Source organism: Lutra lutra, chromosome X (assembly GCF_902655055.1).
Source record: "Lutra lutra chromosome X, mLutLut1.2, whole genome shotgun sequence".
NCBI classification, from domain to species: domain Eukaryota; kingdom Metazoa; phylum Chordata; class Mammalia; order Carnivora; family Mustelidae; genus Lutra; species Lutra lutra.
Genome location: NC_062296.1, coordinates 33459905 through 33604083, shown reverse-complemented (window position 1 = coordinate 33604083; position 144179 = coordinate 33459905). Strand labels below are relative to the sequence as shown.

The 144179-nt window shown below is 41.8% G+C and overlaps 1 protein-coding gene across 4 annotated transcripts; it reads right to left on the bottom strand.

Moving 5' to 3' along the window:
• Window positions 1-79540: 79540 nt before the first annotated feature.
• On the bottom strand, window positions 79541-141944 carry AMOT (angiomotin). Of its 4 annotated transcripts, none has more exons than XM_047715975.1 (14): window positions 141518-141944; window positions 133724-133801; window positions 127123-127271; window positions 124315-125248; window positions 117105-117582; window positions 112868-113012; window positions 111913-112005; window positions 109306-109451; window positions 95134-95283; window positions 93983-94173; window positions 86317-86439; window positions 85336-85568; window positions 83611-84306; window positions 79541-83269 (listed from the first exon to the last, which is right to left on the bottom strand). In XM_047715975.1, the coding sequence occupies exons 4-14, from the start codon at window positions 125184-125186 to the stop codon at window positions 83172-83174; spliced, it is 3225 nt and encodes a 1074-aa protein (XP_047571931.1). In that variant the 5' UTR covers window positions 125187-125248; window positions 127123-127271; window positions 133724-133801; window positions 141518-141944; the 3' UTR covers window positions 79541-83171. The 4 variants fall into 4 exon arrangements, with proteins under 4 accessions (XP_047571931.1, XP_047571933.1, XP_047571932.1 ...); XM_047715977.1 differs by lacking the exon at window positions 141518-141944 and adding an exon at window positions 141280-141508; XM_047715976.1 differs by lacking the exon at window positions 141518-141944 and adding an exon at window positions 141300-141508.
• Between the last annotated feature and the right edge of the window lie 2235 nt (window positions 141945-144179).

Here is a 144179-nt window from a genome sequence, read left to right as displayed (position 1 = left end):
TACCTGATTTTTTCTTTCTTGAATTTAAAGAAATTTCAAGGAAGGGCAGGGAAGCTGAAAGCAGGTTCAAGCACCTTGGATTTGACCTTGAACAGTCTTCGGTGTCTTTCTCCTTTACTCTTGTGGGATGCCACAAGCTAAATTAATGTGGGAATCACTCCACAAGTTAAAGTCTTCCTGTTTGACCTTAGAGAGTCACTTTTACCCTTCCCAGAACTTAATTTTCTTATCCAGAGAAAAATTTGGGAAAATTTAAAACTATTCTTATATACTATGGTGACATATCATACATTAAGTTGAAAAATGACTTGGAGGACGTTGTTGTTAGTGTTATACTACTGATGGGACCTCTATGTTCATTCTACAATGTTTGTTAACTGCCTATTATGTGTCAGGCACTGAAGAAACAGTGATAAAACAAGATAAACCAGTTCCCTGCTCTCACACAACTCACATTCTTGTAAGGAAGAAAGCCAATAAACAAGTGAGCAACTAATAAAATAGAGTAATGAATTCTAGAACCAAATAAAATTTGGTTGTAAGATAAGATGTTAGGAAGGGAATAAAAGTAACTTTAGATTAGATAGGGTAGTTAGGAAAACTCTGAGGTGATACTGACATGAAAACTGAAAGATCAGAAGCCAACCATGCATAGAGCCAAGATAAGAAACCTCCAGGCAGAAGAAATAAAATTAAGAGTTTTCAAGTCATAAAAATGAATGGAGTGTATAAGAAACTAAATCCAGACTAAGGACAACTGGATGTTCACATGCAAAAGAGAAGCTGAACTGCTACCTCATCTCATACCTTATACAAAAATGAATGCCAAATGAAACAAATACCTAAATACAAGAGCTAAGACCATAAAACTCATGGAAAAATATGCAAGCATAAATCTTCATGACCTTGGATTCAGCAAAGTGTTTTAGATACAACACCAAAAGCACAAGCAACAAAATAGAAATCAATAAATTGGACTTCACTGAAATTGAAAACATTTGTGTATCAAACAATACTATCGAGAGAGTGAAAAGCAACTTACAGAATGGGGGGAGTTGATAATTATATATCTGATAATCTGAAATTATATATCTGATAAGGACCTAGTATCCAGAATATGCAAAGAATGACTCAGGGGTGCCTGAGTGGTTCAGTTGGTTAAGTGTCTGACTCTTGGTTTCAGCTCAGGTCATGATCTCAGGGACATGAGATGGAGCCCTACATCAGACTCCGTGCTCAGCAGAGAATCTGCTTGAAATTCTCTCCCTCTCGCCCTGCTCCATCCATCCTCTCTTCCTCTCTCTCTTCCTCTCTCTCTCTAAGATAAATAAATAAATCTTTTAAAAAAATACTTACAACTCAAAAACAAAAAGACAAGCAACCCAATTTTAAAATGGGCAAAGGATTTGAGTAACTATTTCTTCAAAGCTATGTAAATGGCCAATAAGTATATGAAAGATGCTCAACATAAGTAGTAATTAGGAAAGTGCAAACCAAAACCACAATGCAAAACCATCTTGTATTTAGTAGGATGGCTATAATATTAATAATGATATAATAATAATAATAATAATAATAATATAATAATGATATAATATTATAATAATAATATAATAATGATATAACAAACATGGAAGATATTAAGGTTGGAGAAGTGGAAAATTTGGAACCCTTGTATTTTGCTGGTGGGAATGTAAAATCATGCAACTGCCATTAAAAGCAGTGTGGCAGTTCCTGGAAAAGGTTAAACATACAGTTAGGTATGATCCAGCAATTCTACTCCTAGGTATATACCAAAAATAACCCCCTGAAAACAGTACTCAAACAAAAATTTGTGCTTGAATATCAATAGCAGCATGTTTCACAATTGCCAAATGGTTGAAAATACTTAAATGTCCATCAACGGATGAATAGATAAATTGTGGCATATCCATACAATGGACTACTAGTTATCCATAAAAAGAAGGAAATTTTCTTTTTTTAACTTTAATTTTATATTTTCATTTTAACTCCAATTAATTGATATACAGTGTTAAATTAGTTATAGGTATACAATATACTGATTCAACAATTTTTTTTTTTAAGATTTTATTTATTTATTTGACAGAGAGAGATCACAAGTAGACAGAGAGGCAGGCAGAGAGAGAGAGAGAGAGAGAGAGAGAGAGAGGGAAGCAGGCTCCCTGCTGAGCAGAGAGCCCGATGCGGGCCTTGATCCCAGGACCCTGAGATCATGACCTGAGCCGAAGGCAGCGGCTTAACCCACTGAGCCACCCAGGCGCCCTGATTCAACAATTTTATGTATTATTCAGTGGTCATCAAGATAAGTTTACTCTCACATCCCTTCACCTATTTCTCCAATCCACCCACCCACTTAACCTCTGGTAACCATCTGATAGTTCTCAATAATTAAGACTCTGTTGTTTGGTTTGTCTCCTTTCCCCCCTTTGTTTGTTTATTAAATTTCATATATGAATGAAATCATATGCTATTTGTCTTCCTCTGACTGACTTATTTCACTTAGCATTATACTTTCTAGATCCACCCATGTTGTTGCAAATTCCAAGATTTCATTCTTTGTTATAGTTGAATAATATTACACTGTTTTGATTTGCATTTTCCTGATGATGAGTGATCTTTAGCATCTTTTCATGTGTCTGTTGGCCGTCTGGAGGTCCTCTTTGGAGAAATGCCTTTTCATACCTTTTGCCCATTTTTCAATTGGGTTATTTATTTTTTGACTGTTGAGTTCAGTAAGTTCTTTATATATTTTGTATATTAACCCTTTATTGGATAGGTCATTTGCAAATGTCTTTTCCCATTCTGTAGGTTGTCTTTTAGTTTTGTTGATAGTTTTCTTTGCTCTGCAGGAGCTTTCCATTTTGATGTAGTCCCAATAGCTTATTTTTGGTTTTGTTTCCCTTTCCTCAGGAGACATATTTAGAAATATGTAGTTACAGAAAATGTCAGAAAAAATACTGCTTGTGCTCTCCTCTAGGATTTTTATAGTTTCAGGTCTCACATTTTGGTCCTTAACCCATTTGGATTTTATTTCTATATGTGGTATAAGAAAGTGGTCTAGTTTCACTCTGTTGCATGTAGCCGTCCAGTTCTCCAACACCATCTTTTTCCCATTGCATGTTCTTGCCTCCTTTGTCAAAGATTAAGTGACTATATAATTCTGGGTTTATTTCAGGTTTTCTATTCTGTTCCATTGTTCTATGTGTCTATTTTTGTGCCATTACCATATTGTTTTGATTGCTACAACTTTGTAGTATAAATTGAAATCTGGAATTGTCATACCTCCAGCTCTGTTTTTCTTGTTCAAGATTGCTTTGACTATTCAGGGTCTTTTTTGCTTCCACATATATTTTAGAAATGTTTGTCCTATTTCTGTGAAAAATGCTATTGGGATTTTGATAGGGAATGCATTAAATCTGTAGATAACTTAATGTGGATTGGACATTTTAACAATACTTGTTCTTCCAATTCATGAGGATAGAATATCCTTTCATTTATTTGTGTAATCTTCAATTTCTTTCATTGATATTTTCTAGTTCTCAGAATATAGGTCTTTTCTTTAGTTAAGCTTATTTGTGGGTATTTTATTATTTTTGGTGAAATTGGAAATGAGATTGTTTTCTTAATTTCTCTTTCTGCTTCCTCATTACTTGTGTATGAAAATGTAATGGGGCTGTCTGGGTGGCTCACTCAGTTAAGCATTTAATTCTTGATTTTGGCTCAGGTCATGATCTCAGGGTTATGGGATCAAGCCGACATCAGGTTCCACACTCAGGGGAGAGTCTGCTTGAGATAATCTCCCTCTCCCTCTTCCTCTGCCCTTCCCCTTTTCACTTGCACTCAGTCTTTCTCTCAAATAAATAAATAAATAAAACCTTAGAAAAAAGACAGTAAAGAAATGCAATGGATTTCGGCACAGTGATTTTGTATCTTGCAACCTAATTGAATTCATTTGTCAGTTCTAGCAGTTTTCTGGTGGAGTTTTTTGGTTTTTCTGTATATAGTATCACACCATCTGCAAATAGCGAAAGTTTCATTACCCCCTTAACAATTTGGATGACTTTTATTTTTCTTATCTGATTGCTGTGGCTAGGACTTCCAGTACTATGTCAAATAAAAATGGTGAGAGTGGACATCCTTGTCTTGTTCTTGATCTTAGGGAAAAAACTCTCAGTGTTTTACCATTGCATGTTATGTTAACTATGGGTTTTTCATATATGGCCTTTATTATGTTGAGGTATGTTCATTCTAAACCTACTTTGCTGAGGGTTTTATCATGAATGCATGTTGTACTTTTTCAAATGCTTGTGCTGCATCTATTGAAATGATTATATGATTCTTACCCTTTCTTTTTTTTTTAATGTGTTGTATCACATTGATTTATTTGCAAATTTTTTTTAAAGATTTTATTTTATTTATTTGACAGAGAGAGATCACAAGCAGGCAGAGAGGCAGGCAGAGAGAGAGGAGGAAGCAGGCTCCCTGCTGAGCAGAGAGCCCGATGCGGGGCTCGATCCCAGGACCCTGAGATCATGACCCGAGCCGAAGGCAACGGCTTAACCCACTGAGCCACCCAGGCGCCCCAATTTATTTGCAAATATTGAACCATCCTTACAATCCAGGAATAAATCCCACTTGATTGTGGTGAATGATTTTTTTAAGTGTATTGTTGGATTCAGGTTAGTTATGTTACTTTGAGGATTTTTGCATCTATATTCATGAGAGATATTAGTCTGTAATTCTCTTTTGTTATGTCCTGTCTCTGTCTGGTTTTGGTTTCAGGGTAATGCTGGTGTCATGGAATGAATTTAGAAGTTTTCCTTTCTCTTCTGTTTCATAGAATAGTTTGAGAATAGGTATTAAGTCTTTTTCAAATGTTTGGTAGAATTCATCCGTAAAACCATCTAGTCCTGGACTTTTGTTTGTTGGCAGTTTTTTGATTAATGATTCAATTTCTTTGCTGGTTACCACTCTGTTCATATTTTCTATTTCCTCCTGTTTCAGTTTTCATAGTTTATATGCATCTCGGAATTTACCCTTTTCTTCTACGTTGTGCAATTTTTTGATGTATAGTTTTTCATAATATTCTCATAGCTGTTTGTATTTCTGTGGTTTGGGTTGTCATTTTTCATCTTTCATTTGTAAGTTTGTCTATTTGAGTCCTTTCTCCTTTTGTTTTTGTTTTTGTTGAGTCTGGCTAAAAGTTTAGCAATTTTATGGATTTTTTTTTTTCAAAGAACCAGCCCTTCATTTCATCTATCTGTTCTATTTTTTGTTTGTTTTTTGTGTGTTTTTTTTGTTTTTAATGATTTTATTTATTTATTTGACAGAGAGAGAGATCACAAGTTTGCAGAGAGGCAGGCAGAGGGGGGTGGAATGCAGGCTCCCTGCTGAGCAGAGAGCCTGATATGGGTTCGATCCCAGGACCCTGGGATCATGACCCGTGCCAAAGGCAGAGTCTTTAACCCACTGAGCCACTCAGGCGCCCCTATTGGTTTTTTTTTTTTTTAATTCTATTTTGTTTATTTTACTCTAATCTTTATTATTTCCTTCCTTTTATTGGTTTTGGGTTTTGTCTGTTCTTTTTTTTTTTTTTTTCCTAGCTCATTTAGGTGAAAAGTTAAGTTATTTATTTGAGACTTTTCTTTTTTCTTGCTTCTTGAAGTACACCCATATTGTTACAAACTTCCCTCTTAGAACCTCTTTTGCTGCATCCCAAATATTTTAGACTGCTGTGTTTTCATTTTCATTTGTCTCTGTGTGTTTGTTGTATTTCCTCTTTGATTTCTTGGTTGATCCTTTCATTGTTCAGTAACATGTTATTTAACCTCCATATATTTGTGCTCTTTCCAGGTTTTTTCTTGTGGTTGATTTCTTGTTTCACAGTGCTGTGATCAGAAACAATGCACGGTATGACTTTGATCTTTTTGAATTTATGGAGACTTGTTTTGTGTCCCAATATGTGATCTATGTTGGAGAATGTTCCATACGCACTTGAAAAGAATGTGTATTCTGCTGTTTTATTTTTTTTAAGATTTACTTATTTATTATTTTTTTTTTAGAGAGAGAGAGAATATGCAGCATGGAGAGCCAGAGGGAGAGGGAGAGAGAGAATCTCAAGCAGACTCCCCACTGAGCATGGAACCAACGTGGGGCTCAATCCCATGATCTTGAGATCATGAGCTGAGCTGAAATCAAGAGTCTGATCCTTTACCAACTGAGCCACCCAGGCACCCCTATTCTGCTGTTTTAGGATGAGATGTGCTGAATATATCTGTTAAATCCATCTGTCCAATATATCATTCAAAGCCACTGTTTCCTTATTTATTTTTTTTGTTTGGCTGATTATGTCTACTGAAATAAATATGATGTTAATGTCTACTAATATTATTTTACTAATATCGATTAGCTCCTTTATGTTTGTAATTAACTGCTTTACATATTTAGGTGTTCTCATACTGGGTGCATAAATATTTACAATTGTTGTGTCTTCTTGTTGGATTATTCAGTTTACAATTATAATTGTCCTTTGTGTCCTGTTTCAGTTTTTGTTTTAAAGTGCATTTTGTCTGATGTAAGTATTGTTATACCAGATTTCTTTTCACATTCATTTGCACAATAAATGCTTTTCCATTTTTTCACTTTCAATCTGCATGTGTCTTTTAGTTCTGAAATGAGTCTCTTATAGGTAACATATAGTAGAAATGGATCTTGTTTTCTTTTCTTTTTTTTTTTTTTTTTTTTTGGTTTTTTAAGAGAGAGATCAAGAGAGAGACTGGGGGAAGGGGGTAGAGGGAGAGGAAGAGAGAGAATCCCAAACAGGCTTTTTGACCAGCATGAAACCCATTGTGGGGCTTGATCTTACAACCCTGAGATCATAACCTGAGCCAAAATCTAGAGTTGAACACTAAGCTGACTGAGCCACCTAGGTGTCTTAGGTCTTTTATTTTAATCCATTCCATCACCGTATATCTTTTGATTGGAACATTTAGTCCATTTACATTCAAAGTAATTATTTATAAGTATATATTTATTGCCACTTTGTTACTTGTTTTGGTTGTTTTTGTAGTTCTGTTCCTTTCTTCCCTTGCTCTGCTTTCTCATGATGAATTGGCTTTCTTTAGTGATATACTTGGATTCCTTTCTCTTTATATTTTACATATCTATTACTGGTTTTTGATATATGGTTACCATTTGGTTTGTATAAAAAGTTTTCTGCATATAGTACTCTACGTTAAGTTGATGGTAGCTTAATTTTGAACCCACTCTTTTTAAAAGATTTTTATTTATTAATTTGAGAGAGAGAGAGAGAGAGGGAGAGAAAGAATGAGCAGGGGTGGGGAGGGTCAGAGAGAGAGAGAGAAGCAGGCTCATCACTGAGCAGGGAGCCCAACATGGGACTCAATCCCAGGACTCCCGGATCATGACCTGATCTGAAGGTAGATGATTAACCAACTGAGCCACCCAGGTACCCCTAATTTTGAACCCATTCTTTAGTCCTCTCCCCCTCACACTTTAGGTACATAGTGTCATTACCTTGCACCTTTTTATTTTGTGTGTCCCTTGACTGATTTTACAGATATACTTATTTTTTGCTGCTTTTGTGCTTCCTACTTTTCTTACTCTTTATTTTCCAGTCAGAAAGTTCCCTTTAACATTTTTTGTAAGGCTGGTTTAGTGGTCATGAATTCCTGTAAACTTTTTCATCCAGGAAACTTTTTATCTCTCCTTCTCTTCTGAATGTCAGCATTACTGGGTAGCATATTCTTGGATGCAGGTTTTTTCCATTTCATTTTTTTCAATATATTATGTTACTCTCTTCTGGCCTGCCAAGTTTCTTCTGGAAAATCACCTGATAGCCTTATAGGGTTACCCTTGTATGAAATGGCTTTCTCTTCTCGCTGCTTTTTAAAAAATATTTTATTTATTTATTCCAGAAAGAGGGAGAGACAGAGAAAGAGAGAGAGAGAGAGAGAGTGAGCTGGGGGAAGAGCAGAGGGAGATGGACAAGCAGGTTCCACACTGAGCACAGAGCTCAATACAGGGCTCAATTCCAGGACCCCATGATCATGACCTAAGCCCAACTCAACTGACTAAGCCAGGTGGGTGTCTCTCTCTTGCTGTTTTTAAAATTCTCTCTTTAACACTACTTTTTTCCATTTTAATTACTACATGTCTTGGTGTGGACTTCATTGCATTGATTTTGCTCAGGGATTTCTGTGCCTCCTGGATCTGGATTTCTGTTTCCCTCCCCAGATTCAGGAATTTTTCAGCTATCATTTCTTCAAATAAATTTTCTGCCCCCTTTTCTCTCTCTTCTCCTTCTGTGATTCCTATAATGTGAATTTTATTATACTTGATGGAATTGTTGAGTTCCCTAAGTCTATTCTCATTTTGTATAACCTTTCTTTCTCCCACATGCTCAGCTTGATTATTTGGCATTATTCTGTTCTTCAGCTCGCCGGTTCATTCTTCTGATTCCTCTCTTCTTCTATTTATTTCATCTAGTGTATTTTTAATTTCATTTATTGTCTTCTTCATCTCCGATTGGTTCCTTTTTATCTCTTTCTTAAAGTTCTCACTGATGCCCTGTGCTCTTTTCTCAAGTATAATGGGTATCTTTATGATCATTATTTCAAATTCTCTAATAGGCATATTACTTATCTCCATTTCATATAGGTCTCTTGCTATAATTTTGTCCTGATCTTTCATTTGGGACACATTCTGTCTCCTCATTTTGTCTCTCTGTTCTTGTTTCTGTGTATTAAAATAGTCAGTTACATCTCCTATTCCTAAAAGCAGTGGCCTTATTAAGGAGAAGTCTTGTAGTGCCTTGCACTACAATGTTCCCTGTTCATCAAGATGTGGCATTTTGTGGATGTCTTCTATGTGTGTTGTGGCTGAGCCACTTTTCCCTTCAGTCCAGTCATCTGCAGTGTCTTTCCTTGTCTCTTTATGGCAGTGTTTCATCCTTGTGTTATTAGTGGGACAGTCTAGGGCCACCTTGGGCTTGATTTATGTCAGACCTTATTTTTGCAAGATGCAATAGCACCAACTATAAGGCACTTTCCTTGTATTGTGCTCTGAGAAGCTTTCATTGGTGAGGAGAGCTTACAATTTTAACAGCTGTCTTCCTCCAGCCCACTGCTAAGGCCACTGTCTGACTGGTGTATGTGATTATCTTTCTTTCTCCCTGGGGCAGCTGTCTTTTTGGAATGGTGCTGGCCCTTGTCAGGGCTGGTTGAACACTGGAAGGCTTGTGGTACTGCTTTGGATGGGATATGGCCAAGAGCATATTGGAGGGGGTAGATCTGCAATATGCATCAGGGGAGGATGATGCAATGTTTGCATGGTTTGTGCACCAGTTTTCTGTGAGAGGTGACCTGCCACAGAACTGAGGCTGGCCAAGTTGGAGGGGGTGTGCCAGCAAAGTACAAAGGTTGCAGGAGTTATGGTGTTGGTAAGATTTATCATGGTCCTCTGCAGGGGGATACCTGTAGCAACAGGACTGAGGCAGTACCACCTGGAGGGGGTCGATCTTCCAAAGCACAGAAGGAGGTGGGTGGAACAGTGGTGTTAGCATGTCCAGTAGGGAGAGTCAGTGGTGTGCTGGTTCCTGCAGGTGGACATGTGTTTATGCTGGGGGGCAGGTAGGGAAAGGAAATGGAACCTGCCAGCTCTTTTGTTCCTGGAGGAGTGTCCCAGTGGTCTCTGTCCCTCCAGGACATGCTCTGAGATAAATAAACAACTCTCCCTCCTGTATGTCTCAGGTGTAGTTCAAACTATTGCTTTTATGCTGTATCTCTGCAGGCTGCTTTTTGTGCTGCCCCCTTAAGGGCAGGGACTCAGTTTCCTCTCACCCTCCCAACTCTCCCAGAGCCAAGCACACTGATTTTTAAAATTCCTGGTTTTTAATCCTGCTGGTATAAAAACTCACAAAATTTGGTCCCTCTGGTTTTCAAAGCCAAATATTATGGGAATTCATTTTCCCCATGTGGGCTCCCTGGTGTGATGGTCTGTTTCTTTCCCCTCTCTATGCCTTAGGTCCCTCCCTCAATGCATGTACATTTAGTTCCCATCCAGTCTCTGCCCTTCCCACCTTCTTCAGTGTGGAGTTTTCTCTACCTCTAGTTGTGGAGTTTGTTTTGTCAGTGTTCAGGTGATTTTCTGGGTTATTTACACTAATGAGAGTATGATCTAATTTTATCTGTGGGATGAGGTGAGCTTAGGGTCCTCATACTCTGCTATCTTTCACCTTATCCAGAGGAAGGAAATTCTGACATATTCTACATCATGGATGAATCTTGAAAACATTATGTTAAGTGAAACAAGCCTGACACAAATGATCATACATTATATGATTTAATTTATGTGAAATGTGCATAATAGGTAAATTTATAGAGATTAAAAGTAGTTTAGTGGTTGCTAAGGGCTCTGGGGAGGAAATGAAGAAGTAAATGCCCTTTTGGGGTAATGAAAATATTCTGAAACTAGGTAATGGTGAAGGTTTCACAACTCTGTGATTATACTAAGAATAATTTTAAATGGATGAATGAATGGTATCTGAGTTATATCTAAGTAAAGATGTTTTCACAAAACATGCTAATGTTATCCAAGAATAGTGAGAGAAAGTGATAGAAGGGGCAGAGTTGTAAATTGTCTAAGGATACCATCCTTCTAAGTCCCCATGCAGTTCTAAGTTTCATAATACTAAACATATACATTGCGCAGGTTCCTTGGCCTCTGTGTGCTAGGCCAAAGGCTTTTTCTTTCCTTTCAAAAATTAGCACTCTAAAATCAAAGAGCATAGAACTGTAGGAGAGAGAGAGGATATTTGTCTCTGTATCTAGAGCAGAGGTAATTCAATTACTCTCCCTTGTCCTTTTCAGGGTGGGAGCTTCCTCTCAAGCCCCACGAAAGACTCCAGAGACACCAACTGAATCAAAGGAACAATGGAGAGAGGATATAATAAGTGTGTTCCAAGGACATGAAGGTTTAATGGCTCCCTGCATGACAACAAAAGCTCTACCCTTCAAAACTATACCCCAAGGATCACCTTGGCTAACCTTAACAATTACATTTTATTAAATGATTACTCTGTGCCAGGCATTATGCTAGGTGAGATTTTATTGATTATCTCATTTGATCCACACAACAACCCAGTGAGGATTTTTCACATTTGTATCCCCAATTCTACAACTGAGGAAAGTGACGTACCTCTGTGTCAAAACCTTGTCTAAGGGGCCCCTGGGTGGCTCAACTGGTTAAGTAGCTGACTCTTGATTTCAGTTAGGTCATGAACTCAGGGTCATGAGATTGAGCTGCACACTGGGCTCACACTCAGCATGGAGTCTGCTTGAAATTCTCTCTCTCCTTCTCTGCTCTATCCCTGCTCACTCATTCTCTCTTCCTTCTCTCTAAAATAAATAAAATCTTTAAAAAAAAAAAAAAACCTTGTCTAAGACTTACCAGGCAATAAGAAGGCATACACCCAAGTTCTGTCAATCTAAACTTGCTCTTGAGCTCCACATTGTACCATTCTGTCCCCTCGGCCCCCATGAGTGTTCCTCTTCTGTAGAGTTAAGGAAGCTCTGAGATCCTTATTGGAGTTAGGGGTATGGTTCTAAAGTTTTTATTCTTTCTCTGGCAAATTTAGTGGGCTAAATAGACAAAACTTTGATCAATTAGGGATGTAGCTGGCTACATTAAAATAAATAGGCCATCAGAAATGTCCTGGCTATACACCTCCATGATGCTGCTTCTCTGACCCACCTGACGTCTGTGAGAAAAAAGAGGAAGAACGGTTGGTCATCAGAGTTCAAGCTTGTTTCCCTCATTGTATGAAAAATTTTACCTAGAATTATAGCCTAAGGGTGTCCTTAGCTAGCAATCATGCTAATAAATACTAAACACTTACCAAGTAGTAAGAACTGTGGTAAGTGTTTTTACATAGATTATTTCATTGTAGCCTGACGACAACTGTGTGTAATCGGTACTATGTTATCATCCTATTTTTGTAATTGGAAGAATTGAAACGTAACCATAACAAACTTGTCCTGGAACTCTTAGCTCATAAAAATACTGAAGGCAATGGTCACTTTCAGTCAGTCAGATCTCAGATCCCTTGTTTCTCTAAAACTTTTTTTTATTATGGTTAAAAAAACACATAAAACTTACCATCTTAACCATTTTTAAGTGTATCGTTTGGCAGTGTTAATTATATGCACATTGGTGTGCAAGAGATCTCCAGAACTTTTTCATCTCACAAAACTGAAGTCCTATACCAATTAAGCAAAAATTTCCTTTTCCTCCTCTCCCTAGCACCTGTTAACCATCACTCTACTTTCTGTTCCTAGGAATTGACTAGTTTAGATACCTTGTGTAAGTGGAGTCATACAGTAACTGTCTTTTTTTTTTTGTAACTGGCTTATTTCACATGATATAATGTCCTCAAGGTTCATCCATGTTTTAGCATGTGATAGGATTTTCTGCTTTTTTATAGCTGAGTAATATTCCACTTGTATGCATGTCTTAGTCTGTTCAGGCAGCTATGACAAAATACCGTAGACTGGGTGGCTGAAACAACAGAAATTTATTTCTCACAGTTCTGGAGGCTCGGAAGTCTGAGATTAAGGTTTTGCCAGACTTAGTCTCAGACTCAGGGGCTTCTTTCTGGTTCACTGATGGCCATTTTCTTGATGTATCCTCACACAGCAGAAAGGTCAAGGAAGTTCTTTAGGCTCTCTTTTACAAGGGCCCTAATACCATTCATAATGGTTCCACCCTCATGATTTAATCACCTCTTAAAGCTCCACCTCCAAATACCATCACATTGGGAGTTAATAGATTTATTTATTTATTTTAGAGAGAGAGAGAGAGAGCTGGGGGATTGGCAGTGGGAGAGGGAAAGAAAGAGAGAATCTCCAGCTGACTCCCTGCTCAGGATGAAACCTGACACAGGCTTAATCTCAAGACCTTGAGATTATAACCTGAGCCAAAATCAAGAGCTGGATGCTTAACCAACTGAACCTCCCAGGAACCCCAACATATGAATTTTGAGGGGACAGAAACATTCGGTCTGTAACAATGTTTCAATTCTTTTGTATATATACCCAAAAGTGAGATGGTTAAATACTGTGATAGTTATATTTTTAATTTTTTGAGCAAACTCCATAATGTTTTCTTAGTGGGTTGGACCATTTTATAAACCCAACTGTGAACAAGTAGTTTATATTTCTCCACATCTTCACCAGCACTTGTTATTTTGTGTTTTTATTTTTTATGGTAGTCATGCTAGTAAGTGTGATGTAATATCTCACTGTGATTTAATTTTCATTTCTTTGAAAATTAGAGATGTTGAACATCTTTTTATATGCTTGTTGGCCATTTGTAGCTCATCATTAGAGGAACATCATTCAGGTCCTTTGCCCATTTTTAGTTGGGTTGATTTTTTGTTGTTGTTGAGTTGTGGGAGTTCATTATGTATTATGGATATGTTGACTGTGTCCTTTGATGTAAAAAAGAAAGTTGTTAAGTTTGATGTAGTCCCAGTTCACTATTTTTTATTTTATTGTCTGTGCTCTTAGTGTCATTTCCAAAATATCACCACCACATCCAATGTCATGAAGATTTTCCCCTGTGTTTTATTCTAGGAGTTTCAGAGTTTAGGGTCTTGTGTTTAGGTCTTTAATTCATTTTGAATTAATTTTTGTGTATAGTGTAAGATAAGGGTCCAACTTCATTCTTTTGTATGTGGATATCCAATTTTCCTAATACAGCTTGTTGAAGAGTCTATCCTTTCCCCATGGAGTAGTCTTGGCACCCTTCTCAAAGATAATTTCACCATACACGTGATGGTTTATTTCTAGGCTCTTTATTCTACTCCATTTGTATATATGCCTGTCTTTATGCCAGTAACACACCACTTTGATAGCTGTAACTTTGTAATATGTTCTGAAATCAGGAAGTGTGAGGCCTCCAACTTTGTTCTTCTTTTTCAAAATTGCTTTGGCTATGTGGGACCCCCTGAAATCCCATATGAATTTAAGATAATTTTTAGTGCAAAAATAGAAAATTGGAACATCAAACTTAACAATTGTTGTACATCAAAGGACACATCAGTGGTCTGAAAAGGCAACCTATAGAATGGGAGAAAATATTTGCAAGTCATATATCTAAGAAAAGATATCCATAATATATAATGAATCCTTTTTCTGAAAATAAATGCTGTTAGGATTTTGAAAGATATTTCATCAAATCTGTAGGTTGCTTTGAATAGTATGGAAATCTCAATGATATTGTTTTCTAATCCATGAACACACATATCTTCTCAGTTATTTTTGCCATTTTATTTTTTTTTTATTTTATAAACATATATTTTTATCCCCAGGGGTACAGGTCTGTGAATCGCCAGGTTTACACACTTCACAGCACTCACCATAGCACATACCCTCTCCAATATCCATAACCCCACCCCCCCTCTCCCAACCCCCCTCCCCCCATCAACCCTCAGTTTGTTTTGTGAGACTAAGAGTCACTTATGGTTTGTCTCCCTCCCAATCCCATCTTGTTTCATTTACTCTTCTCCTACCCCCTCAACCCCCCATGTTGCATCTCCTCTCCCTCATATCAGGGAGATCATATGATAGTTGTCTTTCTCCGATTGACTTATTTCGCTAAGCATGATACCCTCTAGTTCCATCCACGTCGTCACAAATGGCAAGATTTCATTTCTTTTGATGGCTGCATAGTATTCCATTGTGTATATATACCACATCTTCTTTATCCATTCGTCTGTTGATCAACCACTATTTTTGCCATTTTAAATTTCTTTTACCAATGTTTTGTTGTTTTCGTATATAGGTTTTTCTTTTTTATTTTTTAAAAGATTCTATTTATTTATTTGAGAGAGATGAGAGAGAGAGCATGAAAGGGGAGAGGGTCAGAGGAAGAAGCAGACTCCCCGCTGAGCAGGGAGCCCGATGCAGGACCCAATCCTGGGACTCCAGGATCATGACCTGAGCTGAAGGCAGTTGCCCAACCAACTGAGCCATCCAGGCCCCCAGTATATAGGTCTTTCATCTCTACAGTTAAGTTTATTAAGTATTTTATTCATTTTGATGCTAATGCAAATGAAATTTTTTTAAAATTTCCTTTTCAGATTTTTTGTTAGCATATATAAATGCAATATATATTTTTGCTTCTTGATTTTGTATCCTGAAACTTTGCTGGATTTATTAGTTTTGACAGTTTGTATGGAATCTTTTGGGTTTACTATGTATATGATCATTTCATCTGCAAACAGGAATAATTTTACTTTTCTTCTAATTTAGATGTCTTTATTTTTTATTGCTTAATTGCTGTGGCTAGGATTTTCAGTACTATGTCAGATAGAAGTAGTGAGAATGGACATCTTTACCTTGTTCCTGATCTTAGAGTAAAAGCTTTCAATTTTTCACCATTGAATATAACATTAGGAATAAGCTTTTTGAATATGAATTTTATTATGTTGGGGTAGTTTACTTCTATTCCTAGGTTGTTGAGGGTTTTTATTATAAAGGGGAGTTGATTTTTGTTGAATGGTTTTCCTGCAACCTTTGAAATAACATGTGAGTTTTGTCCCTTATAATGCTAATGTGTTATACTACATTCTATATACTACATATACTACATACTATATACTACATTCTACTATATACTACTATACTACTATATATACTACTATATATAGTATATATAGTATATATACTACTATACTACTATATATACTACTATACTACTATAATATACTACTATATTCTACTATATACTACATTCATTTGTCTATGTTGAACCATCCTTATATTCTAGGAATATATTTCACTTGACTATGGTGTATAATCCTTTTAACATGCTGTTGAATTCAGTTTGCTGTTATTTTGTTGAGAATTCCTGCATCAATATTCATCATTTTGTATCAGTGTAACCTAGCCTCACAGAATGAGCTTAGAAATGTTCCTTTCTCTTCAATTTTTTTGGAAGAGTTTCAGGAAGATTGATGTTAGTTGTTTTTTTTAAGATTTTATTTATTTATTTGAGAGAGAGAAAGAGAGCATGAGTGAGGGAGAGACAGAGGGAGAGGAACAAGCAGACTCCCTGCTGAGTGGGAGCCTGGTCTGGGACTCAATCCCAGGCCCCTGGAATCAGGACCTGAGCTGAAGGCATATGCTTAACCCAGGTGCCTGGATGTTGTTATTCAAATCTTTGGTAGAATTCTGCCTTGAAGTTATCTGGTCCTAGCTTTAATTTGATAGGAAATTTTTCATTACTGATTCCACATCCTGACTTGTTATTGGCATGTTAAAATTTTCTACTTCTTCTTGATTCAGTCTTGATAGATTGTATGTTTCTAGGAATTTATTCATTTCTTCTAGGTTTGCTAATTTTTTGGTACATAGTATTTCACATTATTCTCTTACAAGCCTTATTATTTCTTTGGCATCACTTATAGTTTTCCATTTTTCATTTCTGATTTTAGTTTTTGAATCTTCTCTCTTTCTTTCTTAGTTAATCTAGACAAGGGTTTGCCAATGTTCTTGATATTTTCAAAAACAATGCCTTCATTTTGTTCATCTTTTTCCCAATATTATTCTATTTTCTGTTTCATTTACCTCTGTTCTAATCTTTATTATTTTCTTCTTCTATTAGCTTTGGGTTTCATTTGTTTTTCTTTCCCTAATTTCTTGTTGTGTAAAATTGTTTGGTTGATTTGAGATCTTTTTTCTTTTTTCTTTTCCTTTTTCTTTTTCTTTTTTTTTTTTCACACACAGATCTCTAAAATTCCCTGCTTTCATTGCATCACATAAGCTTTAGTGTGTTGTGTTTCCATTTCATTTATCTCAAGGTGTTTCCTAATTTTCCTGTGACTTATTCTTTGATCCATTGGTTGTTTAAAAATGTGTTGTTTAATTTCCACATATTTGCAGCTTTTCTAGTTTTCCTTTTGCTATTGATTTCTAGTTTCATTCTATTGTTATCAGAAAAGATACTTTGTATGATTTCAAGCTTCTTGGTTGTTAAGATATGGTCTGTCTTGGAGAATGCTTCATGTATAGTTAAGAAGAATATGTATTCTGGTATTGTTGGGTGAAGTATTCTATATATATCTATTAGACCCAAATGTTTTGTGATGTTGTTCAAGTCATCTATTTCCTTATTCAACTTTTGTCTGATTTTTCTATAAATTTTTGAAAGTGGGGTATTGAAATCTCCTACTATTATTGTGTTGCTGCCCTTTTCTACCCTGAGTCCTGTCAAAGTTTGCCTCATTTATTTAGGAGCTCTGAGGTTTGGTGCATAAATATTTATAACCACTATATCTTCTTGGTGAACTGACCCTTTTTTCACCATACGATGCCCTTCTTTGTCTCTTGTAACAGTTTCTGACTTAGAGTTTATCTTTTCAGATATTGGTATAGCCACCCCTCCTCTTTTTTATTTACTGTTTGCATCACAGTCCTTACTTTTAGTTCTCAATATTATATGGCCTCTTTTCAAGATGTTTGATGCTTCCCTCCTCTGGAGTGAGAAAGGGTGCCTCGAGTTCCTTCTAGAAGTTAGGTGTATGCTACTAGGATATTTTATTATATTTCCTATAAATCAGGTGGACTAATGAGCAAGTTCTTTGGTCATTGAGGGATATAGCTGGCCCCCTCAGAGAAGAAGGTCTGTATAATATCTGACACTCTTGTCTAAACATTCATGAGGCCACTTCTTTAAAATCTTCCATTGCTCTTATGTAACCACCTCTGACCAAAGAGTTGATGATTCAACAAGTCGAATCCTTTTCTAAGGGTCTCTGATATGGCCTCCCACTGAAATGGAATGGAGCTTGAACTCTAACCTTTTAAACCTCCTTCATCTTGTCTTTTGCCAAGAGTGTTCTGTGACCTTAAAATCCAGACTTGGCTGTGGTCAAGGCTGATGGAGGCCTTTGAAGTCTTTTCTGTGAAGTCAGAAAAGAGAAAGAATAAAATGAGGATTCATGCTAGATCTGTAATCAACTTCCATGCAAGTCAGGTCCTCTAAACTAACGTAAAAGTCTGTTTTCAAAGTGAACCTTGTCCTTATCTGTATGCTTGGGTTCCAAAACTACTCTTGGACCTTTCTACTGAGTGGGACCTTTCAAAGCAATCTCTGAAAGCAACGCCTGCAGGGAAGACCACTCTCTAGCCACTGCAGCTATGACTTTACCAATGGCACACATTCCCATTTTCATCTTCCCATACCATAGCCAGCTTCAATTCTCACTGACTTCCAACCTTTGCAGAACCACATCTTCCTGTAAATGCAAATATTCAGGTTGTCCATAGCTGGCTTTGTGCCTGTGGCTCTTTGATAGAAATAAGGCTAATAATAGAGTTTTGTGTGAAAATGGAGAGCTGAATCACATCAAATAATCATGAGGCATTCTGCTGATTAATGGGTTGATTGTCCTGAAGGTCATATGGTCTGAGCTTGGCTAGAAATCATTAAAATGTGGGTTGTTACTCAAAGCAACAGCTGCCTCTTCTGAGCTTCCATTTTGGCCCAGAATAAGAAGTGACAATCAAATTTTTGACTTAAAAATGGACTGTACCTTTAACTGAGGTTGCATCAGTTTGTTTTCTTCTTTCCCAAAAGGGCAGCTAATCCTTGATGCATATAACCTGATTTTCGCCTTTGTGGGATTCCCAAATGTCCCATCTCTAGGTGCCTTTTCTTCTCCAATTTCTATAAAAATTGGCTTTAAAATTGGTTTATTGAACCACTTGTGTCTAAGCCCTTGGTTTCTCCCCTAGTTTTTCTTACTATCATTTATTTTGTTTTCTTCCTTTGGGCAAAGGTAGGAAAAATGCTTTCTAGTGTTTCCCCTACAGAATAAAGGAAGCCCTTAATAAAAACATTCTATCACTGAAAATAAACTATTGGTACCCCTACCACAAGGGACAAACAAACAAAAGACATCATCAGGAAATGAAAACATCTTGGTAGGTTTCAGTGCGGCAGCTTCCACTTTAGTGAACTTTTACTGGTGTGCATTGTTTTTTTTTCCTCTCTCTCTCTCAATTACTTTATTTTCCTTATTTACCGAGAGGAAGCTATTATAATATTTTAATAGAAGATGAGCACTTTGGCTTTGCTAAAGCAATCATTCAGGACAGATCAGAAAGGTTAAGAGATTTCCTCACCAATGATTGCCCATTCTGGGCCTGCTGCTCACCCTGTCCTTGGGTCTAGCAAATAGACCCTATAATAGGAGTATGCCTTACCAGAAGGCCTTCTGTGTCTCGAATTTTTACCCCCTACCCCCACCCCCACATACACACAAGAATCCTGAGAGACTCCTCAGGCCTCACCATGTAAGACACTCAAGCCATAAAGTTTTCTTTTACAGATCTGGCATCACACAAATGACTGGAGGCCTTCATGTGTGTTCCCTAGAATCAATGCTTTTTGTTGCTTTTTGTTTGGTTGGTTGGTTTTGAAAATGTTTATGTTCTTCTTTTATTCAAAAAAAAATCTCCCTTGTTTCATCAGCCATAATTAACTCCTGTGGATCCTAAAAACTTAAAGACATTCTCACCAGTGTCTATCTATTCTTCAATCTTTAAGTAAGAGCACACTCCACCCCAGGCCAGGCCAAGACACTCTCCTTGGGGCAGACTTGGTACCTTTGGGCTTTGTAATTTAAAGCATGAACAACTGGGAGAGTTCAATGTGGTAGACCTCCCTTTTCTCATTTTTTTCCCTTTTTGGCAAAAGAGTGGATTTCTTATCTTTAAAAAAGAGAATAGTACCATGTAGTTAACCAGAGCAAATGTGCAGAATGCATTAGAATGAATGATTTCCTCATGAAGGCCTAGAGACTGCCTCATGGACAACAGTATATTCTGGAACCCTAAGTGTTTTAATCTGAGCATTCTTCTCCCTCTTGAACCCTACCTTCATGTGTAGTTGGTAGACCATCAAAACTAGGAGTTTGCCATTCCAGGAGGTTCTCCACATTTTGGCTTTTTTAAATTATTATTATTGACTAGATGCCTGACCTTTGACAGCCCTCTTGCCTTGCCCAGCCATAAAAATCAGTATTCTCAGTCCATTATCCAGTTAAGCCTTAAAATCTTATTCTCAATGTCTTGACACCACACAAAGAAATGGTGGTCTTCAGGTGTTATCCCACAAAGGGATACTACTAATAGTTACTATATTTTTTGAGATATATAGTTCTTTTAACTTCTGTTTCAACAGCAGGACCTCAGTCATGTGGTTGGTCAAGGTGAAACCCTATTTGTCCTAAAAGTTTCTCTTTTGTCAATGTCTATCTGTTCTGTTACCTTTAAATAATAGCGCATTACTACCCCTATATCCAGCCTTCTGAGTGTTTCTGGATACTAATTCCATCTGGGCACACATGTGGATGGACATGCAAGCCCTTGGTAGTTAGTATACAAGGAGCTTTGAGGAACCATGGCCACAGCTTATCAGTTGAAATGCTGAGAAGAGGCGTACCTGAGGACCAGGCTTCAGTAAGAGTGCTTTGGAAGACCAAGGTCAGTTTAATGTATTAGAGAGGAGGTGGTTGTGAACTTCAGTGGCAATTTGTACTGGCTCTCCTCCACCAGCCCAAGATCTCAAAGGAAGTCTCTAGCCTCTATCGGAAGATGGGAAATCAGGTCCCTCTCCTTGAGCACAGGCTGAGAGGAACCTGAGAGGGAGGCCTGGAGTTTGCTAGGGCAACACTGATTGGTGAAGAAATCCCTACCTCTTTGGCAGGGAAGTGACTAGGTTCCAAGTTGCTGGAAGAATGTGACATGAGTATGGTCAGTCAGAACTGATTTGGAAGCACTCCACCCCCACTCTTCACTATTGACTTCCTTTTCCCCTCTGATGGAAGGAAGCAGATACATAGTAATCTTCTTGATTTTACTCATACAAATCAGGCCTAACTGATCTGCCACTGTCTAATGTGGAATTTTGAGGAGGAATGATAGCTGAAAAATACAGAAGAAAATAATCATCGAGGAAGGGAGCCCAGGAGGCAATGAGAAAGGAAAGAAAGTCATACATTATGCTAGGAGATGCCATGTGCTCCCCATCTGCCTGGTGTGTGAAACTTTGTGATGTTGACTGACACCCTGTTCCAAGGCCTTCTAAATCACGTGAGCCATAAATGCATGCCCTGGAACCTCACCGCACCCATGGTTGGTGCACTTCATGTGTTATCCTTCTCAATGACATCTACTATTTTGCACAGTCTTAAAAAAAAACTTTTAGAGTATATTTTTAGATGTTTTCTTCTTTCTGTCTTTTGTATTTATTTTATGTTTACTTCTGTTTTTGTTTATTTTCTTCTTTGCAATATAAGTGCATGCCCTTTAAGTGCTGTAGTTGTTCAGTGTGGTTCACTGTGTAAGCTGACCTTATTCTGGCCAGCCTTCTCCCTTTTGGGTTTGTCTATTGCCAGCACCTTACCCTGAGCTTTACCCTTTTTGAACAAAACTAAAAATCAATTTAGCCTCCAGAAATTATAACAGTCAATGAAAGAATCAATGACTGATAAGGCTGGATGTGGTAGTCTCCTGTTTTTCTTGACTTTCATTTTAGTCTTATTTTGTTGGTGAGAAGGAATAATTTGTATCTTTTAATGGAGGATAACTCCTGGTAGTTAGCTAGAGAAAAACATGGGTACCTATTCTGCCCTTTCTTAAATCAGAGCTCACTGTTCCCTTGACCTTGGGTCTAGTCAATGGACCCCTTAAGCAGGGAGCTTGCCTTCCCAAAAAGCCCTTTGCATTAGTCATGGCGAGTCACTAGAAACCAGTTTCTTGACTGACCTTTCTTACGTTCTCACCAACTGCCATAGGAATCCGTATCCCTGATGAACCCACAAGGCTTTCTTCCTTGAGTTACTTAAACAAAAACGTCTTCTGTTAAATATCCTGGCACCAAAGGAAAGAGTGGTGGTTCTCAAGTATTATCCATTAAAGGAATACTTCATGGTTGTCTTCACTTTTGGAAATTTGTGTTTGTTTTTTCTTATCTAGACAAAAACCCCTAAGTCTTGTAGTCAGCCAAGGTAAAAAATGAGTGGTCATCACATCAGCTTGGAGACTCCCTGTCCAATGTCTTGAAGTTCCATAATTAATTAACAATGATTGGTTGTACTCAGTGTCCCCAGAGTAAACCTTTAGCCAATGGGCTTCTCTCACTCTTCCTTCCTATTTCTCTTGCTGTCTTCTTGGATCCTACTTGCAGCTTTATGTCAAAAGAAGCACGCATACATGTGTATGTGCACACACACATACACAGACACACACACACAATGTGTTCTCAAGAAATTTGTAAGTCATTCACAAGCACTATATAAGGACTGATTTGAGAGCCCTTTAGGGTGTTTTCTCCATGTGAAATGTATAGTTGTTGGGGGAGGTTATTGGCTTTTTTTCATTGTAAATTCATTTTATTCTTTGTTGCTTTTTTAGAAATGTTCTTACTGGTAACTCCATTCTCTATAATCCTTAGACCACAGCATATGCTGTCATCTTCAGTCTAGCAAAACTGACCTTCCTCTATCTCAAGACCTTCTTACTCTTTCTCTTCTCAATACCAGGCTTTTATATCAAGCTTTTCCCAAAAACAATATTTTAATAACTGTGCATTTCAGCCTTTCGGTCCAGCTGACTGACCTTCCTCTGGACAGACTCCTCAGTTTTTGGAGGAAGACTAAGGGGGCAAAATCCCAGAGCCTCAAGAGGAGGCCCTCTGGGTGCCATTTAACCAAGAAAACCCACACCAGGACTATCTATAGGTGCCACACACATGCTAATGTTCAAAGCCCAGCCCTCGGCTGCCTCTGAACTGAAACAGAACCTGGAGCTTCTCTGGGCCTTTAAGAGATGCACTGCTGCTTTCGCTTGTATTCCTCAAATGTGTAGTAGCTCCTCATTAAGGACGAGCAGATCAGACCCTCCCTGTGACCAGATCTGAGATGAAAGCCTACACAGGAGGGAGGTATCCTTCAGAAGGCAGCAGGACTTGTGTACTGGTCTTAAAGAAGCCCCATATTGTTTGGAGAGTCACATCAAACATGAGAGGCTGCTGGCCACCAAGACATGCATGCCCAAGAGTGTGGCAGAGCCTGATACAGAGATAGATGTGTCAAGAGGACCAGTTCTCACAGGAAAGGCAGCCAACGGCAGTGTTGCTGAGATGTGTCTCTCAGGGACCTGGAGCCCCACTTCTTTGACTAAGAAGGCCCACCTTTCTCACGGACCCAGCAGAGATAGGTGGGAGAATTAGAAGGGAATTGATCCCTAACAGGGGTAGAAAAGGATGAACCTTGGGGCACGTGGGTGACTCAGATGCTTAAGCGTCTGCCTTCTGCTCAGGTCATGATCCCAGGGTCCTGGGATCAAGTCACTCATTGGGCTCCTGACTCAGCAGGGAGTCTGCTTCTCCCTCTCACTCTCCCTCTGCCTCTCCCCCTGCTCATGCTCTCTCTATCCATTTCAAATGAATAAATAAAATCTTTATTTAAAAAAAAAATGATGGTCCTTGGGGGAAGAGGCACCTGGGCCATGAGAAGGGACAGAATAATCATACCTCATGTTAGGAGACCCCATATGCTCCATGTCTCTGTGCTAGATGTGAAGGTAAACACACAAATGCACTGGGGGGACAGGTTGTCTGGGACCAAGGTCTGCTCTTACAAGGCCAGCGACCTTCATTCCTCCATTTAAGACCTATTTCTCTTGCTCAAATCTCACTCTCTGGGGCTGGATCTGAATGAACTCAGCCTTCTTCTTAGGTTTATTTCAATGACAACAGTCTCCTTTTACTGGACAATTATACACTGGTCACCATTATACACTATCTGCCATGCACTAGATTCAGACTCTTTGTCCAGTTCCCAGGCAGAAAGCGTTTGGGCCACCAATTTTATACCAAGGGGAAGAACCAGTGAAATCAGTGTGCCCCCACAAGTGTTTCTTGGTGTGTCCAAGGTAGAAGGTGCAACCTTCACACCTTGGGCTTCCTAATTATAAATACCCTACTTCGAGAGAAAGAAAATAATTATGATCTTAGAGGACTAAATAAAATGTTCATCAAATGAAGGTATAAATGAAGAGGAAGCTTTTCTATGATTGCTTGCCTGTTTTTCCTTCCTTTTTTAGTGACAAGAAGGAATTTCTTTTTTTTTTTAAGATTTTATTTATTTATTCGACAGAGATCACAAGTAGGCAGAGAGGCAGGCAGAGAGAGAGAGAGGAGGAAGCAGGCCCCCCACCGAGCAGAGAGCCTGATGTGGGGCTCGATCCCAGGACTCCGGGATCACGACCTGAGCTGAAGGCAGAGGCTTTACCCCACTGAGCCACCAGGTGCTTTCTATCTTTAATGAATAATGTCTTGTAGTTAGTTAAAGCATGTGTCTTTATGAGTTGTCATTTTAAAGATTCCCTCCTACTGGCTAAATATTCTGTACCTTAATTTGTTTAATATGACTAATGGTGTGAACTTGGGCAAGTCACTGTCCCACCTAGTTTCCTCATCAGTGAAGATTCTAGATTGGAGAATTGACTTTTAAATTTTGCTGAGTATGACCTACATAAAAGGAATCGATTTTACAAGGAGACCACATTTTTTTTCTGTAGAGAACTAAACATTTATTACTGACTAGTACCTACCATTACTTGTGGGCAAGGGTCTCTGATAGTTTTTGTTCTATTTACCATTTTAAAAAATATTACTTGTTGTAACTCATGAAACCAACTTTACAGTCCTGTAAGGATGGTGACTGATATTTTACAGATTATGGAGCTGGAAAGTCTTAAAGATTTTTTTTTCTGTTCTAATATCTTAAATAAAAATCAGAGGTATGTATTCGGAACATGGCAAAACAAAATAACATTTATCCACAGTCTTAGTCTTACTGAGTCTTTCCCTTTGACCTTCCTCCACTTATCAGCTGTTATAAAATAAAATAAAAAGGGAATTTTCTGCATCTCCAAGGAACAAGGTCCCCTAGACACTGGTCTAGGCTTAATCCCCCAACCTGCACACACAACAGCAGGTAGCCCAAGGCACTTAGCATCTCTAAACCCCAGCACCCTCATCTGTAAAAGGTAGCGATAATGGCGACTTTACAAGTTGTGATGAGGATAAATGAGATCGTAGTATGAAGGTGTCCACAAGGGCCATGGCCTGTCCGTCCCTTGAGCTGAGCATGACCTGCAGGTGCGGTTTGTCATGCATCATGCACATCTTCCACTTTGCCATTGTCCTTACCATCCATATTTGACATGTGAAAATAACAAAGGATGCATACACAGAAGAAACTTGAAGGACATGCACTTTATTATGAATTAGAATTTTGGTTCTCACCTTCTCCTATAGGGACAAGGGTGTATGTTTGCCTGGGCTCCTTTCACCCAAGCACCCTACCACACAGCTTTGATCCCTTAAACTCCACTTATGAAGCAAGAGAAAACCCTAGATAACCTTGCTTCACTACTCTTAAATTAGATGATCCAAGATATTTGAAGAGAACTAAATAGAGGCATTTTAACCTTTTCAAACTTTTTTCCGTATACCACCATCTACTCTGTAGTTGGGTACTTTATCCTTAAGAATTCCATTATTTTGCCCTTAGTTCTTATTCATTAAGGGGACAGCTATAGAAAAATGTTTAGGCCCTGAGACACCCCCTCTTTTCTTCCAGGGGTTAGAGAATATAACTGGTATTTGTTCTAAATATCTTATTTTCTTTCTTGACATCTTAGGCCTCAATAAACAATCTGATGTTCAAACAGTGGTGTTGCTATTCCTAACAAGGAGAGAACAGTGGATTATCAAAATCCTGTGTATACTTTGAAGCTGCATTTACAGTCTTTGCTTTTGTTATATGTATCTTTCTAGAACCTGGAATATAAATGTCGCAAGAACAGGAATGTTTGTCCTTTGTTCACAGATGGATCTCAAGAGGTCTGGCCCATAGTACATGCTCAATAAATGTGTTGAAAGGATGACCTGGAAAATGAATAATTAATCCTAGATTCAACTCAATTGGACTTTACTGAATGCATATGTTTCTATGATTTTATTGCCTCTAGAAGCCACAAGAAATGATTTACCTCAAACCCAAAGTGTATGCTAGAAGACATCCTTTAATTCTATTTCCTTTTTTAAATTATACATAGTTATGTTGTCCAGACTTATAAGAGTACTATGTATAACATGTGCAAGAAACACACACATTGCCAGACATTTGCTACTTCAAACTTTAACTTTTCTGTAAAATGTAAGATTACAAAGTCTATCCTTTTGTCAACTCAACCTTTTGTTTGAAATTTAAAGTTCTAACACAATTAATCTCCCCAGACAAACCATGAAAGACTCTTAATCTCAGGAAACAAACTGAGGGTTGCTGGAATGGATGGACGTGGGAGGGGTGGGGTACCTGGGTGATGGACGTTGGGGAGCGTATGTGCTATGGTGAGCACTGTGAACTGAGTAAGACTTATGAGTCACAGAGCTGCACTGTTGTACTCCTGAAACAAATAATCCATTATATGTTAATTTAAAAAATTAACCTCCCCAAAGATAAGTCAACTTAATAATCAAAATGCACAACTAATTGACTAAGTATGTAAGTAAATAAATTACTAAAGCAAAGTGAATACCTTCTAAGAAATGTATAAGAATGGTCATCTTCTACAATTTTCTACTTAACCCATTGTCCCAGAAGGATGAGGGATAGTAACATGTTGAAGTCTATGGTAAGCTCATGAGCCTTTTAAACCACGTCTGATGTTGAGTTACTGCCATATCAAATCTCTCACAATTCCATTTCAGAAGCTGCAGCTAAACATTAGGAGATAGCAATGTCTGTGCTTATACCCACAAAGGAGAGCAAACACAATCATAACCAATGTGACCACAGCAATAGCCTAATTTAGGTACCTACTCTCCCACAGGAAACACTTCCCAAGCAAAGGTTATGTGCCCCATATCCAATACATATTTTATAATCTAGGCTACTGTTAGCAGCATAGAACATAGAAAATTTTCAGGTGTGACCTGGAATGAAATAGAAAATGGTCAGATAAGAACAAAGAACAAAGGAAAGGAACGCTCTTCTTACAGTGAAAAGGGAGGAGTTGGGAAGGGGCTCTTGTAAACAAAATGTCCGTTAGGGTAAACTGAAAGCTGGAAATATAGTGGCTTCTCATTGGCTGAGCTATACCTGTCTCTCATTGGCTGGGATTTTGCTGGAGGTGGGAGAAATTTTCCTTTCTCCTGGTCCCATAGTAAAGCAGTATCCAATTAGAATGTAAGTCTCTTCCTGTTGGTTCTGCTATTGACTGTGAGTGGTACCGCATTGGATCTCCTTCTGCCAACTCCCCATTCTACATTCTAGTGATGTTTCCTTTTATTGTCATACAACTCATTTAGACTTTATTTAATATATTGTGAAATCATAAGAAAAAAGGATAGTTGATCCAGCTGTTAGCCCAGTCAGAACCTCTGTAGTTAAATGATTCCTACTGAAATTATCTCAGGTTTATTCTTTACTAAGTTTGAACTTAGGACGACAACCCATCAGTTTCCATTGTCCAGAGTCCAGCATCTGGGAATCAGCACAGTCGAAAAATTCTACCGTCAGGGCCTTGGCCTTGCCCTGAGTAGTGTGACTATTATCACATGTGTGGCATCTAGAGGTGTGGGTTTCCCAGGTGAATGGTACCCAAAAGGCTCCCTTGAGACCCTGGGACTTTGTACCCTCTGTCTTTGCATGAAAAACTGAGGAGGCTGTCCAATGTGGAATCAGACAGCTGGGCCCAAGAACCACAGGACACTTTCATTAAAATGCTATATCACAAGTGGACATTGGTTAAGGAATCATGACTTCAGATGGTGCTAAGAAAAAGGAAAGTTTACACAAAGAAGAAAGAAAGAAAGAAAGAAAGAAAGAAAGAAAGAAAGAAAGAAAGAAAGAAAGAAAGAAAGAAAGAAAGAAAGAAAGATAGATGTTATGGTCACCATACACTGGAAAAAATACAACTCTGTGAACTCTCTGCTCTCTGAGTGGTATTTCAGACACTCCTGTCTTCTTCCAAAACTTCAAAAATATGCAGTATGCCACATAAACAAATGCCCCCCCAATCACTAGAGCTTACTCATAAAGTCTGTCCCATACATTTCATATCTTTTAATTCCCACATTTCCTATGAACTTTGTGCTTCAGAGCATCTGAACGTTTAACCGAGGATTGTCTCTATCGAGTAACTTGGCCTTCTAGTGAGCAAGGTAACTGGCTACTCTCCAAGCATTCTATTGCCTATGTTCTTCACAGTGCCAGTTTCCTGCCCCTTTTTACTTATCCTTATCAAGATATTAAGGTGTTTTTTATCCCTGGGCCACAGGAGCTTGCTTTCTCCCCTGAAATTCTATGCAAACATCTGACTTATTTACACTAACTGGTGACTACGTTCATAAGAGAAATTTAAGCACATAGCCTTGATTCGTCTTGTTAAACGATAACTAAAACACCCCTTTATTTTATTTTCCTCATTTATTTTGACATTTATTGATGAAGATTTGCAGACTTTTAAGTGGGACACTTTTGTCACAGTTTCAGTTAAAAATCCCAAAGCTGAAGATAGTAAGAATGAACTACCTTGCCACACATACACATCCTAAAAAAAAAGCATCAAGCAGCTGCTAGACACCCACTCTAAGGCTTTCTAGCATATTTAAACTGTTCCTGTGAACCTCACCCCACCCCCATTCCAGTTGAGCTATAGGGTACAAGTATGTTGAATTAAATTAATTCATAGGGACAGTGACTGGTGGGGAGATTAAGGGGTTTCCCACAGTCTGAATATTGCTTTAGGTAAGAGACAGTGGAAATGGAAAGAAAGAAGTATGCAGATAACAAAAACAAAGCCCTGTATCCTGGTTTTTGACAGTGTGGTTGTGTGAGGTCTCATGACTCCAGAAAGGAAATACTATGGGATGTGTGTCTAAGATAGGACAAAAAGAAACCTCATAAAATATATCAGTGTCCCAAATGTGGAAGAGAAGCCATAGCAAAATTGCTTTGTCCTGAGCAGGCATTGAACAGCAGCTCTGTGCTGGGTCGCATGAGTCATCAGACAGGGACAGTAGCAACAAGGCAATGAGGCAACTTGTGTGAATGAATAGACAAGAACAGGATGGCTCCAACTTTCCCTCTTCCCAATGCTTTGATATTGAAAAAGGTCTCACTTGAAGGAGTAGCCATTACTTAGCATGATTCTTTTATGGGGGTAGATTCTTAAAAAGACAACAGACTTTTTACTGAGGGTAATGGGGTGGGGAAGAATATAGTAGGGCATATTATTATTCTTATCAGGAGACTTGGTGGAGCTAAGAAGGATATTATTCTAGGATCTAAGGATTCTTCTGGGAAAGAATCGTATGGGAAGAACCAAGATGAACAAATTTGATTCAACAGAAATAGACGAGTGAAGACAGCGGGGAAGTAGACTTTAAGTATAGCATGGTAGATCAGAATGTATTTTAGGCCAGGCCGCAGACACTTAAGTCTGAATCCCTTAGCAAAGAGGATGCAGTAAACAGAGTAAATCTCCATAAGACACCAAAGCCAAAGAATCAGCAACATTGGTGCCAACAGCTTTGGAGGTAATAGAATGTACTATCCTTGAGGCAGTGTTAGTACTCTAAATGCAGGCATCTGCAGCATTGTCACAAGGAGGGATTCAGAATCAGTAATGTTGCCTTGGTCCAACAAAGAGTTTAGGCATTAGTGTTCCTGGTGAAGCCTCAGCATCCTAAAGTCATCTGTGGAGAGTAGCAGCAAGAGACATCATAATTGTAGAGAGGGACAGAAATTGGCTGAGATTCTTTAGAAGGAGATTATTGCAAGGGCTGTAAGCTGGGTAAATTAATCAAGAAGCTTATGTTCAGATTCTATTTGGCCAATCCCAGTGCATTCCAACCCAATTTCACTATCTTAGTCAAGGCTACTGACTGGACAATGGCAAGGAAGGAGGCTAAAAAAAAAGCATGGATTTTGTAGTAATAAGAAAAAAAGTAAAAAGAATAAAACTCCTATGAAATTCTCAAAGGTGACTACAGAATTCCTTCAGATTTATGGATGAGATCAGATGTGTGTTTAGTTTCTCCCTTCCTCCTTCTCCATTCAAGACAAGGCCATGTGGACACAAAAAATTTTTCTGGGCTAACATCAGTACTTGGTTCTTTGCATTGACCCTGCTTAACATTAGGGACCTAGGAGAAAGTGGTAAAGGAAACCAGCATCAATAGTGTCTGATGTGACAAGAGGAATAGTGGGAAGTTTAAAGTAGAGTACAGAGGATTTGACCAACATGGACATTTACCACTTGAATGAGATAAAGAGCAATAAAACTTTATACTTTTTTTAACAATACAATTTTGTCTAGTATTACCTTAAGCTTAGTGTAAATATAGAAAATACCTAAAACTGAAGGATTTCCATTTCAGAAAGGAAGTGTGCAAACATCAGCTTTTCTATGTGGGTGGTACCTTCAGCTCCACAGGCCTAAAATGTAGCAGAAATCATGTTACTGAGACCTCTGAAACCTGCCAATATGACCCGTAAAAAGTTTACAATTAAAGTGTCTTTACTCCCAGGAAGTTTTAATTGACATTATTACTGCATAACAGAAATCCACGTATAACTATTTTTATGGACTGGATGATGGCATACAGATAGGGAATACATTTTTTCAAACCAAAAATTGGGGCAAATGGTTTTTCAAAATTTTCTTCTCTGATTTGTTAATGTATTAAGAACATTCCTACAAGTGAATAAGCATTAAATCACATTTAGTCATACATTTACATCTTCTTTATTTAAAATTAAATAGTAGTATTTACCCTAAAGATACAAATGTAGTGATCTGAAGGGGCTTGTGCCGAATGTTTATAGCAGCAATGTCCACAATAGCCAAACTATGGAAAGAACCTAGATGCCATCAACAGATGAATGGATAAAGAATATGTGGTACATATATACAATGGAAAACTATGCAGCCATCAAAAGAAATGAAATCTTGCCATTTGCAATGACACGGATTGCACTACAAGGTATTATGCCGAGCGAAATAAGTCAATCAGAGAAAGACAATTATCATATGATCTCCCTAATATGAGGAATTTGAGAGGCAGAGAGGGGGTTTGGGGAGTACAGAAGGAAAAAATGAAACAAGATGGGATTGGGAAGGAGACAAACCATAAGAGACTCTTAATCTCACAAAACAAACTGAGAGTTGCTGGGGGGAGGGAGATAGGGAGAGGGTGGCTGGGTTATGGATATTGGGGAGGGTATGTGCTATGGTGAGTTCTGTGAAGTGTGTCAGCCTGATGATTCACAGACCTGTACCCCTGGGGCTAATAATACATTATATGTCAATAAAAATAATAAAAAAATAATAAAATTAAATAGTAAAAAATTGGAACTGTTCCAGAAATACCTGTGTGTATTTTTTACTTACTTGTGCAATTAATATGTTGCTAACTATTTCAGCTATATTCATCAAGCACCCTAGAATCCCTCAATTCCTCACTTTTCCCGGCTCTTTACCCTGACACCATACCCAAACATCTGTTTTGTCTCTGCTGAATTCTGCAATAGAAAGTTCGCTTCACTACAAATGTATGCCATTTAATCTCAGTTCAGCGTTAATTACTGATTGACAATTCCTTATTCATCCCTGTTGATGCCCCTCAAACAGCTGTTCAAAATGATTTCACTTTTCATAGGCTCTCAACCCTCAAAGAAGAAAATCAAAGGAAGAGAACAACAATTTTTAAAAAGTGTAATTCATGATGGGGTGCCGGAGTGGCTCAGTGGTTTAAGCCTCTGCCTTCAGCTCAGGTCATGATCTCAAGGTCCTGGGATCGAGCCCCACATCAGGCTCTCTGCTCAGCAGGGAGCCTGCTTCCTCCTCTCTCTCTGCCTGCCTCTCTGCCTGCTTCTGATTTTTGTCTGTCAAATGAATAAACAAAATCTTTAAAAAAAAAACAACTTGTAAAAAAGTGTAATTCATGAAAATGTCCCTTAAATAGGATTTAAAGCTACATATCAAAAAAGGAAATTGACCTAGCCAAAGCAACCAACACTGAGATATATTCTGGTAAACTTAGTAGACTTTAAAGAGAAAAAAATTAGTAAAAGGACCAAAATCACTCATAAACGAGAGGAAAGTAGACTGTCATCAGACTGTTACAACAAATCATTATGCCATCAGAAAATGGAATAACATATTTAAAATACTCAAGGAAAGAATATGTGAACCAAAAATTTTATACCCAGGCTAATTTTCACATAAAAAGCCACAAACAAATCTGTCAACATCTGAGAATTCAGGGACCATTGTTCCCACAAGTCCCTCCTTATTTTAGAGAATGAACTTCTAACTACTAAAACACCTGGAGAAATTTCATCAACCTAAAGACTGTTGGCATTGATCATTAATAGCAGAAAAAAATATTACTATACTATGAAGTCAAAGGAAAAAAAAAAAATCGGAACTAGCCTGTAGGACCAGCTACCCATCTATAGGAAATTCAGGACAGAGCAACATATTAAACTACAACAGAGGATAACATCGAGTAAAATCACGACTGTGGGAAACTCTAGAGTTCAAGGTACAGTTCTTCAACAAATAAATCACAAAGACAAGCAGGACAGTCTCCAGCTTAAAAGAAACTTATGGGAAAGGAGAAAGGATAACTAAACTAGTGCTTAGGAAGGAACATTTGAGTGATAAATTTATAAAGAAAATTAAAAATTCACTACCATAAAGGTCAGAACTGTGATTACTTTTGAGGAGAGAGAAAGCCTTGTGATTAGGATAAATGGATTGCAAAATTCTACCTTTTAGCCTACATTGTGGTTATAAAGCTATTTGCCTCATAAAAACTGATTACACTACATTCAAAAACAACTACATTCATTTTAAGGGGTTTCTTATTTCTGTTAGATTTTACAATAAAAAAGTATTTTTTAAGAAAACACTATATGTTCTTTTGTATAGGTTATTCTTCTATTTTATAGCAGTGAGGTATTAAGATCCAACCCAAAATATACATTATTTTATATAACAGGGCAAGTCTAGAATGGTCTAGTTGCTTAGGAAATAAAGAACAACTCAGGGCTTATTCAGATTCCTGCAGTGAAAAAGTAGTAGTAGTAGTAGGAGTAGTAGTAGTAGTAGAAGATGAAGAAGAAAAAGGAGGAGGAGGAGGAGGAGGGGGAGGGGAGGAAGGGTTGGGTGTGAAAAAGGAAGAGAGGGAGGGAAAGGGAGGGAGGGAGAGGGAAGTAGGGAGAAAGAAGGAGGGAGGGAGAGAAGATAAACATCATGAAATACATTCCTCTGCTTTTGTCCATGAGAAGTATCATCACTTCCATTATTTCTATTATAAGTGGTGTTTCCTCGTGCTTTCAACAAAGTAAAAGAGAATTGTTTAAGAGAACAGTTATGCACAAAGACTTAATCAAATGTTGGCAACTGATGCCATTGCCTACAGAAGATCAAGGCCAACAAAAGCCATAGAAAACCAATATTCTGCTAAAGTTGAGATTTCCCACTTCACAGTTCTAATTATACTGCCTGTTAACACCAGTGCTTATGGAAGATCAAAGCCAACAAATTCAACAACTTTTTCTGGACATTTTGTAATACCTTACTAAACTTTAAGTTTGCACTGTAAAGGTTGTACTTTAAAGTTCAATCCATCCATATGAATAATCAAAGGAGAATTTACCTGGAAGCAAGGTTTGGGCTAGCCACAGCTATGCTCTAGATGAAATCACTTAAAATATTGAAACTGTCACCTCACAGGATGAGTGATACCAAAATTTCCTTGAAGTTCTATATTTCTACGTGTTTAACAAATTGGTTTTGAGTAGTGTTATCTTTCTATGGAGTTAGAAAATAATGCTTAAAAGCTCTTTCCAATGAGTTAACTCTAGTTGAAAAATGCTTCAAGAAAAATTAGGTTAGGATATATTAACAATTTAAGGAATATTTTAAATAAAAGTTTTAGCTAAATATACAATCACTGGTATTCTGAGGAACTGCTATTCCTGAGACTTTTTTCCTAGCATAATTTTGGAAATACAAAGAGATATTTTTCTCTAAGGAGCTGGAAAACCATTGCCTGGCTATATAATGCAATACTCAATGAAGAAGTATGTGGAAATAAATAAGAAGAAGTATATTAAAGCAAGATTCTGCTTCAGATAAATCTCAGAGCCAAATTTTTACCCTGATCTTAACCTCTGGAAATGATAAAATATGGTTAGCATTGTCATTTCTAGAAAAATATTGAACGTGAAAAACACTTCTTGATAGGAAAAGTAATCTTTGGATTGAAAATGCTTGTTCACCATTAATTGAGATTATTAGTGCTCCAAACCTTTCCTCCTACCACCACGAGAAAAGCCTAGAAAGTGGCATGACCAAACACTTTCTAGTGCTGTCCTTTAGCACATTGCAACTGCCATGTCTTAGGACCATGCTGCTCAGAACAATGAGACACAACTCCTAATCCCCTTCAAATACTCACTAAAATCATTATAATAAAACTCAATTTGCCTTTTGATATCTTACCCATGTAGAGAAAGGCTTCAGTTTTCTATTTCAATTCTGATCCTTTTGCAGCTGCTCTTAACTGTGAGTGGGGGTGGAGGGTTCAACAACTTACTGACACTCCTCAAAAGTCTAGCAGTCCAGTCTCCAAGATCTCTGCTTCTATACTGCTGACCTAGCAGATCATGGTTGACTGGCCACTATCTGGCACACATCTCTGTCCACTACAAGATTTGATCAATGATTCCTGACTACCTAGGATTCTCTGTCCTCTTCTCTTTGCCCATGTTCCTTTTCACTGTAAGATTTCTTTCTGGCTCTTCATTCACAATCAGGATTCCTTGGCAATATGGTTGCCCACTTTCCTTTCCACTAAGAAAGCAGATTTGCTTTCCATTGTAGTTGGAATTTCCTATCCATTGACAGATTTCTCATTGGCTGCCACGGTAGCTGGAGTTTCCTGCCCATGTTAGCTGTCCACTACCTTTTCTACCATGATCCAGGACAATGTTGCCACTATTCTAGAGTTCCCTGCCCACTCTGAGATAAGACTTCTACCACTTCTTTCTATCATAGCTTGCCTCTACCATGTTCTGGTGTTTTCTTCTTACCAGGAGACTCTTTCATGCTCCTACCTATTTTTCTTCAGCAAAATTGCACTTTGGGATAAAAACCAATGCCACTCACATCCACATAATCTTTTCAATAAACAAGTGGCATATAATCAACTTATCTAGCCATGTATTTGGTGATCACTTCTTTTGTCCCTCTCTTTCTTCAGGCAAGATTTACTTGTATGCATTAGGCAAAACTAACAACTAGTCCAGAAGCAAACATCACTGCAATTAATTTGAGATGCCACCTTTTCTCCCCTTTCTTAAAATCATCATTTACTTATATTGATCAGGCCCCACTTTGACTAATTTGCCCAGGATCCTAGATCACTGGAACCCTTTTTGCTATTAGCATTTGTTCCCCTCCTCTTTCATATAAGCATTTACTTAAAATGATTAGACAACACATAGAGTCTAGAAAAAAACAGCGCTTCATATAATTTGGGGATTGGCTTTCTTCTTTCTCCCTCTTCAGAGAAGGGGTTACTTATATGGATTAGACCCCATGACTAATTCATCCAGAATCCAATATCACTTGGATTGATTTTGGTGGTGACAGTTTTGACCCTCCTCCTTCAAATAAATATTTACTTCTGTGGACCAGACAACATGGTAGAGAAACAAACATTGCTGGATGTTATTTTGGCAATGACTTTTTTAACCCCTCCTCCTTCTGATAAGCATTTAAATGAATTCTCCAGACCCCACAACTATCCTAGCCAGCCTCAAATAGCAGTGGAATTTATTTCAGTGTTCACCTAGAGCCCAAGATTTCCCCCTTGGTTTTGTCAGCTTCTTTGCCCAGTCCCAACCTCAAGTCTTGCCCTTTTTCTAGTACCCTTCCTATTGTTTCCACTTTATTTGGCACTGTATGTCACTTTTCTTCCCCATAAGAGTAAAAGATATCTCCAACTTGGCACCTATAAATTATTCGTCTATCTGGTTTAAGGAGTGTCTAAGGCTGACACACTCAACTGGATATCCAGAGTCCATGTTTAAAGATATAAAGGAGGAAGGAGGGGCAGAAGGAGATCAAGATAATACAAAGAAGCTGGTCCCATAATGTGACTTACAATTAGAAAGAGCTAAAGAGTGCCAGCTTTGATAAAAGAAAGAAAATACACATAATAAAAGCAGTTGGTCCACTGTCTATTTAGAATCTTGAGACTCATGATCATATATGATGATCAGTCTCCCTAGCCAAAAACAACATCTGATAGGCTCTGCCTTTTATCATATAGCTCTTTCCAGAAAGTTCTTTCCTCATTCTTCCACCTTCAGAGAAACACCCAGGGGAGGGGGAGGTTAGTGCAGCAGTTCCTCAACCAAACATATCTGACCTCATAGCCCACAATTTGCTTCTTCCAGAATGTTGTGTCTTCGGATCTCTGCCCTTGCAGAAATTTTTTGGGAAGGAGTGCTACTCAGCTCTCTTTCAATCAATGGTGTTCTGAGCCCGCCCATGATATTTTCCTCTACCACTCACAAGCACTCCTGCTCAATCTTTTCCTTGCCCCATAGTCCAATTTGTCTGGCCTCTCCTTCAGAGCCCGGTGCCCAGACAAGGCTCCGAAGCGAATTCTCTCTCAGGGGCTGTAGCAATGGCAACAGAGGGCTGGTTTGGAGCAAGGGGTTTTATGGATACTGTCTGCCCTGCCTACAGCATGCACCCAGCCCACTCCTCAGAACACACATGTGGCTAGACATGCAGGTTCTGGGGAATGGGTCATGGACACAACTCCTCAGGAGGAGCTGCTGAACAGTCATGTCTGAAGCCTGAGCTCTAGTGACTTTCTTCAGCTTTTCCTCAGTTCCCTATCAGTCCAGCTTAAGAGCTCTGCCCACTCATCCAGACCATAAAATAGCTTCTTAAAAATACTACCCTAATGAAATTTATAAATAATGATGAATGGTTTTCGCAAAATAGTCCCATTCCCAGTGTGTACAGTGATGGTATTTTCATGAAGCAAAAAGTAGGGCACGTCTTGTGGCATAAGGACTTAGTGCCAGTCAGAGATTTTGGAATTGAGGCTACCTCGGGTCGATCCAGAGCGTTCATTTCCTGGGGAGTAGGTATAGACTAGTTTTTTTTTTTTTTTAAGGAATCTGAAGTCCACTTCACTAAAATGAACATAATTCTGTCAGCTGGAATTTATGAAGTGCTCATGTGGTCAATGCTGTGTGCTATCGTATCAGACCCTCTACCATTTCTTTCCTCAAGAGAATGACAGAAATTGTTCCAGCTCCAAAATATTAGAAGGGGCACAAGGTTCTCCTTAAATGTGAACATGTGTAATAGCAGGGTCTGCAGGGATTCTGATGGTTGATCAGTGTGAACACCAAGTAAACATGCTCAGAGTGATTATTTATTAGATGTAAGTTTGTTTATATACCACTGACAATCAGTATATATTGCAAATATTTCCAAATAATACCTTTTACGGGTACATTGATGGGTGACAAGAGCTATGAACCAGTCATCAGAACACCAGGCATTACCATTCATTAGGTTGTTACCTTAAGCCAGTATAAGTTGCATGAAGCAGGTTACCTAAAAATCTTTGCCAATGATGGATCAGAGTCTGGACATTTTCAGTTTTCAGGATCCAACAGAAAGGAGAATAGTAGCAATTTAGATCGATAAATTCTTGGCTCTATAGGCCCTCTTCAAGTCTAGGTGTACCTGCAGATTAGCAAAGGCATCTCAAAGAAGGAGTAACTCTTCTCTTTTTCCAGGTTAAGAAAGATGCTGTGGCCTACACTGCTATATTTGCTCAAATACAAATGACCACTTTACTCAATGGACTCCAGAACAAGGTACCAGACATTTCTCTCTTTCATCCAGAACCACATATCTATTGATAAATGTGTAACAACTAGCTTTCTAGGGGGAAAGGGGTCTTGATTTGTAGCATCTACATATTTCAGCGGTCCAGCTATGGCCTATATCAAGCCAGCAGGGTGATGTTACTGAATTATTAAATCAGTGAAGTAAGAGTTATACAGAATTAGTTCTGATAAAATGATGTGAGCTGGCTCCAGTTCTGTGACCAAAAATATAATCCATCCAGAAGAGAAGACCAAGTTAAGAGGATAAAGAACAGAGGCTTCCAGTGGTGAAAGGCTATCATTTAAAAAAATGGTGTTTATTCATTCTTTATGTCAATGGTGCACAAAACAAGTGGAACAGTCTATGCAGGAAGATGAGTAATTGATATGGACACAGAAGTTAGAGCCAGTTTGGTTCCAAATCCTGGTTCTGTCATTACAAATGTGGTCTGTTTATCTTATGAAACTTTATAATCCTCATCTAGAATAACTCAAACTAATAATGCAAGCAGGGTTCTAAGAACAATATATGGCACATTCAATAAAATATCAGCTCTTATCAATATCACCGTCATTACCATTTTCTGCACTGTTGGTATAACAACCAGACTGCTTTCCTTAAAAACGTATTACAGGGGCACCTGTGTGGCTCATTCAATTAATCTCTGACTTTTGATTTCTGCTCAGTTCATGTTCTCAGGGTCATGAGATTGAGCCCTACATTGGGCTCCATGCTGGGCATGGAGCCAGCTTAAGATTCTTTTAAGATTCCCCTCCCTCTCTAAAAGGTATTACAAAAAATACTTCATGTGAAAATAATTTGTATTCTACAAACACTATTCCAATTATTTCCATGATGATTTGCTGACCTCAGAGATGTAAGAAAGCTCAAGGTATTCCTAAAGGAAATGCATGAGTTCTCCAGAAAGCTCTAAAATTAAAAGAGTCTCATTATCTATGAGGGATCCTGTCATAGTCAGTCACAGGCAAAGTCCTTAGACATTGGTGATCATTGGATCATATAGAGGTGAAAATAGTTGCTGGAAGTTTAGGAAACTTAATGAAGAGTTAGCATCAGAATTAGGATTAGCATATTAGCATTTGACTCCATATTCTTGCCACCAAGGGCACATCAGTGTATTACCCTTTTGGAAAAGAACTTAAGAAAGAGAGTTGATTTGAGTCAGACACTGTGCTAGGTCCTGGAGTGAAGACCTATGGTAATCTGATTCCAGAGGTCAATTAGACTTCTAGATCCTGCTGTCTCCCAGCCAAAGAGGGATAATAAATTTTTAAAAATTGACTAACTCTTGAGATCAGAAATTAGTGGGAATTTTGATACAGTTATGTGTTTAATTCAGTACCAGGTTTGGAATTTACTCTCATGATATTTTCACACAGGGTGGAAAAACTGAAGGATTTGGTTTAATCTAAGTTGTACTTCCAACAGTTAACAAAACCAAAAGACAACTGACAGAATGGGAGAAGATATTTGAAAATGACATATCAGATAAAGGGCTAGTATCCAAAATCCATAAAGAACTTATCAAACTCAACAACCAAAGAACAAATAATCCAATCAAGAAATGGGCAGAGGACATGAACAGACATTTCTGCAAAGAAGACATCCAAATGGCCAACAGACACATGAAAAAGTGCTCAACGTCACTCACCATCAGAGAAATATAAATCAAAACCACAGTGAGATACCACCTGACACCAGTTAGAATAGCTAAAATTAACAAGTCAGGAAATGACAGGTATTGACGAGGATGTGAAGAAAGGGGAACTGTCCTACACTGTTGGTGGGAATGCAAGCTGGGGCAGCCACTCTGGAAAACAGTATGGAGGTTCCTCAAATTGTAGAAAATAGAGCTACCCTCTGACCCAGCATTAGTGCTACTGGGACTACTGGGGATTTACCCTAAAGATACAAATGTAGTGATCCAAAAGGGCATGTGCACCCCAATGTTTATAGCAGCAATGTCCACAATAGCCAAACTATGGAAAGAACCTAGATGCCATCAACAGATGAATGGATAGAAAAGATATGGTATATATATATATATATACACACACACATACATACACAATGGAATACTATGCAGACATCAAAAGAAATGAAATCTCGCCATTTACGATTATGTGGATGGAACTAGAGGGTATTATGCTTAGCGAAATAAGTCAATCGGAGAAAGACAACTATCATATGATCTCCCTGATATGAGGAAGTCGAGAAGCAACATGGGTTTGGGGGGTAGGAAAAGAATAAATGAAACAAGATGGGATTGGGAGGGAGACAAACCATCAGAGACTCTTAATCTCACAAAACAAACTGAGGGTTGATGGGGGGAGGGGGTTTGGGAGAGGGGGGGTGGGGTTATGGACGTTGGGGAGGTTATGTGCTATGGTGAGTGCTGTGAAGTGTGTAAACCTCACGATTCACAGACCTGTACCCCTGGGGCTAATAATACATTATATGTTAATTTTTAAAAGTTGTACTTCCAGTTATAGTAGAATTCTGGGGTCACTTTTTGCCTGTTCTTTTCAAGGGAAAAAAAAACTGGTCTACTGAGATCCAAAGTGTGATCTTGTCCAAAAGTGCCATCAATTCCCTGAGCCTCAATGTCATCGGCTTGTTTGATTAGATAATTGTTTTCAGTCTGGAAAACATTTATTGAGTGCCTATTATGTGGCAAATGTTGTGCTAGACTCTGGGGATACGAAGAAGAAGCAGACAAGCCCCTATCCCTATTGACTTTAAGAGTCTAATGGAGGAAACAGATGAAGTATGCTACAAGTGTAATTATACTACAATTTGTGTAATAATAACAATAATATGTACACAGTGCCATGGAAGAGAAAATGACTCCTGGTAATAAGGAAGGCTTCAAACAGCAGATGATATTTAGGCTAGGTCCTAAAGGATGAAGAGGAGTTTAATAGGTGAAGAACTTAAGGTAGAGCACTCTAAGCAGGAGAAACAGCCCTCACAAAGCTAGAGAAGAAACAAAGGATCTGGCCGGTTTTAGTAACATCAAGAAATTTGGAATGACCTCAAGTGAGTGTCTAATAATAGTAGCATCTAACACGTATGAACACATCATATGGATGAGGAACTATTCTGGAATCAACATAAAAATACTGATGACATATTGGCTTTCTTTTAAATTTGATATGCATCTAATGTCTGCTTATATCTCAGTTCAAACCAGACACATCTCAGGTGTTCAGAAGCCACTCGTGACTAGCAAATGCTCTAAGTTGCTCTCTTTATTATGCTGTAGCGTGTAGAGGGTTTTTTTTTTTGTATTGCTTTGTTTTTTCTGCTGTTTCAACACTATCACAGTTCATATGGTCTTTCAAGGTGATACCCCGTAGATCCTGAAAACCCAGAGACTCCCTTAACCGACCTGTTCTGTAGTCTTCAAATTTACTACCCCTTGGTTCAGGCCAATTCATCTTCCTCTGGGCAACTTTTGTATTCTTGGGCTTTCCACTAACTAAGCGAATGTTCATACCTGTACCTCAGCATAGACTAGCTTTATAGCAGGAGATATGCATGGTGACTTATTCATCAGCATATAATGGTAGTTGAAACCTTGAGAATGAGTAGGGTCACTCAAGGAAAGTATGTGTATAAGACAGAATGAGAAGACAAGATGGCTGAGGGGCTCAAGAAAGCACCCAACTGAAGGGAAGAGCAAAGGATGAGAAATGGTCTAAAAGTTACAAGCAGAGCCAGGGACAGAGTGGTGTCTCAGCAACAAAGAAAGAAGAACCTTTAAAGAAAGGAGTAGGCAACCATAGCAACAACTGGAGAGAGGTCACCATGATTAAGGAGTCTATCCGCTCTACCACTATACAATTCCAAGATCAGTTAACTAGTGTGTTTTCAAAGATAACCAAGTTCAATTTTTAGTGGAAAGAAAATAAAGATGGCAGAGCTTACATTAAATCACCTTTATTTTCATTTTAGCTAAAAGCTCCCCCTTGTGTCCAGAATGGGGATTTCCTTGTCAGCTCACAAAAAGGTTTTAAGAACAGCATCTGTTGGCTTATATTTATTTTCCTAATATTCTTCCATAATACTCATTTTTGCTGATCCATGTGTATTAATGTTATAATCAAACAAATATTATAATAAAAAGAAAAAAAAACCAAGACTGTTTTTCGTCTACAATTAAAGCTGCATTGGACCGAAAGTCATAGTGTAAACACAAAAAATTGCATTGAGTGGTCTGCCTTTCTCAAGGAGGTAGAGGGTTCATTGAAATCCAGTAACATCTGGGAAAGACTGACATGTTTAATAATCAGCTCAGGTGAACCAGATCACTTTGGAGTTTGAAAGCTCTCTCTCTGGGCCCCAAAACTATCCTGTCTCCAATAAAAGAAGAAAAGAGGAGCAAAAAACTCCCGTTTAGGGACCCAGGAGATCTGTAAAGCTCAAGAGCCCAGACGCAGGGAATAGAGTAGCCCTGGAAGGTGCCAGAAGCAGAGGTCCTAGCCTGGTTTGTTCCACTGGTGGTTGTGCTGGGGAATTGAGGATAAAACACTGTCCTAGAGAGTTGGAGGCCTAGGGGCTAACATCATGAATCTGCCTCTAAATGGCTGTGTGTGTGTGTATGTGAGAGAGAGAGAGAGAGAGACTGACTTTGAGCTGGCCTTTTCTTTCTTGGACCAGACTTCAGATTCTCTTCTGATGGGACCTTTTCATTCTGTGGTCTAAGAGTCACACCTCAAGGGAGACTGGATTATAAAGCAGGTGATGTTTCCCATCTTCTTGTTTTACCTATTTTCAGGACTATTATCCAGCATGAGAGTCAAGGCCCGAAGACCCTCTATTTCAGCACCTGTGCAAACCATGAGCACTTTGGACCAACTTCCTCTCCACGGTGCCATTTACCTACTGGACAAGTTAACAGTACTTTGGCAGTGGTTGCATTTGCAAGATGAACTGAGGGTTCCTGTGCAAAGAGTAGAGCTTTTGCTGTATACCTTTTGTTATGCTTGGGTTGTTTACCATGTACACACTGTGTGGGTGCAAGTATATGTTCCCGTGTGTGCATTAAGCCACTCCCTACTTTGCCTGTCAGTTGGAATCTGGTTTCCTCATAGCCAAACACAGGTGAGAAAAGTGAATTCCCAGTGAAAGATTACTGGCACCCCACAATGACAGAAAAAACTCTACATCCCAGGAGTGTTGGCATTGCTGCAGGAGGTGTGAGAGAAATAGAACTTCGTAATAGATCCAATAGAACCTTCTTAAGAAAGGGAGTTGATTTGAGTCAGACACTGTGCTAGGTCCTGGAACAAGAACCCAGGACAATCTGATTCCTGTGCCTCTCCTCCCTCCACTATATCATATACTTTGCTTAACCCCACAGTAGAAACTGAAAAAGCTATAGCTCAAAGAAATATTCTTTGTGTAATGAAGTGCTGAGCAGAGAAGCAGGAACAGCCACACGAGCTAGGTGTGAAGCCTGAGAAACCATTGTTTCAGAGCTTTGGTCTTTTTCATTTCCTTTATTTTCACTCTGTTCTCCTTTCCTGTTCTTTCCTTTCTTTATCTTACCTTGCCTTGCCTTTTCTTTTTGTAACAAAGGCTGCAAAACACCTCTCTTCCTCTCATCTCCTGGAGACGGGGGTCAATAGAGGGACAGCAGCGACAAGGATCTGGTGATATGAAGGCTGATGTGTTGGGTGTAGTAGCTGTAGCCTGGCAAGGGATTAGCAAGCCCACTTAGACTGATCAATGCAAGTCTTACCTTGGATTGAGAGCACAGCTGACCTGTGGAGCAACAAAGAACAGCAGTTTTGTAGGGGAGATAGGGAGGTATAGGCTGCCGGAACATTGACTAGAGTTGTTTTTCTTCTAAAACTCAAAACTGTACTAAAAGAAAAAAAGGTACGTAGGAAACAAAGGATTCCAACCTCTTCTCATGAAAAAATCAAGGGTTACATTTGGATTGGATTGTTACTACTAGTCATTGGGAAGGAAATAGTTTTGTGGGATTTAGGACACATCTGGTATTAACCATTGCAAGTACAAATCACACACAGAAAAATAGCGCATGTCAGGGGCAATGCATATTCTCTCCTTTCTGTCTCCCCTTCCCTCCTCCTCCTCTTCCCTTTTTCTGTTTATTCTTTTCTCTCTGTGTGTCTTTCCTCTCTGTCTCCCTGTCTCTCCCTCTTCATCACTTCCCCTTTTCTCTCTCCCTCTCCTCCTCCTACCCCTTCCCTTTCCTCTCTTTCTCCGTTTTCTTCTCTCTCCCCCTTTCTCTCTCTCTCTCTCTCATAATCCGACCAGGGAGTATCTTCAGAGATTTATTACAATTATGTTGAAAGAAAGCAAAGTAGTTTGGTTCTCTCCTATAAAACCCTATGCACAGATGGCAACACAGTACTCACCAGGGAGTTCTCTAACTTCCCTTCTCTCTTAGGAGGGAGAGGATGTAAGCAGCTAGTCAGGCCCGCCTGCTGAATGGAGGCCAAGTGTGGTGGAAATGACAGAGTGCTACTCCTGTGCTGTCGAACGGAGTTTGCCTTGAGAGCCAAACCCACTAAAATGGGGTCTGGAAGCTATCAGAAAAGAAATCTGATACACGTATGTTTTTACCCACAGTCGTCCATCACCAAGGATTTTTGCATTTGAGGCGTGTTGCATAGACTCAGGCAAGCTGCTGTATATCAACTGTGATCAATTTTTAACATGCTGTAATAATCTAAAGGGAAACAGCCCTTGGAATCTATACCATTTTTTTTTTGTTCTTTTACTAATTTGCCTTTCAGTGCCCAAAAAAATAAAACAAAAACCTGAAAGGCAAGATTTTTTAAAGATTTTATTTATTTTAGAGAAAGATACAGAAATGGAGACCACAAGCAGGGGGTGCGGGCAGAGGGAGAGGGAGAGAGAGAGAGTCTCAAGTAGATTCCATCCTGAGCAGGGAGCCTGATGCAGGGCTCGATCCCAGGACCCTGCGATCATGACCTGAGCTGAAACCAGGAGTCAGATGCTTAACTGACTGAGCCACCCAGGTGCCCCTGTAAGGCAAGATTTAAATTCGGCCATCACCACTTCAGAAAGACCTAACTTACTTGCATGTTTGTCTGTAGCTACAGGGCAGAGTGCGCATATAAAGGTAAACGGTAAATTCAGGTAATGAGTTGTGTTGGCCACCTGTGTTCCTAAGCACTGGGTCTGGTGCTGAATATTTTGCATAGGTTAAAACTAAGAGGAGGAAACTCTAACTGGGTCAAAAGTGATGTGACACTTCAAAGCATTTTAGGTCAATGAAACAAAGAAAGTACATCCAATTTTCTGCTTAGAGAGGCTTTCAGGTAAGGAGCTCAAAAAACTTTATCGTGAACACTGTCGCAAAGCAATTTGCAACAATATTCAGAAAAAGGTACTGTATTAGAAACTGAAAATATGCAGTCCTAAAGTTTGTTAATATCCTCAATTATATAAGCTACAAAAGTTTTACAAAGTTCCAAGAAGGAAAGATTGAGGTTACTCTATTTGGGTTTCTTACTTAATCCCACAGTCCCTAAAATATACAGTCCAGACAAGTACCAACATTTCCTGGACCCTCCCCTCTGTCTTCCCCTCAAATGGTGATAAACTTCCAAGTTTTTACCTTTGGCCCTCCTCTGTTCTCACTGTATGTCTTCTCTCTAGGTGATCTCATCCTCTCTTGGTGACTTTTACCATCATCCATCTGCTGATGCTTTCCAAATCTCAATCTTCCATCTTGACATCTCCCTGGAGCTCTAGACTCATATACTAAAAAATGTCCAGTGAACATCTCCACTTGGATGCCTCCAAACCATCTGAAACTCAAGAGGACCAAAACTAAACTCATCATTTTCTTCCAGATTCTATCCCCTATTCTTTGTCTTGGCTGACAAAACCCAAGTTCACTCCTCATTTAGCCCATAAATCTGGGAATCTTTCTCAACTCTTTTTCCTTCAACCAGCATATCAAACCACTCACCAAGTCCTGCCACCTTTATCCCCTGACTCCCCCATCACTCCCCTCCTCTCTGTCACTGCTGTCTGGCCTTAGTCAAGGCCCTCATCATAAGTGTGAACATTCCATGCTGTTGCCTATCTCTGCATCTTTGCTTGTGTTATTCCTGAAACTAGAGTGATAACCCTATTCTGACCTTTTCTTTGCTTGGATAACTCTTTTTACCCCCTCAAGACTTCATTCCAGAGGCCCTGCTTGTGAGAAGTCTTTCCTGAACCCCCTGCCCCCAGAGCAATGTTCTTTCTCTGTGCTTCTCCAACACCTTATGTGTGTGTGTGTCTCACTGAATGTACCACATTGTATTGTAACTGTTGGTTTGCCTTTGATTTGGGTTCTGTCTTCTGCACTGTGTTGTCAGCTCCTTGAGGTTAGAGTAGAGGCTACATAGCAATTGAGTTTATCTCACCATTGGCATGGCTGCCATGTTAGTGCAGATCATCACCATTGCTGGCTTGAACTCTCGCCCTGTATGCAGCATTTTCATGTCCTTGATGATTCTCTAGAGGGTAAAATCCAAAATCCTTAGCTTGGCATACACCAATGGGTCTTGGCCAATCTCCAAGTCTATTGCCTGGCAATACATAACCCTGCTCACGTCTGTAGTCCAACTATCCCCAACTACCATGCATTCGCCTTTGCATACTTTCACCCCTCTTGATGGACCACCGCAGATGGGCCGCCCTCTATGATGTCTTCCCTAAATCTCCCAAGGCAGGATTGGACATGTCCATCTTTGTAATTCTGTTGAATCTGTTATAGCATCTTCTACACTCAATTATAATCATCATTTTAACTTCTCTGGGCCTCAGTTTTCTCATCTGGAAAATGGAAGATTACCATAACTTCTACTTCACAAAGTAGTTGTAATAAGTAAAGGAGAGACACACAAACACATAGCCCAGAGCCTGGTACATCATAAGTGCTGAATTCATAGTGGCTAACATCGTTTGAGCTCTCAGTCTGTGCCAAATACTACACCTGTATGAACTCATTTCATCATCCTCATGACATATGTATAGTTACTGCCTCTGCATTCCAAATGAGGATACAGTGACTCAGAGAGGGAAATGACTTGCCCAAGGTCACATGGCTGGCTGGTTAGCAGGAAATCTAGTTGAATTCATGTGGCCTGGCACCAGGACTGTACTCTTAACCTTTATACCTCCAAGTATTCTCTTCTTATTCTGACTCCTCAGAGCAGAGAAACCCCTCTAGGAGAGAAATTACTTTTGCCTCCATCCAAAAGTCAGACCCACAATCTCTCTTTCTGATGTGCTCCCAAGAGGAGCTACAGATGCTGGTGGCCAGCCCTCAACTCTGCTTAAACAACAAGCACTTTGCCTCTGCTCCCTCACTTGCCCCCGTACTCAGTCCCATTGCCCTAAAATATTTCTAAGTGTTTTACATCTCTAAGCCTGTCTCCTGCTGCTGCTTTTCTCTTCACACTGCCTCAGTGCCTTTAATACATTCCAGATCTACCTGAGGAACCCGAGTGCACTTCTGATAAATAGAATAGGGTTCTACACTACATAAGGGTTTCAGTCAACATTCATTAACTGTTTTATTGAGTATAGTTTTACAGTGATTACCAACAGAACTGCAAATGCACCACAGAGGCTGCTATTCTGATTGATATGTCCAGGCCACAATCTGGGAACTATACACACCAGCTAAATTTGAAAAACATCGCCATCCATTTCAAAGATGTTAAAAGTTGGTATTGTTTAGCAGTCTTGAAAAAGGCAGCAGCCTATGAAGTGAATGGTGAGCAGTAGCTCCAGAATGTCTATACGGACATCTGCCCCCAAACATTGTGTTCATCTTCTGGATTTATGTGGGAAGGGGCTTGAAGAGGCTGCAGAGGAGTAAGGGGTTTGCCTTTAAAGTGCGTTTGTAGAGCAAGTAAGCACACTTTTTGCAAGCATATTTGGGGTAACTCAAGGGTGACTAATATCCTCCTCCCCAAGCCAAATGACACTGTCAGTGAGAATGGCTCACAGTCACCTAGTGAGTCTCGGGTAAAAGACAAAAGTTTCCACTTCTCAGCTCCAGTTTCAGGGTTCCTGAAAACTTAGTTTCACTGTCCTTTCCAGACTTACTAATTTGGGAGAAGATGGAAACGCTTTGCTGGTGCAAAGTCCCAATTAGAAAGATAAGAGAGTCAAGCCAGGAAAGGAGGGAGTAGGGGAAAAGTGGGACAGGAGCCAAGAAGAAGGAAATCACACCCACACCAGAGTCAAGGCAAGGTTTGTAGTTCCCACTAAGAAACCAAGAAAGCTCAAAACAGGAAGAAAGAGGTGAGGTGCAATCCAAAAAGCAATCAGCTCACTGACATTTTATTTATTTTTACCTGGGGTAAATGGATGTGGGGAGGGGGTTGGGGCCCCCAGGCTGACCCAGCAGCTGCTGCTGCCATAAAGGAAGAAGGTGTTGGAGGAGAGGGAGAGGGGACCAGAGTAGGGAGGGGGGTGGCAGACAGGGACAGCCTGTTCCTTGCTCCCAAGAGAGGCCCAGAGAATCTGAAGGAAAGAACCTGAAACTGTGTGAAGCCCAAGAGACTAAGGTATTTCTAAGCCTGCAGAAAAGGAAGCTGCTCTCCAAGGACATGGAATTTATCCAAGTCCAGACGTGGAGACCCAGAGGAGACCTCCCTCCCCGACTGCCTTTAGACTGCACTGTTCTGTTCACCTGGGGCCATTTCAAGTACAGGTGAAGGTAATGGGGGTGCAGAGGGGATGAAGAGAAACTATGCCAGTAAAATATACAAAATTAACTGAAAACAAGACTTTCCTGGGATTTCCCCCCCTCCCCACCCCCCCACCCCCAGTCTTAGAGCATCTGGTTTCATTTCTCTTCCCTGAAGGAAAAAAAAAGAAAAGAAAAGAAAAAGAAAAAAAACAGGTCAGCGGGGGGGGGGGGGGGGGAGGTGACCAAAGCACATGTGTTTTCAATGGAGTCCCTTTAAAACGTACACAGGCAGCTGGGAGCTGGAGCCCCTGAAGTGGAGCTCGTGTTGCTGCCAGAGCCAACACCACCCTTCCAGGTGGAGATACCAGATTCTGAGTGGTCCTGAGGAAGTCACTTGGCTCTCCGTCCCAGCTTCTACCTCACAGAATGAGTAGTGAGACTTTCAAAACAAGTAACAGAAGAAAACATGGTATAAAGCACAGTAACAATGGCACTAACATTTTCTAGAAGCTTTCTTGTGCTTGACCTGCAATCTCCTTTGATTCCCACAAAACTCAGCGTGATTGTTATTCTTATTGTCCCCCTTTATAGGTGAGAAAACTGGATTATACTGAGGTTCGACTTGTTAATGTCAAAAAGTCATTAATTAGAGGGATTTGAATCCAGCTCTGACTGACTTCAGAGTTTTTAACTCTTAGATCATACAAGGTTAAGATTTGGGGTATTGTCACTAAATTGTACACATCATCATTTCCATATTTTGTCTGGAGCAGAGATGCAATCGGAATAGGGTATTCTTAATGAACTCTGAGAGATGAGGACTGGAGATACTTCTGTCTGGAGAGTGGGAGTTCAGAGAAGGACATTTGATGCCACGACCCAAATTCCAAAGTTATAACTGAAGCAAGTGACACCCCCCCCCCCGCCATTAGGCATCCTAGACTCAGTAATGTCACCCTCACCTGGTCAGGGAATGCTTCCACTAAGTACTGAAGTCCCCAAACTCTCTGTAATTGTTTTTTCATCTATAAAATGGGGCAATAATAGTACCTATCACATCAGATTTTGTAAGACTTGTGAAAAAAAATGCATGTAAAACACAAAAAAAGCTTCTAGAAAATGTTAGGGCTATTGTTGTATGTCTCCTGTCACTCACGTGCACCATCCAGGAGCTTCTTCCAGCTGCACCCTCCTAAAATCCAGATCGCATGGGGGAAGGAGCATATCCACTAGGTATGGAACTGTGGAAAGTTCTCCGGAGCTAAAGACGAGATAATGATGTTCCACCTCTAGCTTTGTTTCTCTCTCACAGTATAACCATGGGCAAGTCACTTGCCTGTTGGTATATGAGGGTTAATCACACTTGTCCAGTCTGCCTCCCAGGGCTACAGCCTAAAAGAGAGTGAGTTGTACAAATACAGAGTTCTATAGTTGGTTCCACAGACCATGTAGTGTCTATGCCTTGTAATATCAAAGATTGAAAAAGCATTCTGAGATGGTGAAAGCAGCCTTTTTGCAAAGTGACACTATTATTTTTTATTGGCATGTCACACCATTTTTTCAATGAAGAGACGAGATTTCATCTTTGTCCACACTGAACAGGAACAGCCCCCCCCCCTTTACTTCCTAAACCTTAAACATATACATGGGTGGCTAGGAGAGGATATGATGATCAGAGGCAGTGAGTAGAGGAGAATGTGACCAGCCAGGAAATCACCCTGGAGAGGAGAAAATACAACTCTCTTTTCTGGCTATGGCTTAGCCAGCAAAGATGAAAAGGGAGTCAGAGAAGTGGGAGACAAAATCCGATAAAGGAACAGAGAGGCAGGAGACAGAGCCGGGAGGCAGAGGGGAGGAAGGCAGGGTGAAGGACAGAGAATTGAAGAAATCCAGATGGGAGTCTTGGGCTTTAAACACATCCAGCAGATGCTTGACCCTGGAGCAGACAGGGAAGGGTATACAGATTTTAATTTCCTCCATGAAACAAAATACAAAAGAAGCCTTTGGCTTACGTGAAGATAGTTTGTGATTTCTTGAGGCACCGATGCTTGCCTGAGCCCAGACACTAAAGGGTGTTTCTGCTACGAACTGACTATACTCTTTCTCCAAGTCTTTCCCATTCCCCAAGCTTTGGGTCTCTCAGAAAGAACTGGAAGCACTAGGGTTGGGAGCAGAGGAGGAGAGAAGGATTCAGAACCCAGGTCAGCAGGATGAGGATGGGCTTCCTGGCCTCTGCAAGGATTCCCCAAGTGGCCTAGGAAGCCAGTATAGTATAGTCATTGGGATATGAGCACCAAAGGTAGCCAGACCTGGGCTTGAATGCTGATTCTGCCACGTACCAGATGTGTGTCCTTGAACTAGTTGCTTCCATCTTCTGCACCTCTCTTTCCTCACACGTAGTGTAAATATAACTCAAACTTCTTTCATGTAACCGTAAGAATTAAATGAGTTAGGACAAGTAAAAGGCCTGGCCCTGGACCCAAAACCCATTTGTAGGCACTCCACAAGTGTTTGACATTACTCTAATAAGTTGGTACCAAAACAGGTGCCACCCAAGCCATATTTTGCAGAAGCGTCTTGTTTCGTTCAGCGTGATTGCCAGAACCACAATAGCCCATACCCTCCAGGCTCTTGGAAAGGCTTTCTCAAAATCCTGAGAAGGTTTTTCTTTTATCAGTCTCTTTCCCGCCTTAGTGGCCTCCCCAGCTCTCTCACGCTCTCTTGTGCTCTCAGCCTCTCTCCCCACACCCCTCCTCCCCCATCACCAAAGAAGCCCCCAGTGCTCTAAACAGATATAAAGATGTGGCGGTACACAGGCCTCGCTTCATTTGAAGCGGGGTAGACTTGTCCAAAAGGGATGACAATATTGCTTTTGTTTCTTAGATCCTAGAATCTCCCACAAATCCTCAAGTGGACATTCCAGCGCCTCTTCAATCCACTCCTAGCTACTTCAGCCCAGGCTCCCAGGAATCCAACAGTGCCACCTTTAAGGCCTCACTCACAATTCTGACACCTGCATCCTGGCTCCTATAGAAACACTTTCCCTCTTCTCAATGTATGTGATGTTGAGAAAACTGCAGGATGAATGGGGAAGGCATAATCATAATGTTAATGGGACTTTAGACATGCAAATGTATGTTCTGAGCATGGGTGAGCTGAACAAAGTCGATGTGAGAGGCAGGAATGGACAAGTGCCATCAGAGCCCCAGATGTGGGACGCTGGGAAGAGAGGACCGGGAGAGGATGAAAGGAAACACAGGGGTTATTTAGAAAAATGGGACATTTGAAGGACTCAATGAGAGGTGTGTAAATGGACGGACAGCATGAGAAAGTAGGAGAAAGAAGTCTGAGTGTCTGCAAGGAGCACAGATCAGAGAATTCTTGAAAGCCAGGGAGCAGAAGAGGAGGAGCCTGGGTGGGAAACTGCCTGCAGCTGGGCACTTTGTGCTCAAAGGGTGACAGGACACGAGGCCATGGGAGCCTGTGCAATCAGGCTTCCAGGTAGATTTACAGCTATTTCCACCTGGGACCAAAGGACCCACCGAGAAATGAGGCTGAAAGGATCTTGCTTCCCGCTGATGAGTTAAGCTAGACTGTGAAACTGGACTCTTCTTAGCTCTCTTTTCCTTTGCACCTTGCATTTCTTCCCACTGCAATAATGCATTTCAAATGGAGACCCAAAACTCCTGGCCAAGAGCACCAGAAGAGGCCGAGGGACACAGGGAGGGCCCACTCTTACGTCTAGCTCATATCAGTATCTATGCCCCAGGAAACTGCTCTGCTCTTAAGTGTTTTTCAGACTGTCCTCTGAGAGAAGGCCGTGTCCTCTGAAAACCAGACAAGCAAACAAAAGAGTATTTTGTCACTAAAAATGGAACAAACTGAACTTGAAATGAGATGGCGGTCTTTCCCCAAAAATTTTTCAAGGAAAGCAAAACATTGATGGATTGAGTATTCCCGTAAATTCTGTGGACTTCCTGCTTCCAAGGGCCCATACTAGAACATAAAAGTTAGCGTCTGAGTTATCACAGAATTACACAGAGAGAAATTTTATGATTCAAATATGAATATTTCATGATATTGAGCAAAGAGTGCTATGATTTCCAGTGCTATGTCACTGAAACAGGATTAAAAGTGCCAGAATCAAGGATTGGGATCATAATCTTTATCCTGCATGACAATTTTCTCCCTTTTATTTTTACTCTGTTCCAGTTCATTCTCCACACAATGGCAAGAATGATCTTTCTCACATGCCACCAGATCATGTCATTTCCCAGGTTTAACCTCTTTCCTGGCTACTCATCGGCCTCAGGCTAAAACACAGACTCCTGACCATGGCCTCCGAGCCCAGCGTGAGCTGTCTCCTGCCCACCTCTCCAACCTCATCTTGCCCCACTGTCCTCCTTGTTCGCAATGTCCTGGCTAAGTTGGCTTTTTCAGTTCCTCAAATATGGCAAGTTGGAGTCCATCTTCTTGTACTCGTTCATGTTGTTCCCTCTGCATAGAATATACCTTCTGTGTGTGGTAGACAGAATTTGGGCCCCCATGACCTTCACCCCTGGGGTCGCACTCATTGTTATATAACATTACACGGCAAAAGGAATTATTCAAATGTAATTATGATTACTGGCAAAGCTCCCCTTAAGACTGAAAGGTTATCCTGGATGATCCAGGTAGGCCCAGTGTGCTCTCAAAGCCCCCAGAAGCTGAGATGAAGAAAAAAGGAAGTCAGAGAGACTGGAAGCATGAGAAGGACTTGAGTGACTCTTCCTGGCTTAAAGATGGAAGGGGCCACGTGGAAAACATGAAAAGGAGAAGAGCTCAGAAGTGGATTCTTTCCCAGAGTCTCCACTAAGGAATGCAATCCAGCCTACCCCTTAATTTTGGCCTTGGGAGACCTTGAGCAGAGAACCTAGCTGAGCCACACTGTGCCAGGACCACTGACCCATGGAAACTGTGAGACAATAAATCAGTGTTGCTTTCATTGAGTAAGTTTGTGGTAGTTTCTTCTAACAGCGATAAAGTACTAACACATCATCCTTCCCTTTTCATGATTATCTCCTCCAAAACTTTTGGGTATCGACTGAAATGTCACCACGTCAGAGGGTCTGGTGCTGACCATCCTACTCTAAATGAGTCTCCTCTCCCCACTGCCATTATTCTCCTTCTCAGTCCCTACTGTTTCCTTCCTTTGGCACTTACCATCTTTTTAGCTGTTTTACTTATTTGACTTTTTTAACATAAGCCCCATGAGAACAAGGACTTTTGTTCAGTACTGTAGTTCTGGAACACAGAAGAATGACTGGTCCAGAGTGAGCATTCAATAAATATTTGTTGAATGAATAAATGAATATTTTTAAAAGATTTATTTATTTATTAGAGAAAGAGAGGGAGGGAGAGAGAGACACAGAGACAGCACAGGCAGGGGGAGTGGCAGAAGGAGAAAGAGACTCTCCACTGAGCAAGGAATCTGAGGCAGGGCTGGATCCCAGGAACCTGGGGATCATGACCTGAGCCGAAGACAGATGCTTAACCAACTGAGCCACCCAGGCGCCCCTGGAGAAACAAATATTTAGTAAGCACCTTTGTGCCAGGCAGTATGATCTGCATCAGATCTACCTCATTTCATTGCAACCTCACAATACCAACTCAAGTTAGACACTATTATTTTCCCTATTTTATAGATAGATGATGCTCAGAGTGGTGACATACATTGTTCAAGATCACATAGCTATACAGTGGGGTAGCCACAATTCAAAGCCAGGTCTTTCTGGCTCCAAAGCCTATTCTTTTCGCCACACCACACTAACTCTCAAGTATTAACACAAAGGCCTATGTTCCAGCCCCACAAGAGCTTCACAATGGGTAAAAATTTGGAAAAATGCACATGTGCGCAGGCACATGAAACTTTGCACACAACTGCAGGTAATTCAGAGAACCCACAATCCTCAGGTTAATTTACATATTACCTGCATCAAAGAGTGTTCACACTTTAATAGAGATTAGCTGGGTTGGATCAGATGCATCTCAGACACCCTTCCAGTTTTTAGACGGGCATTCCTGAAGGTGAGGAGAAAAAAATCCTCAAACACTTTAAATGCTAATAGTAAGATGACAGGTATGGTGGCAGCTAGGATTTTAGGGACGAGGCTCTCTCTAATATTCTCTACGACTGAAAAAACTGTAAGACCTGTGGCACTGTAGGAGTTCCTTTGGTGGAACCTAATATTCCAAGTATTTGTGAGGTCACCAGAGATTTGAGAATAGCCTAAAGCAAAGCAAGTGACAAAAAGCTTACAGCAGAGTTGGGAACTTTGAGGTAGGTCAGGATTCCTAACCACCCAGCTCCTGTGGTTCAAGGTCTGGGAGCTGTAACAGTTTCCCTTCCTTCAAAAGCTCCCACCCAGCACTGGCTCTGAGGAGCTTTCCAATCCCCCTCTGAGCACTATTTCATCGAAACCAAGTATTTATGTTCCCTCGCAGCTTTGTGTAACACTTGAAATTCCTTCCAGATAAACAACAGGACTGTGGCCAGGAAGGAGCCAAGAAAGAAGTGAGAGATAAGACCTCGAGGCTTGATTTATGAAGTTGAGTTTCTGAAAGCCGCTCCTATCCTTCAGTGGCCAGACAGCAGCGGGCAGACTTCTCCCTTCCAGCTTGGCGGCTTCCACCCGGGAGCTTGCTGAGACTCTTCTGGTGCCCGCAGCCTTGGAATGCTACTCTTCTTTTCCTCATTTTTCCCATCCCTTCCTCATGGTGAGTCGTTATGACAACCACAGACTCCCAGGCCGGACTCCCTGAGTGCAGCCGAAACCCCTCCGGGACGGACAGCAAGAAGAGCATGCGCACAATCAGTTCACACACACGGCTTGCTCATTCCCCACAGATAGGGGTCACCCCCCAACCTGCGTTCTCTTAAGGGTCTGAACACTTTTCCAGTTATATCCCCTTCACTTGGCTGAATAGCCTCCTCACTCCCCAGAGGCTCTCCCGGGGTTTCTGCTTCGAATTTGCAAGGGTATAACATAGTGGTGAAGAGTCTAGGCTCTGGAGCCACACTGTCTAGGTTCGTATCCAGCTCCACTACCGCTCGCTAGCTAGATTGTGTGGCCTGCAGCCAGTGACCCAACCTCTCTGGGCCTCTTTCCTCCTCAGTAGACGGGAGATAAGAATGATAGCCCTGAACTTGGCCGGGCTCATAGTTAGCACTCAGTGGACACTTTTTTTTTTCCTTATTTTTTTGCCTATTCTGGAAACAGATTCTCTCACGTATCCATAGCACAAGTGGATAGCTTACCTGCTGCGTTCAGTGCTATTACTATGTATTACCTAGAGCGGTATGTGGGGTTTTAACTAGGGACCATGCAATGCCCCACTGTGATAACAATAGCAGATAGGACTTCTTGAGCACTCACTCTATTTTGGGACCTGCCCTGTTAAATGCTCCTAAAGTGCATTTTTTATTGAATACTCACTGGAAACCTAAAAGGTGGATGCTGTTGTTTTCTTCATCTACCCCATCAAGGCACAGAGAGATTAAATAACTATGTAATGAAAAATCAAAGTAAGCTTTGCCTAAGGGGTAATTATCGTGGGCTGGGGCAAGAAAGAAATGCTCTAGGGAGAAAACCGAACTTTGATTTTGAATCACACACTAGAATTTGGCCAAGCAGAAGGGGAGAGGGAAATGGAATCAGAGGAAACCATGGAAATGGGAGGTGAAAAATGAGCCTAGTGTGCGTGGAGTAAGGGCGTACACTGTCCTGAGGTCAGTGATGGAGAAAGGACTAACACAAACCTTATGGATAGAACAACTGAGCCTTGTTAGCAGAAAAGCACCACTCGGCACTCCGATCCTACAGCAAACTTTTGCTTTCCTGCCCTACTCTATCCACTTTAGATCATCATGCCTTCTAGATCATCCCTCTGGGCTCCCCCCAAAATGGCCATTTGGCACACCCTCAGTTTCCAAGGCCACAATCCCTCCTTCTTAGCACCCCATGGAGATTCAGCAAGGTGCTTGGGCTGGGTCAGGAGAGTGAGGCTCGTGAGGTTTGAGCTAAAATTGATCCATTCCCTACCTTAGGATCTCAAAGCACTTTAAATCGGAGACAGAACTTTGCCACACTCCCAGACCTGTCCTCATTTATATTTCTTGTTTCACTGCTGGGTTTTGCTCCAGGTGGAGACAGCCCTTTAAGAAAAATATTTATTTTTGTTACAAAAACGTGGCAATCTCTCAGCTATGTGCCATTGGTGGAATCCTATTGCAGCATATGAAATCAGGAGAAAAAGTTAAGGAGAGCTGGATTTCCAAGGAAGGACATTCAGCTAGAACAATTTTTTCCAGGCTAGAAAGGGTTAATGGCAGCACAGTGTTTTATATTGCAAGCAAAACACCAATGGGGAGGAAAAAAAAAAAGCATCTCCGCTTCCTCCCTCCCTCCCTCCCTCCTTCTCTCCCTTGCTCTCTTCCTCCCTCTAAACCTCCCTCCCTCTCTCTCTTCCTTCCTTCCCTCCCTCCCTTCACCTTCAAAATTGAGTACATTGCAAACAGGAAGAAAAGAGTGTCCACCTTCCCATCACCCTCTTCCTGTCCCCCTCCCCTTGACAGTTGGAGGTCCAGGCTCTTTGAGTGATGAATCCCATCTTGACAGGAATGAGAGGCCAGGCAGTATGTGAGAATTCTATCTTCTCCCTGGAGCCTGAAATGCATGCCCAAATGTTGCCATGGTAACTCACTAGTAATCAGGCTCCAATTCATACAAGCATGATGCTTCTCCAGTGACCACCCAGTTCCATAGCTTTTATGTTTGTTTCCTCTTTTTTGGACATCAATAACATGCTGGAGTCTTAGCAGATCACAGACTAGTCTGGGAAACAATCATACCACCAGTAAATACAAAAGGAAGAAGAAGAGGCTAAAACAGGTCTGTGAGGTGGAAGATGGTTTTACTTGCAGCTCTGCGTCAGAGCTATGCAAGTTAGCAAGATGCTTCACCTCTCCTGATCTCACATTCCCTTTCTAGTATATAACAGGTGTGGACTAGCTGATTTCCAAGGGCTCTTCTCTCCCCCACAGGATTCTGTGTATATCTTCAACATGCACAGAAATGTCATTGGTGACTGTTTCTAGAGCATCAACTGGGATCCTGAGAATTTTAAAAAGAGTCTGTTTAATGAAAAGCCTGTGAAGGGAGCAAGGAAAAGGGAATAAATGGGGGTTGGAGGTGGCTAGGAGCAGGAGACAAACTGTAACATCATACCCTCCAGTTTGGTGGGAAAACACTCAGGGTCAAATGTTGAAAAATGGAGCCATCCTTCACTCTTCTGTCGTTTGCAGTTTCTGGGTAGGTGGTACCCCTCACTTTACTTGGCCTCCCAAGCTCCCAGATTTCAAGAGCTCATGTGCACTTTCTGGCCTCTATGGGAACAGATTTCCCCACCCGAACTCCCTATCAGTTCTACCAACCAAATCCAACATGTGTGTAGAGTCTAGTGTAAGTCCCAGCACCCCCATGCAAGCTCTCTGTAGCTCTCTCACACTACAGGGATCACTCATGCTTCCAAAGTTGTGTGGGATGTGCACCTCCTAATTCTTAATCACAGACAGCTCTCCCATTTGGGATATTTTTATTTTTATTGTCGTAAATGCATTTCTTTTAAAAATTTACTTACTTTCATATTAATTTTCGTATGGAGAGGTACAAAGAAGGAAGTGAAAATGAGCCATAATTTTCCCCCTCCTGTTGAGGTTTTTTTTTTAATACATTAAAGTAATAACACATCTAAAGGTGAGCAAATTCAAACTATGGAAAGGTAACAAATGAAGAGCAAAAGCTTTTCCCTGCCATCCCAAGTCCCTTTCTCAAAGATCACTATAAAATATTTCGTGTGGCATACTCCAGAAAAGAAAAGAAAGTAACACATACTAACATATGTGTGTATCTGTATTCAGGGCATAATTGCTTATCCTAAACCCTTGAGGGCAGAAATATGTTGGAATTCAATGTTTTTAAGATTTTAACATGATGATGTAGTGCCTTTGACATTTACTATGTCACTCCCTCAGCAGGGTTTGGGACAGCAAAGACATAAATTATATATGTTCAGTATTAATCAAGCACATTAACATTTATGGAGCAAAGTGAAAATTCACACTGCTTGGGATAAATGAAGATTACAAATAGCCATGTGTCAGTTAATACCAGGTTTTCCCCCAAATGAATCTAGGCCAAATTTGGGGGGGATGGGAATTGTTCTGTTTTCAGAGCTTTTGAGATTAGGGAAAAGTAGATAGGGGATTTCTTTATATTAATGTTCTCTCTCTCTCTCTCTCTCTCTCTCTCTCTCTGTCTCTCACATGCATGCACACACAAAGAGGGTATAGTACTATACCCATAAGATACCCACAGTTCTACCCTTGCTTCTCTTTCCCCTGAAAAACATCTATTAGATATGTTTTTGTATCATCCGGTACAGTTCTAACTTATTCTTTTTTTTTCTTTTTAATTTAAAGATTTTATTTATTTATTTGACAGAGAGCGAGAGAGAGAACACAAGCAAGAGGAGTAGGAGAGGGAGAAGCAAGCTCCCTGCTGAGTAGGGAGCTCAATATGGGGGTGGATCCCAGGACCCCGGGATCATGACTTGAGCCAAAGGCAGATGCTTAACGACTGAGCCACCCAGGCGCCCCTAACTTATTCTTTTCAAGGCTATCCCCCAACATTCCAATGTATGGCTGTACCAATATTTACCTATTTACTTATTTATTTCTTAAGTCCCCTAATGGTGAACATTTGGGTAATTTCCAGGTTTTTCATTGCGGTTTTTGTTAGTTTGTGCATGTGGTTTGGCTTGTTTTATTATTATAAAAGTTGCACTGAGTATTTCTTCAAACTTCCTGGTGAGCCTTAGCAAGTCTACATGTAGGGAAATTCTTACCAGTAGAATTTGGTAACGTTTTGTGTGTTTGGGTCTTGCTTTATGGATAGACAGCAAGCTCCAAAGAGCACAGTTTGTATCTTTAAATCCTTTGTATCCACCTGAGTCTTGACATACAATAAGTGGTAGTAAATGTTAAATGACTAATAATGAAGATTATGAAAATTTTGAAGGTAATGAAAATCCTCATGAAGATCTTCATGTAGATCTTAAAATATGTAGCATAAATTTTGTCTATTCTGCCGACAAAAAGATGTAGCAAGAGCTTAAAAATATCATAGCATTTGATCCTGTAGCTCCACTTCTAGCTTTTTTTTTTCCAAAAAAAATCATTTTAAATGTAGAAATTTATGATTAAAATGATCGGGTGAAACAGTGTTCCTAATAGCAAAACCTTTGAGAATGCTTCTATGCTCAACACAGCTGGGGTGTAGTGTGCATGTTTGCAAAACTTTTTTATGATATGGGGAAAACCTATAAGATCAAGTTGGAGGGGGCAAGTGAGCTAAAAATAATATATGCAATTCTCACCTACATAGAGGTGTTTTAAAGGCGCTGGAAGGAAAGCAGAACAAAGCAGAAACAGTGACTGCGTCTAGGTGGAGAGTAATAAGGAACGCTTTTTTTCTGCTGTTTTACACCTTCCTATACTATGCTTATTACATTTCCACACCAACTTATATTGTTTTGATAATTGGGACCAAGATTTTTTTTTTTTTAAGTTAGCCAGAAGGAAAGTGCCATAGTCTATCTGAGTGGCTCTCACAAAATACCATAGATTGGGTAAATAACAGAAATCTATTTCTCACAGTTCTGGAGGATGGGAAGTCCAAGATCAAGGAATCAGCAGATGTCAGTGTACGAGGAGGCCCACTTCCAAGTTCACAGACAGCACCTTTTCTCTGTGTCCTCAGATAATGGAGGGGATGAGGGATCCCTTTGGGGCCTCATTTATAAGTCATGAACCCTGTTCATGAAGGGTCCACCCTCATGACCTAATCACCTCACAAAACCTTCACCTCCTCATGCAACCATCTTGGGGGTTAGGATTTCAACGTATGAATCAGGCAGAGAGCGGGGGATAGGAGCATTCAGTCTATGGCAGAAAAGATTCTTCTTTCCGTCTCCACATGGAGGTAAGGGGACATCTTTCAGTACTTGCTCATACCTTCCCCCACCTGGTACCCTAGTGGATTCTGCCAAGTTTCCCAGGATGCATTGCTGGCCATAAGATGTGTTCTGTCATGTACCCTTTTCATAAACTCCAGCCCAGCTTGAACTATACCTTGCTCAGAAAGCCTTTTTCTCCTCGTCCCTAGCTCCTGAAACAACTATCTTTCAGACCCATTCTAATTCAGATCAGTCAGGTTGACTACTTGATCATTTTAACAGCTTTTTCATTCTTGGTATTGTCTCCATAAAAGTTGGCTGGTTTCTCTCTCAGAAGCTTGCCTACTTGAAGTCCCCTAAGACCTGGGGAATAGTCATACCATACATCAGAAGGACAAAATCCAAAGAGGTTAATGAGACAGTCTGTGCAATATGGGTCACTATTTGGCACCAGCTCTCTTCTGTCTAATTAGTTTTGATGGGTATTTTTTCCTGAGTTCTTTATTCTTGCCTTGTCTTTGGGATTTGCATGGAGGGTGGAGGCTGTTTATAAAGCCAGATCTATGTAGTATCCCACCTGTATCCAACCAAAATTTTATCCTCAAGCCAGTCCTGTCTTTATCATAGCCATAACCATATTTTTTCCCAAACTTATATGCATGATCATATGTCCTAACTGGGGGAAGGGAGCCTCTGATCTACATGTTACCTACCACATTAAACATATGGATTCTCTAGGCCAAGAACTGGCCAACGACAGCCTATCTCTCAAATCTGCTCAAGCAGCCTACCTGGGGTGGCCTTTGAGCCAAGAATGTTTTCAGTTTTTACATTTTTTTAATGTTTAAAAATGAAAAGAATAATTTGTCATGACCATGGAAATTATATGAAATTCCCATTTTAGAGTCCATATATAAAGTTTTACACCAAGCCCATTCATTTACAAATATGTCTATGTCTGCTTCTGCACTACCATGCCAGAGCTGAGGAGGTGATTCACAGACTACATGTCCCACAAGGCGAATAGTATCTACTATCTCTGCCTTTACAGAAAAAGTTTGCCAACCCCTGTTCCAGCACATGCTCATCTATTAATTGCTAGCGTTCTCCTGGAGTCTTGTACTTGGAGAGTGTCAGTCTATTGACACAGATGAGGGAAGCAGCCTGGATATAAAGCAATAGGAACGGAAGTGGCAAAATAAAGAGCACATGTCTATCTAAAGATGACAGCCATGACTTGGGACCATTCATGGTGCAGGCTCAGCTTTGCCATATTTTCTTATTTTTCCAAGAGAGGACAGAAATCCAGATTTTTATGTGACCTTTCCTGAGTTCTTATGTTGGCAAACACTGCTCAGGTCAAATAAATCATGTCTGCCAACTACCAGTTTACGAACTCCTCCCCTACAGCTTCCAACATGCGATGAGCCTGTTCCGGTTGTTAAGTCAGAGCCCCACACTGCACCAGCTTTGCAAACCAAGGGTGCAAGCAAAAGACAATTAAGCTCATTATGATAGTCTGTTCTACTGCAGTTGCCGCAGTGTTCAGGGGTATGGACTGGAAAAGAAAATCGGGAGAGAAGCCCATCGATTTCTTCTGCTGCCTTAGCTATGTGACTTCTCTGGTGGCTTTTTTTTTTTTAAGATTTTTTATTTATTTATTTGACAGAGAGAGATCACAAGTAGACAGAGAGGCAGGCAGAGAGAGGGAGGGAAGCAGGCTCCCTGCCAAGCAGAGAGCCCGATGCGGGACTCGATCCCAGGACCCTGAGATCATGACCTGAGCCGAAGGCAGCGGCTTAACCCACTGAGCCACCCAGGCGCCCATCTCTGGTGGCTTTTCACATAAGTGACCACTCTGAGATTTTTCTCTTCCCTCTCTTTTTTACTCTTTGTTTCTCTGGCTCCTCTTCTGCTTTCGTTTCTCTGGCTCCTCTTCTGCTCTCATCTATTTTCTCTCTTTGATTAAACTGGGGTTCTCTCTCTCAAATTGCCACTCTTTCAGGCACCTGGGTAGACAAGTGATCACAGAATTTGCCCTTGGCTCTGTTGTTCTTACAGCTTCCTCCAGAACTACCCAGAAAGTGATAGCCTCTAGAAGGTGGAAGCCCTATTTAGGCCTGTGACCTAAGCTATGTACACCAACCCAACTTTCTTAGAGAGCCATGCACCAAGTTTTCAGCTTTTCTATTAAGTGATACTTTGTCCCCCATTTGGATACTGTTCTTTGCAAATCTTTCCCTAAGGAATCTCACAAGAACAAAGACCTGATTGGCAGTGAAGGATTTGAACATGTCCAAGTACTGTGGACAAACTTGTAAAATTTCACCCCAGATCCCAAAAGAAATCTTCCCTCTTTGTTCTCTTCTTTCCTCTCTGGCTGTTCTACCCCAGGATCCATTACTAAGCACTCTTCTTGTGCTCACCCCTTAAATGCCACTGTGAGTCAGGGTTCTCTCCATGCCCCTTTCTTTTTGCACTCTGTATACCCTTCCTACGCAATCTCAACTGATCCTGTGGCCTTAAATACAACATACAAATTGATGATTCTAAAGTCTTTTATCTTTAATCTATATCTCTCTCCTGAGCTTCAGACCCATGTATTCATCTGTCTACTGGTCATCTCATCTCAGATGTCCCAAAGGCATCTCAAACTCACCATGTCCCAAACTAAATCAACTGTCTGTACTCCCTCCTGTCAAACCTTCTTCTCTTCCTGTGTACTCTTACTGCATTGCCCCACTATTCACCAAGATACCCAGGCCAGAAACCTGGGAGTTATCTTAAATTCCTCTCTCTACCTTCCCCTACCACATTCAATCACTCACTATGTCTTGTACATGCCACCTCCCAATTATCTCTGACATCCATCCCTCTTCTCCATTCTCATTGTTTCTGGTTGCCCTAGTTCAGGCATTAATTATTACCTATAGAAAGAGGGGGGAAAGAAAGCTATAGGAACAATGTGTCTCAAGACTGTCCCCTTTCAATCCATCCACCAGAGTACTGCCGGAGTGATGATCTTCCAAATGCAGAACTGGTCATGTCCCTTTCCTGCTTAAGGTCAAGTCTAAATCCTTGAGTGCGGCATGTGAGACTCTATATAATGTGACTTCTGTTTGGACACTCTACTTCCAATACGCCCTGCGCAGTTATCTGGCCGTCCTCAGTCCCAAACACACCATGCCATTTCTGACCTTCATGCCTTTGCCTGGAATACCCTTCTCAGAGCTTTGCTGGCTGACAAGCTAGCTAACATCTCATAGACACTCATAGTGAAATGGCTGGTGGCTACTTCTTGTCAGAGAATAATGCTAGTTACAGCCAATACTTTACGTGGTGCTCATGATGTAACAGATGTTCTTCTGAGTATTTTCTTATATTAATGTATTTAATCCTGATCACAGCTCTATGAGATAGGTACCACTAGCATCCTCATTTTAGAAATGAAACCAATGATTCAGGTTCACAACAGCTTGAAAGCTCTAGAGCAAATTTAAACCCAGGCATTCTGGCTGCAGGTTGTGTGCTCTTAACTCCAGGTCTCTTGTTGTTAATGTCGCATTAACTGTGTTACCACTTTGTGGAAAGGCAATATAGTATAGCAGTTCAGACTATGGGCTCTAGGGTCATCTGGGTGGCTCAGTCAGATAAGCATCTTTCATTGGCTTAGGTAATGATTCTGAGGTCCTGGGATGGAGCCATCCATCAGGCTCTGTGCTCAGTGGGGAGTCTGCTTCTCCCTCTCCCTCTGCATGCAGCTCCCCCTCCTTGGGCTCTCTCTTCCTCCTACCATCCCATCAAATAAATAAATAAATAAATAAATAAATAAATAAATAAAATCTTTAAAAAAAAAAAAGAATGTGGGATCTTCAGACAGAACTTGTTTCAAATCAAAGCTTTGCCCTTTGCTCACTGTGTGACCTTGAGCAATGAACTAACCTCTTTGATTCTCAGCTTCCTCTTTCTTAAATGAAGATAGTTGGTACAAAGGTTAAGTGATAAAGTCATAGCTGTAAAATACTTAGTGCAGCACCTGATATGTAGTAAGATTTTAATAAATGTAACCATTGATGACTGTTATAGCGAATGAAAACAATGACTCTCCTCCGGTGGAGATTTCAGATATCAAAAAGAAGGGAATATAAGACAGTGGTTAAGAAAACAAGTTTGACCCTTAGCTCGCTTCTTGACAATTTAGGCAAGTTACTTAATCTCTCTGTGCCTCAGTTTCCTCACCTATAAAATAGTATAATAATAGTACTTATTTCTTAAGATTATTTTGATGGTGAAATGAATTAATAGATTTAAAAATTTCAAACAGTGCCTGGTACTTTAGCAAGTACTACAGAACTCTTGGGTTAAGACAGTGAATTTATTTCTTTGAAGCTCTTGCCTCTTCTGGCCATGTGTATGGTCCACCCTATATGCAACTTTGTTTTGGTAAAATTTGTGCCAGACAGCTACTGCTTCTTCTTTTAATCTCTAATGTCCTTAAAGGCAGATACTTAACTTCTTCACTATATCTCCAGAGCCAGCACACTATCCTATGACATCATTTGATGAATAAATGAATAAATGAATGACTGAGTGTCAATCAAAACATGAACAAATACACAAAAGAATGAAAAATTTGGGTGAAGTTCTGGCACTGCTACATCAGTAGGTAGGATCAATTTTTCTGACCGAACAGTAAAATGAAAATTCCTTCCTGCCCACTCTGGGGATTTATTAAATATTTACTAAATGGCAATATGCACATGACATATTCCCATTCCATTTAGTTCAATGTGCTACTTCAGGGTTCTTCGTTTGAAAGCAAGCATGAGAGATCATTTCATTTGCCTTACATATCACGCATCAGCACAAAATAACTGCCTATTTTCAAACCATGGTGGCCTGAGGGTCTGGAACTGATCTAGTTAAAGAAAGCTGAGACTGGCTCTTCTCCAGTTATGTCCACCTCTTAATTTTGGAGGCCCTCTAAAGGAAAGGGTTTTTAATCCTGACTGTGTAACAGAATAACTTGGGAGTTTATTCAATAGGCAGATACCCAGTATCTGGCAGATACCCAGGTCTCATAACCGACCTACCAAACCATATCCTCTGGGAACAGATTCCAGGTCCCTGTATTTTGAGAAATCTGCCCCCAATGACTCTAAAGCAGTGCCTCACAGATAGTCAAGATTGGCCAGTCGTTGTCACTGAATCCGACCTAGCCTACATCACCCAAATGTCCTGTTGTTCTAAACTTGATGCATTTACTGAGAAAGCTGTCTGTAGCAAGTAGCTCTGACCATATCCCAGAGTCATCCATAGCTCAGGTCACACAGACCATGAGAGAGAACAAGGGCCCTGTCATACATAGCATCTGGATACCAAATGTTTTCTTGGGCATCTTGGTGAAGTAAACTTCGTACAGCCTGTACAGGAAGCAATCCTCAAACTTGTGGGTTTGTTTGTTTGTTTGTTTGTTTTGTTTTTTGTTTCATCTTGATGCATTGACTGCTAAGATGATACAGTCTGAAGGAGCCACTGTTGGCTTTGGATACCTGGAAATAAATAGATCTGAGCACAGAATCAGAAGCAGCAATGGCAATACTTAAAAAAACAAAACAAAAGAAAAAGAAAAATAGTTTAATTTCTACATGGACTTCAATTTTGAATTTACTTTTAGTTCTAAGGAAACAGGAAAAAAACATAGCAGAAGAAGGTACAGAAATAATCCCATCTGCTACAGAATGCCTCTACAGAACTTGACCACTAAAAAAAGAAACAGACTGTTCCTTGCTTCAGCAACTCAGCTTCTCATGGTTCCATCGAGCCAGCCTTACTACAGAAGGTTTCAGCAATTTGCTCAGAAATGTGGCTTTAGTTTAAAACACAAATGACCCCCTGCTGGAAAACAGTTGTTGATTCCACAAACCTACCACTGACTTTCAGTGATCCTTGTCTGGGAATAATGGCACCACTCATTCACACACCACACACCACTGCTCCCCATGTTTAGGGACCTCAGGTCAGGGTGGAGTTTCCATTCCTCTTAATTTGTAGCCTTTTCTTCCCCTACTTCTGTGTTATAAGTCTGCATGTGCCCAAAGTGCAATGAGATGTGTCTTAGTCGGCTCATACAAATACTGTCAACTGCCTGGCTTAAACGACAGATACTTATTTTCTCATATTCTGGAGGCTGGGAAGTCTAAGATCAAGGTCTACCAGGGTTTGGCTTCTGGTGAGAGCTCTCATCCTGGCTTGAAGACAGCCATCTTCTCTTTGTGTTTCGCATGGCCTTTCCTCCTAGCGTGCTGGTGCTTGTGGAGAGAGACATCTCTTTTCCTCTTCTTACAAAACCACAAATCCCATCAGGTTAGAACTCCACCCTTATGACTTCATTCTACCACAATTACTTCCTTTTAGCCCCATCTCCAACTACAGTCACACTGGGGGTGAGGGCTTCACCGTATGAATTCTGGGGGGCCACAAATCAGTCAATAGCAAGAAGGCAATGTAGGAAGACAGCAAACAGACACTTAGCCCAGCTTGCAAACAGCTTCTGGAAAGACCAACCCAAGAAAAAGAAGCACACCACAGACAAAGGAAAAGTCAGCTCCCAAAGGGCCAATCAGCACTCCCTAACTCCCATCCTCCATCCCCACAGCCACCCTGTTTCCATCTTCAATGGTTGGATGTGTATGCTCTGCCATGGAGTGCCTACTATAACCCACATTTCAACAGTTACTCCAGACAGTAGATTTATGGTCCCTACAGCTCAGTTTTCCTCCCTCCAAGGAGAAGGAGTAAGGGAAGTTGGGTAAATTGGGTATCAGTGATCATCAGCATATTAAGTTAAAAAAAAAAAAAGAATACTAGCTATGTAGCACAAGAGCAAGGATGTGAAATGCTTGTACAATGATGATTACAGTTGCATCTGTAGAGCGTGGTTTACTTTGACTAAATGCATTTTAGTCCATTACCCCATTTGGTCCTCAAAGTAAACCAGGAGTTATTGTTCCCATTTGATAGATGAAGATAAAGATACAAATGAGCTATGACTGTGCCCAAGATCACAAACCAAGGTACTAGTAGAGTCAGTACTGAAGTCTTAAGGAATGTCAGTAATCATCAATAAAGTAATAGGGACACACTGACTCCCTGAGCCCCAGAGGTGCTGTTATGTAGACAGCACCACACATTTAGTACCGAAGTCCTCTCCTATTATTTCACATACATTTATTCAGCCTCCTCGGATTGTCAGCTTCTCAAAATCAGGGACCTAAGGTTTTATATCATTGAATTGCCCATAAGGTTTAGTACAGGGTTGGGCCAAGAGGATGAACTCCCTAAAAATGCTTAAATGTTAGTATAATACTTAAGAGCTTACAAAGTGCTTTCACATATATTATTTTATTCCATTTTTATGACAAGCACCAGAATAGCATTTTAGGGAAGGTCATGTTGTCTCTTCAACCTTGTGATGTTTATTTTCATTCTATTACAATGCAGTCATTTTATGAGACATTAATTAAGAACTCACCATTATTTTTACCATTAGTCACTAACACTGATTGAGCACCTACTATGTAGCAGGCATTGAACCAGGCATTGTACCAAATGCTGAGAATACAAACATAAATCTTATGTATCCCTGCCCTGAAGGAGCCTTGTGAATAATTACGCAGTTTGATGAATGCCTGTTAAGTGATCATTTGGCCTCTGGACTGTACTATTCCAATGATGAGGATATAATCATCCTCTAAGCAGCTCATTCCATTTTCAGATAGTTCTGATGGAAAAATTTTCCTAACCTTGCATAAATCTTCCTCATTTTTGCTGCCACTCCTCACTCCTAGATCTAGCCCTTAGGGTACAGAATGTAAATCTTCCCTTTCACTTGACAACCCTTCAAATATTCAAAGGCAACTATCCTCTTCAGCCATCCCCTCTTCAGCTTCCCTGTCTTTGCCTCTGCCCGTCCCAGCTCCCCACAGCTTGGCCTACTGATCTACGCCAAGGACTGAGCCTAGCCCATTTCCGGAGCAAGTGAAGCTTGATGTAGGAGGTGCTCAAGGGGCCACTCTTAGCCTCCTCTATTCCACATTCCAATCACTGTCCACCCCTCTTCCCACATTAGGGCACTCTCCTTGTTCTCTTAGTTCTTCTGCTTTGAAGATGTGTCTAGCAAGAAGTTGCTGTGGCCAAGGTTAAAGAGGTTGCTAGCTGTGTTCTCCTCAAGGATTTTGATGGATTCCTGTCTCACATTTAGGTCTTTCATCCATTTTTTAGTCTATCTTTGTGTGTGGTGTAAGAAAATGGTCCAGTTTCATTCTTCTGCATTTCCCAACACCATTTGTTGAAGAGACTGTCTTTTTTTCCATTGGACATTCTTTCCTGCTTTGTCGAAGATTAGTTGACCATGGAGTCAGGGTCCATTTCTTGGTTCTCTGTTCTGTTCCATTGATCTACGTGTCTGTTTTGGTGCCAGTACCATACTGCCTTGATGATGACAGCTTTGTAATAGAGCTTGGAGTCCGGAATCATGACGCCGCCAGCTTTGGTTTTCCTTTTCAACATTCCTTTGGCTATTCAGGGTCTTTTCTTGTTCCATACAAATTTTAGGATTATTTATTCCAGCTCTGTGAAAAATGACGGTATTTTGAGAGGGATTGCTTTAAATGTGTAGATTTTCTCTGGATAACTTGATACTTACTCTTTGTTGAAAACTCAGAAGAGTCCACCTCAAAATTTTTAGAACTCAGACAGGAATTGAGCAAAGTGGCAGGATATAAAATCAATGCATAGAAATAAGTTGCATTTCTATACACTAACAATGAGACAGAAGAAAGGGAAATAAAGGAAACAATCCCATTTACAACTGCACCAGAAACCATGGGATACCAAGGAATCATCCTAACCAAAGAGGTAAAGGATCTGTCCTCTGAAAATTATAGAACACTTATGAAAGAAATTGAGGAAGACACAAAGAAATGGAAAAACATTCCATGCTCGTGGATTGAAAGAACAAATATTGTTAAAATGTGTGGAATACACTCTGAAAGGAACAAGAAACTGGCCAAGGGCAAATACAGAAGTTCCCAGCTGAAACTGGAGTCTCTAAATGTGTAGTGCCACCAATTTCTTCATCTTTCTCCAGAAACTACAGTAACTTGGTTACAGGAGTGGAGAATATAGTTTGCTGGACTGAAAAAAAAGAGTTAATAAGCAGTTACTTTTTTTTTTTTATTAAGTAGGCTTTACACCCAACGTGAGGCGGAGGGTGGGGTGGTTCAAACTCAGGATCCTGAGATCAAGAGTCACTCAACCAACTGAGTCACCCACTTACTTTTTTTTTAAAGATTTTATTTATTTATTTGACAGAGAGAGAGATCACAAGTAGGCAGAGAGAGAGAGAGAGAGAGGGAAGCAGGCTCCCCGCTGAGCAGAGAGCCCGACGTGGGGATCGATCCCAGGACCCTGAGACCATGACCTGAGCTGAAGACAGAGGCTTTAACCCACTGAGCCACCCAGGTGCCCCACACCCACTTACTTTTTTTTTTTTTTTTGACAGACAGATCACAAGTAGGCAGAGAGGCAGGCAGAGAGAGAGAGGAGGAGGAGGCAGGCTCCCCGCTGAGCAGAGAGCCCGATGCGGGACTCCATCCCAGGACCCTGAGATCATGACCTGAGCCGAAGGCAGAGGCCTTAACCACTGAGCCACCCAGGCGCCCCCACACCCACTTACTTTTTAATGAGGCACTATTCTATCCTCTAAGGATATAATAATGAGCAAAAATAAGGTCATTTACAATATCAAAGTAGTGCATTACAATATCAAAATAGTGCATTTTTCCATTCACTCTCTGGGAAATCATGCAAAAGTAACAAGGAGAACAAAAGAAACCTTACAAGCTTCATCTATCCACTAAGACAGATATATACAGACTCAAAAATAAAATTGCATCTTCCAAAAGTATCTGAGATAAGAGAGGAATGGGAAGAAGGGATGGGAAGTGAAGAACTGAGAGTGCAGCAAGGGTATAGCTGATCTTAGGAAGCTTCAACAAAAATATACTTCCTGTAACTGACTGGTACATCCTGAGTTATAAAAGCTTTGTCTCTAGTTTGCAGCAACATGTCCAGGCATTGGGATGGATAGAGCAGGGGTAGATGCCTTCCTGAGCTAGGTTTAGCTCAGAGAGACTGATGACATGGGACAAGCCAAAGAACCACTCAGAGGAGCCACATTTGCAGTAAGATATCCACCTTTTGCCTATAGGGGATAAAGCTTTTGGATAGTGAAGCATGGAAGGCTACTCTGGCCCATTTTCCATAGCCAGAATCTTCTGCAAATAGCTGAGACCAGATAATCCAAATCATTCAAGGATGAGTAATAAAAACGGAACTGACACAGTACTGACAAAAATATACTGTCTTTTAAAAAGTGGAAAAGTGCAACAAAAACAAAACACCATAAAAATTATACCACTGAGTAGATGAAAATTGTATGCAAATGTTGCTCCTTAAAATTAGTGAGGTAGCCAACTCGCTCACAACACAAAGCAGACGTGAAGAAACTGGAAGAGATGGTGATGCAACAGAACGTTAAGCTAGCAGAATTCAGTGGGAAGATCAGATTCTGGGTATATTTTGAAGGTGGAACTAATGAGATTTGCTGATGGATTGGATATGGGATGTGAACCTCATGGGCCCATCCCAATGCTGTGGGAGGGTCTTCTGCAGTGATCGGTAACTGTGTGTGCCAACTTTACTAGGCTATGGTGTCCAGTTGTTTGGCAAATACCACTGGAGGTGTTGCTACGAAGATATTTCTTAGATGCAATTAACATTTAAATCAATAGACTGTATAAAGCCCATCATGCTTCATAATATGGGTGGGCTCCACGCAATTAGTCGAACGCCTTAACAGCAAAGACTGAAATTTTCCAGAGTAAAAGCAATTCTGCCTCAATATTTTGGACTTGCCAGTTTCTCTCTCTCTCTCTCCATATACATATACAACTACATATACATACATTTATACTGTTGTCATTTCTCTGGAGAACCCCAATATAACTGCTGTCTCTTTCCACTCTGACTCCCATACAGTGCATTCTCTCTCATTTTTGAGATCTAACAAAGAGGAAGTTCAGTTGGAGATAGATTTAGTTTGTGTTCAGTGACATGTATTTGTGTGGTTTGCAGTCAGGCCTGTGTATAGATAAATCATTGCTAAAACATCCAGAAATACCCCAGTTGCTCACTCTGTTGACCTCTCTAGCATGGTAATAGAAAGGTTCAAAGCTAGAGGTCTTATCACTATATGAATGTGTCTTATGTTCCTTGACACTGAAAATATGTGGGTACTGAAGTGAGATTTGAAATGTATAGATCCAGAATCAATCCACGGAAAATGCCTTTGATCACCTGATTTGCAAAACAGGATACAGAGTATTCAGTACTCACTTATGTATAAAGACAGAGGAAGTTTTCTTCTGTTAGGAATACACTCAATAATATAGTGTATACAGCTATGCATAGTACTTTTGTTCATTCTGTGATGGGAATTGCATGCAATACAATTTATCAGATTTCTTATGTTTGTAGAGTACAAACCTGGGTCAGTTCCATAAGCATCAGTTCTACTTCAAATGTATAAAGTTGTGTGCATTAGCTTGTCAACTATCGGTAATAACAATATATTTTCATCAACCATGCTAGTGAAAAGACTAAATTATCTTCCTGTTCTCTTGACAGAAAATGATATTGTAAGACCATTAGCATATGAAGAAGCAAACACAAAATATGAGACCAAAAGTATAGGAAAATAGTACTATAGAGGTGTGTTGGACAGTTAATAAAAAATAATGTGTTGATCACACCTCACATCTGTCAGAATGGTGAAAATCAACAACACGAGAAACAACAGTTATTGGAGAGGATGTGGAGAAAGGGGAACTCTCTTGCACTGTTGGCTGGAATGCAAACTGGCACAGCCACTGTGCAAAACAGTATGGAGTTTCCTCAAAAAGTTAAAACTAGAACTACCCCCATGATCCAGCAATAGAGCTACTAGCTATTTATCCTCCAAAAATACTAATTCAAAGGGATACATGCACCCCTATATCTATTGCAGCATTATATGCAATAACCAGATTATTAAATCAGCCAAATTGTCCATCGACTGATGAACAGATAAAGATGTAGTATATGCGATGGATTATTACTCAGCCATAAAAAGGAATGACATCTTGCCATCTGCAATGACATGGATGGAGCTGGAGAGTATTATGCCAAGCAAAATAATTCAGTCAGAGAAAGACAAATACCATATGATTTCACTTATATGTGGAATTTAAGAAACAAACAAAAAAAATGATCATAGGGGGAAAGAAAGACAATCCAAGAAACAGATTCTTAACTCTAGGGAACAAACTGATGGTTACCAGGGGAGAGGAGGTGAATACGCAATGGGGATCAAGGACAGCACTTGTTGTGATGACCTTTGGGTGTTTTATGGAAGTGTTGAATCACTAAATTCTATACCTGTAACTAATATTATACTTTATTAACTAACTGGAATTTAAATAAGAACTTTTTAAAAATGTGTTTTTTTCTTATTTATTATCATGTTTGTGATATTTGTCAGCTTTCAAAAATTATAATTAGCTGTGATTTCTCATTCTAAATAAATACTTTAGAATCTAGTGTATGCATAACTTTTTAAGGTCTTTTTTATTAAGAGGGTCTTCCAGGGGCGCCTGGGTGGCTCAGTGGGTTATAGCCTCTGCCTTTGGCTCAGGTCATGGTCTCAGGGTCCTGGGATTGAGCCCTGCATTGGGCTCTCTGCTCAGCAGGGATCCTGCTTCCTCCTCTCTCTCTGCCTGCCTCTCTGCCTACTGTGATCTCTGTCTATCAAATAAATAAATAAAATCTTAAAAAAAAAAAAAAGAGGGTCTTCCAAATTGTCTAAACCTTAAGAATAACAAGATGTGGCTCCCCCCCTGGGCATAAGAGAAAGAAAAGAGTTTTTAAAAATACATGCTTTTAATTTTTTGGATCTTTTAACTTTGGTCATTGGGAAGAATACATGTTTTTTTAGATTATTTATTTATTTATTTGAAAGAGAGATAGCCAGAGAGGGCACAAGCCCCAGGGGACAGGGGACAGAGGAAAAAGCAGACTCCCCGCTGAGCAGGGAGCCTGATGCGGGGCTCTGTCTTATGACCCTGAGATTACGACCTGAGCCCAAGGCAGACACTCAACCACTGAACCACCCAGGTGCCCCGGAAGAATATGTATTGTATGTGTCTTTTGCACAACTAGTTTCTAACACCTAATAGGTTACCAAAAAAAGTTATTTCCCTTTCCCCTTTCCCCAGCTTCACTTAGTTCCTTGGGTGTAATGGTGTCTCAGCAACTGTCATCATTTACTTGGCCATCCACTGCAACATGACACATGCCTTGATTATTTCCCTTCTACTCTCCCTTGTTTGTGCCACCCAGTCCCTTACAACTGGATAAATGCAAATTACCATTGACTCATGGTTTAAAAGAAATGTAAACTACCCTGCTTTCCTCCTGTTTTGATCTCAGATTTTCCTGGGAAATTTATTCTTGCGGACATGTCTTCGTTGGAAAATGACAGGCCTAGTAGGAGAATAGAGTAGGTATAGCCAAGACCGAATAAAAAGTCAAGTGTGGGCACAACCAGTGGGGAAAAGAACTGAAGCTTTATGAACAGATCTTAGGCCTGTAAATACTTTCAGTTTATTCAGATTTTAAAATGTCTTTTATCTGTGCTGCATAGTCAATTTTGGATGCATGTGAAAGAATTTATGACCTCGGAGGTAGTATTTAGTCTCGTGGAATCAAGGAATGTAAGAGCCAGAAGGGACATTAGAGATCATAATCCTGTGACCTCATATTACAGAACGGTCACTGGGGCTAAATGAGCTGGCTAAGATGATAAATATGGTTGTGGTTGTTTCAAAGACTATAAACCATGTAAACCAATAACAAAAGTAACCAATGACATGTCTTGTTTGATCAGAGCAGTAAATCCACCCACTTAAGAGTCATATCTGGGGAGAAAAGACAACCATTTTGCCATCAGTACTAAGGGTGAATGAAGAAAATAAAATGGCTGCCTATTAAAGTAAGGGTATGTGTAATAGCTAATGTCCAAACTGGATTTATTCATTTAACTATGTGCACTTGGGTGTCAGTTATGTAGCAGGGTGGAAGGGTGGAAGAGTGGAAGGGAAATAAGATAAATGCCCGGAAATTCTCAGCCAGTATTTGTCCAAGTATGTGCTGTCAGGATGAGCTACATCAAAATCTCCCAGGAAGCTTGTTACAGTGCAAATTCCAGGGGCTTGCCCTGGAACAACAGGGTAAACTGTTCTGGGGGGAAGATCACGGAGTGTGCAGTGAATAAACACTTGAGGTGATTCCAATACAGGTGGCTTGGAGATGTCTGCAAGAAGTACTGTTTTAAGTTAACATCAGAGAAGATAATGACATCATAGCAGTAGTGTCCTATAAGCATGAGAACAAAAGATGTTCAGAACAAAGCATGATGATGATCCTGCTGGAATAAAAAGTCTGAGATATCTGGGTTTTTATTCTTAAATCCATCAACAGTAGAACTTTGGGTTAGTTGTTTTACCTTTTGTGGCCCCATTTTATTCACTTTGCAATGAGAAGCTTTCAAAAGATTTTAAGCAGGAGAATAACACAATATGATTTATGTTTGCTGCTGAGTAAATATAAATATAAATTCTTATATAAATACATATTTCTATATATATGTTCTATGTATGTATATATACATATGTATATATGGAACATATATATGTAGTATACATATGTATGTATATGTATAGTAGAACAAAAGTGGACATGGCAAATAAGTTAATATGCTATTGAAATAGGCTAAGCAAGAGGTGCCTGGATGGCTCAGTCTATTAAGTGTCTGTCTTTAGCTCAGGTCATTATCCCAGGGTTCTGGGATCCAGCCCGGCATCAGGCTCCCTACTCAGTGGGGAGTCTGCTTCTCCCTCTCCCTCCACCGCTGGCCCATTCTCTCTCTCTCTCTCTCTCTCTCTCAAATTAATCAATCAATCTTAAAAAAAAAGAAAGAATAAGCTAGGTGAAAGATAATGGTAGCTTAAAATAGGTTGTTGACTATACTTAGATAGTGGATGAATTTTTTTCATTTTGTTAGGATTAATGATGGATTGGATATCAGCTATGAGGAAGAGGGAGGTGTCAAGGATGACCCATGAGGTTCTGGTTTGCAAAGAATGGTTGAGATTTTAAGGGTTATGTATGATTTCAGGTGACTGAGCCTGATGTCCAGATTAAGTAGGTTGGGGCTAAAACCTAGGAAGAAAAGGGGGACATCAAAGGATTTCAGGTCTCCTGGAAGTCAAAGGGCAGATAAAGTCAGACTAGAAGAGCTGGGAGGATGGGAGCCTGTGGACAGAGTGTGGGGTACTGGTGTATGTGATTTCCATGGTGGATCAGTTCCCCCTGATGATCAGGTCTGGGTTAGCCGTGAGCACAGCAGGCTGAGGTGGAGTGGATGTGGAAGTCAGTAGAGTTGGAAAGGACAGTGAGCTAATAGTGCAGGATGCTGATTGGCTAGTTTGGGCCTGGAGAGGACAACTGTGACTTAGGGGCCAAAATCATCTGAGCTTGGGATAGTGACCTAATCAGTAGATGAAGATAAATAAAGAACATGTGGAGGACAGGGACTTTAAAGAAGCTGGAGCTTTTTATATGAGTAGAGGAGAAATAATAGCTTAGAAGCTGCACTGGGGAGCCTTTAAAGAAAATATATTCCGCTTTGATATTCGGATTATGGGAGAATGAACCCCTCTATATTTGAGAAAGTAGGTTTCTGTTTAAGGCAGGAGTTGTGAGATCAAACAAAGAAGCTTTGTCAACGGCAAAGCACAAACGGGCTGTCGTTTGGGTTCCAGGAGTAGCACTTTACACTTTTCATTACTAAAAATTTCATTTTTATGAATACTGAAATATTTATGGATGCACACTAGGATGTCTGGGATGTGCTTCCAAATAATACGGGGCTGATGGGCATGGGTGATAAATGAAGCAAGATTCACTACACATTGATAATGCTAAAGCCCAGTAATGGACACATGGAGTGGCCTTGTCCTATTCTGTTCTATGTATGTTTGAATTTTTCCTTAATAGAAGTTACAGAAACCTCATCCTTATAAATTCGTCCCATTGTTTCTGACTGGTACCTTTTTATGTTCTCATTTTATGAAGCTCTCTTACTCCCTCTCCATGAGGTCCACAAAAACGAGTATTTATCCCCATTTTACTGATAAACCTCTCTGATCCTGTTAAGGGACTTATCCAAAGGTAAACAACTGTTTAGCTGCAGATTTAGGACTAGACGCCCATGTTATTTCAACTACTGGACCAGTACACTACATTCTACCACCTAATCGGGGAAGCTTGTAAATTTCCATTTAGAGGTGTTAAAATTCGTAGTTCTCTCAGGCCTTTGGTCTTGGAAACAGTGGTCTTCATTTGATCACAGGTCCAACAAAGTAACATTGCCTTTGCACATGCTATTCCTTCTGCATGGAATGTTCATCCCCATTCCCTAGTTCACCAGGTTAATGCCAATACATCCTTCAAAGCCCCCCTTAGACCTCCCCGCCCCCTACACACATACCCTGTGCCATCCCAGCAATCATTCTGTCCTTTGCACTAGTTCTGAATCTTGTTCGAACTTTTTTCATTTCATATGCTAGAAAGAATTGTAAATGTAGGTATGCGCATGCATATGTATCATTTTCTCTAGTAAATTAGAACCATGGGCTATGTTATTGTTCTTTTTTTTTTTTTTTTCAAACTCTGGGGCCTTTTACATAATGGCAACATCTAACACGCAGTGAGATTCCACAACTCATATGTGCCTGAAACCATTGGTTAGAGGTATTCAGCAAGAAAAAACCCATGGGAGCCTAAATAAATACCTTGGATTTGGCCAGCTGGTGCATCTGAGTATTTGTGGTGTGGTATGAAATTTTGGTGTCATTTCTTTTTTGGAAACTAAGTCCTGTCACTCAATTATCATGGTGATAGCCAAGTAATTTAGAAAGTATTCTAAAACTAAATCACACACTTTGTTCCTCCCATAAAAACCTCCCTGCAGGAGAAGAGGGTGGTGAAGAAGGTGGGAAGCAGCAGGTGTTTGTTTGTTTTTTTTTTCCTGCAACTGTGGAACTCACATAGACTGCAAATAGCTTCACAGTAGGGAGGCCCACAGCAAGGGGAGATGAAGTACCCACACAGATGATCAGATCAGTTATAATACCAGCTAATTCTACAAAGCTCCTACAATGTAATCTCAGTCACTTTTGAAGGAACCTGTTTCTTTCTCCCTGCAAATGGCTGCTCATTAAGAACTGGTCACAATATACTTCTGAAAAAAAAAATGTTTCACAGAGCTTTGTAAGGTGCGGTTGAGGGCACCTGGGTGGCTTAGTGAGTTAAGTGACTGCCTTCGGATCAGGTCATGATCCCAGAGTCCTGGGATAGAGTCCAGCATCAGGCTCGGGCAGGGAGCTTGCTTCTCCCTCTCCCCCGCCTCTCTTCCTTTCTCAAATAAATAAATAAAATCTTAAAAAAAAAAAAAAGATGGGTTCACTTAAAGCCATCTTCATCCCAAAAAAGAGGAGTGGGCTTTCATACCTAGTGTGACGTTTCCAATGCATTCATCATAAATATGGAGCGAATGTAGCCCGACTTCATTATAACAAATCAAATTTAGAGTTTAATGAATTCTATATCCCCTTCCCATACATTTTGCAACACCCATCCAGCCAATTTCCCTGTAAGAAGTGTCATTTCAAAGCCCGTGGGGGCTCTTACCCTTCGCAGTCAGGGTGGGACCCAGTTGTAAACAGGAGGTGCAGGGAGGGCAGTGGAAAGGCAGCTTTAACATTTTTGGTGAAAAAAGCCAACTTGTTTGCGGTTTTGATTTGCTTTTAATAACAAGCTCCCTCAACCAAAACTGATGAATTGGCATAAGAACAAGGGTACAAAAGAAACATCAAGGGGGCCTTCCAAATTGCTAACTAAAGGATGAATTCTCTGCTTTGGGTGGCCATCATTTTATCCCTCAGAAACGGGAGATAAAAAGATGCAAAGCTTTTTTTTTTTTTTTAAGATTTTTATTTATTTGTCAGAGAGAGAGGGAGAGAGAGCGAGCACAGGCAGACAGAATGGCAGGCAGAGGCAGAGGGAGAAGCAGGCTCCTGCCGAGCAAGGAGCCTGATGCGGGACTCGATCCCAGGACGCTGGGATCATGACCCGAGCCGAAGGCAGCTGCTTAACCAACTGAGCCACCCAGGCGTCCCGATGCAAAGCTTTTAATATATGCTGCCCGAAAACAGAAAGGAACCGATTAGAGCATGTGGCCTGTGGTGTTGTCTTAATACTTTATAATCACACTCCATACTTTAAGCAAATGCAAATTCTGTTGCTTGCTGCCCTTGAAAGGCAATTTCACTGCATACTAAATTCAAAGTGATCACCCATACAGTGTAAATAAAGCCTCTGTTGGGTAAACACCAAAACATTTTCCACGCGGCACTGCATTTTAAAATAGCTAACTTTATTGTCAGTGAAAAGATAGGCACAAAGTGGATTCAAACCTGCTTATCTTTATTGGAACTAGCTCAGTCGATTACAGAATGGGGTCTCAATCATTATGGGGCCACATACATTTTAAACCGAAGGTGCTTCTTCTCTAGCCATCTGCCAACCCCAGCTATCCATCTTATAAACACATGCCATTAATCACAAGGGAGGCCAAAAGGAGGTTTGACAACTCCATGTAACCATCGTTGCTACTGGAAAAAAATAAACAAACTCCCGACACTTGTCCTACTGATGATGAATGATACTTGGAAGATCTCTTTCCAAGGATCATGGCGGGCTGAAATTGATGGCAATTAGCCCATAGCTGATGCCTTCCTTTGACAATATGTTCAGGAAGAAAGCACACATTTGAAGTAACACATTCCATATGTGAAATGAGTAACTGAGATAACAGGAGATTGTATGGCTAACAGACATGAGAATATCATTTATAAAAGTTAGTCCGTATGTATGCACTTTAAGCTGCCGCATTCTGAGTGTTTAGGCTGTTCCTAAAAAGTAGTTTGCAGTCACTTTGTTCATTTTCCAATCGTTGTACCCACCCAATTGCGTAACAAGAGAACACTCGGTATTTCCTGCAGCAGATGATGGCAGATATCTCAGGTTTCTGCTATCCTATCATCCCGAAGCTCGAAAGCAGCATGGAAAATAAATCCTTCATTGAAACAACAATCCAGATACATGATTTTAAAAGAACATTCAAGCTACTTTTATTTAATAAAAATCGTTAATAGGAGTTTTATATCAAGTAAAGTTCATTCTAATGAAGTTTTTCTGTACATGGGACATTGGGGTACAATTGACTTGAAAGGTCCCCAGAGACCACCGGGCAGTACACATTAAGACAACAAGGTCACCCTTCTGTCCTGAGGTGCCGGTAAAATGCATAGATAAGTGGGAGTCCACAAAGATCCCCCAAATGTTACATATCCACACAATTGTGAAAGGTGACTAACTTGACGTTTCTCCCATAAACCTGAAATTTTAAAAGGACACCTATTAGAGATTTTCTGAAAAGGCTGAATCTACCTTCCTCGTAAACATAATACACTGACATGGACTTCCTCCATCTCTTAGATGTACGGTATTACTTTAGCCAATTACCAGGGAGTAAAAACTAAGCCAAAAAGGACTGCCTCTGGTGTGAGGGGGCAGAGATGCGGCGGAAAGTTCAAGGTAGCACTCAGCCAAGAACTTCCTCCTTTCCCAAAATTACATGAGTCTAAAGAGATGGCTGCCACACAGCGTGGAATGTATGACATTTGTCACCTTACAGAATGTGATTAGAATGATGGCTCCCAGAGCTAGCAAAAATTCTGGCAATGTGTTATAACCATAAAAGGATTAGATGAAAGGTTTAAATTTATTTGGATTTTTTTATTTGGCTAGAAAGTAGCAGTCCCGAAGTTTGCTACCTGTGGGTTCTACTAGTTGAGGACTTTCCCCCTTATGACTAAAGGGGAGTATGAACCAGTATTAACACAACTGCGCTTTTAATTTCTATTTGGGATTCACTTGATGACAGAGGACTAACGCGTAGGATGATCACTTCATTACTGAAATGTCAAGACTGGCTGAAAATCACATCAGTCTCCCTCTTGTCTCTCCCTCCACCCCACAGAATGATCCCTACGGAAGAGAATTAGGAATGGCGCAAAAATACTGTTAAACTGGCCACCATTCCTGTGGTCACAGAGGAACCCTGTAAGATGATCTGAGGCAGTCAATGCACAGCAAGAGAAGAAGTGAGGTCGATTTCTTTGGGGTTGGGGTGGGGAGAGTTTCATGTGACTCAGTGTGGAAATGAGGACCAGGACAGGGAAGACCTTGCAAAAGGCACTGCAGGAGAGGCAAAGTAGGAATTCAGAACCCTGGACAAACTACTCAAGCCAGGAACGTTTTACAAAATATGTATGCCCTGGTCTGACAAGATTCCTTTTCTTAAAATGAGGCTTGCTGTAGATAAGGGTTTCCGGAAAGAAGCACAGTAAAATGGAAAGCTGTGTTGTGTGATCTTGAAAAAGTCACGTAACCTCTCCGGGTCTCAGATGCCTCATCACTAAACTTGAGGGTATAGGGCTCTACTGCTATAGTTCTTTCCAGCCACTATGCCTCACAGCGTAATATATCAGGCCTACTCTTCTATTAATCTGGTTTCTAACTAACACATCCCCAAACTTCTACCCCCCACCCTTACCTAACACCCCCCACTTCCCTCACCCTCCCATACCCCTGAAAACTGATCTTAATGACATTGTTGGCAGATTTGTCACCTTAATGAAGGGCAGAGAGGTGACACAGAGCAGGGACCTGTGGCAAAAAGCAGCTCTTTCGTCCCTCGAGGCAGCCCCATGGCAAAGCTTGGAGCCACAGTCTCCTTGGTCCCTGTCCACATGCACATTTCCTGCTGCTCTCCGAAGGTATTCTGAGATGGAGTCACTGGCAGTGAGAAGGGATAACTAAGGACACATCTGCAACCCACCTCTCCCCCGGCTGCAGCATAGTACTTTGGGTTTCTGATGCTATTCCCTTGGAGGTGAGAGTCAATGATGCCTTTTAAGACGTATGCTAAGAATTGGGGAAAACAAAAGGAGTTATTTCAGAGGCGTCACCAGAAATTCAAAGCATTCGGCCCATCACTGAAAATGCTTCCTGGTTTTGCCAACGATTGGAAATTTGAGACTGGTGACACAGCTGGAGAAGAAATAAACACTAAGCAGACTGGTCTCAGGAAAGGCAAGCGAGCTGTGTTCATGGCCGCACACAGCACCTCAAACAACTGTCCATCAAGGCCTCTGATGGTCTAACTCCCTAAGAAAGAGGAAGTTGTACATCACACAGCTAATTTACTCTCCTAGCATCTGAAAGCAATATATTAATTATCCAAATGCATAAATTACTCCAGAGTATATATATGAATGTATGAACCTCCATGAGGGAACCAAAAGAATCCACTTCCAAAGCACCACTGAAATGAAGATAAACACAATCTCCTGGTACAGGGCAACTGGGAAATTGGGAGGGAAAATTAGCTCCAGCACCCTTCCATACCCCCAAATTCCCTGCCTTTTCTCTAGCTTACACAGCTTCCAAAACTATTCCCTTTCATGAGCCAGAGCCGTAGAGCTCTCTCTCGACGCTGTGTAGATGGTAAGTATACAAAACAGCACACGTGCAAATTCTCTCCAGCTTCCCACTTCTGAACTACATGTTACACACTGTCTTCCAAACGTACTGTGCTCTCCAAAATGCTAAATAAAATTATGCAAGTTGAAAACATTCATGTATAACCAGCTATTAACAGTCCAAGTATTTGTATAATTCCAAACAGTAAACTTTAGAGCACATTCTGATAATCGGTCTTTAGAGGTACTCTCTAAGTGTGTACCAGAATAGACTGGAGTTTGTATGGTATTACTTAAGTACTAGGTCGTTTCAATAAAAATTCCCTTTAAAAAACATCCCCCCCAACCCTTGTCCTCACCCTCAAAATAAGAACAAACAAAAGGGAAAAATGATTAAAAGCACTCTCGCTGATAAACTGCAGCTCTCGAATACGCCGTTTAGATGAGATATTCCACCATCTCCGCATCAGGCTCTTGTCCCAGGATCTGAATGGGAGCTTTTCTTTCCAGAGTATTGGAGTGGAACACAGGGCCATCTAAATGTAAACAGGGATTGGAAAGCACTTAGAATAAGGTAAAGCCGCAGATTCCTAGAAATAGACAGCTTGGGAGCCATGAAGCCAATGGCAAAGTGAGACTTGCCTGCCACCCTCTCCCACTGTTCACCTGAGTATTTACTTCTACTGAAGAATGGCCTTGGTTCATCCCTGTTCCTATCCTGGTGTCCCAAGGAGTCATCTACAGACTCTGCACTTACGTCTTGTGATCAATCCCCTTTGAGAACATGAACAACTCTGGCCAAATGACCAACAGTGTCTACGCAGCAGGGTGCCAACAAACAACCTGTAACTGAGGGCAGAACCCAAAGAATCTTTACCTGTCTTATCCAAATTGCAGGTCAGACTTGGTACAGACAAACGACGTGACCCAGAACTGGCAGCCGGACTTGCAGAAGCCTCAGCCTGAGCCAGAGCTGGAGCTGGAGCTGGAGCTGGAGGAGCAGCCGCAGCCGGAGCTGGAGCTGGTGCTTGAGTCTGAGCCGGAGCAGAAGCCTGAGGTGCTGTTGGAGTCGGAGCCGGAGCTGGAACCGGAGCCGGAGCAGCTGGAGCAACCTGAGCAGCAGCAGTGGGAGCAACAGCAGCAGCGGCGGCAACAGCAGAGGCAGCAGCTGGACTCTGAGCAGCAGTAGCTGGAGAAACAGCAGCAGCGAGAGCAGCAGCAGCAGTTGCCGGAGATGGGGTGGCGACAGCGGCGGCGGCAGCAGCTGGAGCGGCAGCAGCGGCAATCGGAGCAGCAGCTACCATGGTGGTGGTGGTGTTGGTAGCAGCGGCGGCAGTGTTGGTGGCAGCGTTGGCAGTGATGGTGGCAGCAGTGGCGGCGACAGCGGCTGGCGTAGGAACAGAGATTGGAGCGACAGCTGCGGTTTTGTTCGGTTCTGTTCCCCGCTCCGTTTGGGTGCTGCAGTCTCGGCTGCCTGTCTTGGAGTGAGCCGAGAGCAGGGGAGTGGAGGGCGGCACCGGCGATGGTGTGGAAGGGACAGACTCAGTGCGGTAGTCTCCACCCAGGAGAATACCTAGGAGGGAAAGAGGGAAAGAGGTCAGAGAAGTACAGGCTCTTCAAACGCAGACATCTGGATGCCTCTTCTCTCCTGCAGAAGGTTCAGGAGAAACTTTCCCTGTGCCTCTAGAGAACCCAGGAATCGGTTTGGCAGGCACATCCCTCCTGGTCCTGGCTCTCCACCCCAAAACAAGGTATGAAACCTTGAAGTGTCGAGAATCTGTTTTATTTTTCCAATGGCAACTCATTTCCAGCAAGCTTTCAGAATGCTTCCACTCAGTTCCACTTATCGCCAACATCATTTACCACCAGACAACTAGAAAGGATTGGGGGAAGAAGTCTGTGGTCATGGATGAGGGTGATAATAATTGTGCAACCGGAGGTTCGAATCCTGACCATGATCCCCAGAATGCCTCTTTTACCCAAAGGACACTGCAAGTGTCAGAGGACCAAGAAAGGTATTAGAAGCAACAAAGAGACCTAAAATAAAAATACAAAGTGGGCTTTCTCAGGATTTAAAAATGTGCCTCGTGGTATCTACGATATTTCTGGGGTTTTGATTAGAGGGGAAGGAATGGACAGGAATGGAATGAAAAAGTACATTCAGTTCTCATCTCAAAACACCTGGCTCCATTTAGCTTAACTAGAATTCTGAGTCCTCCTATTCTGTGGGAGGAAAGAACAGAGAAAATGGGAAATTTTGAGATACTGACTGACGTGAAGGACACATGGGTTTTGGACAAAGACAAAGGGTCTCACTTGGCAAGGCCAGATCTGAGAATTTTTAAAAGGAAACTGAAGTTGTCTTCCTTCCCACCCAAACAGAACTCAGAATTCTTATCTTCTAAGGCCTTGGTTTCAACCAGTATTCTCTCAATGACACATCAAAGTGTGGAGGAGCTCCTCTTAGGAGGACAGAAACCCAACCTGATATATCGTCCTTTCTAGATTCTGGACCATCACTCCTTTTCCTTGCTGAGTGGGCACATATCTAAGTCGGGGCTCTCCTTAAATGCGTCATTTTAATCTTATTTACTGTCATTACCTAGGCTCCCCTTCCAGCTCTTGTCATCCCGCTTCTCCTCCATGATGGGGGTGCCAGTCAGGGTGGAAGAATGTGAGAGCAAGCCTGACCCAGCGTTGGAAATGGACATCAGAGACTTTGCAGGTCGCATGGATGACAGTTGCTCTGTCTTACTTGGCTCCTTCCGGGAACGCTGCTGGAGTACTTTGATCATGGCATCCTTCTCAATAATTTGGGCATGGAGGGTCTTAATCCTAGGAGCCAAAGACAGAGAACATATAAAAACGTTGTTGCCACCGCCATGTTATGGTCTCACTGCCTGCATGGACTTGAGCTTCCAGTATCTTTTCGACTGAAGAGTGGTTTAGTTATTTCTGGGGTGTAAAGCAAGGGAAGGTGTGCAACATTTCTTAAAATGCCCTTCTTAATACCTAGATGAGTATAGCAGAGCATCCAGGACATGTTATAAAAATTAGGAAGCCAAAGTAAGGTCATGGTGGAAAAGAAGACTGTATATGAGAGAGTAAACTGATATAGTGGGTGCTGAAGTGAGCAATCTGAGTCAATGGGTGATGTATTTAATGAAAAGATGAGAACTATGAATGGGCCACAATTTCAGCTAATAAGTAAATGATCATGAGTTTATAAAAGGTATCGGGTACCCTACCTCCAAGTTGGAATGGATATTCTCTTACTGTGCATTCTGCTGTATCACAGGGTTGAAGTCCAATGCTAGAAAGAATACCCCAGAGTGCAAATACCAGCAATAAAGTTCTGGCAGAGGGAAGATGGAAAGCAATTACCAAGGCCGATGGGAACAGCCACGTAAAAGTCATTGCATTTCAAATACCAAGTAAGAGGCTGGCAGGGGTGCAGGGGTTGGGGGAGGCTGCATTATCAGGCTTCCCGGTTGTGAATAAAGATGCCTGCCCTTCCCTTCTGACCTATCTGGTCTCGATACATTCTTCTCTGATCTACCAGGGTCCAGATCGGTATTTTTACCTGCCCTCCATGTCAAGGCAGCGCTTGTTGGCCATCAAGATTTCTTCTTCCTCTTTCTGGATGCGAGCTTCCAGGGCCGTATCATAGCTGGTGTTGGGAGAGTGGCTGATGACTGTTGTGTCCCTGAGAAGGAAGATGGCAGTGATGATGATGACAAGGCAGCAAAATCAATGAATCGTATCAACTCTATCTCAAGTCAAAGGTATTGCTGGAAAGCAGTAAGCGATAGTCAAACTCATTAGGAATGGTCGATTTCTGGACGACTTACTGAGAAAAACCTCCAAGATGGGAAAGCACAGCTTTCAGAGTTAGAAGAGGTTTTTTGGCATGAGTACAGCTACAGAAGTCAGTGAGGGATTCTACATGAGGAGCACAGGCCTGCCTTCAGAACTAGACAGATAGCCTCCCAAAGCCTTCTGGAAGAGTCCCTTTGAGGTTTTTGATCATGGCCAGGTAATAGGAAGATATTTACATTTCCACTTTATATTATTATTTATATTACATATAAGACAGTATAGATTTCCACCTTATTCTCATGACAGTTATAAATGGGAAAAGGCTAGACTTTGCTGAAAGACAGAGAATGTACCAGACAGTTACTGCTACAGATGTATAACAACAACTACACCGAGTGCTAGAAACAAACTAGAGACACGTCAACAGTGAAGGTCAGACAGAGCGTGTGAGCTGACTAAGAAGTAGGGCCTTTGAGTCAGTGCCACTTAATTCCTATCTGACCTACATCAGAAACATTCTAGTACCAAATCAAGGAGTCTCTTCCCCAACTACACTATTGGTCTCTTGCCAGAGTCCCAAGTGCACGAGGCACCACCCAGTTTCATTTGAAAGTGTCTCAGGCCATTAACTCAAAAGACTAAGTAATGAGTAAAGTATGTGTGTGTGTGTGTGTGTGTGTGAGAGAGAGAGAGAGAGAGAGAGAAAAGGAGAAGAAGGAGTGGGGGAGTAAGAAGAAGAGGAGGAGGAGGAGACGCTGCTGGGGAGAGGGTCTAGCCCAAGGACAAGGCTGATGTCTAAACAGCACAAGTCAAAGATATACAGGAATCCTGTATTGTCCTGATAAATGAGGTCATGCATCCTTCTTTAGTACATTTAGAACTAGTGGTAGAAAAAAGAGGGAAGGGAATGAAGAAAACTAGATCTTCTTTGAATCACTTGGAGGGAAAAAAAAGGGATTAGGAAGAATATTGATGTAATTATATGGGTCTTCAAGGGAAGCCGACAATAGACCAAGAAAACAATGAACTGGCACAGCTTCATTATACTTCCTTTGAGAATGAGGATCTGTGGGAGAATTTTCTGCTGGCAGCTAGCTGTGTTCTCTTAGCTTAGAGATTGTGACCAGTGCAGATGGGAAGGAAAGGGCAGGGGAATGAAGAGGCAGAAAGTTGGTATTAAAGTTAGGGAATTTGGGTGGGTTTCTATAAACCTACTGTTTCCCCAAATGCTTGCACTTTACATGCAAGGCTGAAACAATGTACTTGAGTGGTGAAATAATTGGGAGAGCAAGAAGCACAAGGACTACAGTGGCTCACGTCAATTGCTAAATCTGAAACATTTTAGCATCTCAGAATTCCACACTTGCTCTGGTGAATTCACCTGCTTCCAGTCCCATTGGGGATGGCTCTTGTGTTCCAAAGTACCCAAGGGGAAATGGCATTGTGTAGGCGGAGAACACAATGGCTCTTACTACAGACCACACCAGGGTCAAATCCCACTTTCTCGAGTACTCTGCCACTAACAAATTCTATGAGCCCAGGAAGTCAGTTAACTTCTCGAAATCTCAGTCTCCTATATGCAAGATAGAAATCATAATTATACCTCTAATCTTGTGGCATTTGGGGGGGATGAAGTCAAAGTATGCATGTAAAAGACACAGTGCCAGGCACAATAAAAACATTCAACAAATTTACCTACTACCTAAGAGAGAAAAGTACATAGATACAAGGAGAGTAACATACAAGAGCGTGTGACTCTAAAGAATTCCAGCTCTGGGATTATATCCCGAAGGCAGTTCCTACAGCGCACAGTTCCAATGGAATGGCTGCTTCAGAGCCAGGCCTCTCTAGAGAATTCTTGGTGTCTATGGACACTGGGGACATGAGCGTACGGTTTGTCACTGGGGGAGCCAATGCTGGCTTACTGCCACTTTCACTGCATAAAAGACCATTTTGGGGACTTAGAGCCCTGCCAGCTAATTGATATGGACACTGTGAGCTCCTCAGGAATGAAGCTTGAAAATGTGGGACACTTAGTGAATTCCTACAGAGCTTCCAGGATGCCCTTCAACATCAATCTTCCTTCTAGAAGACTGGGACTACTAAGCCAATGGTTCAGGCAAAAAGCAAGCAAGCACAGTGCTGGAAGGAGCAACTTGACCGGCTAACTTCCAATACTCTGAGACAATCCTTAGGCACATCTGCAGTGAGCTCATGTCTTGAAAACACCACGTGTATACTCCAAAATATAGATCCCCAAATTTGACATCCTACATCTAAATTCTTAAGTAAAGGAGTTTCTGGTGACCCTCCCCCTCTCTCATCTCTCATCCTCTCTCCTTCCTTTCTCCAATGAAGTTATCCCTATCCTGTTGCCGACATTGTTTTCTCGAATGTCACCCATGAATTCCTCATTAAAACATCTAGTGTTTTAAACTTTTACACTTCAGGGTACCTGGGTGGCTCAGTTGTTAAGCGTCTGCCCTCAGCCCAGGTCATGATCAAGGAGTCCTGGGATCGAGCCCCACACTGGGCTCCCTGATCAGCTGGGAGGGCTGCTTCTCCCTCTCTCACTCCCCCTGCTTATGCTCCCTCTCTCACTGTGTCTCTCTCTGCCAAATAAATAAATAAAATCTTTAAAAAAAAACTTTTACATTTCAAATCCATCTTTTCTTATTGATAGCATCCTTTTGTTTATTTAATATGTGAACCTGACCATGAGTGGGGCACTGTGTTTGAAGTTACTGTGATGCTACAAAGTGGCTAAACACGCATAAGACTAGTCCTTGACTGCGGGAGACTTGCAAGTTGAGGCGAAAAAAAAATACAGGTAAATAATTAGTTATTACAGAAGTGAATTTGAATTTTGTTCCAACAGGCACTGAAAACCATTAGACATTTTTGATGGGACTGAGATGATCCAAGCTGTGCTTTAGAAAGATAGCATTCTCTCTGGCCAAAACGTGATGGGGAGTTTTGGGGGAGGATACACTGGACTTGGGCAAACCAGTCAGGACGGTTAGTGTAATAATCCCATCCAGAGATACTGAAATCATGAACCAATTCAACAGCAGGGAGAATGGAACAGGCCATAGGAGGCAGAATTGCTACAACTTGGGAGACTATTTAAAGGTAGCTGTTGGAGAAAGAATGAATGAGAACTTTGGTGTTTCTAATTCAAAAGCCTAGAAAAGATGGCATACCACTCACTTTCTGTGCTAGGAAAGTAAGGAGAGATCTCTGGGAAAACATTATAATGCGTCTTGATTTTTAGTTACATTGGAGTTAACATGTCTTATGAATAGCCATATGACAATATCCAACAAGTTGTTGACAATTCTAACTTTAAGGGATGTCAGACTTACTATTTGAAGTTGTAATAGAGAACAAGATAACTAAGACAGAAGGTAGAATGAGAAAGCCAAGGATGGAAATGGAGGAAAGCCTACAAGGAAGGGATAGGTAGGCATGTATAATGTGTGCAAGCAGCTTCTACCTCCTGTTTTCTCCTTCCTTCCTTCTTTCCCAGATTTACAGCACCCAAAATAAAAACAAAACATTGCATGTTTGGAGAAGGTTAGCAACCTAATTCAGGAAATGCAAACTTGTAAATTGCAGAGCTGATCAAGTTTGTTATCTTTTTATCCTTTTGCTGCTATTCATAAATATATTCACCATTTGTGAACTTCAATCTGCACTGCCAAATCTGTTCTTCTAGGATGGACTACTTGGTAATAATTTCCCTTATCTATATGAAGCATCTAGAGAACCTCTAGTTGCACAACAATATGGGATTATAATTTGGGCCATATTATTGTGATTATATATAGTATTTTTTTAAAGATTTTATTTATTTACTTGACAGACAGAGATCATAAGTAGGCAGAGAGGCAGGCAGAGACGGAGGGAGCAGGCTCCCCGCCAAGCAGAGGGCCCAATGCAGGGCTCCATCCCAGGACCCTGAGATCATGACCTGAGCTGAAGGCAGCGGCTTTAACCCACTGAGCCACCCAGGTGCCCCTATATATAGTATTTTAAGTCACTAAATAAGAAGCCTCAAATGGGAACTCTTGAACAGTTCATAATCCCTATTGTACCATCTTGAAATCATCGTATCTGGGAAGCAGCAGAGGATAGTGGTAAAGGTGTCAAAATGTCGTTTTCAATCCCAGCTCTTCTTCTTAGTAACTGTGTGTGATCTTGTACAAATTATTTTACCTGTTTTTGCTTCAGTTTTCTCACCTATACAATAGACAATTGTCGTATCTCAAAGAATTTTTATGAGGATCAGCAATAACTGTAAACTACTTAGCAGAGTACCTTATACAGAAAAGACTACCTGCGATTTCTTGCATTGACCACTTTCCCTTTGACAAGTGGTGTTTGGTAGCATCCAAGTGCTAACATGGGCATAAACTGATCATCTAATAGGTTTTCTCACCTGAAATAGTGAGAACAGTTGTCTGTTATTATATTCCAATCTATATTTTATTATTCACAATGGCCAAAAAAGGGAAACAACCCAAACATCCATCACCAAGTGAATGGATAAGCAGCTGTGGTATGACCCAAACTATGGAACACTGCTCAGCAATGAAAAGGAATAAACTACTTATACATGCATCAGCTGGTATGAATCTCAAAATAATGATGCCAGGTGAAGAAATCAGACATAAAGAGTATATACTCTATAAATCCTTTTTTACAACATTCTAGAAAAGGTAAAACAATAATGCCCAAAAATGTTGCCTCTGGTCAGGTGGGGGAGGAAGGGATCTAGCTGAAGGAATGCAAGAGCACTTTAGAATGTTTCCTCTATTTTGATTGGGGTGGTGGTTCCATTACTGTATTCACCTGCCCATGTTCATCAAACCATACACTTGAAATAGGTGTTTTCTTAATATATCAATAATACCTCAATTGAAAAAACTCTGTAACTACCACTGATATCACCCAAGCAACATTTCCCAAATTTTACTTCCGTATAAGCTATTACTTGGGAATAGATTAAGCCTGAGATACCAGCAGAATACACAGGAACCAAGCAGGTCATTAAAATATGGCACTAGATTTAGAGATTTAAGTTATAGAATTGGAAATCATTTCCTTCTCTTTCGCTTCTTCTTTTCTCTTTCCTCCCTTTTTATTTCTTTCTCTCCTTCCTTACTCAAATACGTGTTGAGCACATTCTATTTGCAGCCAATACCCTAGGCACTTAAATATTATTTAGGAAGAAAACAGAATGTAAGGTTTTTACCACAGAAAGGGGCAAAGAGCAGAACCGTGGTCAAATTTTTAGGGATGAGAAGAGACAGAATGAATCCACTGGACAGGAAAGGAATGACAAGAGATGTTGGAAGGCAAGGCAGAAGAACTCACAGGTCCTGAAATAAAGTTTTCTGAATGCTGCCTTTCAAATTTGAAATCTCACTGAGAAAGGAGGAAAGGGAAACCAGTCTCCGTAGCCAAGCGTAAGAGGCATTATCTTTGGGAAAAAAATAGTAAAATCCTAGAAATAGAAGGATCTGGAGGAATTACCTAGTCCAGTTCTCTCATTCTGCAGGAATTTGAACACAGTCTCTCAATTTCTCCTGTGGACTGGATTGACAGGCATACAAAAAGTATACAGTCCAGATACCAGGATGTCTGCCTCAGGAACTAACTTAGGGTGTTTCTACTAGGCGGAAACTAGCTGCTTTTTATCATATGAAATGATAAGCATGCACATTTAACTGGAAACAATGATTCCACCTCCTACCTGGTGATTTAAACGAATTTGACTTAAATCTATCTTACAGAAGCCAGTAGATGCTGGAAAGAAATGCCTGAAGGCAAGGGGGTTTCCCCCGATACCCAAAACTTCCAGAAAGAAGGAAGGAGGGGTCCTATCTTTATACAAGATCCTGGGGACAACCTCCTAGCTTTCCTGCCTTTCCTGACCTGAAGTCTATTCTGGAGTCAGTTTTAACAGCGAACATCCCAGCACCGAGAACCTTGGCTGCCCACTATTTTCTCACACTGCACACCTTTGCAAGCGGTGTCTGTCTCAGTTTCTGCACAAAGATGACAGAAATCATCCTGCATCTCCTTTGCAGTATTAGGGTTGCCTGAACAACCTTTGTTAGATAAGGACAGAGCACAGATATTTCTCTTGGGAGATAGAAGCTAAAATGACACTTAATTGTGCTTCTAATCTACCATTTGCAGAAAACAAAGACGGGTAAGCTTAAGACCATGAGGGCCTCAAAATTGGGGCAGAGGTAATTCCAATCCATTTAAGGTTTATAAAGGATACCTGGAGACGGGCAGAGTGTGTTACACAAATGTAAGATGTCTTCTTGGAGAATTGAGAGTAGGTTTGCAAACCACCAATCCAGCTCTTCAGCCCTGCACTCCTTCTGATTTGGCATGAGAAGGAATTACAGATAAATGTATCCACCACTGCCTCTGCACAACACACACATCCCAGCCTAAACTCTGGCAAGCGTTTCCAGATTCCTCCAGCTCACCACATTTAGGAGAACATTAAAAACAGCACCGTGGATTTTAATAACTTTCTGGGTAGAGGCTCTGGACTCCCTCAGATACCCAACCACAGACCCAGGCTCTGTCCGTCTCTCCAACAACCCAGGCCACGTCCTGCTTCAAACTTAATTTTTGTTTGTTTCTTTTTTTCCAACTCATGATTCTGAGCAGCGGCAAGACAGCCAGACAAGATAAGAGCACTGTTTCCTCCAAAAACCAATATTTAATGTTTTCTTGTGAAAGGGGGAAATGTCAGAGGCAAAAAATACATAAGAAATCCTCCTGCCACTTTCTCTCCCTGACCAAATGGAATGTGACCGTTTCCATGTGACCCACTCATGGATGCAGAGAATGTGGCCTTCAAATATAGACCTGCTCAAAGGGCAGGGATGGATCTGTGTTGAGCACAGCCTTTGGCATACCTGGGGTGAGCCAGAGCTATCAAATGGCGGCCACCACTCCTGAGTGACATTTAATTCGAGTAGCGTTTCTCCGGAGATGCCTCCACTCTAGTCCCAGGGCTAAACAAAGAAAGCTACACACGTGGCTGTAAGAAGCTGAGGCTCTGGTGGAAAGAGGTGTACGAACGAACGTCTGGGTGATCCCACCTGCAATGTTTCTGGCTCCCAAGGAAAGCCGAGCTAGGATTCTGGTAAGTTCATAAATTAACATTAACTTACCAATTCCTGACCCTCTACCCTCACAGTCCCTGCTTCACCAGATGAAAGAAAACACACTTAAGCCGAGATGGGCCGGGGAGGGGAGGGGAGGGGGAAAGAGCGTTACAGGAAAAACAAGAAAAAATACTGAAAAATTTTTTCATCAGTCCCCTTTCTGTTCTGCCCCCCACGCCCACCCCCACCCCCAGGCCCTTCAAGCAGTGACTCTGACAGCCAGCTCATTACCTCTGAGCAGCTACAGTTGCAGCAGCATCTAGAGCGAAATGTCTCATCACGTTCTCCTCCAAATACTTCTGCTCCCACTTAGTCATATCGGCTTCCAGGGCCAGGATCCTCTCCTCCTTCTCACGGAGGAGCTCCATCAATGCCGTGGCATTGTATTCGGAAACGTTGGTGGGCTGAGAGTTTCCCTGGCGCTGGGAGGGGAGATGTGGAGAAGCCTCAGGTTAGTGAGCGAACTGTGGTGGCCAAGTCCCATTCGTAGAGGCCCCATTCTTGGAGAGGATTACTCCCCCGGCCACTTCAGTTTGGATTCTGATTCGAAGCAGGGGAAATTCAGATTTCCTCCTAAGGCCACAGGACTGTCTACCTTGGGATCGAAGAGGAGACTCTTTTGATCAGGAAAGAAGCTTGCCATATCCCATTGTCATGCTGCTCAGAAAGTGGATCAGTGGTTGAAAAAATCACTACCCCTGCCTGCCAGCATGGTACACAACAGGAATAGACATTAAAAATCTAGGACTGGGGCCTGACCTTGCCCCTAACTTCTTGTGTAGCCTTAAGTGAGTCATGCAACCTTTTCTGAGTCTTGATTTTCTCCCATCTAAAATGAGGAGGGGTATGGGGCACCTGGGTGGCTTAGTTGGTGAAACGTCTGCCTTTGGCTCAGGTCATGATCCCAGAGTTCTGGGATCGAGCCCCACGTTGGACTCCCTGCTCAGTGGGGATCCTGCTTTTCCCTCTGCCTGACGCTCCCCCTGCTTGTGCTCTCTCTCTCTCTCTCTCTCTCTACCTCTCTGACAAATAAATAAATAAAACGTTTTCAAAAATAAAATACATAAATAAAAATGAGGAGGAGTATGGCCAGATGATTCTAAAGACCACATTCAATTCTAAAATGTCAAGAAATCTATTTGTACAGTATCTTGACTTCTTACAAGGTCTACTGTTCATTTGAAGATAAAAGGGATAAGATAATAGGATTCTGCTGGAACAGGAAAGCTAAGGATGCCGACTTCGTCTTTACCATTAGGAGTCAGTCTGGAAGTAAAGTTGGGCGGGACAAAAAACCAAAAAGATGAGCCAATCTTCACATCAGACACCAAATGAAACATAACCGACCAGGAACAATCTCATTTTCTTTAAGTTCTCCATACCTGCTGAATTCTGAGGGACTCAAGTTCTCTCTCCAGCCGTGTCCGGAGACGATGCTCCAACTGCTCGCGTTTTTCACATGCTGCCTGGAGCTGTACAAGGGCTTGCTGCATCTTCTCCACCTTATCTACGTACACCTGCTTCTTTTTCAGCTGAAATTCCAGGGTGGGAGAGTTGCAAGATGGAAGGAAAGAGAACAACAGGGTCAGGTATTTAGCTCCCAAATCCATCCTTGTGTTTTGATCACTTTCTGTCCAGCTCCAAAAAAAGAATGAATGGTAAGAAGGTCCTTCATGAGTGCCTTGTAGTTAGCACACACAGAATGTGACGAGGAAGAGGAATTGGAAGCTCCCTTTTATTTTTGCTTCTTTCCCCCACCTCTCTGTCTTCCCCAGACCTACTTCCATCGACAAAGTCTGTCTTTGATGGCAAACTTTTAAAATTATTAAAATAATAATCCTGATGGATTATCTGCTCTTCTTCATTCTAAACTGGAATACTCTGGGGGCAACAATATATTATTTTGGTCATTACAGTACAGAAATTTGAAAAAATAAAATGGGGGCTCTCCAGGGAGAAAACCTTAATTTGGTATGGAAAGGAAACCTACCCCCGCCCTTATATAGATGTCTCCTCTCCTAGTGACAGAGAAAGGGTGCTGGAGTTACAAGGAAGCCAGAATTGTCTTTTTGAAGTCTGTGGTCCTTGTAATTACTCAATATGGTTATCACTGCTCTCCCGGACAGTTTCTGCTTCTCAAAAGTGAAGCTACCATACATTGAAGAGTTTTTAATCTCCTCATTACCTAGCACATGCCCCACTAGATATTTATTAAAAGAACACAGGTTATTTGCAATTTCTGCCTCAGTCATGAGCCTGAGTTGGTAAGAGTGGACCATAATTTCTCAACTTCATTCTGGGACCTTTAAAGATATCTAAAGACTCAAAATAATGAATCGAATCTAAGAGTAAATGAGTCAAACATGATTCTTCCTCTTTCCAAGCCTATGAACCACAACTAAAAGCAAAGGGGGAAGCAGGTTGGGACTAAGAAACTGAGTTCTTTGTACCCTTGTAATTCATAAGCTTAATCCTGGCTCCCCTGGAATGGAGGAATGAGGAGGATCTCAGGGCTCCTCAGCATTTAAGAAGACAGGGTAAATGCAGCCTTCCCAGCTTGTTAGTCAATGAGGAGGTTCTGCTTTTCATCATATTTGTGGAGTGCTATCATGCTAATAAAATCAATGCATGGACTCTTTCTCAAACAGAAATTCCTCCAAGCTAGTCACAGCTGTCATTATCACTTTCACAGAAGCTGAGGTTAGGGATACTTTTACTATTAAGATCCAAATAAAAATATTATTGTTAACCTTGTCAAAAGGAAATTGAAGAATTCAGCTCAACTCTTAAGTTTTCAACAAATTCCCAAGCCCTTGATCTACCTAGGCAGATAGTTGTAACGTGGGAAGTTACCCACCCTTCCAGCTTTGCCCACCCCCATTTCGCTGGGGCCAAGCCAGCAGAACCACCCCAACTTGCCCACTGCAGAAACCAGGTAACTTCTTAACGGTAATGAGTCCAAATCACTGCTGTCTAGAATGTCCGGTCAGACAGCAAAAGCATGTGCTGAACTGTCCTTGTCTTATAACTGTCTTCTCCTAATGTCGGAATTGCTAAACTTTATCTTGGTTGCAGAAAACCTATCTTATATTTTCCCACCAGATCTGTGGTATGCTTTGCCTAGGTGACTGAGAAAACTTAAAAAAATTGTCTTGGGGCGCCTGGTTGGCTCAGTGGGTTAAAGCCTCTGCCTTCAGCTGAGGTCATGATCCCAGGGTCCTGGGATCGAGCCCCGCATCAGGCTCTCTGCTCTGCGGGGATCCTGCTTCCTCCTCTCTCTCCGCCTGCCTCTCTGCCTACTTGTCATCTCTGTGAAATAAATAAATAAAATATTTTAAAATTTTTTTTCTTATAGTTTCTTGTCATTTCCTTTCATTCCGAGACCTAGTTCAATTTAGCCTTGTAAACCAGTTGAAGTGAGTTGGAAGTCTACATGCTTTTATCCAGTAGACCTTTGCCTAGGAAATAAAACAAACCATAATCACCGTAATCTTCCTCTCAGTAAGCTAACTCTTTTCTTTCCTGGGATGGGTGACTGTAACAACACTGACTAGGGCAGTGAAGACTGTCAGGCCCCAGATGTCTCTGCCTTCCTATTTGCTAAGCTTTGAATAACTGGAGAGCAGGGAATATTCTCTATCTTCACCTTCTGGGTTCTATAATCCTCATGAGCTATTTAAAGTTGAATGCATTTATTTGTGAATCACTGAAAATCCTAAGGGAGCAGTGCAATGTGAATGCAGAGGATGTTAACTATAATTACTCAGGCTTACAGCAGTTATACTTAAAGGCAATTAAAGTTCTTGCCTTGATGGTAAAGTACTCTGGTATAAGCACAGAGAACTGAAAAAGAAGCAGTCCAGGGCCAGGTGGATATCTCTGTGTCTTCCCATTCTTGAGAAAGAAAACCTTAATATCTTAGCAAAAGCATCTCCAGCAGTCGGAGTCACTGAGCCACTGGGATGATTACATGTAAGGTACCAGGACCACTGCTACTGGCCTAATTCTCCTCCTACCTCTTTTACAAGGATAGCTCACCCATAAATACCAGGGTCACCTAGGAAATGCTTTATCTCTAGATAACTTATGACAGAAAAGGACAACTCTAGGACACTACCAATGCAAGACCCTATAGATTAAATCAAGTCAGCTATATTCTAAGTTATGTACTCTGTTTTCTAGATCTCATATTTATTTGTTTCTTTGTTTTAGAGAGGGAGGAAGAGGGGCAGCAGGAGAGTAAGAATGTTAAGCAAGCTTCAACATCAGTGAGGAGTCCAACACAAGGCTTGATCTCACAACTCTGAGATCATGACCTGAGCCAAAATCAAGAGTCGGATGTACTCAACTGACTGAGCCACCCAGGCATCCCTAGATCTCATCTATATTTTAAAAGGAACAAAGGTCTATATGGTTTATTAATTCCTTTACTATTGTTATAAGCTTCACTTTTACCTTCATCATGATAAATCCCCTTTTCTTTTCTGACTCTCTTCTGTATACTTATCTCCTGTGCGTATCTCCTCAAATGTTAGATCGGTAATTAGGACACTCTGGGTGCCCAACTTCACCTTCCAATGTCATCAGAAATGTCAGTGGTTCCTTCTTAGGTAAAGAGAGAGGCCACATAGTACAATGGCTGTGGTTATGAGCTTTGGCCTCAGACTGTCTTGAGTTCAGAACCTGGTTCTCCCTCTCACTAGGTATGCAACCTGAGGTAAGACAATCTCTCTGAGCTTCCCTTTATTCATTCATCAACAACATGGAGATGATGATGATGTGCTATACCTCTATGAGAATCAAATGAAATAACACATGAAGTGCTTAGTAGATCATCCAGCACAAAAAGGACTTTTTTTTTTAAAGAATAAGTTAATGCCAAATCACACATGCTCTAAGCCTTTCAACTTGGTACATTCATGCCAGATAGCCTTGATATGATTTTCATTATTTCAGTAACTCTCATTATCACATCAGTGTCTAATTAAGACAAATAGCAACAGAAAGAGAAACACATTGATAAATACAGAGAACAAACTGGCAGTTGTCAAAGGGGAGAGGAGTGGGGGAATGGGCTAAATGGGTGAAGGGGATTAAGAGGTACAAACTTCCAGTTATAAAATATATAAGTCATGGGGATGAAAAGCACGGCATAAGGAATGTAGTTAATAATATGGCAATACACTTATCATGGTGAGCATGTTATCATGTAAATAATTGTTGAATCACTGTGTTGTATACCACCAAGTAGTATATTATGTCAACTATACTTAAAGATTAAAAAAAAGACATTAAAAATACAGGAATTTCCCCTAGGAAAACATATTAAAATTAAGCCTCAGGGCACTTGGGTGGCTTAGTCGATTAAGCATCCTATTGTTGATTTCAGCTGGGGTCATGATCTCAGGGTCATGAGACTGAGCCCCATGTTGGGCTCCACACTGGGCATGGAGCCTGATTAAGAGTCTCTCTCTCCCTCTGCTCCCCCTCCCCAAAAAACAACTAAGCCTCCAACAGTTCATATGACAGAGCTTCAGGTATCTTTATAGGTCAAGGCCAGTCATTGGTGGTACAATTAGAGGTAAGCACTAAGTAGCTGCAAGGACACCATATTTTCTCCAAATGACCTCCGTTTTATGAGAAATAAATACTTCACTTATGGTCAAGGGTACTGTTCAAAGAGCCACAGGCAGAGCTCATTCCCTACCACATGCACACACGCACATACACAATCAGGTATTTCTATCTGACAACAAATGAAAGGTAAAGGAACAAAGTGGCAATCAGGAGACTTGGATTCTAGTCCTAGCTCTACTATTGATGGTAATTTGCTTCCCTGTTTTCAGCCTCAGAGTCCCCATTTGTAAAAAATGAGGAAGGTTTTAGGAGTCAGCCAAGCAAACTGGTCAGCAGCAGGCCAAATCCATCCAACCCCATCTACATACACACTGGCTATAGATGCCTTCTGGCCAGACTGACAATGCTGAGCAGGCCTATGGTCTACAAAGCAGAAACTATTTACTACCCGGTCCTTTGTAGATAAAATGCCAGGCCCTGGAGTGATTTTCAAACTGTTCTGTGGAATGCTTCAGAGGCCACTATGGTGGGTTAGTTGTATCAGATGGCTTCTCTTTTATGTGTTTTATATATATATTTATATATTATGTATGTATTTTAGGTGTTTTCTATATATATATATTTATATATATAGGGTTCTACATAAAAGTTAACTTCCAAAAAAGATTACTACATATATATCATATTACCTCATTCCATCGTCTTTCATACTTAACTTTTCAGCATGGTTAAATTACTTTAGGTTCCCGAGGACCCCATGGCATTTCACGCCTCATTGCCTTTGGGTATGGCATTCTCTCTCTTAGGAGAGACCACTGACCAGTAGATTTCAAGAAGTTAAAAAAAAAAAAAAGCTACATAGGCTAGACAGACAACCTCAGATGGTCTCTGATGGTCTTTCAATTCACAGGTATTTTATGGATCTGCTCTTCCCCTTTTCACCTTCAACACTGACCAATAATTAAGAAAGGAGGCAAAATGAAATCCTAGAATTCTATATGGGCACATTTTTGGAGGTAAAAACAAAACAGAAGTTGTGCCTTAGTTTGTGTGTATGTACATGGAAAAGAGAACATACAATGTGTGCGCTCCCCACAGGATCCTAGATGATTTATTTTTCTATGTCTTCAGTATTCAAGGAAGTCAAAGTTCACTTGAAAAGTTTCTAAAGCCAAGGTAGTGGCTCAGGTCTAGAGACAAGTACCCATGCACCTCTAGAAGAAGCCAAGTTAATCCATCATTTAAACCAAATTCCCTTTGGATATTCTGTGAATAGGGGAAATCATTCCATCCATTCAAGTTTTCTTACCAAAGGCCAATTTTCAAAAACTTGTCAAAGCTCCCCTTCCCTTGCTTTCTTTAATTCTGTATTCTCCTAAAGTGGTTCCTTAAATCACTCTTACTTTCTTTGTTGATATTTTAGACCCACCTTCCCTCCTAACCCCATCCCTACATCTCACTATACCACAAAGGTCTAATCTATGAAGTTTATTCTTTTTGCCTCTATACCAATGGTTCTTCTCCAGGAATCATAGAGCAATGTGTGGAGACATTTTTGGTTGTTACAACTAGGGGTAGGTTGCTACTGGCTTCCTGTAGGTAGAAACCAGGTATACTGCTAAACATCCCACAACATACAAGGCAGCCTCCTCTATTACCACCAGTAAAATATTATCTGGCCCCGAATGCCAATAATATTGAGGGTGAGAATCCTTGATCTACACTTCAGCACTACTGGAGATCTCATTCATGCCACACTTTGAACAAGTGCTTATATTCACATTTTAATGTTATGATGCTCTCTTTAGTCACAGACCTCTAGCTGAGTGCAAGATTTCTCACTCTGACACTTAATGTGTCCCAGACTGCTTTCATCTTCTCCAAAAGGCTATCCCTTTGATAGTTCAGTCATTATCATCATTTACTCTATTTCTCCAGTCTCAAAATCTTGAAATTATTGTTCCCTCTTTCCTTTGTCTAACATACTCAATCTCTCACTATTACTATGTGTTAATTCTAACATATCTCATATTCTTTTGTTTCCTTATATTTTCATGGCCTACATGGTTTCTTTCTTAAAAGATTTATTTACTCTAGAGAGAGAGAGCACGCGTGCACAAGTGGGAGGGGCAGAGGGAGAGGGAGAGAGAATCTCAAGCAGACTCCATGCTGAGTGTGGAGCCTGATGCCAGGCTTCATCCTACAACCCTGAGACCATGACCCGAGCTCAAACCAAGAGTCAGGTGCTCAACCGACTGCATTGCCCAGGCGCCCCTTTGGCCTACATAGGTTTAAGTACTAATTACACAACAAAGTTATTGTAATAATAACCTAACAGATCTCCTTTCAGCTGCCCTCTCCCATCTACATATAAGCATCTGTGCACATAAACACACAGGCACAATCAGTCCATCCTATATACAGTGGCTATAACAGACTTCTTCAAGTAGTACATTATGGCACTTCTTTATCTAAGAATAAAGCAATCTACTGCTAGCGTATCCATTCCAGTAGTATTGATTAGGTATCTACTATATCCAAGGCACTTTTTATACCACCTCTCTCACTCTTTAGGCCAGAGCTCTTCTCTCTCATTCATATCTCAAGCTACTTGATGCTTTTCATTTCATCCCCAGTCTGCTATCACCCCTGTCCAGTCTAGACACAGCTCTTAAAACTGCTTTTATCAAAATGTTTCTGCCTCCTACTGCCTTAAAACTCAACCAGGCCTACCTTGCAAATAATCAACCTTTGTATTAGTCTGATCATTTCTCTTTCTTTTTTTAGTCTGATCATTTTTTCATCCCCCCTCACCGTATCACTAAACTCTCCAGGAGTTTCTCCTTTACTAATCTTAACTGACCCTGATTGCTGCTTTTCTCAAAAGCCTCTCATAATGTATACTCTATTAGCAGTCACTGTAAAAGATTTTATTCATGTATGGATTCATTCATTCATTCAACAGGTATTTACTGAATGCTTATCATATGTCAGGCCCTATTCTACATTGGAGAGCAGTAGTGATGTAATAATGGAAAGCAAGACGAAGCCCCTGCCCCACTGGAGAGCAGTATCCTATAAGCCCCATAAGGGCAGGGACCTTCTACTCCTTTGCATCTCTCTGAGGTTCTAGTTCTAGTTTATTGTTCACTACACTCTTGGTAACCAGTTAATATTAATTAGCTGTCAAAAAGAAGAATAAAAATGAGCATAGCATAGTTTAGCTATAACACCACCAATATATGAATAAATACACATTCATCAATGTATTTACTTTGCCAAGTCAAGGGTTTCAAGTCACTCTGATTCAGAGATAAATTTTTAAAGGGGAATCATAAAGTGGGAGGAACAGCAGAAAGGCAATCCAATGAAGAATAGGGCAAATACTCTTGAGCTCAATCAATCATATTTTTCCATTACACTTCTGCAATAATTTGAACCCATTCCCAAGCATTTGGCAGATCTCTTAACCCCCTTCTGACTCAGGAAAATCTGATCCCTGCAAATGAATACCACGTGATGGCATCCCTTCCCTCCCTCCAACAACTGTGGACGTCTTTCAAATTTATTTTTTAAAAGATGGCTATATACAAAATTGCTTCTCAGACCCCTAAAGTTACCCATTTATCTCAGCCATTTGCAAGGAAGTCATTTAATCACTGACCTTTTCCTTGTATGCCCTGGTGGACAAAGTGTAGGGTAGGATATTTTGGAATTAAGAGATCTGGGCTTTGTCCTAGATTTATCACTAACTATATAATCAGTCTATACTTTAATTTCCTAATCTGTTAAAAGAAGACAAAAGTTGCAAGGTTCATGGTGGGAGATATAATACAGATTTGGAAATATTTCTGAAAAGTTAAAAAAAAGTATGTAGGGGTTGGGGATGAATAAGCAGAATACAGAATTTTTAGGGAGTGAAAATATCTATATGATACCATAATGGTCGATACATGTCATTATACATTTGTCCAAACCCCACCAAGAGTGATCCCTAACATAAACTATGGACCTTGGATCACTGATGCGTGAACATAGGCTCATCAACTGTAACAAATATGACCTCTCTGGTGGGCAGTGTTAATAATGGCAGAGGCTATGCAGGTATGGAAGCAGGGGGTAGACAGAAAATCTCCATACCTTACTTTCTATTTTCCTGGGAACCTGAAACTGCTCTCAAAAGTCTTAATAAATAATAAAAAATATATATACAGATGGATAGGTAGAGGGGTTAGGCAATTTTTACTGGCTAGACTAACACCATCATAGGCATACACTTACTTCATTGGCTAGAAGACACTAAAACTGGTCACACAGAACTAAGTGCAGTGCCATAGAGGATAGCCTTCATTATGTTTGATTTTCATCTTCCTGTCCATTGCCACAACTCCACTCACTATGTCACAGATGTCACAGTTCAAGTGTATTTTCTTTGCTCCTCTCCTTTGTAAAACTAGTTCATATGTTGCTCCATGAGCCTTCAGTAATTTCTGTGTAATTTGATTTAGCCTTACTCAGGAGCCCCTGGCTCCAAGTAAGAGTTCCCTCTGAAGTAATTTGGTAACACTACCCTGGTATTAGCAAGCTGCCTCTGTCCATTGCCAAGAGGCTGTGGTCCACTGGTGGATATTAAAAGAACTGAAGAGTAGAAACCACCTCTAGAAACTTGCTACCAAGAGAATGAAGTTCATTCTGTTAAGGAGACTAAAGAAATTATACAAGGCTTCCATTTGGGAATTTAAAAAGTCAAAATCATAGGAAAAACAGAAAATCAAGTTTTCAGTGGTCACTCAATCTTTATTTGGGGTGGGGACATAATTTCTTAAAATATTGGGTGCAACAACACCTACTTCAAAAAAATATGTTGCCAGGGCACCTGGGTGGCTCAGTGGGTTAAGTGTCTGCCTCTTAATTTCAGGTCAGTTCATGATCTCAGGTCATGAGACTGAAGCCTCTGTCAGACTCCACATTGGGTATGGAGCCTACTTAAGATCCACCCCCCCCATCAGCACACACACTCTCTCTCTAAAAAAAAATACTGCCATAAATATGGAAAATGTCATCCTTAGATGAAATGCCCTTCAAATAAGCCAAAAATCCATCCTGGGTAGATAAAGTACTTTATCTGAATTCCTATCAATACTCTAAATGCACACATAATTAGTAACCTCAGATGTTCCATCCACATTTATAATCCATCATAACTACTGTGTGAGTTTTACCTACTCACACAATGTGCTATTGTCTGGAGATGATTTTGGATGAAACATAAATGTCTATGCCTAGTACATCTTCCTCCAGTACTGGGAAAGGAGACCTTCTTATGGTACTATGTGGATAAGTGTGACAGCAGAAAACTGTCCATCTCCAAAACCAAAATGACAAATCAAGTAAGTAGCAAGGGAATTAGAAATAAGAAAAAATATCACCCATAAAAGAATAATGGTGGAAATGGAAGGAAAGAACATGAACTTTGTTTTCAAGAATTGAGTGGAGCAGCAAAAGGACATTGGAAAATGCATGGGCATCAAGAGTTATCAGTGTGATGTCTAAATCATCACCAGCTACTGTAGTTCAGAAAAGGTTAACACTTGGGCCCCTTTCCCCTGAATCTCTGTGGCTGTCATTCTAGCCTAAAGCCAAAGAACAAGGCTCACTGACTTTTTCTGCCAGCCCTCCCACATTCCGCTCTCTCCCTTCCAGGGCCCTCTGCTCAGTAAGCAGCCCACCCGCAGCATCTTCCCTCTTTGATCTTGCCAGGGCCTTTTTCCCAGCATTCCTGAAACAATTACCCAAGCAGTGGCTCAGCTCTGGATCATCATAAGACAGTAGCCAGCCAGAAGTCTGAGCCTTGTGAGTGGATATGCCAGGCATCTGTCGAAACTCTCCAGTGAGGTCAAATTAGTGGTAGTGTGTGTAGGGGGTGGGAGGGAAGTTGGGGGAGGTCCCTTTGCATGGAAGAATACCATGGTTGCTGTGGACAGAGTTCTTTTGCCTTGGAGTTTAATGGGCCTCCACTTCAACAGAGATTGGTGGCAAGACCTGGGTCATAGTGAATCACCGAAAAGCCAGGTCTCTCCTTTAGTAAAAGTGCTAGCCCCTTCCAGCAAGATACCTCCCCAGATGTCAACAGAGCGAGGTCCATCAGAGAATCTCTGCTGAGCTTGGAAGAGGAAGAAGCTGTGATTGTGGGAAAAGGTTCTCTGTAAGCCTGAGGCACATTTCTGTATAAAGCTTAGAGCACAGTGAATTGTACCATGGGCAAGAGACTTAATTGGATTAGAAAAATGAAATGAATTTGAAGAGCATCTAAATGAGAACTTTATACACAGAAAGACATAAATACATCCAAGGGTCCTTGGATCATTAAACTAGTCATAATCTTTCCCTGGCCGCCTTCTTTTTAGTTGTGATATATTTGACATATAACATTATATTAGTTTCAGGTATACAACATAATAATTTGATATATGTATTGACCTGACATTATACTTAGTAGGCTAAGAAAATACTCCCTAGGCCAACTACTTAATTTGGGAAAAGTTTCCCTAACTCTCATTTGCTAAGTAGACTACAGAGGTTTCTCTTGGAAGAACTTCTAAGGAAAAGTAATGGTAGTGTGTAAAAGTACCATTTGTAAGCCATAACTAAATTCTCTGTTTACAGGAGACATAGCAAATGTCTGACATATCCCTCTGTCTTCAAAAATGATTTTATGTGAGTTATCTCCAGATAGGGAACTACATTTTCTATTCCTGAATACCCTCCTCGATTTAGAGATGTTAACTAATTTTGTGAACACTGAAGATTCCTTACTAGATTAGTTCCAGAGCTACCTTCCGTAATGTTCCATACTTAAAAATTTTACCCCAGACAGAAGAAGCCTAATGGAGGTTGAGTCGCAGCAGGTGAGCGAAAGTTCAATAACCAATTCCTGTATTTGAGATTAAGGATAGGGAATGTTTTCCTCTGAATATTGTAAAGGAGATAAGGCAACCACCACCCAGGTGCAAACCAAGGTCAGATAGGCTGCTAAGACAGAAAAGATAATAAGAATCAGCGGATTTTTCCTGAGACATGGTTTCAAGCCCCTACATGTGCTAGAGTCTGGGAGACATTACACGACCTTTGCCTTTGTGACTCCATTGGGTAGGCTCTCAGCCCGTTCTCTCCATCAAATGTTGCACCTCCTTTAGCAACAGCAACTCAGATTTCCCAACAACCAGACTCTGAGCAAAAGTCCAAGTTGGGTGAAGACTAAAAATTAACAATAATCAATGAGCTCATTTAAGATACCTGGCCACCAGGTGCCATGATTGACTCCTAGCCTAATTTTCAGAACTTCTTTTTTAAATCGTAAATCTGTGTGTTTCGGGGGCAGGGCCCTAGAAATCTAAATCCTAAAAATCTCTGGAACGAACGCCCAGAAAAGCCTCAGAAGCCAGAAATATATTTCAGGCAACTGTTGCAGTGAGGGCTGCCCAGTGGGAACTACAAATTAACATCCTCTCCTTAGATGTATATTGTATATTATTTTCATGATTAACAACCAGTTACCACTGAGCCCTAGGACACAGCAAACCAAGAGAGTTGCGGAGTCTTTGTCCCCATTTATCTCTTACTGGATGGACACCCTTCCTGGAGGGATAGCAGGGCTGTGTATACAGTCCAATCTCAAACCACTCTGGACAAGCTTCTCATAGTCGTTGAAAAAGAGGGGCCCTATGAGTGAAACTTTTTTTTTTTTTTTTAAATGAAAAGACGCAGGGGTTACTAAATTTGAACAAGCGCCCACATTTTCTCTTTGGGAACAGAACCAAAGGATGATTCAGACAGGGAGACAAGCAGCAAGGGTAGGGAATGAAGAGTCATGAGATTCCAGTTTTATTCCTGGCTTTACCCAAGACTTGCCATGTGACCACCAGCAAGCTACTTCTCAGCCGGTCTCTCAGTTTTCCCTTCTCTCAAAGAATACAGTCTTATCCTTGTCCTGTAATTTACTCTGTGATTTCCTCACAAAAAGGGGAAGGAAAAGCATTAATGAGGTATAGCAAAAGGTTCAAGGGTGTGCTCCTTAGGTCTGGATACCAGACATATACAAGCGTTCCTCATATTCAATAAAGAAACTTAGCAGTATTTCTCATGTACTCAGCTCAAAAAGCAGGACATGAGCCCGATTTATCCAACCTGAAGTTTAATGATTAAGCAAATCAGGTCAAGGATAATATAGGTTAGGTGACATTACCTACTGGAAATCTATGAACCCACAACACATAAGCATTTTTTTTAAAAGATTTATTCATTTGACAGAGGGCAAGCAACGAGAGAGGCAAAGGGAGAGGGAGATGGAGAGAATCTCAAGCAGACTCCCGCTGAGCTTGAAGCCCCATCTCAAAACCCCTGAGGATCATGACCTGAGGTGAGATCAGGAGTCAGACACTCAACTGACTAAGCCATGCAGGCGCCCCTCCAAAAAGCATTTTAATCCCTACCCCCAAAACCAAAGGGTATCTGTAAGTCAGACCTCTAGGAACTAGAACCATTCTTACTGAGGGAGAAGAAGCAAGTAATGAAGGAAGGGAGGAAGGACAGCTCATACATAAAAGAACTACAGTGCTGAGGGTTTGGACACTAAACACGTTTTTTTTTGGGGGGAGGTCTCCAGTTTATAAGGCTTCCAATGTTACAACAGAGGCTATTTTTTCCTCTTAAAACAAAATTCAAATTTTAGGATAGTTAGTGAGATATGAAATTTTCTTCACCAAGTTACATTTTGGCATCAATTTTTGCTGGAACACACCCATTCCCTGAAGTATAAAACATCGAAGAGTTAGTAGTACTTCAATACAATGACAACTGGCAGGCAAGATTAATTAGTGACAGGCCAGCAGCAACACTGCCTGTATTTCACATGAACATAGTTCAGTGGTGCAATTGAGTAACATCTACATCAAGACTAATCAGATACATGTTTATCATATGCTTAGTAGTTTGGGGGCTCCTGTATTTGTCAAAGAAAGACTCCATCCTTGCACACAAAAAAAGTGACAATTGTACTCCACCACATACCTACATTCTACAATCTAGCCAGGAAGAGCCAGGGCACTGCTCGTGGCCTGCCACAAACTGTAAATTGTCCCTGGGTCCCATCCTGTTTAAGACTGCTTCTATTTCAAAACCAACCTGTAAAATAAATCCTAGGACAAGGGACATAGCCATCAAATTTCATTTATCTTATTAAGTTTCACCTAAGGGGACCAACTTCCCACTGAGTATGGGAAGACAAGGACCATTTTGATGTTCAGATCCCTGGAGTACTTTAAAATTATGGAATCATTTTTTTAGCCCTTCTTTAAAAAAAAAAAAAAGCTTTAAAGCCCTATAAGGGCAGGAATTAAAAAGTATATATCGGTCACAGGCTTGAAGTAGGGCTAGGTCTACAGTGAGAACTTGGAGGGGGGTGGCTAGCTTCTTAGATGAATGATCAAATGGAAATTGCTCCTTGACCTTGGTGATTTTCTATTCTGGAGCCAAAGGAACTTGCAGAGAAGAGAAAAGAAATCAAAGTCCACTCACATCAGCACAGCTATAACTAGAAGTAGCAGATGGCAGGGCGCCTGGGTGGCTCAGTCAGTTAAGTGTTCGACTCATAATTTTGGCTCAGGTTGTGAGATGGATCTCTGAGTCAGTCTGCGTGCTCCGTGGAGAACCTGCTTGGGTTTCTCTCTCTCCCTATTCCTCTTCCCCTCCCCCCACTTGTGTTGTCTTTCTAGCCCATGCTCTTAAATAAATAAATAAATAAATAAATAAATAAATAAATCTTTTTTAAAAAAGAAGTAGCAGATGGTACTTTCCTACTGGGGGATTGTGTAGCTGCTAGTTCACCAAAGTGGGGAGTCCCCAGCACCCTTGATCCCTTGATTTCCCAGCTTTTCCCCACCTCAGCCTCATATGCTACTTAAGGAAACTACACATACCTCTTCTTCCAGCTTGACCACCTTGGCCTGGGCATTGCTCAGGGCCTGGTCTCGGATTTCAATGTGTCGCCGTTGGTCCTCATTGGTAGAACGGACAGTGGCCAGCTCGGCCTCCAGCTTCTCCTTTTCCCTTTGGCTTTCCTTATCTATCAAGACAAGAGTTGTCATTACTGCCACTCCGGAGCTGGCTCAAAACCTTACCTGAGTAAAACTGACAATGAGACCCATTATTAAGCATTGTCTAACACACAGCTGAAAGAACCAGCATACCCAAGATCTGGACTCTCTCACTGGCTCTACCACCGACTTGCGATGTAAATTCAGAAGTCACTTAACAGTGGTTGTTGTGCAGAAGCAATGTGAAAGGGGATGTAAAAAGTGTGATGAAAAGTATGATGCAAAGAATACACACACATCAGAAGAACAGGTAGGCTTGTTTCTTCAATTTTCTTTCTTCATGTGGTCTTGTATTAGCAAAAGAGCCACTGAGCCCCCCGGAGTTTTCCTTATTATCTTGGGACAGTATATTAAATCAATCTAAAAATGGTATCTCACAGACTGTGTAAAATTCCAAATCCCACTCTTTCCTAACATTATTTTCCAACTGAAGTATAAGTCCAGGACTGCATCGTAGGGAGAGAAGACCAACAAGACACGTGTAGTCATCCCCTCTGCCTTTCAGGTCCCTCCCCTTTTAACTAGGGAAGACCTCATACCAAAAACTCAAAAGAGCAGTTCGGATTCTCATTTGGAGGTACAGTGCCCTTCCTCTGGAGACCATGATACCTAGGTTTAATAGTGCAGCCTTACCTTCCTTCCCACTCTGACATTACATATCTACTCAGCTGTACCTTGGAAAGAAATGAGTATTTGTTGAGTACTTATTACCTACCAAGTACTGTACTCTTAGTCCTCAGAAGGACTCCCCTGCAAGAAAAGTGTTGTTCTCTTCTCCATTTTGTATATGAAAAGACAAGAGACCCAGAGGGCCTGAGTAACTTGTACAAGGTCTCACAATTAGTCAATGAGTACACAGCAGAACCCACGCTTACGGCCAGGCTGTTCTGAACTCTTTCTAACCAGAATGCCTTCTCCTAGGGTTGTGTTGGTTTGGCCTCTCGAGGATGAGTGGAGCCCATTCCCCAGGGAGGCTCTTCAAGAGGGCTTTCTTGCCTCTTGCCACAGTTCCAACCATGCAGCACCCTGTCGATGTCCAAAGGCAAAAAGAACTAAGAGGCCACAAGTCATGCCCTCTTCTCTGCTTGTTAAGTAGAGTCCATTTTTCCCTTCTAGAACCATGCGGCAGCCTTTCCCCTTGCTGTTAATACAGTTTTTATCTACTGAGTTCCCACATTTTATAAACCAGTAGCAGAGCTCCCAGGACCCCTGAAATACCATTACCACACAGGGAGGAGGAGTATGAACTAGTAGACCTGGGGCAAGAATCCATACGTTTTCTCTTTTGATTTATTTTATCCTGGGAGGTCACCACCTTCTCCACGAGGCAACCAGCTTCCAGGGGCACCGTGACATCCCAAAAGCAACTGCACAACAATTTATACCAGAAAAACTGCGTTCTTCCCTCTGAGACATACCGACAAAGGATCAGGAGGCTCGAAGAAAAAAGCCCCACTTCTGAGGCCAGTGCACCACAGAGCAAGCCAGGGAGGGAGGGGGATATTGTAAGTGAAGATCAAACAAACTTGTAAAAGCGGACTGGAAGCTGCACGGAATGACTTGAAAGGGTCATGTAGAGGCCCAGCAAAGATGGGGCCTGACAAGTCCCCTCCATGCGCTACTCCAGCTGGGAGCCGCAGGGAGGGAGGCTGGGGGTCGGCAGCACCAATTACGGGCACATGCAGAGTGAGGGTAGTTCATCTGTTTCCCCCTATGGGTTCAATCCACTGCAGAGTTTTTATTGCCAGTTTTATTGTGGTAACTGCAAAGAATGAGGCATTGTCTAGCTGGGTGGAGTCTATTAGGGACTGATAAAGAAGAGGATTAGTTCATTGTCACGGTCCTTGGAGTATTTCCAGACAAAGGAAACACTATTATGGGGAAGACTTAGCTCTGCCCTCCCCCACATCCTCCAACTGGGCGACCAGAGTCAGTAGCTCAGGCCATGGCAGTGGTCCTCCTCTAGCTCCCTTTGCCCTTGGCCAATATGGAATGATATGATATAATACAGGGTGTTTAACTAAGGGAGCCGCAGGTGCGGATTAGGTATTCCAAACGCTACCATCCTGCATGTTAATCCCGTCTCTACCACAGCCAGCCCACGGAGCCTTCAACAATAAATCCCTCCAACATTAAGAGACTCCATGGTTCACTAAGGTCCTTTTCAGCTCGCTGTGACAAAAGCAGGGGTTTCAAGGGGCTTCCCTAGTTTAATAGATAGGGAGCCATGGTGATGTGACTAAATGTGGCAAGCAGCCTTCTTGGCCTCGAAGGAAAAAAGAACAAGATGCTTGAACAGGAAAAAGAATCCCTAGATGTCATTTGCTCTGTCCTGGCTATTCTACAAGGATACGAAGATCTGTGTAACCTTTTTACACATCTGGCTCCCAACCACACATTAATACCTGCTGCCATAGCTTTCAGACTTACTTTTTGCAAAGAGCTGAGAGATGGTTTTTCTAGTATCCTCTGATCCCTCATATTCCTTCTCCGCAAGCTGCTTGTTGGCAGTCTCTAGACGCTCTGTGGAATTCAGAGACAATCAACAGGGCTCCATATACAAATTTCCAAGCACATGGTGTTTGCTCTCTAAATACTGATCTTGGGCAAAACAAGCCTGCTTCTTCTTGTTACCAGGGAATAGGTGACACAGACACAGATTCACCAATGTGGAGCCCCAAACAAATCTAAACCATGGTTGGGAAGGAGGAGGTGAGCACTTAACACTTTCACCCCTCCCTCACTAAACCAAAGTGCAGAATTCTTAATTCTGATGAAGGAATCTATCCCTGAATACATGACATCTTTCATTTGCAAGGAAAAAGAGCATCAAAGTTATCATGACGTCTTTAAAATCATGTAACATCAAAGCTAGAAGGGGACCATGGGCAGTGTCTAGTTCAGTTGTCTCATTTTATCAATAAGACATTTTAAATTCAAAGACAGAAAATAACATTCCCAAGGTCATCAGTTTTGAAGGTGATTAAGGTGGTCTTTTCTCACCATCTCCAGTATTATGTTAAGGTAAAAATAAAAGGAGTGAGTCCCAGAAACAACAGAGGACATCACTATTTCAAGCTTGCATGGCCAAAAGACAGACCTCTGCAAAACCTAGAAAGGAGAGAGGCAACACGGATTGTGGGAACAAGCCAGGTGGGTCCAGGAGTCCTGGGGGGATACTGCCTGATTAACACATCAGCTCATCCCACTTTCATGAAGCAAGCTTAGGACCAAGTTCTGATGTCATACCCAAAACCTAGCCTGGTCTATGCCCTGCAATTTCCTACTCATACTATGGGCTGGACGAGCCTTGAGAGCCCCAACGTATGCTCCTCAGCCCTTCCCTACGCCATCTTGGCCAATGCTTCAGAAGTGAGTCCCTCACCTCTCAGATCCCGGTTGAAGTCATGCATCCTTCGAATTTCACCCTCAAGCTTGTTTCTCATGGCTTTCTCCAGGGCCTCTCTTTTGGAGGATGATTTTACAAGGTTCTCATAAGCCTCCGAGACACGCTGGATTTCTGTCTCCACCTGGAAAAGACAAAAAAAAGGAAAGATAGTGGGGATGGTAGGAGCTTAATGGGATAGATAGTCTGAAAGGATATATGCAAATCCTTAATGACAGCTTCTCCCAGGGCTTTACAGATGGCTAAGAGGCCTGCCTAACAGATAAGAAAAGTTTCCCAGAAGAATTTCTTAAAAAAAAAAAAAAGATTTATTTATTTAACTTGAGAGAGATCTATTGCGCATGCACTGGGTCAGGGGAGGGGCTGAAGGAGAGTAAATCTCAAGGAGGCGCTGCACTGAGCACGGAGCCCCACGGGGGGCGGGTGGGGGGGTGGGGGGGGCTTAATCCCAGAACTCTGAGATTGGGACCTCAGCCTAAACCAAGAGTCGGTCGCTTAAACCAACTGAGCTCCCCAGGCACCCCCAGAAGGATTTCTAAAGTCAATGTTCAGCTAGCTCAGCAACCAACTCACAGGGTCATGAGAGTCCCTCAGGTTCAAAACAAATATGGTTTCTACCTTCAGAGAAGGTGGTAGGAGAAAATAAATTTCATAAGTACATTTATAAATGATTTTAATTTCTGCACAAGAATTTTCTTAATTTTGAAAATATGATTAATAATGTATATAGTATGTCAATAACATTATTTCAGAGTGTCCAGAGGGCTTTCACATGTTTATTTCTATTTGCCCTGCTATCTGCCTTCACAGGGACACCGCTCCCCATTTTAGCACAGGGAAAAGTGAAACGGACCTTTCTGAGATCAAGTTAGTGGCAGAGGCGAACCCTAAAAACTCGAAACCTTGGCCTTATCCAGTGGTTCAGTTCACTCTAGCAAACCTTTACCAAGGGCTAAATATTTACAGAGCTCTTTAAAATACCCGTGGGGGCAGGGGTGCCTAGGTGGCTCAGTGTTTTAAAGCCTCTGTCATCGGCTCGGGTCATGGTCCCAGGGTCCTGGGATTGGGTCCTGGGATTCGGTTCTGGAATCGGGTCCCGCATTGGGCTCTCTGCTCAGTGAGGAGCCTGCTTCCCCCTCTCTCTGCCTGCCTCTCTGCCTACTTGTGATCTCTGTCAGATAAATTAAAAAAAAATAAAAAAAAATTTGTAAATACCCATGGGGTGTGTAGGCATGAATGAGGACATTACTGTTTCCCTTCAAGGAGCTTTCAATCTAATCAAGTAAAAGAATAAAGAGAAGGATGTGTTAGTCAGAGCAGTAGAAGTAAGTGCTACAAAAGTACAGGGAGGAAGAGGTTATTCCTGGTTGGGGTTAGGGGAGGGGAGACCAATTTCAGGCAGGAGGTGGCATTTTGAGTCAGATCCTAAAAGCTAGGTCAGATTTCAATGAGCAGAGGTGAGGGGAGGGGTATTCTATTCTGAGTGAGTGAATGCATTCCCAGAATGACCAGTAGTCTCATTTGGCTAGACTCTGTGGGGTACACAGAGGGAAGCTGGTGAGATCTGGCTGTAAAGATAGACTGGAGTCAGATCATAAAAGGGCCTTAATGCCAGGTATTTGGACTTTATCCCATAGTCAGTGGGAAACCAGTACAGATTTTTGAACGGAAATTCACGATCGGAGTTATGTTTTATGATACCACTGTAAATCTTGTAAAATGGGGGGAGAAAAAAAACATACACACAAAACCTCGAAGGGAAAGGGTCTTGCCCCAAATCAGCCCGAATCAAGAAGAAACTAAGAAATTAGACTCCAGAGTCTTTCTGTAACCAGTACAGCTTCATTGCACATGAAATAACTACAGAGATATTTGCATATAATTTGTATAAGATAAATAAACCCCGTGGCCTATTCAGCAATTTGCAAATTGAATTTGACTCCTGCAACCATTCTGCATTCCTTCTCAGTTTCCCACTATCCTCCTTAACAAAGCTCAGGGTACTTTATGGGGAGAACTATCAGGTCCCCAGTGGGAGACTGGAGGAAAGGTGGGGTTACCAAACAACTCAGATTCCACCTGCCGAGCTCCAAAATTATGCCCAAGGCAGGACTGCCTGCAAACAAATGAGGCTTACACCACAGAAAAGAGCAGGCTCCAGAGTGTTTTTCTCCTTGCAGATGGCACCAAGATAGCAGCACAGAAGGTGAAAACTGGTAGTGAATGGCATTTAGAGACAAGATCTGCAAGGCCTGGGCCTGATAAAGCTTTTGCATGAAATTCAAGTGCGGGGTACAGAAAATAAACATTTCCATTTGAAAGAGCAGTCTTGGTATTAGTCTGAACTGGGCAGCCTTTAGACGGACGGCAAGGCTTTCCAGTTCCCCACAGAATGAATGCCACACCTGGAAAGCAGGCCCTCTGCTCACCTTGTTCAGAGTACTATTTCGAGATCTGTACCAATCTTTCTCTTCCCTGCCCCGTGTAGAAATACTGTACCCTCCAAAAGGGCGAGTTTTACATCTGTCAACAGGCTCTTCCAGGAAAAGAAGTCACAGAAAGGCAGACCCACTGGTTTGGTTGGGGATGGTGGGGGCAAGGAAGAGGGATGTGGTGGTGGGTTTTTGTCTCATTATTCCCCTCATGAGCCTTGGGCCTCCGTATTTTTTCTAGCACCAGCTGGTATCTCCCATATCTCCCTTTTCCTCTTCTAACCCCGCTTAGGCCTCTAATCCACTGTAGCATCGGGTCAGCCTTCACTTTCCCCAGCACTCAGTTATACTTGGTGAAGGCATCTTGGCCCTCGCTAGGGAACAAGCAACAACTAACAATGCCACAAGTCCTGTTCCACTCCTCTTCCCTGTCACCCACCTTCCTGATTACTGCATCAGAGATGGGGCTGGGGTCACTCTGAATAGAGTTTGGGGAGGGGTGTCAACAGTTAAACCCAATCAGCCAAACCGGGCCAGGCTGCTTTTAGTGCGTGAGTAGGATTAATTTGTTGCACCGATGTGATTTGGGGGTGGGGCATATAGTTAAATGAGAGGAGGCAGAAAATGGAAAACTGGGGGTAAAGCCACAGAGAAACAGTCCTCTCTGAACCCCAACATACCGCACCCAGATTTGGGGACACTGTGACGGGGGTGTTTCTGTTACATAAAAATACTCAGCTGACAGTAAGCCCTCCTCTACTTTAGGACCCAGATCTGGTGTTTACAAATTCTCAGTTTCATTCAAGCCCCTGAAATTTCCACTCCTGGGTGTCTCCTAAGGACAGAGTTGCTGAACAAAACCGGGCAATGTCCCCTCCCTCCCACACCTTCACCCTCACCTCCCCGAACAGTTCACATTGTCGGGAGATCAAACCACATGAGATCCACAATGACAAAAGGTGCAAAGAGGCTGCCAAAGGTATAACCCTATTCAGGGCCAGCCACTGGAAGCCAAGAGCTAAGGTTCCTAGGTTAGGGCACTCAAGAGCTAAAGTCCCAGCTGGAGGAAACAAGAGGGGCCCAGGGAAGAATGTGAACTCTATGGGACATACACTCCTTTTTCTACTTCCTCAGCCTAGGGCTGTCACCTGTCACCCAGCTGTGGTGCTAAGCCCCTCCTGCCCCCCACACACACCAGAGAAAGACAGCAGATGTTGAATGTGAGCTGCAGGGAAAAACCAAAGCAAAGAGGAGGCAAAGGAAGAGGTGTTGAAAAAGAGTTACTATGAGAACTCCCACTTGGAAAAGTGTTCTAAGCCCTTTCCAGAACAAGGCAGAGCACGATCTAACTTCAGTGGTGAGATGTTTGTGGGAATTATGGTTTTACATTTAAGATCCAAATTCAGTTACGAGGGAAAATATAACCAAGACAAAAGGTCTTTAGGCTGGCAGGACCCTCACCTACACAGGCATTGCCAGTGTTCTTGACCCTATGAAGAAGTTTCTCGGCCTTCTGGGAAATAATTACGTTTTCCTTAGGGCTATGGTATCTGGGAGAACTGTACAAATATGTTCTTTTCTCCCCCACATAAATGTAAAATGTGACTCCTCCTAGGAAGACAGGCAGAAGGCTCTTTTTCCAGTTTGGTCCATATCTAACCTTTAGATACAAGACTCCAGAAGACCCGAGTATAAGTCACGAAGGCACCAGCAAATGGAGACGTACATCTCTAGGCAACACGTGATTGAGAGAAGACTCTGCTAGCCTGAAACAGAGGCCTCACCTTCTGCAGCCTTGCCACCTTCTCGTAGCATCCTTCCAGTTCCTGCCGCAAGTTCCGGTTCTCATCTGACAGGATCTCAACCATCTGCTGGGCTCGGGAAACGATGGCAAATGGGTCTGCTGGCATTGGCTGGTAGGAAGCAGAGGACTGCTGAGCCCGAGGCATAGCTGAATAGGGTTCCCCGGCCTGCTGCTGGTGATGGTGGTGGTGCTGCTGCTGCGGCTGACTCAGGCTGGGCTGAGGGAGCCGGTAATGATCGCTCTGGTGAGCCGGGGTCGGGAGGAAATGCTGCTGAGGCCTAGGCAGGTGAGCTGAGTGGTCTCCTTGGTTTGGGACCAAGGAGTGTTGGGCAGGAGACAATCTCGTGGCTGGTGGAGACTGCAACAAGGACAAGGAACCCCCAGACGTGAGGGAAGAAGTAGGACTGTGAGGCCGTGAGCTCCGGGCCGACAGTGGTAATGAGATGTCCTGCGCCGGCCTGGAAAACACGGTTTACACGCTCAGGTTAAGCTTTCTCCTGTGGCACCGGGGGAGAAGAACACGAGAAAGTGAGATGAGGGGGCTTCTGGGGCCCGCCCCCCACCCCCAAGGAGACCTGCAAAATGAGGAGCAGGCAGGGTTAGACTCGGAAATCTCTGCAAAGAGCTCCACAGCCCTTTCCAGGCCTGACCCGTGAGTGACTGATGGAGGTGTGATCCCACGGAGGATGGAAGCAGGTGACCTCCAGGGTCGCTTGGTGAAAATCTGAGTGACATACATGAGTCTTCCAGAAGGTAATTTTCACATCATTATTTTAAACAAAACCTCTGACATTCTGTATGTGGTCAGCACATGTAAAGGGTCAAATTCAGAAAATGTGTTCCACTTGCCCACAAGGAATGGCAAACTGCAGTCAAAATTAGTCCTCTTCTCGCTATTGGCAACTCTCTTTCATAATTCATATATTCACAGAAAATTACTTGAGGATGTCTAGGTCCTTATTATGTTAGAGACACCAAATAATTATTGTTGATTACACTTAATAATTGAATAAGGTCTATTAGCAGTGATAATACCAAGAATTGGAGAGGATTTACAGGCAACACTGTCATACTATTTTTGATGACCTGACCACAAAATGTAAGTACTGGAAATGCCTTCAAGAAATAATTTAACCCACTCTGTCACTGGACAAACGAGGAAATTGAAGTCCAAGAGAGAGGAAGCAATCTGTCAGATATTACAGAATGACTTATTGGTAGTGCCAGGGTAGTGCCCTAAGCCCAAATTCCATTTTTCTGCTCCTTCCACTACCATAATACATTGACTTCCACACAATGATGTTCAGATCCCCAATCGATTTCTTATAGAAAGTTCCAGAAAGAGAACTTCAGTACATTGTTTAATGTGGCTCTCCCATTTTTGTACCTACTACTGGACTGTTAGCCATTAAGGGAAATAAGGACAGTATGTAAATGGATCACTTTCACCATCTCCACCATCAGCAAGAATATTTGGAAGTATACACTGAAGAGGAAAAGCTTGTTCATCCCCCCAGCCCATGCCCAAGTAACCTCATATACTCCCACATCCTGTGGATGCTTGTCCTACAGTTGATATTCCTCAATCCAGGGAAGACAGATGGCTAAGAGCATGGGATTTGGATCCCAATAGAATTTTGAGACCTCTTCTACTGCCTACGGGCTGTGTAACCTTGCTCATGTTACTTAATCTGCATGAGCCTGTTTTGTTCCTGAGGTCACCGATGAATTACAAAAATACTGGGCTCCTCTCATTTTTGAGCTCTACAGGAATTACAAAGAGTCCCTTATCTATCTTCCAGTAAGATAGGCTGACCCTGTTAGGGATTTTACTTATGGGATATTCATTTAATCTTTGCACTACATTGCACAGAATTCATGGTGGAACTGGGACAAATCACTAGGAACAATTAACTTTTAACTGGCATTCCAGAAGCTAAAGCACATCCCTCCCACATACATCTCAGTTATCATTATTGTTCACATATCTATCCCAACAAGAGATCCTCACTGTAAGGATGCAAAGTTATTTTTTTTTATAGCTGCAAAGTCATTCCAAACACTTGCTGATGGCTACCCAATAACCCAGATGCTTGCCAGAGCCCTCAAATGTTCTCAAGCCCTCAGTTCTGTATCTCAGTCCCAGGGATGCCTCTGTCGTACTCCTATTCTTACAATTCCATATACACAACATTATCAATAATTGCTGAATACTGAAGAGGGCATGCAACCTTTTTGTGGACAGAAGAATTTACACGATTCCCATTATTACACCTGGAAAGTTGCTACTGTATATTACCTTTCTTTGGAAATGTTCAAAACACTTGTCCAATCAAAAGCCTAGGAGCTACTTATAAATTTATTTGGGGACGTCTTAACCCATTTTCTGTACCGTGGATCTTCAGTTTCCTTAGGGGTCAAATGGACGCTGTGCTCTCTCTCTTCTTTGAGTAAGAACTATTATAATTTTTATATATCCCTAGAGTTAAAATATTGTGTACTGGATTTGTTAAGGCTTTTGGATCTCTTGGGCAGAAGAGAGGGGCTTAAATTTCATATTCTCCAATCCAGCTCTGAAAATTAAAGGGAAAAATGGCCAAATTAATCTTCATCCTTGTTGTCAGGATTTGGAAATCCCGGGCCTGGGAGGTATTCTCTTTTAAAGACTGAATGCCCAGTTCTGAAATGCGCTTCCTCCCCTCAGCTCCTCTGGGCCCCATCAGCAGTCCAGCCTCTCTCTCAAACAGACTGGCCACTGGCCTCCCTCCTGCCTGGAGGCTGATAGGCCCTTCCATGCCCTGGACAGTACATGGCCTCAGGAAGGAGGAGACCACAAGGTCTCCAGGAAGAGGTCTCTGGAGTCAGATAAGCCCAGGACAGCAGTGGCTCTGGCCATGACTCTGAGCTCTACTTAGAGATAAGAGAGACAAGGTAGCTGCCCCTCTTGGGCTCCCCAGCCTGGGAAAGAAAGCAGATTTCAGCGCACTATGATGTTGGGAAAACCAAGGCAGTCCGTCCCTGGCAGGTTTGCAAACATGAAGTAAGGCTTGGGCAGTCACAAAAGGAGAGAAAGCCCTCCAGCCAACCAGCTCCATCTGGGCTCCAGCATCCACCCACCACAAAAAAAGCAGGACTGTATTAACACTCCTGTGAAGTTCCCCCTGAGAGGAGGGAACTGAGGCATGACAGGGATGAAGAAGAGGGTGGGGGGCGGATGTCGGAGGAAGCAAAAGTACATTCAAGATGAAATAATAAGAGTAATAGTAAGGACAGTAATAATACAGGTGGCAGCTGGGTGAGTGGCGCGCTCCCCAAGTGCTTCAACGGCACTGCAGTGTGAATCGCTTCCCGCGGACATATTAACCAGGAACAACAAGTTGCCAGCAGACAATAGAATCACGTGATTCCCCGTAGAAGCCCTGATCTGCCTCCGGGCCCTTCCCTCCCTTCATCCAGCTCCTTCCCAAGACAACCTGGGCCCCTGGGGCTGGGTGGAAAAGGGGAGGACAGGGCCTAAACGCGGGGCACAGACCGAAGACCAAAATCAGCATCCTTCCCCAAAGCGGGGGAGGGAGGGACTCCCTCCGGAAGACGGCCTGTGAGGACACAAAGGGACAGCAAAAGCCGGTCCGTGGAGCTGACACAGCACCTTCCACCCTGCCACCTCACTGGGAGCCCCTGCCTTCCTCAGTTACACACACCCCCCGCCCCCTCCCCACACCCCTACACCCCACACAATCCTGGCCCACACGTGTGCAAACCCACACATGCACACTCTCACCAGAGCAGGTGCCACCAACAGCCTGGAACCCAATTTATTCTCCCCACAGAAACTGCCTTTCCCAGGCTCTGTGATCGTGAATCTGTGAATCCTGGAGAGGGCTGCAAATTCTTGACTGTTTCTCTTGCACAACGAGCTCGGCTCTGAACTACAGAGTTAGGTCACCCTTAGATTCCACTAAGCAAGGATTTCAAGAAACCTCTGATCTGGGCATGATTTCAACAACTGAAAGGAAGTGGCTGCTTTACAAACAGAAAGGTTTTAATTTTTAAAAGCAGTTGATAAATGTGTAAACCCCAGATGCAGAAAAGGCTCAGCACTTAGAAAGACAAAGCTTCAGAAATTTTTTTAATTCTTCAGATGGCTTGGCCTTATTTCCCATCTGGAGTTCTGGGCATTCGGGATATTTATTTTTCAAGTGGGGAGGAGGGCACAGGGAAGATGAAGTAATAAAAAAAATTGTTTATAACATTTTGTTAATTCTAACAGCCAATCTCTAGCCTTTCACTGCACTTCTAAAAGCAAACAAAGGTTTTCTGAACAGCAATTTGTTCAAAGAGTTTGCTGTGCACTCTTGATCTGTAATTTATGGATTAAGAACTAAGAATTTCATCGTCTAACTGATGTTAGTGGCAGTTACTTGGAAAGGTACTCACAAAGTGTCTAGCAAGTTGGTTCAAGGAAATAAAGGAGGAAAAATGTGTCACCACCTAAAAGCAGTCCATTTCTGGAAAGCGGTTCAACTACTTCCCCTTACCAGTAATTTATCAATAGGTGCCACTCCCTCACCCCAGGTCCTAAAGAAATTGTATTGCCAGAATTTGTCTGATGCAGACCCAAACTTCACACAGAGCATCTTCTGATGAGGACCATTTTAGGTCTGATTATTCACCAAGCATATCAAGTACCCTGTTCCTCTCCTATAGAGGGAGAAAAAAACTACAGAGCTAACCTGTGTATTAAAATTCTGCTCAAGAGAGGGGAATCAGCATGGGCTCTACTGCTTCTGGGGATAGGGAGAGAGCTCCACAGATAACATCAGAGGGAAGAGAAGCTACAAGTATCTTCCCGTGAAATATACGCAGCTAAATTTCTCTGGTGGCTTAATCAGTAAGGGAAGAAAAAAAAATCTCTTTGGGCTCCTTATTATTTATTTAGGCAGATCAAAGGGCTTTTCCATCTAGCTTCAAACACTGTGGGAGTCATTTCAGATCACAAACAATACTGGTGAATGAGTTCTGAAAATAGCTTTCCTGGGAAGGCTTTCCTTGCACTAAGCGGGGCTTTGGATTCTGCTCCACACCCCAGCCAACATACTCCCCCTCCCACAAGGCAACAGACATCAGTCCATCCACATAAGGGACAGAGTCCCACAGACTCTTCCATGCTGAAGGGAAGAGCAAAACAAAAATCCCCAGCTTCATTGACATTTTGCTGGCTTGGATGGGTTTCCACTAAACTAAGCAGTCCAACTGACGAACCCCTCCCTGGGTCTTCCGTTTCGTGGGGCAGATGGGAATCGGGTTCTTGCTCTCATTTAAACGGGAAGGGCCCTGTCTGTTACCCCATATCCTGTTCTAAGACACTTATCAGAACTAGGGGCACCTGGGTGGCTCAGTGGGTTAAGCCTCTGCCTTCGGCTCAGGTCATGATCTCAGGGTCCTGGGATCGAGTCCCGCTTCGGGCTCTCTGCTCGGCAGGGAGCCTGCTTCCCTCTCTCTCTGCCTGCCTCTCTGCCTGCTTCTCTGCCTGCTTGTGATCTCTCTCTGTCAAATAAAAAAAAAATGACACTTATCAGAACTTAGGCTCCTGCCCTTTGAAAGCTGTACATTAGGGGTTGAAAAAGGTTAGGATATCAACCTGGGTTAAGAAGAAAAAAAGTCCTGGGACGCCTGGGTGGCTCAGTTGGTTAAGCAGCTGCCTTCAGCTCGGGTCATGATCCCGGTATCCTGGGATCGAGTCCCACATCGGGCTCCTTGCTTGGCAGGGAGCCTGCTTCTCCCTCTGCCTCTGCCTGCCACTCTGTCTGCCTGTGCTCACTCTCGCTCCTCTCTCTCTGACAAATAAATAAATAAAAAATCTTAAAAAAAAAAAAAAAAAAAAAAAGAAGAAGAAGAAGAAAAAAAGTCCTAAACTGGCCAAGTTATGGGTGGAGCCCAAAGTGAATTGCTTCTACCTATAAAACAGAACCTGGAGGGGGAAAAAAAATGAAATAACAGGAAATGCCAGGTGCATTCTCTTACCTTCACCCTAGTTGACCCCCTGACTGCATTCTCTCCTGAGTCACCCAATGAACTTCAAGCCAAGCGGCTCTTTCCCAAGTAAGTGAGGAGATAGGAGGCGAAGAGTTAGACATCAAAGAGATCACAGGCCTAACCTGGGAAAGGGCCCCCCCTAGGTCCAGGGACTTCAAACCTCACGGTCACCCATAATTGCCCATGGTAACAGGGCAGGAATGCCACGCAAAACTGCAATCATTGTTGGCCATGGTCAAAACCTCCCTCTCTGCCCCATATGCTGAACTCCTACCAATCAGAGACATGGCCCAAACAGTAACAAAAGAAACGACAAACAGAATCACGGCATCCTAAGGTCCGGTTGACACAGCGATGGGGGACAATGGGCCTCTGAATAATGCAAACGTACATTTAGGAATAACTGGACAATATGAAACAGTCCTCCTGAACTAATGACACGTGGTAAAGAAATCATGGGAATATGATTCTTTCCGCATTTTGGCAACTGACCAAAAGTTCTATGTGACATGATGTCACAAAAACGTTGACAGGCAACTAACAAACGCTCTAAGGAAGAAAGATGAAGCAGTCCAAAGTTCATGAACTGCAAGGACATCAAAGGCAAGTAACATTCTGAACCTGTACATATCCAGTTTCCCCCACAGTAATATCTAGGTGTTTGTTTCGTGTCCAAGAGAATCATAGGAATTCTGCAGAAAGATTCGTTCCTAAAAGGAAGTGATGAGAGTACTATGGAAGGGAATAACTGAAAGCGATAGGTTATTCCAGATTGAAGTCCAATATAATTTGCTTCTGCTCCTCCAGGAAGGGCTTAACAACTCAGAAGAAGAGCCAACACTGACCCTTCCTTCACAATCCCAGGAGACAGGACAGAGTGTAGCTATAGAAATCAAGACTTGTGCTCCTGTTCATCCAATAGGCAGTTGGGGCCATGCTCAACCTATAAGGTCAAGAGAATGTTAATACAGCACTAATTATGGCTGAAGAGGCTAGAAATCCAGGTTGGCGGGAAATTTACTAAGCCAGGGGCCAGCCATGCATTGCAGAGTTTGTTATACCAAACACCTGCCCATTCCTTCCCTTCAGATTCCCAACACACAGCAGAAGCTGGTTGGGGATGCCAGGAAATGACAGAAAGGGAACTCTCTTACCTGGCTGCTCCATACTCAGGGGGATGCTGATACCTCATCAGTTGCCCCTCTGTTCTCCCTGGCTGGTTCAGACGATGCTCACTATAGAAGTGCCCTGGCTCTTGGGGCTTGCACACTACAGATTGGGGTGGCATGCCCTTGAAGGGATACTCTGGTGGGGGACCTCGGTGTTCCATGCCCTTCAGGCTATGCTGGCTGGGAGGTGGCCCCTGGGCCTTGTAGAATTCACTGGAACTTGTGGGAGTCTTGTAGAGGTCACTGGGTTGTGGTGGGGAGAGGGGAGCGCTGGTAACAGGTGGATGGGCCTTAACTCCACTGGTGGCCAGTGACATCTGCATTAGTCGTTCACTCAAGGAGCGGACATGTCCTTGCTTAAGGTCTCTGAGTCCTTCATCCTGGTGCATCTTCCCAGGATTGAGTCGCTGAACTGATGGGCGTCCCTCGGTCCTCATCTTCTGGTTGGTGACTCCGGTGACATAGAAGGCAGCTCCAACACTGGCATGCTGTTGGCCCCGAAAGTACTGGGACTGGACCTTGGCTTCTTCATAGGTTGGGAGTTCTTCATTATTCTGCATTCTAGGGGAAAGCTGCTTCTCCATGATGATGTTTTCTGTCTGGATTTCCTGCCCCTGGGGTTCTTGTCGAGCAGCATGAGCCACAAGCTGTTGGTGGTGATCTTGGGGACTCAACACATCATTCTGAGGGCCTGGGTTCCCACTGCTACTGGGGAAAGGAGGGCCATTCCCTGTGGCTTGCTGGTGTATGGCAAGCAGGTTGCGATTCTCATTAGGATTGCCATAGCGAAGCTGCTCTTGTAGCAGACGCTGCAACACTGTGGTTCCTCCACTTGGCTGTTCTTCAGAATTTCTCATCTCTATTGCTTGTGGTGCCTTGTGAAGAGAGAGAGAAATTGGGCACCTGGGCTGCCCTTGACCTGGGAAGGGGAAACAGGAAGCTTAACACCCAGTTGATGGATAAATCATTTCTTCTAAAGGTATTTGGGGGTGAGGATTCCACTCCAGAGACAAAGGAGAGAATTCAATTTAGAATTAATAGGTTAATTGTCTGGTGACTCCTGGCTCTAGCATTGATATGATGAGGAACATGGGGGCATAAGACCTCACTGTTAACTCTTTCGCTTTTAGCACGGTTTAAATATACAATCTTGACTTAACTTCTAAGAGAATTGGGGAGACCTGGAGCAGTCAGGTAGGGTGACCAGAGAGGGCAATTTTCCTAGGTCCTTACTCAGAAAGTTCACCACTCTGTATTCTATTTAAATGAAAAATCCAACTCTTAAGGCCGTGACACTGGGGACAGGCCAGTAGGGAGAATTTACCCCACAGGCAGGATCTGTAAAGCAGGTCATCATGTGAAGGGAGCTACAAAATGCCAAATAATAACTAAAATAAATAAGAGGTGAAGAGAGCTTGGCTTGCACTTAGTGGAAATGATCCCCACTTGATGCAAATCATTTTCTCTGATCTCATAAAACTCTGAAAGATAGCCTTTTTAAAAAAAATTCCTTTTTGTATTGTCCATTTTGGATTCTCTTTGGCTTAATAAGAGAAGGGCTTGAGATAACTGCTACTGACAAAGTTTCTCTTTCAGCCATCCAGGAATAATCATTGAGTTTTGGGGTTTTTTTGTGAGGTTTTTTGCTGTTGTTCTTGGCTAGGAGGAGCTTAAATGGAAAGCCCTCTTTCATTTGAAGTGTGCCTCTGACAGCATTTAGAAATTGAAAAATAAAAAGGTCACCCTTCTAGAAAGGGTCCGATTACCGTATCCCTCCCCCTCCACCACCACCACCACTAATTCTTCTTAAAGAAGAAATATGGGTTGAGTGAAACAGGTGTTGGTGGTAAGACAACTCAAGATTCAAATTCTAATCATGATGGTGGATTTACAGGGTAACCTAAGCAACTGATTTCTATTATCTTGTCTTCGATTTTCCCACCTAAGAAATTAGTCGTAGATGACCCCTCTCTCCTTCTCTTTCTCTTTCTCTCTGCATGGTATAGGACACACAAATTCATCAGAGGCTCATAAAATCTTTGGACAGAATCTGTCATGTGAAGTATTGCAATTCAGTATTCATGTTCAGTAATAAAAGTTTTACTCTAAGGATCTTAAGCGGTGTTGGAGCATGGGCATAATGTCACAGAAAAAGTCACAATAAAGGTCAACCTAGCCAGCCTCGGGTTCTTAGATGAGAATTCTGGAATCCTGGCTCCTAGGCTCTGATTTCTATGATAGTGAACAGCCTCCAATCTCTCTGGAAACATGACCCCTTTCCTTTAGTAGTGTAGGGAATGGCCAGAAGATGTATATGGTTGACCCCACAGTTAACCTTCCAAAGGCCCTTTTTAAATCCCATTCATCATATTCTCTGAAGAAGGGTGCACCAAAGGGCCAAGCAGCCTTGCCCTTTCCCTCCCTCCCAGTCACCATCTGGGACTCCTGTATTTAAACTGTCAGACTGGGGTTTTCTGATAGGCTGACAAGCATAACATGTAAATGTCCTTTGGTGCCTTTAAGCTGGGAAGATGACTACCAAGCTAACCTTCCTCTCTCAAGAAAATGGGAATGGGAGCCTGTATGATTGAATCACAATCACTTGCAAACCCACCCTACAAGGCAGGGAAACCCTGACATTGAGCGGCCCAGGACCCTGAAAGTACACCACCCCCTCCCAGTCCACACCCGCCCCACCCTGCACACACACAGGCTCACGCACACGCACAGGAGCACACAAAGGCATGTGCGTGCACTCACACACACACACTCACACACACGAATGATCCATACCTATTTCTGCTTTCTTTTAGGCTTAAAGCCTTGATCAGGATAGGGAATTCTTGCTTATGAGCAGCTCCAGAAACCGCAACGGCAGATTCCCTCTCCCCTAACACTCAGGTTCAGGGTAAGCGCCGCCAAGAGTCCAACCACTGGTCACTCTGAAATGTTCAGGAGGGGGAGGGAGGGAGAAATAAAAACGTCGTTTCTATTTTGCCACCAACGGCCAACAGTTCACCAAACCAGTCTTTCCAAGGGAATGACTTCTCCTCCCGTGTGTTTGCCTTTTACGTGAGTGGCAGAATCCATTTCCATTAGGACAAAAAGAAACCTCACTACCAGCAGCGGTGTTCAGGAGGTCACCCAGTTTCCAGAGGATGGAAACGTTCAGGTCTGGGACCGGAAAAGATTGCTCTGTTCTAGCCTCGCAGCCCCCAAATGCTGCTGCTTCCACTCTGAGTTGAAATGGGGGATGATGACAAAAGACATAACCAACGTCACCTGTAGGGTGCGACCTTGAAACTGCCACCAGTAGCAGGGCACATGAGTCAGGCTCACTCCCCACATCCTGGGAGAGAAGGCCAGGATCAGAAGGCAGGTTTTAGGTTAAAAAAAGGGGCGGGGGGGGAAATACTCCATAAAGCTCCCGATTTAAGTGCCACACCTCAGATGGACAGAGGGAAACCAAAACTTCTTTTCCACCAAGTCATTTAAGTATTTATTGCATGCTGGCTATTCCAGATGTTCGCCAGCCTTGTGCTAGGCACAAGGAAGGATACAAAAGACACACAACATCTGGTTCCTGCCCTCACAGAGCTTGCAATCTAACTGCAGGCCCATCTATTCTTACTGGAGAAGCAAAGGTGATTGTTCTTCTCAACAGACAGCAGCAACTCTTCTCTCCGAGGACAAGATGCCTCCCTCCACTTGCTTTCTCAGCATTTCCACGCGCCGCCCAGGGCATCTCCCCAGAAGTAAACTCCTAGACTCACACGGTTAAGAGGCTTGATGCAAACACCCTCCAGGTATGGATCTGCGATTGTCTTCCTTTCTAATTACTGCGCTGGCCCTCTGACAAACCCAGTAGGGCCAAGCAAAATGGTTATGAAACCGAGGAATTTGTGTTTAGGTGAGATGCACATGATCCACACTGCTATTTTCTGTCCCAGACTCACCATGACTCACTCATGTCACTTAAAAGAAAGGCTTTAATCCACATCAGAGATGCCATTTGAAGAGCAAGGCAATGCAAAGGAAGCCCACAGCGTCTCTGTATTTTGGGAGCCTGTCCAAAACATCCAAGTTAAAAAAAAATCCACAAAACCACACAGTGATTAATTTAACGTTATTTCCTTGCAATGTTGCCAAAAATAAAGTGAAGAGATACGTAGTGAGCAAACACGGAAATTTGTCTTTCAATCTTGTTTTGGCCCAACATATAATCTCAATCAAAAGGAAAATCATCTCCAATCTGCAAGGTAATTATTTTAGGGTGTCTTCCCTAATTTCAAAGCAGAGGAACAACTTCTAGTTGGAATCAAAGCTGGACTATTAACAGAGTGTGGTAAATAACCACCGTGCTTCTATTGTCTGAGCAAAACAGTTGCCTTTTTTTTTTTTCAACCAAAACATGCAGAAAACAGCCTGAGGCCTTTAAACTTGAACCCCTGGCGAGAAAGCACCATACAATTATTTTCCAGGACAATTTCGATTCTTCATGCCGATTTTGACTGCCTTGCTCCTCATACCTAGCTTCTCACAAAGAAAACTTTCCTTGCCCCAAATCTTACTCTCTTCCCTTAATTTTGACCCTCTTGTCCATATCCTTTTCAAAACCCAAATCACTCGATGTCAACTGAACACAGATTGTCCCTCCCCACCACCCCAGGGCCCTGGCTTTTTTCGTTTCTGTCTAAAAGAGGAAAAGAAATCAGCCTAAGAAAAAGGCTTTGCTGATTCCTCTCCAGTATACTGATTTTTTTTTCTTCAAGAACTTACGTTTGTCTACATGTTAAGAGTCACATAAGAAGGAAAACACTACTCCATTTATTTATTAGAGAAAGGAAGGGAAAAGATGCCTTGTCTCATGCCAAGAAGTAAAATAGTATGAACTCCACAACCTTCAGTCTGCCCGCAGCTTTAATCCCGCCACTGCCAGGGTTCTGACGTCATCTTCAATCAATAAAATAACCTTGTTTCCCCTGGACAAACAGACGGTCTCCGAGGGCATTTGATATGGGAAGAAAGGCTTTCCAATGGTTCTCTCTTAAAAATACATTTTGAATCTATATATTCATCTCTTCTGTAACAACAACAGGGCAGCAAGGCCAATCTAAATTCTTAACTATACCTGCAATCATTGGCCTATCCCAGTATACCTCAGTCAAACCCAGTTCTGGTTAAATCAAATCACATGAGTGAGAGCCCGGATGTTTCTCAAGCTACGTCCCAGAAAAATCAGTGTTACAAGCTGGCCAGGATAGACCAAATTCTTGCCCTTTGAATAAATGTGAAATATGCCTGGAAGATCTTTTTTTTTATCCCTTCTGCCCCCTCTTCCTAATCTTCCCTCAACCCTCACTCTGCCAACCAAGATGAAGAACCTAAGTCTAGGTAACCTGTTTCTCTGATAAATCTCCATCAACTTGTTCCCTATAATTACTTTGAGCTAAATGAAAAGAAGCCAGTTCAAAGTTTCCCCTATGTCTACATATCTACGTGCATATATATTTGTGCAGAAAACACACATGCATGCGTGCACGCAAAGCCTCCCACAGAAAGAGGCAAAACAGCCTTCTGAATTCTTTCACGTCCTCTCAGGTTGGTCCAGGTTTTGGCCTGAAGTGTTCTAGAGAACACCTTGCTTGACAGTCTTGCCACCCAGGATGCTAATTCACTTCCTCTGGAAGGTAAGAAATAATAATTCCTTTGCAGGTTATCTCTAACCTTTCAATGTGTGACAGGCAAACAGTGTAAGGTCTATGGTTAAGGGCCTGGGCCTAGATTCACACTGTTTAAGTTCAAATCCTGGATCTATGGCTTATTAGCTGGCCTCATACATTTCTTTTGACCTCCTTAAATCTCATTTCATCATCTTCAAGATAGGGATAACAGTGCTCATACCTCATCCAGTGTTGTTATAAAGATTAAGGGAGGTAATTCATGTAAAGTGCTAAGCATAGAGCCTGGCACAAAGTAAAGGCTCAATAAAATCTATTACTATTATTATTTCAAAGTGGCCTTTTTTTCTAGATGACTATAGCAATTTTGTGAATTAAAGTTTTCTTTAAAACCTTTATTTGCAACTCAGTCTTTGTGCAGGGGTTCTCAGATCAGTGAAGGTCAGAACTAAAAAGACTCTAAGGAGACCATCTAGTGGTCCAACCCCCTCTTTCTGTATATGAAGGTGCCAGAGCTTAACAACGGTCAGTGCCTGGGCCAGAATGCAGGTTTTATGACTCCCAGGGCAACAGTCTTTCCACTGTAATATATTATCTAGCATATTAGTTTGTACATAGAAGATGCCTAATAAACATTTACTGAATTGAATTGACTCTGGTTTTAAGAGACTATAAACCTGGCTCAATGCTACCACCATGTTCCAATTCCATCAGAAGCCAAATGTTAACAGCAGGAGGAAAAATTCAGAGTTAAGAGAGAGAGATGTATGTAGCTAGAAGCATGGCAGAAGGACCTTGCAAAATCTTCCTTCTTTAGGCCAAGATTTGTAGGTGGGTCAGAGAGTAACATGAACCTCCACTGCTCAATGTCTCCAGGCCTCCGTTCTTGGTCTTGCCAACATCAAACCAACTTGGAACTTGCCCTTACGTCAGTCCAGCACTAAGAAAAGGCTTTGAGTTGGTCCCACCTCTTTGCTTCGAGCCCTACCGCTATCTAGATTATGTTGGAAGATTATTTTAAGAACCACAGCAAGGCCTTGGCATTTCCAAATCATACTGACAGTGTCAGGTATCTGTTTCTGAGATGGTTAACTCAAAGGTGCAGCCAACTGGATCCCCGTTTTACTTTTCTGTACTCTAAAGCAATTAACTTGAACATGTTAACAGGCCACCGAGGTGATTAACCCTGAAGTGTACATGAGCAATGAAGTACTGAGTAACAAGAAGAATCCTGTTGCCACCACACCACCTCCCACCATACGCACCCATTTCAAGGGAGGAAGAGGCCCGTCATGACATCCCATGTCTCCTTACTTCAGAAAAACGATACGCAGTCCATGAAATCATACTGAGCATAAACTGAGACAAGTTCAGGAATATACCTAGAAGCTGCCTGCTTTACCATTTTCCTATCTTTGATGCTACACTACTCACTTTTATTTTTGTTCCTACTTTTATAAGTAATATAAACACAGCATGCAAATATTTATAATGAAGAGGAAAAAAAATTGCCCAAGGTCCCAGCACCTCAACCTAAACGTTGTTACCGGTACAGATTATTTCTTTTATTTCTCTGTGCATTTGTGTTTTTACAAAGTCATGAAATATTGACATATATATAATGTCGGATCCTACATTTCACTTTCTCATAAGCACTTTCTCCATAGTATAGACAGACTGTGGTGTAGACTTCATAAAAACATCCCAATGACCGTGTAATAGTCTGTGACAGGAGTGTATCAAGATTCACTTACCCATTCCCTACTTATTAAGACATTTAAATTGCTTTCAATTTTGTGCTAGTCTAAATAATGTTACAAAAACATCTTTAAGACATAGCCTTTTTCAATATTTTGGATTGTTTCCTAATGACAGAATCCCACAAGTGAAATTAATGGGTCAAGGTGCAGGAATGTTTTTTAGACAGTCCACTAAAGAAATAAAAGCAGCAAAACACCAAAGCCCCACGAAATCTCTCCTTCATTTAATGAAGAGTTCTCCTCTCCCATTTTTCCACCAGGGTAGAGCAGGACTCCTGGGAGGGAAAGAAGCCAAGAGAAGCACTGTAGTATCCCAGCGACTTGCGAAATGGCAGAGCGGAATGTGGGCTCCCCTGTGAATCCAGCTTGCATGCACTTGCCCCAAATTGCCACCCAGCCAAGAAGCTAATTAGTAAAAGCATCAGGTGGGTGAGAACAGGTTCATGGCCTGTAATGGCTTATATCATGTTTCATTTTTGCCCTTGGAAAGATCTGACAGTCAGCTTGAAGACATTCAGTTCTAGTGACCCAGCCTGCTACATTCTGAGAATTAAATCTGTTAGTTTTCAGATACCAATCTTCCCTCTATTTTAAAGGGTATCTTTCTGTATAGAACTAAGCATACATGACCAATGAGCCTGTGTGTGTACCTCTATTTTCGGCCACAGTTAAGGTGGCACATTTAAGGTCAGCTCTGTTTAATATTATATGAGTTAAGTGGCACCGGTCTGAAATGGTCAACGTGTTATAGACAGAGGTTTATTTGCAGACTCAACCATAAGAGTCATTCAGTGCTGAACAGAGAAGGCAACACGCTTAGCAAGCGCAGACAACACAAGGCACTTCTTTCCTGGGCTGCTTAATCAGAGCTCTCATAAGAGGCCAGGTCCACTTGCCACCTTGCCCTTGCAGGTTTTTCTCGAAGCCTCCTCCATCTTGCCTCTGCCCCCAACTCTGCTCAATATGGAAAATTAATTCTCTCTCCTTGATGGTGCCCTGGACTTTGTACACAGCTCAACTGCAGGACAGTCACACACACACCATGTAGTTTCCACAAACATTTATTGAGTGTTTGCAGTAGCCAGGCACTGTCTAGGCCCTAGAGTGGATGAAAAAAAAAAAGAAGAAAGAAAGAAACCAGAGATCAGTCCTCAAGAAGCTCCCAGTCAAGCAGAGGGGGCACAATCCAGCCAGAAGCTCTGGCAAAGCAGAGGACCCTGCCAAAAACTCTTCGCCCACCCCCCCCCCCCCAGCAAAGCTTCCCAGAGGAAAAGACCAAGGAGCTGAATAGGAGACATCTGATAACCAACTTGATGTTGAGGAAGTTGGAAAGGGAGGAGCCGAAGATAGGATGAGATAGATCTTCTGGAGACATTAGCATTCAGATAACAGGTAAGGTCAAAGAGTGGGTTAGAACAGGCATGGCAGGAGGCGGAACAGGAAGGATGAAACTAAGGAGGGACCTCCGAAAGAAACCATCACTCAAGGGTCAGATACTTTGTATTTGTGGTAGTGAGAGGGAAATTTCTTTATTTACCCCAGTGCTTTGTGCCCCCCCACCCCCATGCCTTCAATCTAGATGTTGGAATACATGCTCCAGGGACAGAAGTCTGCAGTTACAATGCAGAGAGGGAGACAGAGCCAGAGAAAGAAAGAGAAAGAGAGAGAGAGAGAGAAGTTAATTTTGTCTTCTAAGCTTCTAAATACCAAGGCAGAAATCACTCTGCTAGGTTAAGCCAGAAATGGAAGATCTTAGAGATCACGGGTTGGGTGTGTGATTTCCCTCTGTATCCTTCCCAACAGCCACAACGTTAACTGGTACATGAAATACCCAGAAGAACCGCGTATTGCCTATTGAGTAAATCACAACTTCCCAAAGACTTTGCTGGAGGCAACAGCAAGAGAAGACAAGGGATGAAAGACATAGAATAGCAAGAACAATAATTCTGTTACCTTTAGTTTTTCAGCTTTTCTTCTAAGGAGACGAAACCTCTTTCACTTCCGTTATCTTATTTGTCCTTCTTAGCCGCTCTGTGAGGAAATAGAGGCAGATGTGATTGATACTATTTTACAACTGGAGAAGCTTTAAGCCCAGAACAGATAGCTAATGATAACTCATTTGACCAAGGTTTCACCGTAGCATACTTGTGGGGCCAGGATCAGACCCCGGGTCTGGTGACCTCCTCACCTCTGCAGAGTTACTAGACACAAATACCTGTGGACTGGACTCTCCATTTTTTAAGGAGGACTGTTCACAAAAGAAACTCGTTAGGAAAGCGAAATTCTCTCAGGACTCTAACAGTATCTTGAGCAAGCCCGGGCACTGCACCCATAAGAAAAAAATCTAAGACGTTTTCCTGTACCAACACTGGAACGTTGAGCTATAATTTGCAGTGGTGCTGCACTAAAATAATCAGGAGTTCCCTGTTCTGCTGCACCCCTTTCGAAGGGAGCCCCATCTGCCTTCGGTCTGGTTTTTGTGTCTGAGTGGGGCTCAGGTGCTGACTGCAGGTGTGGCATCCAGCAGGTGCATGGATGGGAGCCAGAGTTTCATATCTTCATACCAAAGGGCCTGAGTCACTCCCCAAAGGCAGCCCCTCCTCCTCACACTTACAAGCCCCGGGAACCTGTCTTGACCAAGTTGCCATTGCAGAACTAAATCTAGACTCTGCCTTCCGAGGAAGGCCTAGGGTAAAATCAGTGAAAAGTACAAATCTTATAACCCAGCCAACTGAAGCTAGTGTAGGCATATGCCGCAGGCATAGCGTCAGGGGATAGGTGTACAGAACAACTGTTCCCCTGCTAGCTATGGAGAAAAGGAGGACCACAGCAGGCCCATGTTATGTATTTAGCTAAAGAGTACTTAATTCTATTGGAAACGGCCCTAAAACCTCACGCACAAGTATTCATTCCTCTAAAAAACACAGAGTATGGTAGAAGGTACACACTAAGAATCCTGGACTCCAGTTACCATCAAGACCAGTCTCCTTCAGGTGGCCAAGAAACAACCACTTAGCCTAGTCACAAAAAGTACCAGGTCAAAAAAGTCATCACATTGCCCTCATGGAAGCCCAACTGAGAGCCTGGGCAGACAGAATGCTCTTTGGGGATAAAGGGGGTCATCCAAATTTCTTTAGCTGCAAAAATTGTTTGCTTTTAAAGAAACAATTTGCCGGCCCCAAAGACACACACACACACACACACACACACACACACACACACACAGAAGAGCAAAGAGAAATTAATTGCAGGGGGAAAAAAACCCAAATGTTAACTTAATAAAATGGCTTATTGTCATTCACCATATTTCTCCAATTCATATGGAAAACTCAAATTAATAAGCTTTGGTTTACAGCTGGTGATCCCAAAAGTAAAACTGGTTACTAAACTAAAATGTTATCACTGTATATAAACAGAGTGAAACAAAAATCTGAACTGAAAACCTAAATGTAATAGAGAGGAAATTAAACTTCTTCAAAATAGGCTATCTAAATAATTTTCCCCATCTGTGATTTTTATCTTAGTTTGCTGTCACATGGAAAGAAATGCCATTAATTCAATGCAAATCCTGCCCCTTGAAAACAACCAAAATGAGTAAGTGATGTACTAATTAGCTTCCTAATGGGGAAGGTTTTAATTGAACTCTTCTATAACAACCTTCATCAAAGTTTCCAGGGCAACTTCATAAAAGGATGTCAAACCTGGCCCATATTTTTATCCCCTTAAAAATAATTCTCAATGCACAGAAACACAGAAAGCTTATTTCTCTCCAATGCTGTTAACACTCAGGCCACTACATTTTCTGATGTCAGCAATCCCCTTCCCACAAATATTCCAAGTATGCACCACCGTCATTCTCCTTTCAATTATGTGGTTTCTCTGCTCCTTTACTGATTGAGTCCAGGCCTCTTGGATAATGAGAAGCATGTGCAGGGAAAATATGCTCTTAAAAAACACATACATCAGTTTCATCTGCATTTTGAAGGGGGGAGATCATTTGTCCATATCAAAAGGATCAAAATGTGAAGTCTGCTATGAGATATATAAAGAAGAAAAAGATCGGCACCAATGCCTAAAGTTGGGGGGGGCAGTTATGGTCATCTGAAGCAACACCAGTAAGAATAAGGGAGACCCCCCAAAATCCACCCTTTCTAGTTTGGCCACATGTATATTTAATGTTATCTTAATGTTGCTTTGGGGGGTATTTGAGTTCTGACATACGCATGGAAATGAGCCACGAATTGTACAGCAAGCATAAATATTCCATCATTAATAAAAACCAGCTGTGTATAAAACACTACAATGGCTGGGTTTCAGTTACTGGCTATCATCAGTATGTGTCACAAGCAAATATTACTCAAAACTTTCTCCCTTAACACACACACACATTCACACACAAACACACGCAGAAATTTGTTGTACTCTTTTTAATCTTTTGGAAGTGCTCTGAAGAACTCGCTGATCTCTATGGCACATTTCAACTAATGTCTCTTTTCAAAGCGATTTTTCATCACCCTGGAAGAGGCCAGAGTCCTCTCACTAGAATTTCAGCTTACCACATAAAATGAAAATGTTTAATGGTTAAGAGCCAAGAGGGTCAATAATACAAATGTCGGGATGATCAGTTATAGTCAGTAAGGCAATGGGGCACCAAAGGGTGTGACAGGTTGTAAGAGAGCAAAGCTCATTAAAAGTGAACACCTGCTCAGGACCTTATAATAAACGGGCTCTGCCATCATGCAAACACCTTTCATCCAATGACCTCGAAGCATGTGTCTAATATGAAGCATGCCTAAACACCTCTGTGAAGTATTAATATCCCTGCTTCCCAGAAGGGTAACTGAAGCTCAGAGCAGCTAATTCGTTTACGCCTGGTCACATGGCAAGTCAAAGAGGGTTGGGCACAGAAAGCATAGATCCTGGCTTCAAGTCACACAGTCTAATGGTATTTCATGCAGTTGGGGCAATAATGAAAGTGACTTTACAAACGTCCAGGGCAGCCTATAGAGTTAAAAAAAAAAAGGTAGATTTTCAAAAAATATCTTCAGAGGTACTAGGAAATATATCCATCTACATTTTCCCCATGAATACATATCATTAAAAATGTACTTAATTTGGAGCTTTCTAAGGACTAAAAACCCATACTTCACTTTCCTATCCTGGTTAAAGAAATATAATCTAATTTACAATGAGCCACTGGTTTCCAGGAATGAATTCTCCAAAATGGAGATCATATGTGCAATATAACTTCTCTTTATCAAAGGAAAATTAAAGGACCGGTAACTGAGCTTCCACTGTATAGGGAAGGCCTCAAATGAAGAACCCATTACATGTGGGTTATCCTGCCACACCTACATCTCTTTGTCTCAAATTGTAAGTTCCCTTACTATTTTTTAGTCTAACTTCAACATATTATTTTCAAAGCCATGAAACAAGAATTTGTGCCTTCCGGCTTTTCCTTTCTCATTGGGGAAATTTTATAGTCCACCCAAATTTGTACTCTCTTGATGGCATATCATGATACAGGGATTTAAGAATCCATTGCTAATGGTTTAGACAAAGTAAACAGTGGAATGTAGTTTTCTTTTTGCTTAAATAGAATGAGGGAGGGGTAACAGGAGGTCAAGGGAGTGGACTGAACAGCCTTGCTAGATACATGAACACTCCTAAATCACAGAAAGGGCGAGGGATTACTTACTAAATCTAAAGACTAATTAATATTAGTCTCTCTTGGCATTCGACGAACAGACATACATGATTCTTCATGCGTACTTAGTCAGATTCTCACTTCATTTTTCCCCACAGGTTTAAAAAGTTAAGTCTTAGGTGAGCACTTATTTAAAAGAAACTGTAAATTTCTGTGACCCCACCCCAACTACGTAAAATTCATGTTAAGTACAGAAACAAAGACTTGAAAGGAACTAAGAAAAATGAAACTGGATGATGATCTGTTAGGTCGATGGGATTCTTGATGAAGTTCTGGGCAGGATCCTAGCTTTTTAATTTGATATGTTGTTAAAACACAAAGCATAATGCATTTATATTGATATATCCTTTAAGACATTTTTTTAAACATCCAGATGATTACATGATTGCATTTTCTAACAATTGTTGCGCCTCATTCTAGTAGGAATCATTCACATTCACACCACAAGTAGAGGTGGAGGAAGGGAACCATAAACTTTTGAGAACTGGTTCTCAAAATCACCCTGTCCAAATTCTCACAATTTACAGAGGAGGACCTGCCTGCCAAGGGTGGTAAACTAAGTTAGAGGTGGGCCTAGAGCCCACATCCCAATATTCAAGAGGCTCACTAGGAAAGTTTATTGTAGATTCTTCTAATAAAAATAGCATTAGTTGCTGCTATTTGCCAGAAACAATCTTCTGGATCTTGGATTATTCAAATACAATAACTAGAATTAAACTGTTTGACCTATGTGGGGTAGACAGTCCCATCCTTAGACTTATCAAAATCTGCGAAGTCTGATTTATTTCCAGAAAGTCATACTAGCTCCCTTCTACAAGTGGTTGTAGGCTGGAGCTGAACGTGGCCAGCATTATTACAAGCCAGAATGATTTAGACAATTAACTCCACCCCATATAACAAAAAGATTTCAAAGGCCAAATAATCGCCTCACTTAATTCAAGCTATAGTCATTACAACAAAATTCTAATGTCTTCCTTTATGCAATAAATATGTTTTTGAGAAGTCCCAGTCATAGCAAATTGTATATATCAAGTCATAGCTCAAAAGCACAAACTAGGAAAGCTAGTTCTTTCAAAGAAACCTGTAGTGGATTCTTTTATAAAGCAAATGACCTATTTTCCTTCCTTTTCCTTTTCTTTTAAGTTCAGATTTTGTGGTGTGTGTGTGGAAGGGGCAACTTCCCTCCTTTCTCTGGGTTAAAAGGGGTCAGGAGCCCACCGTGGAAGAGAGCAGTGCAGGATGCACAGCCTGTTTTAAGGCCCCCTTAGTTCCTGGGACCAAATTCTAACCTTTGACTTGGGGGTGGGACCCTAGATTTTGGACCAAAGTCCACAAAAGGCAGCAAGGAATGAAGAAGTAAGCAAGACTAAAGACAACACATCATAGAAAACCACCAACAAAAATTCCTGGGGACAGGAAATCAATGGAGCACAATTCTGAACAAATTGGTTTAGTCCCAAGCTAATTAACTTGTCAAGCAGATCTCCAAACCCACTGAATCCATGGGGGAAAGAGGTGATGTAATAGGAGACTGGGGAACATTTACCCATTTACCATCCTAAAAGGCTCAGCCTGACCACACACACCTCTCTCCACCCCTTTCAGTGGGTTTTAGCCACACTTAATGGGTGCAAAGGACAGTTTCTTCCAGACGGTCCCTAAGAATAGACTGTTCTCATGCATTCCAAATGCTCAATCTCCATGGAGGAGGCTACCTGATCACAAGCATTTCCCAAGAGGGAATATATCCCCTACTTCTCCTCACTGTAACATCCCCTCCATCCCAACGAAACAAAACAACTTCTAACCATCCTGAGAACTTAGGGGGACTTTTTGGGGAGAAAGGAAAAGAAACCTTAAGAGGGGAGTAGGAGAGTGTGAGAAACTCCTCTTGTCTCCAAATGGAAAAAGGGCCTTAAAAAGCTGGATCAAAGGAAGAAAGGGGGATGGGGGAGACAGGCTGCTTAATTACAAAGACACCATTTTAAAGAAGGCACAGGCCCTGGGAGAGGGCTCTTAGGAGAGGCACAGAAGCAGATGTACCCACTTAGAATTCTGGCACTCAATGGGACCTCAAGGTCATAGCATCCATCCCTCTGTGTTCTGAATAGACTGTTCTTAAGGGCATTCTAGAAAGAGTCTCATTCGCTCTTTATAAAACTTTAGAAAAAGCAACTCCACAAAATGCCTTGGGTGTGCATGTGTCTAATAATTCCTACTTCACAAACCAGAAATGAGCTTTCAATACCCAAATCCAAAATAGTACTGAATTTAAAATTTCCTTCTAAAATATTTTAAATAGGTAAGCAGATCCACAACTTTCACATAAAAGTTACTCTGCATATAAGCATGGTCAGAGGTTTACTGCATATCTAGACTATGAAGTTAGAAAAAGCACTTTCAATTTTAGAGAGCCACAGAGTTTTCCAAAGAAAGAAGTATCTTAAAACGAAGTATGATGTAGTGCCAGAAAGTGTCTGTAAATGACACCGGATAAACCCATACAGAATAACTGGAACCTGAGTTATCATCTGTAAATAGATGCAACTACTCTACAACCACCTGGCTATTAAAATGTCCCAGGCCAGTTATAAAATGTAGTTTGGTCAGGCCAACTTTTCCCTCCCAGCTGATCTGAAAGATGATAGCCTTTAAAATTGTCGCCCTGTGCCGTTCCTTCTCTCCCTTCATGCTTTCCTTTCCCGTTAAAATCAACCAACACAACTATTTAAAAAAAATAAGTAAATAATTTGTTCCCAAATAAACCATGGGTTGCTGACAATTTAGTTACAGGTCTTTGAATACCACCACCCTTCTCATTTGGCCATGTTCGCCCAATTGGAGATAGGTGGGAAATGGGAGAAAATTTATCCTGCATCCAAAATGGTATTGCGAAGTATTCTTAGCTACTAAACAAGGGTGCTGAAAGGTCTAACTGAGAAGGCTTCATAAAGGCTGGCCGGAGATACGGCTTTTCACAAAACCTAGTTCAAGGAGACTTAAATTACCTTAGCCCTCCATTATTGAAGATTATGGTGACTAATTATCTTCCTCTCTGAATAAAAGAGAGTCATATTTTAAAAAGTTTTAAATGCCTCCCAACTTCTAGTCCTAATGTGGGGGTGGGGAACAGAAGGAGATAGGAGAATTACATCCAACACAACTCCACAATTCTTTCAAAAATACATGCTAGAGACTGAAAATGCTGTTTCTCACAAACGTCCGCTTTCCTCTCTCATTTAATTGTATCTAGTTCCTTGCTGCAAATTAGTATTATACTACTATTATTGGCAATTTATCGGGCTACAAAGGCCGTCACTCTCCATCTCGCTTTTCCTTTTCTTTGTTTTTATGTATCCATAAATCCATCTTGCTGTTGAAGCACCAGTGTACATGGACCCAGACTTGGGACCCTCAAGACACCTGCATGATCCTGAGAAACTGGTCACTTAACATCTATAAACCAGATACTGGGCAATTCCATCCTCACCCACCACATACATACATACATGCATACACATACACACACACACACACACACACACACACACACACACCGAAAGGAGTGTAAAATTGTAGATTACTCCCAGACTTTTAGACTTCAAGAATTCACAGCCCCGGGGGGAGGGCAGTGTGAGCCCCCACCCCAACTCTAAGCATTTTGGAGGAACGCATCTAGCAATCTGAGATAAGCGCAGACATTCCTTCTGAGGTAAATGAAGACCTGAAGTTCCCTCATTCCTTTTGTGCTTAATTACCTAGAGACCCACAAGGACCCCAGGAGGCAAGGAAGTAAAAGTACCATGAAGTAGTGGTACCCACTAGCATCTCTGTAGGACGAGAAAGGAGCGCACACTCTTCAACCGATTTAAGTTGCTGCTCATCCCGGAAAACTCACGGCCAGCTGCAAAGAAAGTAGAACACACCGGCATCCCCACACGCATCTAGATCGACTCACTCACGCCGAGGGCACGATCAAGTTCATGCCACCATGGATTCCTGTCCCAGTTCCCCGCGAAAAGTAACCATGCGTTTCCTACCCCTGAAGGCACCGAAGACCAGGTGACGACTCTCTGTTCGCTCAAGTGGCTTCAGTCCCGGGCCGGAGGCCAGGGATGGGCAGGGGGAAGCCCCAACTCCCGGCTGCTCCGCTCCTCGCCGCTCGGTCCGGGCTCTCCTTGGTGGCAGTGGACAGGCAGGATACCGGGCCGGAGGGTGGAGCAGCGGATGGTCGGAGGCAAGACAGGCTGGAGGTGGGGGTGGAGGGGGCGGTGAGAACTAAGAGAAGATGAGGCGAAAGAGAGCGGAGATGGAGGAATAAATCAGGGGGTCTACTAGCTTGGGCAGCCAGAAAGCTCCTCGGAAGGAAGGGGCGTGACTGCGATGAAGGCAGCTCCTGGGCAAAGGATGGGAGGTAGGGGAGGGGGGCGAATGGGTGGCTTTTCTTCTTGCCGTGAGCGGCTAGGACCGCCCCGGAGCGGGAGGGTGGACTAGAGAGTGGGGCGGAGTAGAGGGCGGGGAATGGAGGGAGGGAGCCGGCCTGGACCCAGGGACTGGGGGGGTGGGGGTGGGGGGGGCGGAAGAGAGGCGGGGCCAGAGGGCGGGGAAGTTTCAAACAATTGAACGGCGGGGTCCAGCCACTCTGGCGAAAGTGGGGGGGTTCCTAGCTCTTGTCCTTCCAGTAACGTGGCTTAACGCGCTCGCTGCAGTCCTGAGAGGCTACGCAAGCACTGACTGGGAGGAAGGAAAGGGTTCTGCAAAGACTACAATAATAATCTACGACACCAGCGGAGCGGAGGCGCGTGGGAGAGCCCGTGCAGCTCCCCGCCCCACAGCGGGAGGAAGAAACACAAATAATAGAAATGCTGAAAAGCAGCTACTCGCAGAGCCTGCTCAAAATAATGCAGGAAGGAGCAGCGCTCCTTCGTCTTCCTTCCCCTCTTGCTTCCTACTACCAGCAGGCCCCCACCCAGGTCTCAGTTCTGCGCGACACCCTTCTTTCTTCCTCCGCTCCCCCTAGCCTCCCCACTTCCCACCCCACCCCCGCGTCCCCGCCCCCCTTCCCTTTGGCGGGCCGCGCGGGGGACAGGGAGCCTGGGCGGAGCTCCGCGGAGTCTCCGCCTCTTGGGAGGGCAGGCCTGGACGGAGCAGGTCTCGAAGAGTAATCCCACCCACCAGTCTTTTGCTGCTACCTATTGGCGAATCCCAGCTCAGGATTCGCTCGCGATTGGTCACTTGCATCGTCGATCCGATCTTTTTGTCCCACCCGCCCTCAAAATTAATAAATCTGAACAAGAGACTATTGTCTAGCTCTCTGTTCTCCCCCAGCTACTGCTAAGAGAAAGAAGAGACGGTTGGTTTCTCAGTCTGAGAGAGTGCGACAAGTGTGTCAGCTGTCTCCCGTACACCTTTGTGGCACTGTCCTGTCCTCTGGGAATAGGTAACTTTTCATCCCCCTTAATTCGTTAGGCCAGGAGGGGTAAAAAGTACGTGAAGTGTCAATGTAGTGTTCACGTTTCCCGGCTGCCAAAAAAAAAAAAAAAAAAAAAATGGTACTGCCTGAGAACACAGGGTTGAGAACAGCATCCTGGGACACTGAAAATCTACCATTTTACATCTGGGAAACAAAAGCACAAAGAAACCGTGTAAGGTTAGCAGAATAACATGGAATTTGGAACTAAAGGAAGAACTCATTTTGCACTGTAGCACTTACCACCTAGTTGTGCGACTTTTGTTGAGTCACTTAACTTCTCTGAGCCTTGATCTATCTTTAAGTAAAGGCTGTAAGACATTCCCTATTAACTTAACGACACTGATATATGAAAATAAAGTGAATTGTGTGTGAAAACTCTGTAAACCACAGAGCACTCCACACATGTATGTTTTTCTCCTTGCATATGTCCCATGTCCAGGGATCAAACATATTGCTCCTCTGTTTTAAGCATCTACATCCAAGGTGTGTAGGTTTTGTGGCTTTATTTTTAAAAGTCAACTCTTTTTCTACAGTTTTGAGGTTGGATATGAAGTCAGATCCCTGCAGTTAGAATAATAAATTACCCCCATTCTAACCAGGGTGGGTGAGATTTCTCCTTTAAACAGTTCTGAAGTGGCGCCACAACCTACATCTATTGTGGCGTTGGTACTGAAAGAGGAAATCATGCTGTGTATCTCCAAAGTGAACTTGAGAAAACAAACATGAGGGAACACTTACCATGGAAATCACCATTCTCCACAGATCCATATTTCCTAGAAAATGTTGCAAGGTGGAAATGAGTTTAATTGTAAAGGTCTTGGCAATGCAGAGCTATTATAATCAACGCATGCGAATAAAAAAGTGACATCCATTTCAAGCCCCCCAAAGGAAACCTTCTGAGAGCCATGGGTCAAGGCATGCAAGAGGAAATGGGCTCAAAGGAAACACTATCTCACTGTGAACGGGGTCCCCGAATATAACGGGGTCCGGGAAGAGTAATAGGCTGGTGGCATGCTGTGGGGTAGCCTGGGTATGCAGGGTGCTCTGCTAGGGCTGCTCAAAGATTCAGAAGCAGGAACACGAGCAAAGTAGATTCTTGGTGTGATTGAGGTTATGGGTGAGGTGAAGGTATTTGGGTGATTTTTCATGGGGAAAGTAAGATTTTGAGTGTTCAAAACATGGGCACCTGGCTTGTGAGGCAAGGGAAGATTATTTCAGCCTTATTTGGA

What these genes read in the sequence shown, in the direction of transcription:
- AMOT (XM_047715975.1), bottom strand. Translation starts at nt 125,186, where the DNA reads ATGAGAAATTCTGAAGAACAGCCAAGTGGAGGAACCACAGTGTTGCAG. An exon ending in TGCCTTGACATGGAGGGCAG is followed by an intron (nt 85,569 to 86,316) that starts GTAAAAATACCG and finishes TTTGGCTCCTAG; the next exon opens with GATTAAGACCCTCCATGCCC. An exon ending in GAGCTGGAAGGGGAGCCTAG is followed by an intron (nt 84,307 to 85,335) that starts GTAATGACAGTA and finishes TTTCCCTCCTAG; the next exon opens with GTATTCTCCTGGGTGGAGAC.